This window comes from Puccinia triticina, chromosome 13A (assembly GCF_026914185.1).
Source record: "Puccinia triticina chromosome 13A, complete sequence".
NCBI lineage: Eukaryota > Fungi > Basidiomycota > Pucciniomycetes > Pucciniales > Pucciniaceae > Puccinia > Puccinia triticina.
In genome coordinates this window covers 4446076-4567957 of record NC_070570.1, presented here as the reverse complement: position 1 = coordinate 4567957, position 121882 = coordinate 4446076, and the positions used below count along the sequence as shown (strand labels likewise).

The 121882-nt window shown below is 46.9% G+C and overlaps 19 protein-coding genes across 19 annotated transcripts; 13 read left to right on the top strand and 6 right to left on the bottom strand.

The window, feature by feature from the left end:
- Nucleotides 1-4172: 4172 nt before the first annotated feature.
- PtA15_13A410 (uncharacterized protein) lies at nucleotides 4173-7187 on the top strand (the record flags this gene model as incomplete). Its single annotated transcript, XM_053162606.1, has 5 exons — nucleotides 4173-4183; nucleotides 6374-6625; nucleotides 6712-6780; nucleotides 6856-6963; nucleotides 7064-7187. The coding sequence occupies 5 exons, from the start codon at nucleotides 4173-4175 to the stop codon at nucleotides 7185-7187; spliced, it is 564 nt and encodes a 187-aa protein (XP_053026565.1).
- Nucleotides 7188-16570: 9383 nt separating this feature from the next.
- On the top strand, nucleotides 16571-17477 carry PtA15_13A409 (uncharacterized protein; the record flags this gene model as incomplete). Its single annotated transcript, XM_053162604.1, has 3 exons — nucleotides 16571-16621; nucleotides 16711-17022; nucleotides 17139-17477. The coding sequence occupies 3 exons, from the start codon at nucleotides 16571-16573 to the stop codon at nucleotides 17475-17477; spliced, it is 702 nt and encodes a 233-aa protein (XP_053026564.1).
- Nucleotides 17478-25071: 7594 nt separating this feature from the next.
- PtA15_13A408 (uncharacterized protein) lies at nucleotides 25072-25401 on the bottom strand (the record flags this gene model as incomplete). Its single annotated transcript, XM_053162603.1, has 1 exon — nucleotides 25072-25401. One exon carries the CDS (start codon nucleotides 25399-25401, stop codon nucleotides 25072-25074), a length of 330 nt encoding a protein of 109 aa, XP_053026563.1.
- A 3288-nt stretch (nucleotides 25402-28689) lies between these two features.
- Nucleotides 28690-29136, top strand: PtA15_13A407 (uncharacterized protein; the record flags this gene model as incomplete). Its single annotated transcript, XM_053162602.1, has 1 exon — nucleotides 28690-29136. The coding sequence occupies one exon, from the start codon at nucleotides 28690-28692 to the stop codon at nucleotides 29134-29136; it is 447 nt and encodes a 148-aa protein (XP_053026562.1).
- Nucleotides 29137-37177: 8041 nt separating this feature from the next.
- PtA15_13A406 (uncharacterized protein) lies at nucleotides 37178-38061 on the bottom strand (the record flags this gene model as incomplete). Its single annotated transcript, XM_053162601.1, has 4 exons — nucleotides 37178-37220; nucleotides 37372-37551; nucleotides 37629-37693; nucleotides 37786-38061. The coding sequence occupies 4 exons, from the start codon at nucleotides 38059-38061 to the stop codon at nucleotides 37178-37180; spliced, it is 564 nt and encodes a 187-aa protein (XP_053026561.1).
- A 155-nt stretch (nucleotides 38062-38216) lies between these two features.
- PtA15_13A405 (uncharacterized protein) lies at nucleotides 38217-40716 on the top strand (the record flags this gene model as incomplete). The annotated part of the gene is made up of 6 exons (XM_053162600.1): nucleotides 38217-38536; nucleotides 38695-38826; nucleotides 38917-39436; nucleotides 39574-39845; nucleotides 39888-40496; nucleotides 40596-40716. 6 exons carry the CDS (start codon nucleotides 38217-38219, stop codon nucleotides 40714-40716), a joined length of 1974 nt encoding a protein of 657 aa, XP_053026560.1.
- Nucleotides 40717-41426: 710 nt separating this feature from the next.
- Nucleotides 41427-53119, top strand: PtA15_13A404 (uncharacterized protein; the record flags this gene model as incomplete). Its single annotated transcript, XM_053162599.1, has 9 exons — nucleotides 41427-41475; nucleotides 41552-41738; nucleotides 51534-51697; nucleotides 52249-52301; nucleotides 52387-52437; nucleotides 52502-52552; nucleotides 52622-52803; nucleotides 52875-52956; nucleotides 53042-53119. The coding sequence occupies 9 exons, from the start codon at nucleotides 41427-41429 to the stop codon at nucleotides 53117-53119; spliced, it is 897 nt and encodes a 298-aa protein (XP_053026559.1).
- Nucleotides 53120-54841: 1722 nt separating this feature from the next.
- Nucleotides 54842-56901, bottom strand: PtA15_13A403 (uncharacterized protein; the record flags this gene model as incomplete). Its single annotated transcript, XM_053162598.1, has 6 exons — nucleotides 54842-55252; nucleotides 55379-55602; nucleotides 55668-56018; nucleotides 56128-56181; nucleotides 56264-56416; nucleotides 56508-56901. The coding sequence occupies 6 exons, from the start codon at nucleotides 56899-56901 to the stop codon at nucleotides 54842-54844; spliced, it is 1587 nt and encodes a 528-aa protein (XP_053026558.1).
- A 1532-nt stretch (nucleotides 56902-58433) lies between these two features.
- On the top strand, nucleotides 58434-59721 carry PtA15_13A402 (uncharacterized protein; the record flags this gene model as incomplete). The annotated part of the gene is made up of 4 exons (XM_053162597.1): nucleotides 58434-58478; nucleotides 58550-58700; nucleotides 58791-59068; nucleotides 59284-59721. 4 exons carry the CDS (start codon nucleotides 58434-58436, stop codon nucleotides 59719-59721), a joined length of 912 nt encoding a protein of 303 aa, XP_053026557.1.
- Nucleotides 59722-61445: 1724 nt separating this feature from the next.
- PtA15_13A401 (uncharacterized protein) lies at nucleotides 61446-61911 on the top strand (the record flags this gene model as incomplete). The annotated part of the gene is made up of 3 exons (XM_053162596.1): nucleotides 61446-61547; nucleotides 61649-61735; nucleotides 61831-61911. 3 exons carry the CDS (start codon nucleotides 61446-61448, stop codon nucleotides 61909-61911), a joined length of 270 nt encoding a protein of 89 aa, XP_053026556.1.
- Nucleotides 61912-63947: 2036 nt separating this feature from the next.
- PtA15_13A400 (uncharacterized protein) lies at nucleotides 63948-66054 on the bottom strand (the record flags this gene model as incomplete). Its single annotated transcript, XM_053162595.1, has 4 exons — nucleotides 63948-64065; nucleotides 64128-65467; nucleotides 65551-65664; nucleotides 65986-66054. The coding sequence occupies 4 exons, from the start codon at nucleotides 66052-66054 to the stop codon at nucleotides 63948-63950; spliced, it is 1641 nt and encodes a 546-aa protein (XP_053026555.1).
- A 64-nt stretch (nucleotides 66055-66118) lies between these two features.
- PtA15_13A399 (uncharacterized protein) lies at nucleotides 66119-66900 on the top strand (the record flags this gene model as incomplete). The annotated part of the gene is made up of 2 exons (XM_053162592.1): nucleotides 66119-66391; nucleotides 66676-66900. 2 exons carry the CDS (start codon nucleotides 66119-66121, stop codon nucleotides 66898-66900), a joined length of 498 nt encoding a protein of 165 aa, XP_053026554.1.
- Nucleotides 66901-71187: 4287 nt separating this feature from the next.
- PtA15_13A398 (uncharacterized protein) lies at nucleotides 71188-72489 on the bottom strand (the record flags this gene model as incomplete). Its single annotated transcript, XM_053162591.1, has 1 exon — nucleotides 71188-72489. One exon carries the CDS (start codon nucleotides 72487-72489, stop codon nucleotides 71188-71190), a length of 1302 nt encoding a protein of 433 aa, XP_053026553.1.
- An 11816-nt stretch (nucleotides 72490-84305) lies between these two features.
- PtA15_13A397 (uncharacterized protein) lies at nucleotides 84306-85313 on the top strand (the record flags this gene model as incomplete). The annotated part of the gene is made up of 3 exons (XM_053162590.1): nucleotides 84306-84344; nucleotides 84418-84600; nucleotides 84669-85313. 3 exons carry the CDS (start codon nucleotides 84306-84308, stop codon nucleotides 85311-85313), a joined length of 867 nt encoding a protein of 288 aa, XP_053026552.1.
- Nucleotides 85314-92518: 7205 nt separating this feature from the next.
- Nucleotides 92519-94352, top strand: PtA15_13A396 (uncharacterized protein; the record flags this gene model as incomplete). The annotated part of the gene is made up of 3 exons (XM_053162589.1): nucleotides 92519-92723; nucleotides 92807-93334; nucleotides 93406-94352. 3 exons carry the CDS (start codon nucleotides 92519-92521, stop codon nucleotides 94350-94352), a joined length of 1680 nt encoding a protein of 559 aa, XP_053026551.1.
- Nucleotides 94353-102399: 8047 nt separating this feature from the next.
- PtA15_13A395 (uncharacterized protein) lies at nucleotides 102400-103180 on the top strand (the record flags this gene model as incomplete). The annotated part of the gene is made up of 4 exons (XM_053162588.1): nucleotides 102400-102528; nucleotides 102590-102906; nucleotides 102993-103068; nucleotides 103157-103180. 4 exons carry the CDS (start codon nucleotides 102400-102402, stop codon nucleotides 103178-103180), a joined length of 546 nt encoding a protein of 181 aa, XP_053026550.1.
- Nucleotides 103181-103885: 705 nt separating this feature from the next.
- Nucleotides 103886-104230, bottom strand: PtA15_13A394 (uncharacterized protein; the record flags this gene model as incomplete). The annotated part of the gene is made up of 2 exons (XM_053162587.1): nucleotides 103886-103951; nucleotides 104030-104230. The coding sequence occupies 2 exons, from the start codon at nucleotides 104228-104230 to the stop codon at nucleotides 103886-103888; spliced, it is 267 nt and encodes an 88-aa protein (XP_053026549.1).
- Nucleotides 104231-104928: 698 nt separating this feature from the next.
- PtA15_13A393 (uncharacterized protein) lies at nucleotides 104929-107002 on the top strand (the record flags this gene model as incomplete). The annotated part of the gene is made up of 4 exons (XM_053162586.1): nucleotides 104929-105118; nucleotides 105187-105708; nucleotides 105786-105903; nucleotides 105970-107002. 4 exons carry the CDS (start codon nucleotides 104929-104931, stop codon nucleotides 107000-107002), a joined length of 1863 nt encoding a protein of 620 aa, XP_053026548.1.
- A 1687-nt stretch (nucleotides 107003-108689) lies between these two features.
- PtA15_13A392 (uncharacterized protein) lies at nucleotides 108690-112928 on the top strand (the record flags this gene model as incomplete). The annotated part of the gene is made up of 23 exons (XM_053162585.1): nucleotides 108690-108875; nucleotides 108956-109072; nucleotides 109232-109321; nucleotides 109393-109493; nucleotides 109561-109712; nucleotides 109800-109996; nucleotides 110062-110131; nucleotides 110190-110493; nucleotides 110577-110696; nucleotides 110890-110905; nucleotides 111118-111134; nucleotides 111196-111222; nucleotides 111324-111333; nucleotides 111400-111524; nucleotides 111631-111649; nucleotides 111741-111786; nucleotides 111853-111934; nucleotides 112006-112051; nucleotides 112151-112215; nucleotides 112290-112424; nucleotides 112535-112549; nucleotides 112667-112768; nucleotides 112868-112928. The coding sequence occupies 23 exons, from the start codon at nucleotides 108690-108692 to the stop codon at nucleotides 112926-112928; spliced, it is 2103 nt and encodes a 700-aa protein (XP_053026547.1).
- Nucleotides 112929-121882: the final 8954 nt, after the last annotated feature.

Sequence of the window (121882 nt, the reverse complement as noted above, 5' to 3'; positions counted from 1 at the left end):
GAGATGACCGGTCAGACTGGTCATCGAGAGGGTTTGAGTCCTCCCAATGACCGTGTGGTGGGAAGATGGCAAGAAAAAAAGTCCCGGGGGTTCAGTTCTGTTTGGTGCTAAGGTAAAATGGTATTGTTTCTTTGTTTCGGACTTGTTTTTCCTGATTTCCTGGACCTCCTGGAGGGTCTTGCCGGTCAGGAATCCAGGTCCGCAGGAGACGTTCCAGGAGGTGTTTTTTTCCTGGAAAGTGCAACCTGGACGACTTCCTGGAGGTGGTTTGAAACCCCATTGTCTTGACCAAAAAGCTTGCACCTCTTTTGCCTTGACTGGGTATTGACATAAGACATACAGTTGTTTTTTCTCCGGGGTTTTATCCTGACATCTGTCAGACAAGGCTGACGCCAGAAATTACCCTTGGAGCCACCATTCTGCAGTAGATGATGTTGGAGTAGAGCCAGTGAAAATCCAAGCTCATATTCAGAACCAGGGCAGTTTGTAGACCCTGGGACCCATCCCTCCGCTTTCCAACTCATTGCCCTCTTCTAGGCATGGGGCAGAATTCTAACACGGAGCAGCTCACTGCACCCTTGATGGCCGGCACAAGCCATTCATTGAGTGGAGTACATACACACTCCACTATTACCAATGGCCGGTCAGTAGGCTGTATATTCTTAATGGCGGGCCTGGTCATTCATAGGAGTACACTACTCCCTTAATGCCGGGTCCGTACTGGTCATTGATAGCCATTTGCTATAATTCTTGATGACCGGTTTGTTCCAGTCATATCTCCTCAAGATGACCGGAACAAACCGGACATTGAGATGTATGTACCTCTCAAGATGGGCGGAACAAACCGGTCATCGAGGAAAATGATAATTACTTCTCTTGGTGGCCATGACGGCCCGGTCATCAAGGGAGTATGTACTCCTCCCAACAATCAGAACAAACCGTTCATTGAGGGAAGTGATATGCGTAATCACTTCCCTGGATGACCGGCCCGTTCCGGTCATCTAGAAAAGTGCATACTCCTCTTGATGACCTGTTTGTTCCGGTCATTGGGAGGAGTACATGCTCCCTTGATGGCTGGAACAAACCGGTCATCAAGAGGAGTAGGTTCCTCTCACTTGCTGGAAAGAACCAATCATCTTGAGGAGTACATACTCCTCAAGATGACCAAAAGGACAGCCCATTGAGGGGAGCTCCCAATGAACAAACGGACCAGTGTACGCCTCCCAATGAACAAACGGACCAGTGTACGCCTCCCAATGAACAAACAGACCGGCCATCAATGGGAATATGTTGCTCCCAGTGGCCGGTGTGTACTGCTTTGGCTGACCAGCCAGTGCTGGTCAACAGAGGGGAGTGGTGCTTCCAGTAGGGTATGTGGTACATACACTCTTTTGAATGACGTGGATTCCAATTATGACTGCAGGGAAACCAAGCCCAATTTTTTTTTTTGGCAGAACTTTGGGACCCCGGTTGTGGGAGGGGACTCCTTGAAACCCCAGACTGCCAGACCTGATGCTCAGGAATGCAAGTACAGGTGGCTTTTGACCAACATGGGGCATTCAAAGTTGAAAGCCCAGAACCTCTTTTTTGGCAGGGGATTTTTTTCCTGGAATCTGGGACCTGGGCAAGCTCCTGGAGACCCGGGTTTTAATTTTGAACCCCCAATATCAGGGCAATATCGCCAGCCCCTGCAAGACTTTACTTCCTAGTCGGGTCGCCACAACATTATGTCAGGCAGGTGTCAGGCACCGACAACACCTCACTGTGTTGGAGGCATTGGGGTGATGCCGTGGGAAGATACCCACCCCCCAAAAAGCACTCAGGCACCCCCAAGGGAAGCCCTTCTTCATGTAGGAATCAAACGCTCAGAATGCAGCTGCAGTGGGCCAGCGGGCTACTAGGCAAAGCACCACATATCCCCACATTGACTACGGTGCATGTTGGTAATGGCATTGCAGCAAGACCTACATGTTGCTCTTTGCACGAGTGCACCAGCATACTCAATGCCCATGCAGTGTGAGCGTCACGGGGATTGCCGCTCAGATTCTACCAGGATGTCACAGCAAAGCAGCATCCTGGTGACATTTCTCTTGGGACAGCACAGCAACAATCAAGTTTGACCGACATCAAGCCGGGCATCAAGCCAATGCCAACCTTCTCCTAACATTGCCCTGATGTCACAGGGGTTGCACTGACATCTTGGGGACACCAATGTCAGGCCATTGAGAGTGTATTTTGTTCCTCTTGATGGCCGTTACTGACAGCCTGCTCTTGATGGCCGGCCAGTACGGGCCATCAAGAGTTTCATGTTTTCCTCTCAATGGCCGGTGTACTGACGGGCCATTGAGGGGTATGTATATCACCTCTCAACAGCCGGTCAGTGGCGGCCATTGAGAGTATAACTAATGCTTTACTCTCATTGGCTGGTACTGACCGGCCATCAAGAGAGTGTAGTGTGTTCCTCTTGTTGGCCGGTACAGATGGGCCATCAAGGGAGGTGTGTATGTCCCCTTGATGACCGGTTAGCACCGGCCATTGAGGGGGTCGTGCTTTCTTCTTTGACCTGCCATTGAGAATGGCAGGTGACAAAATCCACAGCAGGTGACAACTGACCCGGGGCTCAAGTTTGAATTGGTGTTTGGATTACGTCAGTGCGGCAAAATCCGGTTTACGTCACCTGTTTGCTGGCGGTATGGCTAAAGGCTACCTTAAGATTGATCTTGATCTTGTGTAAGATCCTGTGTTCAAGTCCTCCTGTTGTCTTATAATATTACTTTTGTTTCAATCATCACTTTACATGCACTAAACTATATGATTTCACACTTATTATGTATTTACCTTGATTGAGAATAATAATGTACTAATGCAGTATATCTCTCTATGGATTTACCATAAATAGAGAGATTACATAATTATTCATGTAATTCCTCCTCTGAATTCTGTGGACCTCTTCCCCCTCAGTTAAGGATCCCTCTGGGGCCTTGACTTGAAAGAGGATCAGGTCCCTGTAATATAAAAGGATCTTTCCCCCAGATCATTACACATACAAACCTGTTGACCTTACTTTGAACATAAAGTGAGTGGGGTTTTATATTTAATCTACTAACCTTTTTCCCTTACAGCTTCCTCCCTCTTTGTGTATTTTACTCTAGGAACAGGTGGGTTTTATAACACCTGTAACCTAGAAAATAGGAATCTCTCCCTATTAAGCTACGGCGCTTGGCTCGAGTATTTGCCGCGTCCCCTTACTTTTTAAGGGAGCTAGCCCCTCCGCTATTCAGCGTTGAGGTGTGGTTTCTTCCCACTGGCTTTTTAAGCTATAGTGTGGCCCCAGTTCCGCTGGCCGCTACCCAAGCCGCTACAGCGTGTACTCAAAAACCCATCAACTCCATGTCACATAAGAGACAGGAGCTGACACCACGGGTTTGTGGCACTAGAGATGGCCCCCGTGAACCCAGGTACCCATTTGTGTTTGGTTATCTGCTGCCTGTTTAGGCCTCAGCTGGAAACCCGCATCCCCTGGGGCAGGTGAGGCGGATAACTGCGGTTATCTGGGCGGATACCCGCACAAACCAAAAGGACAGGCGCCACAACATGGGTGTCCTGTCTGTCTAATGCGTGCAAATGTACAGGACAGCCCCAAACCTTTGTCCTGTCTGTTGGCACACAAACGGACATGACAAAACATCAGTGTCCTGTCCGTTTGACCACAACATCATTGTCCTGTCTGTTTGCATGAAAACGGACAGGAAAGCCCCAACCCCTCTGTCCTGTCTGATTGCGTGCAAACAGACAGGACAAAAATTGGTTTCCTGTTGGTTTGCATGCAAACGGACAGGACCAAAACATCATCCTCCTGTCTGTTTGCATGCAAACGGACAGGACAGTCGCAACCCCTCTGTTCTGTCCGTTTGCACGCAAACAGAGAGGACACATGCACACAAACAGACAGGAAACAACAGTGGTGTCATGTCTGTTTGCGTGCAGCGGATAACCGCACAGGGTACCTGGGTACCTGCACAAAATGGATACCCGCAGTGGGTTTGTTGGGGCCATCTCTCACTGTGTGCACTTAATTTTGGAAAAAAAAATATTAAGCAGTTGGTACTGGGTGGTAGCATTGCAACTAATCAAATGTGATATTTTTTTGTGCTTTTTCTAGATACAAAAAGATGGAAGGTAGGTCAATTTTGGATTGGAATAGCCTATAAAATGGAGTGAATAAAATTGAATTAAACCTACAAAGCTCTTCTTCATAGGCACCAGGGGAGATATGTTCCCACTCCCCAGGGAGTGCCAGAGCTGAATTTTATGTGAGTTTTGGTCGGATGTGAGCCTGATGTGGATTAGTAACTCATCCCCAAAATAGTAAATTGGATGGAGAAGTTAGTGAAAAGTCAGTCACAATTGATTTGGAAGTCAACACAATGTTGTGTGGAATTCTTTTGTTTTCTATGTACAACTGTAGGAAGAAATATGATGAAATGATATTTCACCAAAGTCCAACTCATCAATTGCTCCTGTTTACTGATTTTTAAGGATAGCAAAGCAAAATTCCCATTCTCAAAAGTAATTCCTCCAAAAAAATGGGTTTCTTGTAATTCACATTATATGCCCTGATGTACAAAATTAAACTAAAAGTCAACTTGGTATTATTGGGTTTAGATTTTTGGAATGTGGTAATGTTGCAGTCATTGAAATTGAAACCCATTTTCTTGGAAATGCGGGAATTAATTTGAATTTGGCTGATAAAAATGACAAAAAACTGTTTTAATAGGGTGAAAGTCTGAGTTAAGTCAAGGTTGGATTGCGGTGCCAATTCACTTTGGCCATATATCCTGTCCTCCTCACAAAAATGATCTAGTGAATTTTGTATTTTTTTGCTTTTCAAAATTCACATGTGCACATGCAAGTTAACCTTTTTGCACTTTGCTAATAGTCACCCTGATGTACGCGCGTACATTGAGGTGGAAATATCACAGGATGGGCCTTTCACAGCCACATGAAAAGTGACAAATTTGTTTTGAGACACCAATTGTCCCCCTGATGTACGCGAGTACATGAGGGGAAAAAAATCACAGGCTGTGCCTTTCACATCTCCATGGAAAGGACACACTGGTCATGGAGCCAAGAAAGGACTATATTCTGGATGAGTTCTGGATGAATTATAAATGAGTTCTGGATGATTTTTTGGCAAGTTATGGTTTATTTCAGGATGATTTCCAACTGATTTCCACGCTGACTTCCAGTCTTGTTCATACCTATTCAATATTGCTATACCAAAGGCCTCCAGCACAGTTATGAAAAAATGTTACGGTAAGGCACTCCCTGGGGAGTGGGAACATATCTCCCCTGGTGAGGACAGTTTTGATGTCTTTGAATTCTGAGTTCTTGGATTATCAAGGTCAGTTCCTAAGGTTTGGTCATTGGAATCATTGAGTTGAGATGAAGGTGGTCGGCGCCTCTTGCTTCTACCTGCCGTGGTGGTGGTGTGTTGGATGGTTAATTTGTGTGGTTGGGTATTAGCAAGGATAGAATGTATACCCTTGGTTCCTCTGCCCCCACTGCGGGCCACTGAAGTGTGTATATTGGGGTGGGTATCTGACTGGGTATCCGGGTACCCGCCTCAAATTTCCAAGATTACAGACACCCACACACGCACCTGGAACCCATGGGCAGGTACTTACCACTGAAGGGGGGTACCTACCCATGGGTGCCAGGTACCCAGTGCCATCTCTATTAAATTTATTCTTTTGGGACCTTTCTTGCCATTCTCCCACTAAATCAGAACTCAAGAGGCATGGTTTTCAAGTGTTATCATTCTAGAAGGCCAACCCATAAGCTTGAAGTCATGAGGATTCAAGAATCAGTGTGTAAAATGACTTCAGAAGAATGATTATAAAAAAAAAAGTATTTGGAACATCAAAAATTTTACAAAATTGCTTGCATTAAATGACAATTTTGGAAAATCTTCAATACTGTTCCAAAAAAATAATGGATAATCAGAATCAATGGATTGACATGTGAAATCCAAGTTTAATAAATTCACAGAAACACACCAAGCAAGATCTAAGTTTTGGCATAAATTCTGTGAATTTATTAAACTTGGATTTCATGCCAAGCCAATCAAAAATCCTCATGGGCCTGACACATCCACCTTTGACTCTCTCATACCCCCGAACACCATTGGTGCCATGGGTAGGCCCTCCAGCTTGTGCCACAGCAACAAGCAAAAAAGGACCGGCATTTTTTGTCTCAAGCAGGGGCCTAATCAAGCGAACTAGGGGGCCTGCAGGGAGGGGCCCGGACAAAACCAGAACCCCTGGGGAAAAGTCGCTTCATCAGACCTTCCCTCTATTTATGCCTCTCACAGGTTATTTCAACCCACTACGCCCACATTCGAGATCGCCACACCAACAACCAACCCGCTTAGGTACAGTCAACTATCTCCCGCGCGACCCCCACTGTTGCCCCCGCCCAGTCCAGCACACCAGATCAACCGCGCCCCCGCCACGTCGCTGTTTAATCGTGATAACAGTAATCTCGACTCGTCAGGTAGCCAGACCCCTCGCGCGGCTTCACCTCCCCTACAAATCCAACCAGGCAAACAGAAACCATTCGCGTAGTACATAAAAGTCAACCGGCGCCACCGTCTCATCACTGATCCCCTAATTCAACCATTGAAAACCCTTCCCCTTTTTTATTCCACAGCATTTGGCTTGACTCCAAATACTGCCTATTGGCTTATCCGGTCCAGCCCTTTTGCACCCTCGACTTCGTGTTAATACCATAATCTCGCCTCCGCGGCGTTGGTCAACCAATTGCTAATTACCTGAGCGCCCGATTGTTGGCTAGGTCAGTACCTTCGCGCAATCAACTGGCCGCACCCTTCCACAATACAAACTATATACCGTTAGTCGCCTCCCCCTGCCGCGAAGCCCCAGACAACTTGAAACCAACCAGGTGCACTGACCTAATCATGTCGCTACACTGGCCTGGATATACGTTTGTCGCCCTTGTTCTGCAAGTCTTGTCGGAATTTCTAACTTGCTGTTCTCTGCAGCTGGATAAACGTGTTGAAGGTCTGCCGAATCGAGATCGGCGCATTCCAGAACGTTGAAAGTTGGCGTCTTTGCTTGTGCAAGAGGCCGGCGGTGATCGCGGGGATTTCTGGCAAGTACGAGTGAGAAGCAGGAATAGTCTTCTGAGATTGTGCGGACGCTGATGTGGGTGGCAGCTTCTAGGATGAATTTGATCCGCGGGTAGGTAGTTGACATGGTGGGTCAAGAGAGGTTGGCGTTATTTGTTGGGTTCCGGGGTCTTGTCAAGATCCTTGATCTAGCACACCAATTTTCTGGGCGTGGTTTGTGATGCAGCGGCGAGCGCGCTATGATTGGCGAATTTAACTGATATCAGGCGTGTATAACTTTCTGAATTGCTCAGCAATCAACTTGGCCTGTTATCAATTGTACTTTTTGATGTGTTTTTGCTGCCCACAAAATTTCAGAATGGAATTTGGACTTCATTTTTTCATTTATTATCATTCATTTCACATGTCAATCTATTGATTCTGATTATCCATTACTTTTTTCAACAGTGGGTCAGCTACGCTAACATAGCTGTTAGCGTAGCGTAGCGCAGCGCAAATGCGCTATTTTTTAGTGTAGCGTTAGCGCAATTGCGCGCATCTGCGCTAACGCTACGCGCAAAGGATGCAAAGCTATTTTAGCTTTTAGCATAGCGTTAGCGCAGATGCGCGCAATTGGGCTAACACTAAGCACGCAAGGCGCAAAAGAGCGCGCGCTATGCTGCGCTAAAGCGTTTTTGCGGCAAAAAAGTGCATTTTTTCCGCTAAAAGCGCCTTAGCGCAACGTAGCGTAGCGTAGCGGCTGCAGCGCAGCGCTAACACTAAACAAAAATTGGTATGCTGTTAGCGCCGCTGAAAATTAGCGAAGCGTAGCGGCGCTAACAGCGAGCTAACGCTATTCAAAAAAGGTTGGCGCTTTTTGCCGCTACGCTAAACTTTAGGACTAAAATAGCGTAGTTTAGCGTAGCGGCCCACTGTTGCTTTTTTGGAATGGTATTGAAGATTTTCCAAAATTGTCATTTAATGCAAGCAATTTTGTAAGGCCCCGTTTGGAGCTGATATAATCTGGGCAGTATATGAGCTTTTTTGCCTGGCATCCTATGTGACATCTGATCAGGTCCGCCAAAACTTGATCAGATGTCACGAAATTCCAGATTATATTGCACAATTATATCGGCTCCAAATGGGGCCTAAATTTTTTGATGTTCCAAACACCTTTTATTTTGTTATAATCATTTTTCTGAAGTCATTTTACACACTCATTCTTGAATCATCATGACTTCAAGTTTGTGGGTTTGCCTTCTAGAAGGAGCTTTTGGGGTTATCAATGTTTCTGTCCAGTGACTGTACATACTCCTTTTGATGGCTGGTTCCTTCCAGACATCAAAAGAAGTGCAACATCACCTCAATGGCTGGTTCTTTTTGTTCATTGAGAGGAGTTTAAATCCCCTGGATGACTAGAACAGCGCGGTGATTGAGGGGAGTGTTTCTCTTGATCAACAGAGCATAACAGTCATCAAGAGTACATCAATGACCGGTTTGTTCTGGTCATCAGGAGAAGTAAACACTTCCCTTGATGGCCACTCAGTTCTGCCTATTGAGAGGAGTGTACACCCCTTGAATAGAATTAGATACTCCCCTCAATGATGATCAGAAAGACAAAGGGTCTAAGACTGAGGGGTGAGTGAGTGGTGAGCAGAATGGATCATAGATTGCATGAGTAAAATAGAAAGACATGAGTGAGAAGAAAAAATCAAAGAGAAACTGAGATGGGACTATACCTGAGGGGCAAGTGAGTGGTGAGCAGAATGGATGAGGAATCCATCCAGTCACCATAGGCTCCTCAGGTATAGTCCTCTATGTGTGACACCTGTGAAACAGGTATGTAGTGTTGGAATCCAAATAACCCTCTAAAGAGGAGTACCCCAGGTGAGTAGTACGCACGTACACTCACCACAAATCTCATATTGAATACTTATATTCATTATGTTAAAAACCAAAAACTGTGACAGGTCCACTGTACAGTGTAAATAGCAAAAAGCTCTGCGCTGTTGCATCAGGTAATGACTCAATCAAAGTCATTACTCAGAACTCAAACAATTCATCATTGTTAAACTCCTTGTGAGTTGCAGATCTTCACAACCCAGTTGGTCAAAGAGCATACTAACTCTTTCTCCTTCTACAGACAAAACAACTCCGAAGATTGAGCAGAACAACTCAAACAAAGCAGTCATATACTTGCGATATCATTGTAAGTACTTTGACGCTTCTTCACTCTAGACTAACGGAACGTTCAACTGATTGTTCTTGCTCTTATAACCAGTTCTACAAGTCTTGCCGACCGTATTACCTCGCTGCGTACCTGACTAAGTCAGAGTCAAACGAGAAAAAGATAACTTATCCGTAATGTTCCTTTCTTACAAAACAAACTTCTATCGATACATTCGATGAACTTTAACTGACAATCAAATGATTGATATTCCTGTTTACATTTACAAACAGATAAAAATCTTATTGAAAGGAATCCTCTCTTAGCTCAAAACAGTTTAAAAGTCTTAATTATTGTTTGCAGGTTTAGTTACTGCCTTCAGGTAAAGATCAATCACCCTTATTATTATTGTATTCTTATTATTGTATTTACAAATTAAATACTTATTAAGAAATATAATATCTTCAGTTTTATCAATTCTCACATGTAGCATACGTGGAAAGGGCTAGAGGTCTAGCCCAAAAAATGACTGTTATGGTATTTGGGAAGATTATGTTGTTACACTATCTAAATACCCCATATTTGTACTATTTAGACAACAAAGGGTAGTTACGTTACATTGCGTTATCCGCACAATTTTGGTAACGTAACTACCCCCGTTATCCGGGGCCCCCCTTTACTTTACTAGTAACGGGGTCATTTCAGGCCCTGCGCGTAACGTAACGGGCCTCATTTTTGAGGCCCGTTATTGTGTTATCCGGGGGAAAACGCAATAACAGACCATTTAAGGCTTTTTAGCCTCATTTTTTGCCCGTTCTCAAGGGCTCCGCGCGCCCGGATAACGCAACAAGCATAAAAAAAAAACCGGCTCAACGTGTTGCAATAACGTAATCACACTGCCGTTACGCGTAACGCGTAGATAACGACATAAATTTTGTTAAGTTACCGTTATCTACGCGTTACGCGTAGCGTAACTACCCTTCGCTGATTTAGATAGAGCTAGAAGCAAACTAGCTATATCGGTATATACAACACTATCTATTGTGTACCAGTATATCTATCCACCTGTTCCAGATCCCTTCTCTCTTCTCATCCATATTGGAGATGGATTTGCAGGTGGATAGGTCACCATGCAGGTTAGTTGTTCGCTTAGTATGCAATACATCATCAAGATTGGAGACGGATTTGTGTGTGGATAGCTCACCAAATTTGACTGTCATTGTGCAGATTCCCTGAGTTTCCTCTAATGAGTGGATTGTTTTGGTCATCAAAATTAAAGGAGGACATGTGTTCATTGACCCAATCTCTTCTTTGCTTGTACATCTGGAGTGGGTGTCAGCATTGTGGGGGATCTCAATGAGCAGAACAAGAGCCAGCCATGGGGTCTCAGTTTCATCCGCCATTTTGACCGTGTCACTCATTTGTGTAGAGACTTTAAAATGAAGATGTGTCTGGTGAGAGTCAAACTCACAACCTCAGCTATGTGTTGAGGGGTGTGCAAACTCCAAACCTGGAGTGCCAGGGGAGTCAAGAGGTGGAGTGCGGGAGCAATGACACGTCAAGGGTTTTTCTCTTCAGTCACAACAGATTAAGAGTCGACTCCTCGCACCGTCACTAGCCTATCAGATCCACTCTTTGGATACTGGATCGTTGAATGGTAAACACTCGTCGAGACAAAACTGAACTTCAAGGACCTCTACCCCCTCCAACTCGAGCAAAAAGGCCAAAGCAGACGAAAGCCTACAAAGCTCTACTTGCTCTTCCTCCACTACCACCGTCTCCCCCGCTGGAATTGGACACTCCAGCGGCTACCCAAGTACAGCGAAACAAGGACCCTATCTCTTCTGAAACACATTCATCCTCCACGTTCAAACTCAAAAGTCAAATCAACGGCAATTTTCCGTACATACCAAATCACCTTTTTAAACCTCTACTCGTCTGGACCCGGGTACCTACAGATCAAAGCTTGACCCTAGACAATTTATCCGTCTTATTTTCCCAACTCAAACTATCCAATTTCCAAGCCTCATTTTATACGATGTCTTCTTCGAATTTGGGAGCCATTGAGATCACACCCGCGCAAAATTCTTATCAGAACCGATCAAGTACAAAGATTCAATTGAAATGCTCCTGGCAGACGGTTCGAATTTTAATCAATGGAAAAGAGCCCTGAATCGGACCATTTGTTTAACACTTGGACATACAAATTTTTTTGATACTTCGGACGGTCGCCCGGTTCTAACAGCACAGGAATCTGCTTCTTTGTTATTTTTAATCCAAGTTACTGTACACGATGAGCTTTCTTCAATGGCGGATTCGGCAGCAAACGCTATCGAGGCCTTTGAAGCAATTCAGACAAACTTCCAAGGTTCCCTTCGATTTCGCCAGATCGATCTGCTCGACAAAGTTTTTGAACTCAAGGCTGCTGATCCCCCGGCCGACCTTGCGCAACTCCAGACGAGATTCAACAATCTCTTCCAACTCTTCTCTGATCTTAAGAAGGTTGGAGTCACGCTGAGCCCAGTCCTTGAGTCACTTTTTGTCCAGATTATCATCCCAGCACCAACGACGATGACGCGCTCTCAATTCTATCAAACGATCTCTCTTCAACTTGGCAACAAAACAGATGCTACCGCTCGCGAGGTACAAACAATAATAAACTCAACGTACGGGGAGGCAGCCCGTTTTGATACCCAGGGCTTGGCGCAGGGTACCATCTTCCGCACTTATCAAGCTCCGCAGCCACCAATTTCACGAGGGAACCAGATCAACCGACACCTACCATCAGGATCAAATAGACCTTCACGACATCCCCCGACTCGACCAAACAACAATCAAGCTCCGCCAAATCAACGGAAGATGCCGACAGGTGACAACGTTATTGCGGCAATCAGCAATATTCGCCGCGGTAATCCTGCTCCTCCTCCGCATCTATTGGCACGGAACAACTCGTGCGGTTATTGTGGCGGCGAGGGACACTGGCGCTCAAACTGCCCAGTGTTACGTGAGGATGCACACCTCCCGCCGCCAATTCCATCTGGTCGCCCCGCTTCCGGTTATGCCCAACCACCTGCACCCCAATCTTCGGCGAACATTTGATCAATCACCGGACCAACAAACGGAGGGGCGGGGGTTGATGGCGCTGTTGTGGACTCTGGGGCGACCACTCACGTGAGCGGATCTTTCCTTTATTTTTCTTCCACGATCCCGCTCAAACAAGAATTGAAGCTAAATCTGGCTTCAAATGATGCATCAATGATTGCCACTCATAGGGGGAACCTGCAAATATCGAGTGGAGATGGGACCTGGGAGATTCCGGCAGTCCTTTACAGCCAGCAAATGACGGGAACCATTCTTAGCTTGGGACAGCTTCTTGATTCCGGTTTCATCCCATCTTTCTCTCAAAACAACAATCTTTTTCTTCATTCGCCCTCATGTATTATATTTGCCCCTTACCAAAACAGAACCTGGACCATTGGCTCTATAATTGCGACATCTCCAACAGTGCAGGCGGTGACTCGATCGCAATCTACCATTAATCAAGACCGATCCCATTCGACTCCCCACACTCCTCAAGAACCACTCTCCGAGTCATATTACTGGCACTGTAAACTCGGACACGTCTCAGATGAGGTTGTAAAATCATTTCTCAAGCTATATGTCCCTTCCTTCAATCTCAAGTCTTGGTCACCATTTGTATGTGAATCCTGTCGGACATCCAAAAGCGAGAGGCGTCGAGCGAAAATTCCGGAAATAATCCCCCGGGATTCCAAGCTCGCTCTCCTGGTCTCCGACGTTCTGGGACCTTTAGATCCGGACATCCACGGAAACCGCTATATCCTCACCGCTCGAGATCATCACACCACCTATTCCTTTGCCATTCCAATGAAGACCAGGGCTGAAGTTGTCCCACATCTTATTTCTCTCATCCGAACATTGAAGAATTGATTTGGTTCGGCACCAAAATTTTTACGATGCGACAATGCTCAGGAATACCACTCAATAAACTTGTCTTCAGCTGCATCGGAACTCGGCACTCAAATCATCTTTTCATCTCCGTACACCCCCGAACAAAACGGTGAGGCGGAACGTCTGAACAGAACTCTGGGCGACATGGCCCGGACAATGCTCCTTCAGTCTAAACTCCCTCAAAACCTCTGGTCTTATGCATATACATGCGCATGCTGGATCGCAAATCGAATACCCAACTCAAGAATAAAAGATTTGACTCCACTGAAACTCTGGTCTGACAAGGACCCACATCCTTCATCAATTTTTCCATTTGGGACACGTGCTTCAGTTCATATTCCAAAAGAAAAACGATGGAAGCTCGACGTTCGAGGTTGGATCGGTCATCTCATTGGCTATCAATTGGATGGCCGAGGCTGGATATTTTGGAATCCATCAACATCAAAAACGTACGTCTCGGAATGTGCTACATTCCTTGACTTCCAGGGCAAACCGTTGGTTTCCAATCCTATCTCGCACCAACACATTTGGTCAGCCCTTATTCTTGGCCAAGTCCCGACAGAGAAGATTTGTGAAGATCAAGATACCATGATCAAGAAAATCCCAACCAGCCATGATATGGAGATCCCCAATAACCTCAAACAAGCATTATCATTGCCCAGAGCCAAATACTGGCGCAACGCATGCCTGGCGGAATGGAGACAACTCAAGGACATTGATACGTGGGAGGTGGAGGATCGTGCCAAGAAATATTCGATCGGCACTAGGTTTGTTTTTGATTTGAAACGTAATTCAGATGGAAAAATTGAGAAACCCAAGGCCCGTTTTGTAGTTCGTGGATTTAAACAACGTCTGGGTCGCGACGTCAAGTCCACATTTGCACCAACGGCATCGCTATCCTTGCTCTGCCTTCTGTTTGCATTGGCTATCAAGTTCAAATGGTCCATTAACGCTTTCGACATCACGGGAGCTTTTGTACACAGTCCAATTGATGAGCTCATCTACGTTGATCCCCCGGTAGAACTGTTCCCTCACTTGAAAGGGAAGGTCCTGAGACTCAAGAAAGCTTTATACGGCACCCGGCAAGCCAGCCGCTGCTGGTGGAAACATTTCAAATCACTTCTAGAACAATGGGAATTCACTTGCGACGAGGTAGAAGAATGTCTTTATAAATTCCAGAATGGCGGCCACATAGTCATTGTATGGATCCACGTCGATGATGGAATTGTCTTCAGTAACTCCGCTGCTCATGTCCAAATACTACGTGAGAACCTGGAAAAATCACTTCGAGTAAAATGATTCGACAAACCCGACAAGATAGTTGGATTAAAAATTGAAACGTCAGACGACAAATTGACATTGTCCCAACCGTTATTGACGGATCAAGTCTTGATGAAATATGATCAACAATTCAACTTTCGTCATTGCACCACCACGACACCAATGATTTCATCAGATCTTGTGTCATCAGAATCGGATTCCATCAATTCGACCGACTTCCAATCTTATATCGGGTACCTCAATTATCTTGCGCTGGGTACCCGTCCGGATATCTCGTACTCTGTTAACTACCTGGCACGTTTCAGCTCAAAACCAAACAACACACACTGGAACGCATTGCATCACCTGATGCGATACATCAAGACAACGAGGAACAAAAAACTGATCTTCAAACCCGACGATACAATACTCACGACATGGACAGATGCTAGTTGGGGAGGAGAATTTCAACAATCCACCTCAGGATTTATCATCAAACTGTTTGGCTGTCCCATTGCCTGGGGATCCAGGAGACAGAAGACTGTTGCAAAGTCGACTTGCGGCGCAGAGTTCATTGCGTTAGGCGGCGCGGTAGAGTTCAAGTTATTCATCCTTCACATACTTCAATCGATAGTTCCAAATGCCAAATGCAAACTACTTTGTGATAACAAGGCCGCTGTTCTTGTAGCGGACGATAATGGTTCAAGATCAAGTCTCAAAAGCATTGAAAGAAATTTCTTTTTCACCAACAACACAATCCGACAACACAAGATCGACATTGACTGGGTACCAACCAAACAAAACTTGGCAGACTTCCTCACAAAAGTCTTAGGCGCTCATCAACATCAAGATCTCATTTCTCAAGTCCCTGTTTCCTAACTTCTTTTCCATTCCCTTTCTTCCATCATCAACATATTCTTTCATATTCTTTTCCATGTTTTTCTGATTACTTATCCATTTCTCCATAGTTTCTCTTCAAAAAAAAAAAAAAAAGATCCATATCCTTGTTTCTCTATCTATGACCACCTCTTGTTATACTTTTCTTTCCTCTTTCTTACTCATCATGTATTTAGTCTTAGGTGTGGAGTTTGAGGGGGGGTGTTGAGGGGTGTGCAAACTCCAAACCTGGAGTGCCAGGGGAGTCAAGAGGTGGAGTGCGGGAGCAATGACACGTCAAGGGTTTTTCTCTTCAGTCACAACACTATGCTGAGACACATTCTAGAGTCCTGCCTTTATCAACTTATAGGCTACAGATGCTTCTGGCTGACAGCTGGGTGGTTGGTTCATAGTGCTCATGGGCCAATCCAACAGCCCAATACTGTGGTAGCAGACTAACAGACAGCTCAATAATTTGATGTCTTTGAGTCATGTAGGTTAGGTTGAAAGGGGGTTTCTGGGGTCATTTTGACCATCAATCTATTGTCACAGCCCCGACCGCTATTTGACGGGCTGGATCTGCAGGAAACTGTCCCGGTGTGTTGTGAGATGTGAAGAAATTGAACCCTAGACATGTTGGAGGCTGCAATGGCCATCCTCTTGGAAGATGGGCCGCCGCGACCGCCCCGCCAGCACTGCGCGGCTATCGGCAAACGCGCCTCTATGGACTGTCCCCTACCTCTTGCTTGCAAACTGTGTCCATCTGTTTAGTCCGACGCACAATGTTCGGATCGAAAGCTGGAAAAGCTTGGAAACTATGACTACATATTCCACCGGGGGAGGGAGAAGCTCCTGAGCTCCTCTGCAGCTGTGGACACGTGGCACAGAGCGAATCTCGGTTTCCAACAAGCATGAACATATGCTCCATGGCACATGGCAGCCGGGCCTTTGCTTTCATATACCCCTCGCAGCGGGGCCTCGCTATGTAGACAGTCGCCATAATCTAAAATCATTTGGTTGGGAAAAATGAAACCAAAGGCCCGTGTGTGTCGAGGTTGCACTGGACACGCCGCCCTGTTGCCGGCTGGATCCCGGCGCTCGCCTCTATACATACAGCTCCACCGTTGCCCTCCTGATCCCTACGCCCACCTCCGCTCCACAACAGAGCCATGTCCACAAAGCCTGGAAGCGCGTTGCCATCTCCATCCCCGTTCCTCCAGGTTACTGGCTTTCTGGAGAGTCAGCCGCAGCTCTCGCACGCAATCTTCCATCAGCCTACATCTGTTGGTGTATGTAAATACATCCACAGTCCACCACTGCCCGCCTTGTCATAGCACGCAAGCTTCCACAGTGGCTGTATGTGGTCCCACTAGATTCTTCAAAGCTTCTGAGGTATTCGCTGGCTTGGTTGCTTTGCTGGCCAAGGCTCCCTTTCTCTGACACACAGTTCGTAGGATATAACTCTCGCGGGCTCTCTCGAACTCCTCTCCCATCGTGGCCCGTGCCCGTGCATGCTAAACGACCCCCGTTCGCCAACAACTCCTTGATACAATCCGAAGCACTCCGTATTCTCGGTCTCCCAACTTCCAAACGGCTGGCGGATCCGCTCCCCTTTCCTCAGGTCGGTTGAGTACCACTATCTGCATATTCACGCCTCCACAGTGTCGGAGTGCCGGAGGCTCAAGCGATTGAGAAAGTGCGGATTCGAGCTGACTCGGCGACTTGTGTGCCCGGCAGAATCCCAGATCCAGGATGTGCATCCTCTCGCACTGGTGGGCCCAAGCGCGGGCCGGCCCGCGCCGCTCGTCATCCCCCTCGGCATTCCTCGGCGCGCCGGTCGTCCTGCCGAGCGCGAAGACCGACGATCCTGACGAGAAGCTGCGGATGCGGACGCCCACGAGCGCCGAGTCCCTCCGCCCCGCCTTGCTGGACGACGGCTGCCATCCCTACTTCCCCGGTACGCCCTGGAACCAGCTCGAGTTGGCTGCCACTGTCGATCCCTCCCACCATCCCAGCCCAAACCCTAGACGGCTCAGACTCCGATGCTTCTCCAACATCCTCGTCTTCAAGTCGTAGGATACCAGCAACCCTCCTTGTCTGCTTCGATGCCCTGTTCTTAGATTGGATCAACGCGCGATGATTGCTGATTTGTTTTTTTATCATTTCGCTGCAGAAAATAATTTCAATTATCGATTCGGTTCAACAAAAAAGTAACTTGCTTCAAAGTATCTTATCCACAGCATTCATCAGTGCTGCCAAGACTTGAAGCTATATACCAGTGCCATAGAAATATTTATTTCCCCCCTCACCTAATTACACGAAGGAGTATCAGTTCCTCTCATGTATTCAAAAGACGTAAACCTTCACAGGTTTTGATTGATGTAGTTATTTTATCATGATTAGAGCTCAGATCCCGCCGCCATGTTTTTTTCCTGCTCCGTTGACCTATACATAGATCGCGCAAATCGGACATTTGTTTCTCTTGCTTTCTTCCCCTTTTGTCTGAGATGTACCTTAATGAATGTTCTCCTTTCGGCCTGATAGTGCATGATACACCTCAACACTCTGAAAACATGATGTCCCCTTTGGTCTCTAGCTTAACAAATCCTTCTGCTTGGTGTCTTGCCTAGCTGAACTCATCCTCTGAAATAGAGGGGTGAAGGACCACTGCATCCCAATGGTACTCTCTGTAGCACAGGCTAATGAGGTCTTGATGATTTGTTAAGTGGCCTTTGGCACACTCTCAGAAAGAATTAATTGACTCTGGGGAGGACAAGCTTTGAGAAGGGGAAGGGGCCTGGCATTCCGGCTTTGGAATTACTTCTTGAGCTGATTAGCAGAATTAAGCAAGGGCTGTTGCGGCATGATAGGTCCAACATCATAGTCACAATGTTGTCTTCATCATTTTTTTTTTTGGGGGGGGGGGGTTGTTTATTTAAGCCCGGTCTCATCTGCGGTCCATCACAAATTTCTTGACTCTAGTTTTTGTCTTGCTCTCATTGAAACTCACCAGCTCAGCTGTGATTGTCTTGGTTTGACACTATAGGAAAAAAACTGTGTCTTGTTGGGGGAAGATTAGAACCAGTCTCATTTTCAGGTTGAATACTTGAGGATACATTCTACATCTGATGATTTATCATGTATGATGGTGGGGTGTCCAAACAGGGCCTGAATTTTTTTCCTCAAGCTGTTTTGAACCCCTTGATTTTGCAGGAAAATCTAGGCATTGGGACTCTGGGAGCCTCCCAGATTACTCCCAGATTGCAACAGGAAGTATACATCAACTGGAGTATCCCTGTTCAGAGCCAACTAAGGCTTTGACCCGACTTTCAGCGGCATACCAACAGCGGACCAATGTCTACCGGCGGTAGAGGCAAGGATGAAACTATTGGAGGCCACCCAAGAAGAGCTGCAAACTTGCCTGGAGGAAGCACAGGAGTCCATGAAGAGGAAATTTGACAGAGGAGTGAGGTCGACTCCGGACTGGAAACCAGGTGATAGCGTGTGGCTCAGTAGCAAAAACCTGTCAAAAACTAGACCAAGTTCTAAAATGGATTTTAAATGGCTGGGGCCTTTCTCTATTCAATGGAAAATCTCAAATTCACACCATGAGAGTTTGCTTGGCACTTGCGTGCAAGTGACATTGCACAATATTGTTTAAGAACCCTGTTAGATATATCCTGGAACTTGAGCCTCAATGTATGCTGAATTCATGATGAATTTATCTTTAAATTATGCCCAATTGAGCTGAAGGCACTCTGAAAAGGAGTTGAATTCAATTGGAAACCAGCCCCAACTTGACTCTAGTTATTACTGGGACTATTTTAGAACACATTTTCAACTACCTTGCAAAGCAATATCAAATACTTGGAAGAAACAAGGTATTTACCACGGGAATCATATATTTCTAGAGCTGCATCTTTTGGTTGGTACTTGGCACCCGCGGGCGTGTACTTGGCACCCGCGGGCGTGTACTTGGCACCCGCGGGCATGTAATTGGCACCCGCAGGCGGGTACCTGTGGAAGTGTGCAGGTATCCTCTGGGTGCGGGTGCGGGTGTCCAGTCTGGGTCCAAATTCAGGCAGTTACCTGTGCAAAAATTGCCATTCTGCACAGCTCTGCTTGCCCCTAGTGCCCATTGGCGGGTACTACGTACCTGTGGGTGGGTACCCGTGGAAGTACACAGGTAACAGCCAGCAGGTGCGGGTGTCCATTCTGGGTCAAAATTCAGGAAGGTACCTGCACCCGGTAGAGATGGCCCCAACAAACCCGTTGCGGGTACCTGCTATCCGCTGGCGGGTACCTGCCCATGGTCGGCGGGTACCCGCCAGCGTGTGCATGTTTGGGTGCGGATGCTGGATTTCTGGGAGAAATTGAGCGGGTACCCAGGTATTCTAGCAGGTACCTGCTCTTGTTTGGGCAGGTGGCGGCTGCCACAACGACCAGAAGGACTGGGAAGGCCTTCCTTCCGGTTGAAGAGGTTTTGTAACCTCTTCGACTGGAAGGAATCCTTCTGGTCGAAGGGGTTACAGAACCTCTTTGACTCAACTGGAAGGAAGGCCTTCCAGTTGAAGAGGTTACAAAACCTGTTTGACTGGAAGGATTCCTTCCAGTTGAAGAGGTTACAAAACCTCTTTGGCTGGAAGGGAATCCTTCCATTCAAAGGGGTTACAGAACCTCTTTGACTGGAAGGCCTTTCCAGTCAAAGAGGTTTTGTAACCTCTTCAAAGGCCTTCCAGTCAAAGAGGTTACAAAACCTCTTCAAGCAGAAGGATTCCTTCCAGTCAAAGAGGTTTTGTAACCTCGACTGGAAAGTCCTTCCAGTCAAAGAGGTTTTGTAACCTCTTCAACTGGAAGGAATCCTTCCGGTTAATTATGAGGGGCAGGTACCCGCTCTGACTGCCCCAGGCGGTGCGGGTGTGGGTGCGGGTGTCAAACTTTTGGCAAAAAAGCTGGCGGGTACCTGGGTTCACAGGGGCCATCTTTAGTACCTGGGTGCAAAGTGCCAGCTCTATAAATTTCATTCTATAATGTGTTTATCATAAATCCCAAAAGTTTTAGTGGTACACAAAAAGATACATGTGTAAGTTTGTGTGACACATTCTTTAGTTGCTGAATTTTTTCACAAAATATTTGAAGTTCTGGGAAAAGTCCATTGGAAAAAACCTCATATTAATCAGGAGTTGTGTATGACTTCAGAAAATATCCCCAAAATCATTTGTGTACATATGGCTGAATGTTATAAACAATTTTTGAAGGGTCGACCTAAGCCCCTGGCTCCACATGAGCACTCAGGTTGGCATCACTTGGCTCAGTGATGAAAAATGTGACACACCAGCACACATGTGTAAATTTGTGTGACACATTCTTCAGCTGCTAAATTTTGTCCCAAGGGAGTTAGAATCCTGGGACAAGTCCAGGGGAGCCTCAGATTACCCAGTGTTTGTGAATGAATTCAGAAAATCTCCTCAAAAGGATTTCTGTACTGATGGATGAAAGTCAGATACAATTATTGAAGGATTCAGATAATTTGCCCCTGGGATTGCAGGGCACTCATCCTTGGCATGATATGGCTGGGTGATGGTCTACGTGTCACACAAACGTGCGCGCGTACGTTTGTGTAACACAATGTGTCATAGAAACCCGCACAGGTTACATGGTTTTGCAAAAGTTGGCCCCACAGCGCCAAAGTCAAACCGTAGTACCAGAGCAAAATCAGACCTCCCACTAGAGCTGACACTTTGCACCCGGGTACCTGCCGCAGGTGTGGTTACCTGCCTGAATTTTGACCCAGAATGGACACCCGCACCTGCTGGCTATTACCTGCGTACTTCCACGGGTACCCACCCACAGGTACCTAGTACCTGCCAATGGGCACTAGGGGCAAGCAGAGCTGTGCAGAATGGCAATTTTTGCACAGGTACCTGCCTGAATTTGGACCCAAACTGGACACCCGCACCCTCACCCGGTGGATACCTGCGCACTTCCACAGGTACTCGCCTGTGTACCCGCCAAGGGGTACTAGGGACACGCTCTACCTCCCACAGTATCACTACACTCCATCCAAAGTTTTAAACATGTGTAATAGAACCAACTTAAAAATAACTGGAAGATTTTTGGTGTGTGCTCTGAAAATAAATACAAAAACTGTTTCAGAGAAACCTACTGGGTATGGGTTTCCAAAGAGGTCAAAAATCATGATGATTGAAATATGAGGAACTTTGGTCAAGCTTGAGGATCAAGTAAACCTTATCATTAAATTGGCCTGGTTTTCAGCATAGGTATGGCATAAATTTTACACAGACATTTCACAACACATTTGGTATGATTCAAGTTCTTATAAACTTACTTTGTGGCAGAAATGAAATTGCATTCCAACCAGCATCTAACTAGGGATGGAACTTTGCACCCAGGTACCCAGACGGGTGCGGGTACCCAGACAGAATTTCAGTAAAATCAGAAACCCGGCAAGTGGCGGGTACCCGGATGCAAGTGGCCAGTACTGGGGTGCAATTGGTAAAGATGGTTGATTTGAATTGGGATACCCACTCGTGTTCGGGTATCCGCAGTAGTTTTTTCCCAATTCCTGGCATCCTCATCCGCTGGGGGATGCCTCTGTGTGTGAGCAGATACCCGCGCGGGTATCAGCGGATACCTGCCACTCAAAAGGCACTCAAAACACCCGGGGTTGGGGGCCCAAGGGCCGGAAAGCGGGATTGGACTTGCGCAGCTGTGGCTCACATAGACCCTAGGGGTGGTGCCTGTCCTGTTTGTTTGTGTGCAAACGGTGTGGAACTACTCAAAGGGGAGAATAGAGCTTGGAAGGGATATGGATAGCAACACTAGTACTAATGTAAGCTATGCAAGGGTGCTGATGAGGCTGCCTTCCTGACTAATGCTGAGGGGATGAGAGTAACACTAAGAAAAAGAAAGAAAAGGTGTGGCTGATTTCTGCTTGATCTTAGGAGCTAGTACTATCAGCTGACTACTGACTACTGAGGGTGAGAGGGTTGGAGCAGTGATGTAAGAGAGGAAAGCAATGTGGATGGTTCAATAGCAATGGGTTCAGGAGCAAAAGCACTGATATCAATGGGTGATGAGTAATTTCTACTATAATTTCTGTATCTAAAATTCTGCATAAATCTTCCCTAAGGTACAAGTGAGGGAGAAAGGACAGTTCTCATATGAAGGAGGGATGAGCACAGACAATGAGGAATTCTGACTATGGGAATAAAAACTGTACAAATGGGGAAGGGTTCTGGCTATGAGAAGAAAAGACTGTACAAATGGGGAAGGTGATGTGAACATAGTAACAACTTGTGATGATGAGCACTACTGAAAGAGGTAAGCACAGAGCCAATGATGTAATGTGTACAATAGGCATAGTACATAATAAGTAATGTATGTAAAGGGTTTAGTGTGAGAGAAAATATCTGTGAAAAGAATGTGATGTAATGATTCAATTAAGTTACTAATGAAATGTGTATTGTAACTAATGAAGACTGTAGGTTTTCTGTAAGTCTTGTATCCTCTATAACTATTGAACCACCGGAGATAAAGGGGTACTATGTTTGAGTGACTATAGGTGAAATGAGGCGTAGAATCTGAATATGAAATAATAATGAGGTATTTGTGAAGGGGTGTGGGGTAATAGGCAGTGTAATTATGAATATATTTAAAAGAAGATAGTAAAATACTACTTATGGTTTGGAATGGAGCACCACAACGGACAGGACTCCGATGTTTTTTCCAAACGGACAGGGCGCGGATGTCTTTCCTGTCTGTTTGCATGCAAACGCGGACAGGACAGCCTCAAAAAGTACTCTGTCATGTCTGTTTGCACGCAAACGGACAGGACAGCCCCAACACCTCTGTCCTGTCCGTTTGCTGCAAATGGACAGGACAAAATATTGGTGTCCTGTCTGTTTGCGTGCAGGACAAAACATTGGTAGCCTGTCTGTTTGCGCGCAAATGGACAGGACAGCCCCAACACCTCTGTCCTGTCTGTTTGCACTCAAACAGACAGGACAGGTCAGATAGGCGGGTACCCGGGTATTGAATTTTTGGCTAGCCCTGACACCCGCACACGCACCGGGTATGCCCTGGCTGGTTCCCACGCCAGCCACGGGTACCCACCAACGGATACCGAGTACCCGCGGCCATCCCTACATCTAACTGTGATCCAACCAAATCTATGCTTGAGTTCAGAGATTGCACTTGCACACAAGTGCCAAGGAAACTGCCATGGTGCCAGCTTATGAACTGACCCTACCTTTTTCAATGAATAAGGTACATCCAGTTTTTCATGTGTCACTTCTGCGCAAACACGCCGCGGACGCTGGCAACCACCAATGAAACCAATTGAGGTCAAGGGATCAGAGGAATGGCAAGTGGCGGCCATTTTGGATTTTCAAAAAAGGGGGTCGAAGCTGGAATGCTTGGTTAGCTGGCGTGGGTTTGGAACGGAAGATAACTCATGGGAACCACAGGATCACCTCAAACACTGCTCAGAACTTTTAGACAATTTCAACACAACTTTTCCAGGGGCCGCAGCCAGACACAAGAGGACAAGGAGAAAATAGGAGAGGGCTACCTGTTATGAGCCACAAGGGCTCAGTACATGTACTAGACTGTCATGTACATGTCACGGCTCTCCTCTATAGAGCTGTGCAGGAGAGGGGACAGGACCAGCTGAGGGGGCGCAAAGCGTGCAGAGGTGATCCTGTATAGAGAGGTGGATAATGAGTGGGGATGTTGATTTTTGCATCCTGTACTTTAAATTGGAAGTGCAATGTAAAACCATTTTATGTAAATTTAAACATGTCCAGCCCAACAAATAATTTTACATTGATGCGTGTAATTGAGGTACCATGTTAAAGAACCTATGTAATGTGTGTCATGTAAAAATGCACGCTTGGTCATGAAAAGAAATAAATTACGTGCGATCTCTTACAAAGTCCATCCAAAGCAAAGCTTATCAATGTAAAAGTCAAAATCAAAGGCAATTCAAATAAAATTACGTTGTAGGATTTAAAATGCACCCCCAATGTGAAATTAACATACAACACCTCAGGATGCAATTTTACATGCTAGTTTCCTAACATTGTAAAAAGGACATCACACAAACAATCCAGAAATCAATGGAAAAATACAACAAACAATGAGTAGAAGTAGAAATTGGAAGCTCAGATTACTTGGTTTCTTGCGCAACCTTGCAACAAAAAAAGGGTGACATTGAAAAATGAAAAAAAAAAATAAGGAATGAAAAACATCCTGCAAAATCTCAAGCACCCCGTGCCTTCCTGCCAGTTGCTCTCTTCACCTTTGGTTTGATTGCCATTGTTGCATCCTTTTGGCTATTCCAAAAAGCAACAACCTTGCTTGCTGTTGATGCTGGCTCCTTGTTGGCTGTGGAGGGCAGCTCCCCCGGGTCCTGGCTTTTAATAGACTCCTTAGTTGTTTGGAGCCGCTTGTTCCTGGTGGCAGGAGTTGTTGCGGGGAGTGGCACCGCAAATATAGTGTCCGGTTGAGAAGCCACAGTTGCACCAATGTTGTCTAAAAAGGCCAGGCATCAAAAAACACCAAAAGCAGTAATTTTCAGTTGGCTTGGTTTTCAACGGTGAGAAGGGGGTTTGAATTCACCTGTCTTGCCTTCTTGGGATGGTTCCCATCAATGTTCTTTCCAGTAGGCCTCGGATTGGCCCCGGATCCGCTCCTCATTTGCACTGGACAGAGGTTCTGGCTTGAAAGTGAGTGAAGTTGCAACATTTGGCACCTTCTTGGGGCGACCACGTTTTGCTGGAACCACCAGAGGCTGAGGAGGAGCAGATGCCAGCAAAAATTTAATGGGGAAGAAATGCTTTGCAGGCGCGATGTCTGGGATTGAAGCTGGGCCAGGAGTCAAGGACGTTTCCGTCTTACCGGGACGGCCACGCTTTGCTGGTGAAATCTTAACCTCCGGCGGAGCCGGGGAGGGAGCGGAGGTTACTCCATCAGCCATGCTTGCTGGACGTCAAATCTGAATCTTCAGGGATTACACAGGATTCTGAACATCGTCAGCAGAATTGGCCATCACCAATTCAGCTGAAATTCCAGGAGGATGAGGGTTAGTCGGTGTGAAAAGAAATGATATTAGATCTGAGGGCTTACCTTGAATTGTCCCTGCTCTGTTGGCTGGTGTGATTGATTTGCATGGAACTGGCACAAGAGGAATATTGCCCAACACCGCAATTTCTGAAAGTGCGGCTGGCGTATCACCATTGTAAGAAACATGGAAAATGGTTTTCATTTGCGTAAAAGTTATTCAAGCTGGAAATCAGGGGTTGTCCTTCAAGATTTGTGAAATAATCTTGTCAACAAAGGCAGACTCCTTGGGTGTCCAACATCAAGAGTAAAGGAGCCAGCTTGTGTTATAGCTGGGTTTTGGGAGAGGAGGATCTGGGTCTTTTGGGTTTGAGATCTTGTAGGTAGATTGAAAGATGAAGAAGAATTGGGTTCTCACCAGTTGGCCCAAGTTACATACTCAGTTCCAACAACCCAAAACAGCCTCACACAACAACATGACACTGCACATTTCTGACTTGCGCTCACTCAACCAGTCCGGTCTAATCTAATCAGCATCACACCACCCAGTTGCTCGGGGCAGAAGAGGGACTGCTTAAGTTTGGATATGAGTGCCCTTTGTCCTGTCCTGCCCCCCGCGGGTGCGCCTGCCTTATAGCAACCAGGTCGTGTTTGAGTTGCTCCCCCTCCTCTCACCGTTGTTGCCCATGGGGCCATGGGAGTGCACCCAATTGCCAGCGAGGCCCCCTACATTTTAGCAACCTGGGGATGGTGATTGACATCTGGCAGACATTTTTTTTCCACTGAGCGGATGCATTCTGCAGAAACACCCAGAAACAAGCAATTAATATTGTATCTGGCGGACGCTTCCTGCAGCACAAGAGCAGGACATCAGAACAGACATCCTCAGGCACATCCATTTGAACTTAATGCAGTCCCTTCAAGGACGTGCGCGACCTCCGCAGGAGGGACTTGCCTGCAAGCAGTGAATGTTGGCACAGGAGGAACTTGATTTTTTGCCAAATTCCCAAAATTTTCAGTAATCTGCCAGTCCCTCCCTCAACTTAGCAAATTCTTTCCTTTTTTTGAGACCAAATGAAAGATTTCCATGTTGCGGAGAGGACCACATTTTCAAAAAATTTATTATCCAATATTGTCAACCTGTAATCAGAGCAGTAAATCATCCAACTCCCTTCTTAGGGGGAGGTTTGAGTAAATCTATAAAGTGCCCTTGGATAGCCTTGAATCCTTTTTTTACCTTCAAGGTTATACAGATTGGTGACACATCATGTTCAGTTTTCTTAGCTAATCTTGCTTTGTATGTTAACCTAATTCAACTGTCAGTGAGTGTGTGAGTTTATGGTCTCTTGGGTTTCCAGTGCATTCCTCAATCATTTTTGCCTTTGGAGCACCCGGACAAGTAAGAATGTAGGGCTGAAGGAATGGGGAAAGGATAGGAATGAAGCCATGCTTCTTAGGTATCATATGATCCAACACACCATGCAGGAAAACTTTGAGGTGGGGGTTTAAAACTGATGCAAAAATAAAGACCTGGCACTCCTGCGGAGGGCCCTTTGGGCCCTCAGAGCAACAGTGAAATGGTGTGGTACATGTATTGGTATTTATGTGCGTTTACTGGGAGCGCAGTGGGAGGTGGGCTGAGTACAAGGTAGGGTGGCGGTGGAGCACCTGCTTGGCGCGTGCACAAAGGCACCCGCACCGCGCAGCCGAGGCGCGCCAGGATAGACCAAACCTAGTTGGTCAAGGAGCAACCGGTACCGGCTAGGACCTAGCACCCGGAACCGGCAACAGAGCACGACACGCCGAGCACAACAGCGCCGAAACTTTCCAGAAATATTTGCCCCACCCACCCACCCAGTTGGGGATCCCACCCGCCCGGGCTCAGACTCCCACATCTTAGTGCTCACAGAGGAGGAGAGGCCACACTCCACAGGGAGCAGTGACCACTCCCCCAGCTCATCTGTCCGTTGTGCCATGCCCTCCGTCACGGTCAGGAGAGGCGCGACAAGCCCCAGGAGAGATGAGAGGAGGACCTTTCCCACACTCAGGGGGCTTGGGCAACAAAGGGCTGCAAAGAGAAACTCACACAGGCTGAGTACCATTCCGGTACTCAGCCCAACCCTACGCGGAACGGTAGCAGTAGGATTGGATAGTCGGTGGCAACCTCCTTTGTTGCGCCCACAACAAACATTTTTTTCAAAACAATCTCAAAACTTGTGTTTAAAATTGGGCCCTGACACTCTTCAAACAACAAACGTATTTATTACTCTTATGCAACACTCAAGGGAAGCGCGTGCAATGTTGATTGTATATGTATGGATAAACGGGATCTTATAAGGAAACAGATAGCAGACCCCCTGGACTAGACCATTAGCATCGAAATGTACAGCCATTCTTGAAAAGCTTGCGGTTGGGTAGGTCCAAATTTTGGACTGCTATTTTCAGCCTCAAAGCCTGTATAGCCCCTGTATGACAGGCTGCATACAGTAATGTGATTGTAAGAAAATCACTACTTTCTTTGTTTTTAACTTTGGGGCCTCAAAGGTTGGACCATCGGAATCCTGAATTTTACACTGATCGGACCCTTCGCCGCATCCCCCTCCCCTGCCCTGTGGTCAGCGCGGCACCCTCATCGAGCCAAACAGCCGCCCGAAGGGATTTTGACTGCCTGTACAGTGAAGCTGTACAGGCCTGTGGCTGAAATAAAAAAAAATCTTTTTTCGGCCTCGAGCCCGCAAGCTTTTTGAGAATGGCTGTACTAAAGTCTAGAGCAGAAACACTTCGCTGGTGACGTTAAGGGAATAGTATAATACTGATACACAGCATATTTATCCAGGTTACAAGCTATTGCGACTTATCAGGACGGATTACCCAGTCCCATGTTCCTCTCAACCCTCATTCTGAAGGAGACAATAAATAGAAATTTTTCCTTGGCCAAGTTCCTATGTAGGAAACATTTCGATTCTCGAGAATGACTGGCTGTCCGTCCCAGCATAAAACACCAATACCTCCTGGCCTTGGAGAGGAACAACATCCCCACCTAGCCATCATCACTCGTCTGTCACCACCCGGTCCGCGTCCATTCTTTCAAAAAAAAAAAAAGAAGCCACAGTTCTACCCAGAAAAATTAAAAAGTGTGTGATGACATTTCTTTATCCGCATTCCAATTCAACCCTCTGATAAGTTTTACGGCTTCAATTATCAGATGAGAGCCAGTACTGGACTTACCTACCTCCTCGTCCTCTTCGCGGCTACTGGCATCTGCTTATCTGCTCTTCTTCCCACTGATGGGCCGGTACTCCGCCACTTGCACTATCCCCCCAGTTTAGATAATTCCTACCGAAGCCACAGACTGAGCACCGGAACCGTTTCAACCCATGTTTCAATCGTACCCACGGGGCCACCAGGTCCACACGCACAATTGTACAGCATTCAGGCTGATAACCCGACACCTTCCCGAGCAAGAATCAAGTTGTTACTAGGGGACAGAAAAGAAGCCGATGATGACCCCCTTTACTTGGATGCGGAGACCGACCTAACTGTACTCGCCACAGTGCATGGCTGGCCTCCATATGTTGAGGTGTTGTACACCCTTGTCGACTTGCCACATGACGAGAACGAGGCCGACATAGCTGAAGCCCCGACTGCCTAGTGAGAAACTTCAAGTAAGTTCCAGGTCTGTTTGATATCACATATGCCTCTGGACAACCAAATGTGTAAATAGTCTGGGCTCATGATTTTGTTTTGAATCCCTACCAGAGATAGGATTCAATCGATTTTTTATTATACACATACATTTTCAGATCAGAAAGAACCTCTCTTATCCTGCCCACCGTGCACCTGGTGCATCGTCGCTCACGCAAGACATTACATAGATGATATTTCACTTGTTTAGCTAGCTTCCAATTCGTATAGACAGCTCCAATCAACGCTTGACTTTTTTCGATTGTGATCTGAGACCCCTGCTGCTGAATATTGCAACAGCGGAATCGAGTGTTACTATGGGAATCCAATACAATGGGCACGATGTGGAAAATGGTCCCATCCGTGGCCCAGAGAGAAACAAGAGAGAATGTTGGTTGGAAGTATCAAAAGAAAATGAAGGTTGAGACTGGTGACGTGATTTGCGCATGAAAAATGGAGGCAAGATCATTCAATTTTGGGTGTGACACTGCAATTGCCCGGGATTTTTGGTTTAGATCCTGCGGTCCTACCCACCTCGACTATTTAGTGCTGCGGATGGCAAGGATGACCAAGACTCAGTTCTGTCCGCAACCACGTCGAATTTTTTAAAATCTACCCCCCTCACACCCCCAAATCCCAAATACACTCCTCACCCCTGACAGAACTTCCTCTCCCCATGCCCACTGGCGACCCCCCTCGACCCCCCTCCCGGTATCCGCTCTGAATCGGTTCAGGTCCTCTCGGACTCGATTCACAACTCCCGAGACGCGTATGTCGCCAACGACGCGTCGCCGGACATTGTCATGACCTCTGCCTTCCAACCGCGACGACTCCTCGATGCCCGTCTGCCAGCGCCCCCTGCGACTCCAGCGACCGAGGCCACGCCGGCTTCATTCCTCCGATCCCTCCTGGCCCGCCCGGAAAACCAAACCCATGATGGGAAAGTGGTTATAGACACGACGCTAATGTCCTTACTACTTTAACTTCTAGAAAGCGAAGCCGAGCAGAAGCGCATTATCCTACGCACAATGGACGAAATGCGCCAAACCATGCAGGAGATGAAACTCGCGATGGCGGACCTTCGCGAGCTACCGGGACGCGTCACAACCATCGAGGCAGGGCAATTGCCGCGAAAACAACCCGCACCGGTCAAATGCTACGCGTCGACTGCAGCCAAGCCGAAAGCCCCGCCCCCCCCTCCAACCAAGACTGAGATGACAGCGGCTCGACCGGGCCTGACAATCATTCACGCCCGAGCGGGTACCACACCACTGAAGGAAGCCGATGCCAAAATTGTTGTCCGGAAAGCGAACGAGGTCCTTGACAAGATGAATGCCACCGTCCAGGGCAAGAAGGTTACGGTTAAGGCAGTCCGGTTCCTGCCATCTGGTGACGTATCCTTTTACTTGAAGAACCGCCAGCACAAAGAATGGCTGATGCGCAATAAACATGAGTGGAGCAAGCAGGTTCACCCCGACCTGGAGGCGTTGCCAAGCACATATTCTGTCCTGGCCCACGGAATTCCTCGGACATTTAACGTCGACGCGGCAGCGAGCAAGATTGCCATTGCTGCGGACAACAACAACTTTGGATCAGAGAAAATCTTCAGGATCCGATGGCTGGGAGGCTCCAGGGACCCGACGGACCCTTGGCAGGCCGGTACTATCGTTATATCTTTCACTGATTCTGCAACCGCTGACCTATTAGTCAAGCAGAGAGGTTTATTTTTGAGTGGGTGCTTTCATAGGGCCGAACAATTCAAGAAATTGCCGCCGCAATGCTTCAAATGCCTGCAAATGGGTCACTTTGGCAAATGGTGCCGGGCGGACCCAAAGTGCGGTAAATGCGGTGCAAAACACAAGACTCGGGACTGCCAGGAGGCCGCAAACTCGGGCGGAAAGCTGTGTGTGATCTGCAAGGACGCTGGCAAGGGGAAGGGAGTTTGGGAAACCCACACGCCTTTTGATAAGGCGTGTGAGGTGAAACGGGCATGGCTACTTTCTAAGAATCACCTTTGCAATGAATAATATAGGCCCTGTACTAACCCCTGTTGTTCCTAGTTCCTCAGTTGTAGATACTCCTCTTTTTGTTCCTAGCAATAAAGACTTTGTGCCCTCTTCTATTGTGCAGTTGAACTGCCATAATAGCCGAGCAACAACTCTTAGTATTCTCAACACTGAGCCGAGCTCAGTGATTTCTCTTATCATCCAAGAACCCTGGGTTAATCCGCTGACTTGTTTTCCTCCCGACCACGAGGCTTGGTGGACCTTTTGTAGCCCGGAACATCAACCAACAGACCTCAAGAATAAGCACCGGACGGTGACTTACGTTTGGAAGTCAATTGCCTCTCAGGACATTAAGGTCCTGGGAGGCAGCGGTAAGTTTTTCATTGCCTTAGAGTTGACCTTGATGACAGGGACCCGGATACGGGTCCTGAACGCTTATAACCCACCAGGCACTACCGAGGGAGTCAACCGGATCAGGAGCTGGCTGGAGGCCGCCAACGACCGGCACGTGGCATTGGTCATTGGAATGGACTCGAACCTCCACCACCGGGCTACACGCACGTCCATAAAGAGGCTAAGTCTCTAGTTCAGATGTGCGGCAGACATGGGTTCAGACTGACTTCTGAAAAGGATGCCCCCACATTTATTTCCAGTCGGGGATCAAGGACCACCATTGACCTCACGTGGGCAAATTTCCGCGCCTCCCAGTTGATCCTCCGGACGTTGGCCTCCTCGGACAACCACGGATCAGATCACCAGAAGCTCATCACGGAGCTACGGGACTCCCCACCGGCACCGGTTTATCGGGTGACGGCCCCTAGGCCGGCGGAGCTGGACCACGAGAGATTACGGGAGACAGCACGGAACACGCTCAACCGGCTAAGTGCTCTTTCTCCACAACTAAGCATTGACGAGACAGAGGAAAGGCTGACATCAGGGCTACTCGACGCCTGGCAGGCTCAGGGAAAACGAACGCGAGTCGACCACGCCAAAATCAAGAAGTGGTGGGATAAGGAAATCCTCGGCCCCTTAGTTAAAATACGAAATAAGTGCCGGCGCCTCCTAGTCATGGCCCCCACGCAGGTCAATACTGACCGTTTCAACTATTGGAACGACAGGTTCTGCAGAGAGGTTAACTGGCTCAAACAACAGCACTGGCAAGATTTTTTAGCCTCGACCAATGCGACAACGGTTTTTCAGGCCCTGCATTTCACCAAGCCGAGGAGCAGGGGAGGCGTTCTCCCGCTGCGCGACCCTAGTGGCAACATCACCTCGAACAAGGAGGAGCAGGCGGCGCTCCTCTTTGCCGGCACTTCGGTGGTCGAGAGCATGTGTGATCTGTCAGACGTTCCCCCGGCGGAGCCCTCCTCTTTTGTGGTGTACCCCCCCGTCACGGGCAAGGAGGTGGCAGGGGTACTTAGTAGACTGGCAAAAAAAAGGCCGCAGGCCCGGATCGCATCCTGAATGAAGTCCTCACAATTTTGGCACCCGAGATAGCTGACCCCCTTGCTTCCCTCTTTAACAGGTGCATCAGGGAGGATTGCTTCCCCACTGGGTGGCGCACCGCCACTACTGTCATCATCCGGAAATTTGGAAAACCTGACTACACTGTCCCAGGGGCGTATCGGCCAATCGCCCTGCTCAGTACTGTCAGTAAGGTGTTTGAGACCGTCCTTGCTGACCGTCTCACTTTTTGGGCAGAATCCAATACCATTATTCCCGATGGGCACTCCGGAGGCCGTCGAGGAAAGGGGTTTGACGATGCGCTGATGGAGCTTACAATGTGGGTGAAGAGGAAGTGGAGGGAAGGGAAAACGGTCTTGGCCCTCTTCCTCGACGTGAAGTTGGCCTACCCGTTGGTCGACCCCCTACGCCTCGTGCACTCTCTTCGGCGGAAAGGATGTCCGAGGTACCTTTGGAAGATCATCGCACACTTCTTGGAGGGTCGCCGCACAAAGCTGCGATTGGCGGACTTTGAATCAGCTGAGTTTAAGATTGATAAGGGACTCCCGCAGGGTTCTCCCTTATCGGTCATCCTATACATACTTTACAACTCCGATTTGCTGATCAAAGATTTTGGTTTTGACAGGGACAAAGTCTCTCTAGGCTTCATTGATGATGTGGTCCATCTCGCGGCGGGGAAAACTGCCGAGGTGGCCAAGACGGGTCTCACAAAGCTAGCGGAGGCGTCACTTCGGTGGGGCAGAAGTCATGGGGCTATCTTTGACAGCCGGAAAGCGCAATACGTGGCTTTTACCCACGCTAGATCAGCTAAGTTGCCTTTTGTTTTTGATGGTCAAGTCTTGGAGCCCCAACAGGACGTCAAATGGCTAGGCCTCTGGCTAGATGAGAAGCTGACTTTTGGTAGACAGCTCGCACAGGTGAAAAAGAAAGCTGACAACACAATGGGGCAACTTCTGAAAATAGGCAGTTCGTCCTGGGGGGTGAGAGAACAGGAGCGAGGGCTTCTGATCTCGGCTGTGCTTGTCCCCAGGGCTCTCTACGGGGTACAAGTCTGGTTCACCTCCAGCAACAAGAAGAAGGTGACGGCACTGCTCGGACTGATTGAGCGCTGTAAGACTCAAAAGCGGTTGTGAAACCCTTTTGCTGAATGGAGAAGGGGATGATGGAGGTGCAAACTCTGCCCTTCTATACTATCAGATAACAAGACCCACCAAGCTAAGCTTGGCAAGTTTTAATCAAGTGATAGGTCTGGTCTAGTTCCAGATGAAGTTGTTCGATGACAGGTATGTGAGAGTTGAGAGGATTTATGACGATGGAAAGGGTGAAAGTTGACTTGATGTTTCCGGTGGGGGTTGAACACAGGTCCTTGAGAGGGTGATATAAGAAGTTGAGAAGAGTGTCTGGACTGAGAAGGGTATATGTCTTAGTCGGGAGTTGAACCAGGAACCGGGTAACTCGTGACAGGTGCGTGATATGCAACCAGTGATATGAGAGTATGAGAATATGAGAGTGAGCTCAGTGGTTATTGCAGATAAGAGGGATGATATGGTATGTTATAAAAGTGTAAGGGTGATGATAATGGCTAATGGGTGATATCTGTATAACTGGTGGGTACTGAACTGAGGGAAAAACAACTGGGGGAGAGAGCTCCTTATATAGACAAATGTGAGGGATTTTAGCTACAAGGGGGACCCTGGATGAGGGATTTTAGCTGGTGGGCTGCATACAAGTGGTGTCAGAAGATACTAAATACAGGAAAAAAGTGGGGTGAGAAATGAAAGATGAGGTCATACTATGCAAGGACCGCATAAACAAAGCGGGGAAATGTCAAATACAGGGGTACTTCATGCAAGGGGTGCATGAGTGGTGTCAGACTAATGCATGGAGTGCAGAAATGGGGTCAGAAGACTGCATGCAGCTGCAAGGGGTGCATAAATGAGGCGGGGACATGTCAAATACAGAAGAAATGGGGTTGGTCCCCTGCATATGCAGTGGAGATAAGTAGGATAGAAAAGAGTATGTGTTTGGCTGGGGCTGAGTATGTGTATACCTGGGAAAGGTGACTTGAGGGGTGTGACAGGTTGATGACTGGGGCTGGCCGTGTCCATGAGGGTCCAAAAGGGTGTAACTTCCAATCCAGCGGGGTTCCAGTGATGCTTCCAGTGGTGACTAGGGGTAAAATTGGCCGTGGAATCTATTTATGAGGTTTTTTTTGGTGGTATCTTGAGGACTAGGGTGAGTAAATATATGTATGAGAAAAAACTTTTGATTTTTCACTTTTCCATCTACCACAGCGCTTGGCGGCCCGATTTGCTTTGGGGGCTTTGAAATCCACGCCAATCAAATATCTCGATAAGTACCGGCCTTTTAGGAGCATTGTGCAAACGGCCACGAATAGGATAAACAACTTCTTCCTCTCAAAGCTAACCAGATGTGCGCACAGGCCTTCGGCTATTGAGCAACAGATCAGAACGGAACTGGCGTGGCAGGCTAGGGCTTTCCCCAGTCCGGTGCATGCGGCCATCACGCGTGATGCTTTGGCGCCCTTGGCGACGAAGAGTCTTGAGGAAATCAATTTCTTCCTTGAAACCCATCCCCCTTGGAGACTGGGAAGGAATTTGGAACTAGTGATTGACAGGGTCAACAAGCAAGAGGCTAAAAGAATGGTTTCCTCTCTGCTCAACTCACTGGACCCGGAATCTGATTTGGTTATTTTTGCAGATGGATCAGCCCACCCGGAGGAAGGGTTGGGGGCGGCGGCGGTGACAGGAGATGGACTGTTGTACAAGCTCGCTTTCTTGGGTCCACAGGGCACGGCTTCCAACTTCGAGTGCGAGTTGGTCTAACTTAGCTAATTCCCTCCTCGGGGGAGCGAAGCGACCTCCGAAGGAGGGACTTACACCCTATGTGGACCCTGCGGCCTGAGAGAATTATGACTTTTAGTGGGGACTTTTTTAGAATCACTCTCCCTCATGAGCCTCTGCACCATTTTTGAAATTGTTTACATTTCTGGGATGGCCCAAGCTGTCCCTATCTTTCTACTATTTTTTCCCATCCTCAACGCCTCTTGTTGAGCTGTAATCAGAGTTGTAACATCATGGATTCCAGATTCTGTACAGTGCAACATGTGTGATACGGGATGTAGCCAACTAGATGAAGTTGCAAAAAAAGACATTTGGATGTCATTACATATCCCTAAAAATAGGACAATAGGTGGAAAGATTTTCCTTGATGTTCTGCATCTTTTGTTCCCCTACAACTCAATCACATAATGTGATGTGAAGAAGCTACACAGGATTGAAAAAGGCCAAGTTCCTGATTCTCTCAGGCTGCGGTGTCCACTTAGTGTAGAAGTCCCTCCTTCGGAGGGTCCCTGCGGGACGGCGTCCCCCCCCCACAAAGAGAGGGACTTAGTTAAGTTAGGAGTTGGTGGGCATCAGGCTTGGACTGGAGTTGGGCCGCTCGACACGACTCCCGATCTCAGGCGCTAGGATTATCATATTAACGGACAGTCAAGCCGCGATAGAAAGGCTAAAGTATCCTAGGGCCCCCAAACCGGGCCAATACATTGCCTCCCAGATTCAGGAGATAGCTGACACCATCCCTTCTTCGACGCAGGTGGTGATCCGGTGGTGCCCGGGTCACGTAGGGATTGAAGGAAACGAGGTGGCAGACAGAAAGGCGGCGGTGGCCCGAAACCCCGTCTTTCTCGACAAATCCATCAAGGGCAGCGTGACAGCGGAGAGATCTTCGCTGATCCGAAAAGAGAAGATATGGCGGGGGTCGCCACGCATGGCCTTCGCCGTTGAGGCTGCTTTGCACCAGTTACAATCAGGTCACGTCCCACCAAACGCTTTCCAGTCCAAATGCAAGAAGGCTCCATACCCGATATGCTCGACGTGTGGGGTTGTAGAATCAGTTGATCATTATCTTGTTTCTTGTTCTAGGTTCTGCGAGGCAAGGGCCACAGCAAGAAGGATTCTCTACACGGAGCGGATCAAGGAACTTTCGGCCAGAACCCTCCTTCACGACGCAAGAGCAGTTGAGGCTACAGAAGCTTTCCTCCGAACCTCGGCCAGACTACCCCAGTTCCGCAGGGTGGAGGACGCCGAGGGAACCCATCAATGATCTCCGCAAGACTACAACCTCACCGAACCTCTGGATCTCTTCCTCCCCCTTTTTCTCCCATTTTCCTTTTCTAATCTCTCAATAACAAACATTAAAATAATAATAATAGCAAAACACCCCACAGAAACTTAGATGTTTTTCCCCTTTCTATTTACATATATACTGTTGTAACTCCCCGACAGTTTCTTGTCAACCAGATGAATATGCATAGTGCGCAATGTTAAACCAAATCTGCACTTAGAAAAAAAAAAAGAAAAAAAAAAAGACCAAGACTCTTTTTGTGCACAACCATGATCAGCTCTGTGGTGTTTTCTTACACCCGATCGACCTCCCAAACCACCCACCGCTAGTATATATCAAAGTAATTTACATGCCTTATATAACCCGCAAATACGATGTTCCAATCGGTATTCACAAGGCTTTCTGAGGGCGGTCTGAGTTCTCGATCAACTCACTGTTTGATTGGGATCAGGGGAAAAAAGGGGGCGGCAGTGTTAATGACAGTGTGAGCATGTTGTCGAGAAATTCAGTCTGTTGGCGATACCGGGATAATTTCGATCCAATGTCCCTTTTACAAGAATGATCAAGACCAGCCAGTGACTTACCCACAAGCGATGTACTTCGACTTAAAAAGATCTTCCCATCCTTTCAAGTTTTCCCGTTCTTCGTCAGTGAGATCATCCAGCTTATCGAGCGTTGAGTCGATCGGAGTAAGAATGCTGTCATCGAAAGATTGTTTAGCGAGTCCACGGGAAGCATCCCTCCCAGCGAAATTGCCGTAAGGCCTTGAGAAATGTTTCCAGGAAAATCTCAGCCATCTGGATGATTGTCGGATGATGCTTGAGCAAATGTGGTCACGAACCCATCTGGGCCGTAAAAGTTTCGTCCAGATGATACATCGTAAACCACTCGATTTACCGCGAACAACTATATTTCGTTCCGAAGACCACAATTGCTTTTCTCAGCGAAATTTTGAACGGATCACCAACTGGGAAGATGTCTACCACTAAAAAACTTACAATCTTGCTTCCATTATTTCCGTCGAAATGTTTTAGTTCCAAGGGGGTATATGTCCTCCATACTCGAGTTTCGGGAAACTTCGTAGGTCTTTTATGGTATTCGGCTGTATGCTCGGGCAGAGTTGCTTTAAGGTTGGTTTGGTCATTTTCGTCGACGTTCAACTCGTTGAATCGGAATGAAGGTAGCAATGTGTACAGCCGATAGGCTAGCACTATCGATAAGAGAATATTGACCGGGTTGGAGAACTGCTGAAGGTTGATGATCGACTCCAACATGGTGGCTTCGTTCAAGTTGGGTCAGGATTCACGGAGATCTTGCCACATAATATGCCGAGCTGCTTAGGTAAGCATCACCAGAATACTGATGGCTCAACTTTTTTTAAAAAATATCCATCAGACTCAACCACTACCACTACAACCCCAGAAGACTCATGGCCAGCTTCCCAGAACCACCGCCAGGCTACAAAGCACACCAGGAAGCCTCCACACAGATCCTCATCAAGCTGGAAAACGAGCAGCAACCCTCAGAAGCATTCATCAACCCCGTCCAGGAATACAACCGAGACCTCTCAATCGCAGCCATCAAGGCCTGGAGCTCGAACGGAAATGGACAGCCTCACGAACCAATCATCAGCGGAAAAAGAACCACAAACGCCCCGCCGGCCTGCCTGACCCCCATCCTCACAACGCCAAAAAACTCAAACAAGAAGCAGACTAGCAGCATGATCCGACCACTATGGCAGAAGAGCCTGTCACCAAGGAGTCGGCTGAGCAGGCTGCACTGCCTCGCGATGATCTCAAGTCTACCAAGGAACCGCCAGCCTTCCAGCCCCAAAAATTCACCGCACTCGAAGCCTTATCAGCCACTGGCCTGCGCGCGATCAGATACGCCCAGAAGATCTGAATTAGATCGATCATTGCGAACGATTTGTCCCCCTCGGCCGTCGCCTTGATCAAAGCTAACATCACCCACAACGGGCTTGATCCCGGGGACCCAGCGACCCAGGAGGCCAAGGTGCGGGTGACCCAGGGCGACGCGTGGTCAATCGCAGTAGCAGCAGCCCTCTCCCTATCTCTTCCGCCGCTTCTTGACTAACTTGAATCCCCGTGGGAGAGGTTCGTGTTTTTTAGTGACTTGATGTATTCCCATCGGCCCCCCGATCGCCAATTCGACGTCGTAGATCTCGTCCCCTATGGCACTGCAGCCCCGTTCATCGATGCTGCAGTACAATGTGTCCGAAACGGCGGTGAGAATGAGATCTTTCAAGAGAATCTCGCGCTGACTATTGATGATGTTGTATTTTGCCCAGGCCTCTTGCGTGTCACTCGTACAGATCTGGCGGTCCTAGCCGGAAGCGCCTATCCCGAAAAATGGTCAGTTCATCAACAACCGCTATTTCAAAGCGGAAGCTCATGGTCTGGCATTTTATTTTGGGTGCCACGTGTGAAGCTTCTCGAACTGTGGAGGAAGTTCGATGCGCGCGGAATATTCACACGAGTATGCGCTCCGGCAAGTGATTCACAGCTTGGCCAGTTCGGCGGCGAGGTACGGCAAACAGATCACGCCCTGACTATCATTGTCGATCGATTTCTATGTGCGCATCTTTGTCCGGGTCTCCAATCCTCCCGCAGAGGTCAAGAAATGTATCACGTGAGTACTCACATGGTGCCAAGAAAAAGAAAATCTGGTGCCGTGATTTGTTTTGAGTTGGGTGAGGGGCGGGTGGTGGGTGCAGGAATACGGCGGTAGTGTACGTCTGTTCGGGTTGTGCGGGCTTCCATTTTCAGGCCCTAGGCAGGACGAATACCAAGCCAACAAAGGCGGGTCGTGGGACCAATGCCTCGTGCCAGAACGCGTGTGGGCCGCCAATGCCGGGCGCAACGTGCGAGGAGTGTGGCGGCAAGCTTCACGTTGCGGGGCTGCTGTGGAGCGGACCCTTGCACGACCCGGGGTTCTGTGACAAGATCCTGGAGGTGGTCGAGGCTGACCGGGAGCCGTTGAAGACGGCGGAGCGGATCCGCGGGATGGTCGGGCTGGCCAATTGCCCTTTTGGGAAAGTGTGTGTGTACCGTGTGGAGACTTATCTGTTGGTGTGATGCAGGAGCTCCAGAGGCCCCGTTTTTTTTTTCACCCCGGCCAAGCTCTGGGGGCTCTTCAAGTGCACATCGCCCTCCCTCTTGACCGTCGGCTGGGCTATCCTGAACGCCGGCTTCACCCTCTCTAGGTCGTATTGTCAGCCCGGATCGATCAAGACTGACGCCCCCAGGGCCTTCATCCACGACCTCATGAAGACCTGGATCGATGCTCAGACGGCGCCCAACCCCAAGCCTGTAGAGCCAGCCCCCGTCTTGCAGGCCGGTCTGGACCCGGATCCGGCCGGGGTGGTTGGTGGTCCGAAGTCTGCGGATGGCGGTGATGCTCGAAACAAGTATGAGGAAGTAAAAGATGGAGGAGCAAAAGATGCTCACGTAAACGATGACGAGGTGAAAGATGGAGACGTAAGAAATGGTGAGGTGAAGGGTGGTGCATTCAAAGATGGAGAAGTGAATAATAATGGCCAAGTGAAAGATGGCGAAGTAGAAGAAGAAGAGAAAAGCGCAGTTCGAGGAACGGGGGAGCCGATAAGACAGATATCAGAGGCATGTCGCGCTCATGGCGCCAAGAACTCGACGAACCCGCGTCTGGCCGGCTTACTTTCCAGACCATGCAGGTCAGTGTTCCTTTTCCCACTCTGTAGTAAAGCTGCTAAACCTTTCAGATATCTTACTCTGGAATGTCGGGCATTGCATGATGATGATGTAACGGACAGGTATCAAGTCGACCTTTCGTACATCAAACAGGTCGAGAAACAGCTCTTGACTGGCCTCGAAATCGTCCGCTACCAGGCTAACCCTGCGCCCAATTGGAAAGCGCGCGCGCTTAAGAAGTAGTCAACCTGCACTCTTTTGTCCGGAGCTCTCTCCTATTACTCTCCTTGTTTTTTTTCCCGGTGCAATATTAATGGTTTAACATTAAGCGGACCGATGCCCCCACCAAAATTTTTTTTTGGCAGCATTCCTCCCCTCCCCTGAGCTGTCAACAAAATACAGGTACCAATTGACCTGGATTGCTTGGCTCTTTAAGCAATTGGCGCCGAGCAAGAGCCAAGCAATGACCTGCAATCATCCAACTGTGTCTGCTTTTATACTCTCCCCCATACCTCAATTGTGCCGGACCCAAGTAATTAATTTCCTTTTCCCCTCCCACCTTTGCATACATCCACCTTCCCCTTTTTCTCTTTTCCCCGTTCCACATGCAAGTGACCCCCCCCCCCAAAAAAAAATGGGAAACTGAGCCCCTTTTCAAAACTCATAATTATATTGTGCGCTGGGATTGGATTCTTCTCCGATGTACTCTGAGGTCGTGTCCAGGATAGGGTCATCCCCAAACCTGATTAAGTAATTCATCCCTTTGTCCAAAGACCTTGAGCCATTTCCTCCTCTATTTGTACCTAGCCATTCTCAGCCTGACAACCTTTCCGGCGCCCCTCCAAGTCTGCCCGGTTGCTTATCCTGTCTCTCCCATGCAGACAACACAAGTTGGTTGTTCCCAGATTGATACCAATGACCGGCCCAGAGACTTTGCCGTTAGATGACCAAAGATGAAGGAGACCACTGAAGGTTACCTGACAAAAGACATTAAACACACTGGTTAGTAGCTGCTTCTCTTCTGATCTGAAATGCCTTTACCTGGTCACCAAGCCCTTTCCGTTTTTTTTGCTTGCAGTTAACACCGTCCCTGCCTACTTCAACAACGCCCAGTGGCAAGCGACCAAGGATGCCGGTGCAATTGCCAAGCTGGATGTTCTCCGTGTTATCAACAAACCCACTGCTGCTGCTTTGGCATATGGTCTAGATCAAGAAGAATCACGGTTGATCGCGGTCTACGACCTTGGAGGCGGTACCTTTGATTTGTTGATTCATGTATCAAAATTATGAGATCAGTCACAGGGCAGCGTAGCCGCCCTTAAACCCTAGTAAATATATATACCCTGTTGGCTGTTGGATTTGAAAGGTTGGTGTAGGAAGGGTACACCACGGAGTGCGACCCACCGCGGTCTGACGTGGGAGCCGACGCAGGGCCAGCCTTCCCGCCCCTGCCTTGATATTTTGGCGTGCTCCCAGGGGGAGGACTTGGCACCCGCGGTCGGCGTGACCTGCCACGTGGTTCCCACGTGCGTGGCCCACGGTCGGACAATTGGCGGGGGCCTGCCGTGCGTGCCCGCGGTCGGTCTTGTATCCTACGTGGGGCTTTCCAATATTTCACTCGAACCACAATTGCTAAAACCCAACAAGGGCTTTGTAACAACAACAACATCAAAAATAGAATGTGTGATGGTTCCAGGTATTATCATAGCAAAAAGGCAATACTCCTGCTCTTTATTGAAAAAACTGAAAGATCAATCACCTTCCCAGCGATTTGACATGGCTGGGAAACAAGACGTATGTAAACCAAAAGTAGGAGCCTAGAAACAATAGGTTGGGTCAGTGAGTTATAGCCAAACAAGGCGGAGGAAGGATAGTGAAACTACTTACACTCATGGTTTTTCAATTCTGTTTCGAGCCTGTCGGATAATGCGCAATATTCAACCATAAAGTGTTACGGACTCTTCTTCTCTGACACGGGTATCGCGCATTAGGCTGGCAAGCTCGTGGGCACAGATGATGAGAGGCTCCGATTTCTTGTATTGTTGTGTGAATTTGGCCGTAAGATCGCGAGGGTGATAGAGAAAATCACGCTTTACTGGTTTCAGCATATCCAGGGGCAGCTGATTCCATTCTGATAAACCAGGTCCTGTTCTTTGATCTTTTGGATAATGGATGCAAATCCATATCAAAACCCAAGAAAAGGATTCCAGATCGTCCACGAAATGATGGTCATGTTCTTGTCCAAGCACATTGATCGACATGAAAACTTTTGTGCCGGTTCTTGCGGGACGGGGTTGACTATTTGAGGTAGGGAAGGGAATCACCGCATCTAGATCGATCAGGAAGGATTTTCGATTTGGATCGTTCTGGGTGTTAATCATGAGATTAGCAATAGATATGTCTCCGTGAAGGTAGCCAGCGCCCAATAACTCCTGGTGTCCCACAATACAGCCAGCGGTGGGCAGATACGTTACTTTACGTTACGGCACTGAAATTGGATAATGTAACATCTTTTTAGTTATCCAAATTGGCCATTTTGGTAACGTACAAAATATGGGCAGTAAAGTATAGTAAAGTAACTTTTTTTTTCAACCTGATTTTTTATGTTTTTGGTAACGTAACTTTTTTGATATGGGGCTTTTTGTAAAGGGGGTTGACATTATTGAAAAAAAGAGAGGGTTGGTATCATGTCTTTAGCTTACACTACGGGCAAATGGGTGTTGTTGCGGCCCGCAGCGTCACCTGACGTTGCATTGGGGGTCGCGGCCGCAGTGACTGCGCCTACTTGCGCAGTTGCGCGGGCTTGCAACGACACGGTGACGCTGCATCCCGCAGCGACAGCTACATGCCTGTAGTGTTATTGGTAATTAAGGCTTGCCTCTCTGAGGTTAGTGATGTTCAAAGTTGTGGGTTCAACCCTCACTCTGAACAACTTTTAATCTGGCTTCCTGGCAGCATACTGAGTTTATGTGGTTGTTTAGTGTCAACTTGAGCAAACATCTTGCTCATATTGATAAAAACAACCACAAATCAGGGCCTTTACCAGAAAGTTACACCAAAGTTACCCAAATCTGGGAAAAAATGTAACATAACTGGTTTTGTTCAAAATAACTAGGGAACATAACTAGATAAAATGGAGCCCATTTTCTGCAGAAGATATCATAACTCCAAATTAGATATCTGTAACTAGCAGATAACGTAACTGTAAAGGTTATGTTACCCTCATAGTTATCCATTTGGAGAACGTATCTGCCCACCACTGATACAGCCCTCAAGGGCCTCCAACACTTTTCTGCCGCAAACCACAAAAAACACCACTTTACGCGTCGACATTTCACAACACTCCACCCCCTCCCCCTACTCATCAGAAAAGTTCTTTTCCCACTCCCCTTCCCCCCAGGCAGCTTATGCTTCCTGCACATCGCCCCCCCGACCCAATCCGACCGCCCAACGCGCCCATTGCAGGCGATTCGGAGATGATGGACAACATCGAGGCCCGCCTTCCACCTCGCCCGCCTACCATGCCCCCCGCGTCCAGCCTCCACATCCTCCTGACCAAGATTCTTGGCAAAGACGCGAACCGTGAAGCAAACGGCGGGGTTTTTCTTGACGCCAAGTTCGTGCAACTTATCCTTGATCTCTCGGCCACCAACGAGAGGATGATTCAGCGTCTGGAGGCCACAGTCGACCAACTCAACACCAAGGTTGATGCCAAGGTTGATCCCATAATCAAGCGGATGGCTGAATTCGAGAAAATGTTGAAGGCTGGCCCCAAACCTGTAGCGAGCACGGGCAAATCTTTTGCGTCCGTCGCGTCGACGGCCCTCGATGGCTCCATCCACGCGCTGACGACGCGCCCTCCACCCAAACAGGTCATCGCATCTCTGAAGCCGAAGCGGGTTATCATCCACTCGAACCCGGCTAGCACGGAGGTGAAGAAAATGCCCAGCGGGGCTTTGGTTCAGAAGGCGAACGAGGCCTTGCTTGGCTTAGATGCTTGTGTCGACGGGGAGCAGGTTGCAATCAGAGGAGCCAGCGTGCTCCCCTCCGGAGACGTTTCCTTCTATACAAAGAACAGGACTCATCAGAAATGGTTAATGGACAACAAGCATGCCTGGTCCAAAACCGTACACCCTGATCTTGAGGCGACCCCGAGCACATACTCGGTCATGGCGCATGGAGTCCCCAGGAGCTTCGACATTGGCAAGCCGACGAGTCTAGCGCAATTGGCTTCCAAGAATGGCTTCCAGGCGAGTGATTTGGCTCGTGTCAGGTGGATGGGCTCGAGCGAGCCGACAGCAAAGAAAGCCGGTTCCATTGTCCTGGCCTTTACCAGCAAAGATCTCGCGTCCAGGATCAAGAAAGCAGGTGTTTTTCTGAATTACGACTTCCATAGGACGGAGCGTTTCAAGCCGCACCCCCCGCAATGCTTCAAATGCCTAAGAATGGGTCATTTCGGCAAATGGTGTCGTGAGTCTGCCCGATGCGCCAAATGTGCAAACAGCCACCCAACAAACGAGTGCCCAGAAGGCATTGGCGGCGTCAAAACCTGCGTTCTCTGCAAGGCTGGTCTCAAGAACAAGACAGAAGGCATCAACAGCGTCGATCACACACCTTTCAGCATGGCCTGCCCGTACAAGAAGGCCTGGTTTGATAAGAAACCCCTGCCCTCTCAATGATAGGTACACCTCCGGTAACCCTTGACCAGCCCCACCACACACACCAACCACCGTCTCAAACACCTCCGCGTGCTATCCGCCCCGAACTCATCCAAACCGCTGATTTCCGTCAAGACCTTGAACCGTTGTCCGCTTCCCCCCTCTCCAATCCTGAATCCTCATCTTTTCTACATCTGAACTGCCACGTCTCCAAGGCTGTAACGCTAAGTGTTCTCAATTCCTGTCTCTCGTTCAATTTTCTCCTTCTTCAAGAACCGTGGATCAACTCGGTCACCCTCCAACCACCTCAACACTTGGCATGGCGGGCGTTTGTAGCCTATGAACATGTTCCTAGCTGCTGGAATCAGAGACATAAGACTGTCATCTATGTACAGCGCTCAATCCCCTCTGAGTCAATTAGACTTCTGGAGGGGGGCTCCCAGAACCTGGTCGGGGTGGAAATCACTCACCCGACTGGGAAGGTTTTTTGACTTTTGAATATTTATAATCCCCCATCTTCACTCCCTTCAGTTGCAGAGCTCAAAGACTGGCTGTCTTCCTTTTATTCTAGGCAACACCCGATGATTATTGCTATGGATGCAAACTTGCACCATCAGCACTGGAACCCCCCGGGTTGTAGGAAAACGGAGCCCGAGGCTAGAGACCTGCTAAGTTCCCTTTCATCTTCTGGTTTTCGGATAGCGTCTCCCAGACACGTCCCCACTTTTTTCTCATCCAAAGGAAGAGGTTCAACTATTGACCTGATATGGGCAAATTTTTTAGGCTCCAAACTGCTGGAGACGGTCTCGGTGTCAAGCAAGAACTTTGGATTGTACCACCAAGCCCTGCGTGCCACCTTGCGGATGAGCCGTCCAGCCCCGACCTATCATTGGCGACTCCCCAGATGGACAGAGCTGGATAGCGGGAAACTGGAATCCCTATCTGCTGAGTTGTCCTCAATTTCAACCACATTGCCCTCAGACCCCAACGCACAAGCTGAAGCCCTGACCTCTTTTCTTCAACGGGCCCAGGAGCAGCTCGGCCGCCGGACACGGTCCAACAAGGCCAAGGCCGAGCCCTGGTGGTGTAGCAGGACCCTTGACCCGGTTCTACAAACCCACAACCAAGCCCGGCGCTGGATGTTATTCGCTAAGTCACCAGAGGCATGTTAATGCTACCAACAGTGGAATGACTATTTCCTCTCCCTGGTTAACTCTTTGAAACAGCGTAACTGGCGGAAACTTCTGGAAGATCCGTCTGAAGGGGATCTGTTTTGTGTTCTACGCTTCACATCCAAGTCGGCAGGGGGAGAAGTTCTCCCACTGAAAGGTCATGACGGGGCCATTGTACACGACAAGAACGAGCAAACTGAGTTGCTGTTTAGAGGCACGTCTGCCCCTGATGTACCGATTGAATTGGCAGATATTCGCTTTGATTTGTCTTGCAGGTTCGGCAGTTACCCTCCAGTAACAAGGGAGGAAGTCCGCTTGGCCATCCGGAGGATCCGTCCTAAAAAGGCACCAGGGATTGACGGGATAGCGAATGAGCTTCTTAAGTCTCTTTCAGACCCTCTCTCGGAAACTCTGTCAGTGTTGTACAATAACATACTAATAACTAGTAAATTCCCTGCTTCTTGGAAGGTAGCGGTGACCACTATCATCCGGAAACAGGGTAAACCGGACTACACCAGCCCGTCGGCCTACCGACCGATTGCTCTCCTTGGCACATCGAGCAAGCTCTTTGAGCTAATCCTGGCTAGACGACTAACGGCGTGGGCCAAGAGGTCGGGAGTGCTGGCAGAAGGCCACTTCGGAGGAAGGAAGGGTTTGGGGACGGAGGATGTCTGAGGGGTAGGCCGACTTGACATCCAAGAACAGGCCTGCCACTACTTTACCCTCCCTCCACTTTGTCTTGACCCAGTTCTCCCTGGAGCACTGGGTCAAGACAAAGTGGAGGGAGGGTAAAGTAGTGGCAGGCCTGTTCTTGGATGTCAAGTCGGCCTACCCCTCAGTCCACCCGGCCAGGCTGATCAATTACCTCTTTGAAATGAACTTCCCAACGTACCTTGTGCTAACTATTGCAGATTTCTTGAAAGATAGATCGACAACCATCAGACTGGATGATTTTGTCTCCAAAGCCTTCCCGATCCGGATTGGACTACCGCAAGGATCCCCGCTTTTGGTTATTCTGTATATCCTGTATAATAACTCGCTGCTGAAGAAATCTTTTTTGACTTCCCTAGACTCTGTCTCTATAGGTTATGTGGACAATGTTGTCCATCTGGTTGCGGGATACTTGGCTGAGACAGCAAGGGCGGGTTTGATTGAAGAGGGCATTTGCTCACTCCGATGGGGTGAGACTCATGGGGCTATCTTTGACCAGGCGAAAGCTCAGTTTCTTTGGCTAACTAAGGGTAAGGCTCTGGATGGAGCTTTACCATTTGGGGCCTTTCAACTGGAGCTGATGTCAGAGGTTAAGTGGCTTGGAGTTTGGTTGGACAGGAAACTTCTGTTCAACCGTAACTTCAAAGCCCTGGAAGAGAAGGCTCACAAAACAATTAACCAGCTAAAGATTTTTGGCAACTCACGCTGGGCGACTAAGGAGGTGGATCGTGTTAAACTGATTAAATGTGTGCTTTTCCCCAGGATCACGTACGGGGCGGCTGTATGGGCCACAAAGTCTAATAAGGGCAAGGTTGCAAATCTGGCCAGCAAGGTGGATCGACTGGCGGGAATCTTCACTCTGGGGGTTTTCAAGTCAACATCAAATGTGTTCATCCAGAGGAGATTGGCGCTGCCGTTTTTCTTGGATGAAATCTTACGGACAAGTTTTTCTTTCTTCTTTAGGAAGATTGTGATGATCAAAGCTAACAATGTGGTTCGATCATCCATTCTCTCTAGTAGGGCTGACTCCTCAGTGCGATATGCGGACTCGGCGCAGAGTGGCCTGGCAACGGGTAATGTGGACAGGGCCATGGAATTGGACCCAGAACTCATACACATTGATTTTAACTTTGGATCCAGCTTAACGCGGAAGCTGGAATATGTCAATATGGGGCTGACCAAGGAGGCAGCAACTCTCTCTGTTAAGTCTCTTGTCTCTCATTTGTCTTTGGACCTGGGGGTGCTGTTAATCTTCAGTGATGGGTCATATCACCCGGAGAAAGGAGGGGCTGGGGCAGCTGTCTGTCCGAGCTTGAACAGTTTCAGTTCATATTCCTTGGGGGGGCCGTCTGTTATTTCAAACCATGAAAGCGAGGCGGTTGGAGTTCTAGCTGCCCTAGGACTGGCAAAGGAGTTGGTTGTGAAATCGCGATATCGGAAGCTTCTGATTTTTGTAGACAATCAAGGAGTTATTTCCAGGACCAAGGACCCTAACATTCCCAAGCCTGGGCAGCGGCTTTTCAAATTGATTAAATCTGCGCTAGCAGAGCTCCCGGCAGCGCTGGAGGTGTCTCTTGTGTGGTGCCCAGGTCACAAGGACATTCTTGGCAATGAAATGGCGGATCAGTTAGCAAAGGAGGCACTGGAGTCCCCCTCCTCGCAATCCTTAATGGTCAAAGGCAACTACAGAAAGTTTCACCAGAAGGCCACAGCCCCGCTCCTGCCCAAGCGACCAGCTCCCTCGGGTCTTCCCATAGGCTTTAGCTCCCTGATCAATCAACTGGCATCAGGTCATTGCGCACTGAAAAGACACCTTTTTCGAATTTGTAGGAGTTTTGACCCTCTTTGTCCCAACTGTGGGGCGAAAGAAACGGTCTTTCATCTGATGAATTTCTGTCCAAAAGTCAAGAGCCAGCGGGCACTCTTCCGAAAACATCTCCGCCACCTCAAGATTTGATTCAAGGCTGACAGGCTCGACAGGACTCTTAACAATCGGAAGGCTGAACCAGCCTTAGCGGCCTTTTTATGGAACACCAAGCAATTCTCGGAATACCTCCCTCCTCAATAGTCTCATCCTCTCTTTCCTCCTCCATCCTATCTACACTCTTTATTTTCCTTAAATGTTTTCTTTTCTAGACTCGTTGTATTTTCACTTTACGGTTCCCGTGTTTGTGTGTTGGATCAGGAGTTTGTTTTCTTTCACAAAGATGTCACTTAGATTCATAGTGTGCAATGCCATAGGCCAAAATTCACTTTAAAAAAAAAAAAAAAAAAAAAAAAAAGGAAAAGGGCCTCCAACAGACGAACCAGACAATCAACTTTCCAAATAGGTTCCCCGACGTCTTTAACAATTAACCGCCGGTGAAATCAATTGGTGAATTCTTCTGAGGGTTTTGAATTATCCGACTCTTTAGTGGTTTTGTTTGTTGCATTATTGGTCTCAGTAGTGGTTGTGAATGTTGAATCACCAAACTGATTAGTGATTTTCATTGTCTTTCTGCCTCTGAATATGATGCCCACCCAAACGTGAGATTCAATGTCAACAATCCGGTTGGCCACTTGGACGTCTCCATGATAATAACATCTCGCCATATGAGCAATGTTTTTTTCGGTCACCTCGCAAAGCATAACACCTTCTTCTTTCCGGTGAGCAGGTTGCCATGAATCTTTGACCACAAATTTTGTATGCTCATCTCCGGAGAGATGCGCTTGCCAACAGCTTGTCCCCCGTCCGCAGATCAAGTGCGCTTGGAAGATAAGGTGATCTATTATGAGTTCTTGACAATTGGGTTTGGTCCCAATTTGTATCATTTGCAATTCTCAAGTATTAATAGAAGCCTGCCCAGCAATATCAATGAAGGATGAATCAAAACCAAGGACTTGCTTATTTGACATTAAGAGAAATAAAATGATAGCAAGGAACTTGGAAAATTTGTCTTCGTCCTTTTTGATGTCAAATAATTCAGAACCAATGGCACTGGACCTATCAAATTGCCAGAGCCGCATCAAGGTCCCACACACCGTAGACCCAATGACGTAGCTTTGCCTGGGCTGAGCTATGAAGATCTCGTAGGCGTATTTGGCCAAGCAAATGTTGGCATTGCGGTCATTAAAAACTTTCTTCTTTAGCACAACAGGGACCAGAACATCTTTGATGTGATTGCTGCGCTTGAAAGACTGTGACACAATTGCACAATCCAACCTTTGTCTTCCTTCAACGCTTTTGAGATACTTCTTATTTGACAAGAGGTGTGATCCATTCCAACATAGAAGGCACCGATGTGTTGTCTACTTCTTCTTTGCACTTCTGCTTGATAAAACTTTTGTGGGGTTGCAGGATCTTGGCGAAATCAATGTGATGATGCTGGAACAAATGCTCCACCAATCCCGGGACATCCTTGTACATCAAATTGTTCAATCCCAGTTTGAGTGTAGGAAGCAAGCCAGTAATGGATTGTGAAACATCCACGAGTCTGGCGGAGGTGATTGTCACCAGGGTCAATGTGGATGGTGCAGAAGGGCTTGAGAGGTTGATGAATTTGTTTTTGATCAGATCAAACATTTCTTGATTGGGTTTGACTTTGTTGCCAAGGATGATGGTGACAATCACTGTGAAAAAAACTCAAGAAACTGCTGCCAGTTGACATGCAATATTAAAAAGCGGCCTTTGTAATAGGGGGTTTCACAATAAGCATTTTTTCTTCCTGCGGCACTAAATTTCTTTACTCACGGGTGACATACTTGCTTAGAAATTTGGCGTGAAGTCCTGCAAAAAATCACCCCAAGCATCCTCATAACAATACTCGCAAGTGCTTGAACACCTTCCCGGGTTTTCTTATTGTGAAACCCCCTAATATTGCATGTCAACTGGCAGCAGTTTCTTGATTTTTTTCACAGTGAATATTAATAGGCTTGAAAAGTTTGAAGGAACCGCTGTTTATAATGGACAACATTCTATTGGCTACCATGGGATCCCGTTCACCATAGTTTGCGGTGAGCATGGTTATCTTGAAGAGGTAAATGCGGGTTTCTGTAAAAGAATAAATGTGAGATGATAAGACATTACATGGTTCACTGTGTCAGTGCTTCTCATGCTTGGCTTACTGTCACGACCAAGCCAATTGAAATCTTCCAGCGTGTTGATCCCATTTGAAGTGAAAATATGGCGCATACGGTGGTAAAGAGATTGTGGTTCTTGTTCAATGAGCTGGGTGTTAGTGTCCTTGTTGTGAGGTTTGTGTGAGGTTGAATGTCATTGTCGGGGACAAACAAGCAGCGGCGGAGCCGCCTTGAAAGTCTAGTGCATTGAATATGCTAATTCCACTCAAAAAAAAATGTGTGGTTCTCTCATTGATCATATGTCCATCAATTGGCAACTGCTTGCTTGAAGCATTTCAAAGCCATTTAAGAGCCATGGAAAGGCGGAAGGTTCAAATAAGAGTAAATTTTTGGCCTACTTCATGGCTGACCTTTAAAGCAACCAACGTCTGATCTCCACGGCAATTGTCTATCTAACAAGGTCTTTTATCGACGCAACCGATGGCGAATTTGATTCTAAGGAACGCTTGGTAGTCTATGTATCAAGGCTCTTTGTCAACGAGATCGACGCCTTACCTGGTCTTACTCAATCAACGGTGAACGCCGAGGAAAGCATCTGGATACGTTTTCTGTTGCTCAACCTTGGTGCCTCATCGCATTCTGCTCCAAGCTCAGTTACAATACCCCCTTTCATTCTGTTTCCTCGAGCGTTTCCAGACGACAGAGAACGACTGCTGCAAAAGTGAAAAAAAATGCTCATGCTCGAATGGACCTGCGCTTCAAGAGCCGGTGGATCGCGCCAATCCTCTTCCATTGTCACATAAAAATAGCGACGCCATCCCGTAACGTAGATTCCTGCAGGACTAGGAGGTTTTCTCTAAATCTTCTTCTAAAACCGCTGTAGTTCGGAGTTAATACTGTAAATAAAACAGACAAATTCATTTTAATCCGCACGATCCTCGATTTGACAGATTTCGCATTGAGAGCTCTATCGAGCCACTGAAGAAAAAGGCTGCCAGCTATTGGTGTTGTTTATATTGGTTTGAAACCAGAGGATAATTACTGCTTATCCTGCTTACTTATTCCACCTTAATCATCAAAAAGTATTGGCTACGAACAGTGCACAAGATATAACTAGACCATGTCACGTCAAGAATTATTTTCTTTACTTTTTTTGCTGACCTTACAATCTTTAGGTAAGGTGTCTTCCAAGCCTAGTTTCAATGATCAACATCTTGATATTCCCTTGGTAATTTTGTTTCCCCATCTGAATAAAATCAAATCAAGCTTGCATCGTCCATTGTCAGTCCCCATGTTATATCATCGGGAATAAGGTTCTCCCTAAAGACGTCCGACCTCCCCCAGAGGTTGGATGTGACGGGAACGTGAGCTTTTTGAATATCTTGATTCTACGCCTCCCGTTCATTGATCAACATCTGTTATCCACAGAACTTCGTGTTTACGGTGATTCCTGATGTCACGTTTAACGGGCTAAGATTCGTAGGTCTTGAGACTTGAGAAATCCACCATTTTCCTACCTGCCTTGTTTTGCTAATTCACTTTCACCAGTCCCAAATCAACTTTGAAAACCGGGGTATAGGTGTAACCCCATTGGGGTTTGCTATGGCCACATTCTCAGCAGGCAACGGTCAGGTCCCAGAGTTCTTGGAAACAGCGGGAAAGTTGTACACCGCTGTTAATGCAGCTTTGAGAAGCACCGGGGAAAGAAATATCCTGAAGCAATTAAAAGTGTAAGTTATGTCTTTCATCCAAGCTTCATTGAAGACTCTTTTTGTATAGCTGATCTATTATTGAACTCCAGGGTTGACTTTTTCATTGCAAGCCAAATTGATGCAAATAAAGGTGTGAATGGCCAGCAAGGCCAGAAAAGAAATCTCAAAAAGGTCAGTTTTGTCAATACAAAACATGATCAAATCAACTTTTCTTGATGAACTGTTTGGTTCTGACTGGCCTTCTTTTCTATGACAGGTCTTCACCAATTGTTCTAAAAAAAATTGCACACCAGGAGAACGTGGTCAAATCGAAGTCATGATTAATAAGCTGTGAAAAATCCAATACAAAACCACCACCCAGAAGGCTGGAAAAGACATTCACTTGAAGGCAGCAGCAGTAAATAAATACAGCTTCATATGATAGAAACTGGAAAAAAGGAGCTACTACTTCATTTCTTGTGAACAAGAATTCCAAAAATAACCAGGAAGAGGGTTTTATAAAACCTGATTGACCCTTTCAATGTAGAAAAATTGTGAATAAAGCTCAGGCAAGCAGAATTTCTAAAAAAATTATCTCTTTATTCTAGTTTCTTGATGTTTTTGAAAAAATTGGTTTCATTGAAAGCATTTGAAAATAAAATGTGATGTAAATGCACTGATAAGGATAATAAAAAACATCATTCCTATTGCACTCACTTTCCCTATTCAAAGAGGTCCAGGGGTTCAAACAATTTTCCTTAGGCCATATTATTTCTGGGACATGTTCAGCAATATCTGGCTTTCCACAAATCACAGAATATGCCTAGATTTCTTGGGGAGCTTTTGCCATGAAATTTGAGGACAGGTTAAGGGAGGGAGGATTTCTCACCCCCTTTATACATATTTCCCTCTTTTAGTCCCCACCACTGCAAGAAAATGTTGCAGAACCGCTGTCAGTTGACATGCAAAAGCTCACAGGCAGCAGGTTTCTCTGAACCTTTGTCATAAGTTACCTCAACCAAGATTCAATGCGCACTCACTGTGCATGATGCAAAATGACTGTGACAAGAAATATCATTATGTATTTTGGTGGTGTTTAAATGGCTATTATCCTGTAGAATCTTGCGTGTGAACTGAAAGCATTTGCACAACTGTTTCTTGTAGTGTACCCATTTAATTATTCTTAGGGTTTGGGTGGCTTAGTGCTATGACAAAGCCATCCTATTGTACTGTGGGAGGGGGTGAGTATCCAGATTTGATCATCACCTTGAAATTTAACATCAAGTTCTAGAACCCCAGAAACCAAGAAATCTGTGTCTTTTTCTCCCAGAGCTGATCCTAGCAAGCAGACATCCATAAATCTTGATGTGTCAAGAACTAAGGATAGATAAGATGTGATTTATGTAATGGAGAACACAAAAAAATACGGCAACAGATGAGAAAGTCACAGGGTCCAATTAGAATTGGGTTTGTCCCCAAGAAAGATTGTAAAAACATGAAAGACACAAATCCCTCATGAAACCAACATGCAATCCCTCCAGAGAGTTTCTTTGGGCCAGCCAGAAAACTTTAGGCCCAAAAATCAAGCGGACTGTGTTAAGCTAGGTTTTCCATAAGGAGAGCCAGTGCTCCATGGGAAACCTGCCACCATGAGAGTCTTCTGTTAAGATAGTGTATTCAGGTTTCATCAATTTGTTTCCTGGTGATACTTATAGCACTTGTAAAGCTTGAATTTATAAGGTACCTAAATAGCTTTGAATAAATGAAGATACTAATATAGCTAGTGGATTCAATAAAATATCTCTTTTTGCAAGTAGATCAGAAAATAATAACAATAGAAAGGAGGCTTAGGAAGACAAATGGAATGTTTTTTTACTTCTAAGATGGTAAACCAATATTGAGTGTTGATGCTGATGGTATATAATAGATAGGGTTGATCCAAGCCACAGGGACATAGCCTGGAATTGGATTAAGAGGAAGCTCTTAGAAAGTGCATGCAAATGAGAGTATTGCACAGTTGAAAGCTGATCTAAAACTTATTTTTAAGACAAATCTTGATTTTGTTCTCCCTTTTATTTTATTTTGGATGCCCTTGGGAAGCTGGTGCAGAACCTGTATTCCCTTGAGAATCTGGTGCAGAACCTGTATGCTCGTGGGCAGCTGGTTCAGATTCCGGATGCCCTTGGGCAGCTGGCTCAGATCCCGGATGCCCTTGGGCAGCTGGTTCAGATCCCGAATGCCCTTGGGCAGCTGGTTCAGATCCCGGATGCCCTTGGGCAGCTGGTTCAGATCCCGAATGCTCTTGGGCAGCTGGTTCAGATCCCGGATGCCCTTGGGCAGCAGCTGATGCAGATTCTGGATGCCCTTGGGCAGCTGGTGGAGCTTCCGTATTTCCTTGTCCAGCCTTTTTCTTGATTTTCTCGAGTTCTTCATTCGACAACCCTTCTCGAGTGATATCCGTCATAAAGTTACGATCGTCGATTTGATCCTGTTTTTTTCAAACAAAGAAAATGAAGGGAAGGATTAGGAAGATGGGGATGATTGGTTTGATGAATGATGTATCGCGATGAGCCGTTGTAAGTCTGCAGATCAAGGTCAGTCCACAAGCACGCACCAGGTGATTGAAGTAATATAAGACTTCATCCTCGTAGTTTTCATGAGCGATGCTAAGCTTCTCCGATTCGGCGTAATAGTCTTTCAGAGCAGCTACAGTTTCCTTTAAGCTTTCAAAAAGATCAACCCCTTTACGGTACCACTTTGCATATTTTGACAATCGGGGGGACAGCTCCGGTCTGTCAACCAAAAGCAGCAGTGGGGAAAGAGGTCTCCGGTAGAAATCTAAATCAATCGCAGGTAATTAGTATTGGATAAACATGGATTATTAAAAAAAACGAAATCCTTACCAGGATCCCACTTGGTCCCAGTGACGCCATGAGCATATCCTGGTTGGAACCTGTCTACTATCGACTTGAGTTCTTCCTTGAGATAGCCTTCACCTTTGAAGATTCTATTACCAGCTTTCCCAATTTCGATATTCATATTTACAAATTTAGCCCCCTTCTCCTCTTGCTTGCTCAACCTTTCACAAAGTTGAAAGAACAAATCGGTAGAAAGTATTTTTCGACGCAACGGAGTACCTCCCGCCTTCATCAGCGCCTCATTCCACATATGTTTGGCTTCACTGGGATCCTCCCTCAATTTGTCTCCAAGAACTCGCATGGTAACTACAAAGTGTTCTCGTGTGTCTGTCGGAGCTGCAAGGTTGTTATTATTTTGCGATTATTATTCAAGAAATGGGCGACTATCTGTAAGCCAAAATGGTTCTCAAGTTGGAGGATCCAAGTAAAGAGCCTATGAGCTTACTTCTTGGGTGGTATTTCATGCTACCCCATCTCTCCCAAGGAGGAATGAACGGCTCTACATCAAGTGACCAGTGTGGCAAATTCAAACAGCAAGAGCGTCAGAAACACCTCAACCCTGGATTGAATGTTCAGCTCACCTGTCAGTTCATCAATTTTGGGGAAGGCAGAGGGCCTCAATCTGCGATCGGGCACGGACTCGGTCAGCCATTTCCAGAATCTGGACCACCAAGGTTGGTTGGGATGATATTCTTCAAGTCTTGGATCCGGAGCTCCGGGTATCCCAAGTGGCGCTTTGGGAATAAAAAATGTCAGAAATTTGTTCTGTCTAACCTATGAGGTCAATTTATCCTTTTTTTTGTCTTTGATGGATAGAAAACTAACGTCTTTCGGTCTTGTGACTCCCGATTAACCATCTCCAGAATCTAATGAATATATTCTTTTTAGGCTCGGATTTTTCTTTCGGCAAAAAGGTCGGAAGGCTAGAGGGGTCCGCATCGGCATGCGATTCCAACGGAGGATCCTTTTGATGTTCCAACAGAGGATCCTTTTCGTGTTGCAACAAAGGATTCTTTGCATCTGGGATTTTGTTGATTTCGTTTTTATCGAGTTGAGCACCTCGAAATCCATTAGCCGGAGCGCGGAGCACCTCTTCAAGCTCAGTAGCCTTGTCTGCAGACGCAGGCTTGAAGTTTAAGAGGAAAAGCAGTGCCAGATGACCGACAAGAACCCAGCGTGCAGGCCGGGCATGGCACGAATGGCCAAAGATCGACTTCATCAAAGGGGAAATGTTATGAAACCCGAATGGATCAAGGGAAAAAGCAAGTTTGGTGGGCGCTTGGGATCGAGAGGGACTTCGGGCGGGAAAGGGATGGGTAGACACGATAGAAAGCAGGAGGGGGGTTATTATCCTCGCCTCCCATTGGGCAATTTCGCACGCAGACGGAGCTTCCTCATTCCTACAAACCGACAGCCTGTGCAAGCTGTATTTCTTGATGCCCTCCATGAATCATGTCCTCAAAGCCCAAAACTAGAAAAAAAGCAAAGCGATGCTGTCGCTGAGTCTTCACAAGACGGAAAGTTTCGTCGCGCACAGCGCTCATTTGCGTGAATGCGAATGTGAGGCATGACTCGGGTTCTGAATTGGAGCCTTCGCCGGACTCCAACCTGCCTCGCCGAGGACCCGCTTTGACGGCTATCCTGTGCCACCGACGCCGATGGCGCGGACCCAGGATGTTTCAATCCCGCCGGCCATTGGACGAGGACTGGCTCCTGTATGTAGCCGACTTTACAAAGTATCTTCTTCTCGGGGCCGAGTGGCCGAGCACCTGTGGGTCTTGAGCCATTGCCCCAGGTTCAGCGAAGGAGAGACGTCCCCGCTTTCATGCCAAGAATCCCGCCCCGAAGAGAAAGTTATTTCAACGAGGACCAGGCCCATTTGCGACCCAGTTTCTCTCTGGACCCTCTGGACGGCTACCAGTGAGTTTTGAAGGACTCGTGCAGAGTGCAACTGATGGGCTGATCGCACATGCGCCACCAGGAGTCTCCAGGAGTTCACTTGCAGGCCCGGGCAAGATCCACTAGATGGAGTTGATATCCCTGTGACTCCACAACAAGGGCTCAAACAGAGCACAGGAAAACAAGAGAGCTGGTCCACTTATTTGAAAGACGTCTGGCCAACCCGGCACAAGTCCCTCGCCTGCCGGGGGGCGCGGCGCGAATGCGACCTCCCCTTTGTTAAGCTCGGTCCACCCGGGGCTTCGGGTATGGTCCCGACCAGCTGAGCGCGGGGGGCTCCACTCGGGGCCAGCACGGCTGGTGCGCTTCGGGTGACAGCAAGGAAGGAGGCTGTGATATGTGCAGTGGTGCACCAACCACCACCGATCGAGAATCACGGAACCAGCAGATATAGCAGAAACATTGGAAACCGGACAATGTCGCGGCCCCAAGATGGAGACAGGAATCAGGCAGCAACTGATTAATGGTTAGTCTACCACCGTCAATTCTAGACGAGCTTGCTGCTGATTGATCGATTATTGTGTGCTCAGGGAAATTTAGACGAAAGATGTACAGCCGCGTTGGTTTGGGAACTGATGCTCCAGGCGGGTCCAGTGGGTGTGTGTCTTCGATCATCGACTGATGCCCGATCGCTTTCATCAAGCGCTTACCAAACATCTCTCCCTCTCCTCTCCTCCCGATCAAACGCATAGTTGATGTCCATCTACCGAAGGACCGGGTCTCAATGTCCCACCAGGGCTACGGTTTCTGCGAGTTTCTGACCGAGGATGATGCGAATATGCCTGCAAGATCATGAACCAAATCAAGCTCTATGGCAAGCCGATCCGGGTCAACAAGGTCCTTCATCTTCCTCTTCTCTTCAACCCTCTTTGTCTCGTTTTCTGACTGTAATTCGTTTGTTCTCACAGGCCTCTTCGGATCGGAAACAGGTCGATATTGACGCGAATCTTTTTATTGGTAATCTCGACCCCAACGTCGATGAACGAATGTTATATGATACCTTTAGTACATTTGGAACCCTAGTCCAGACGGCCAAAGTGAATCCGTTTTTCTATTTGAGTGTACTTAGAACAATAGACCAAGTCGCGAAATGAATAACTGAGATAGAAGAAGGGATCAGGGATAAAAAAAAAATCAAATAAATTCTAGATCGCACGGAATCCGACGACCGGCCAGTCGAACGGTACGGCTTTGTAGCCTACGAGTCATTTGAGGCAGCGGGCACGGCGATCGAGTCGATGAACGGCCAGTTTCTGATGAACAGGGCTATCGCCGTCCAGTATGCTTTCAAGAAGGACGGCAAGGGTGAGCGACACGGGACGCCTGCAGAACGACTACTTGCAGCACAGGCACGGAAGAACAATGCTTTGCCGAGTGCCACCGGGGCTAACCTGCCGGCACCCCCACCTAGCGCACCCAATCCGATGGTCAGCATTTTTTTCGCTTCCCTTTAGGAAAACCTATCTTTTTTTTTCTTGGGGTGGTATGCTTATCCGGCCGAAGTATCCTTCTTGAACAGCGTTATAATGCCGCTAACGCCTAATCGACCCCATCGAGTCATCCGGGCAACAACCCATCATCCAACGGCGCACCCGGCCAGTATGCACCGCCCGGTGCCGGCGCACACCATCCGCACCAGCAGTACCACGGAGGTGGGGGGCAAGGTGGAGGACACCATAACCCAGCAATGAGCTACCATAAGCCACCGGGGCCAACCCACCATGGCGCATGCCCAGGTCCACCCCATCGACAGTCCCAATGGGCTACCGACCTGCACCACCAACCTCTTTCCAATAACCCACTTCGAGGAACTTCCCCCCTCCTCCCGCCGGTTTCGCGCCCAATAACAACGGCCACTGACCCTTCCCGCCCGCTCAAATTCCCCCTCCTCCCGCGAACTTCGCACCTGGAGCCCCTGCACCGCATTCTTTCCCTCATCCTCCTTCTCAAACTCAACCATCTGTGGGAATTCCTCAAGCCAATCAGTCTATCCCTCCCCCTCCTCCCGGTCTCGCCCCTCGATAACCCTATTTTTTGTTTTCAATTCATCCCGATGATTAGCAACAAAACGACAAAATAACCGTCAAATAACAGCATAGACTAAAGAGTGAACCTATTCAAAAGAGGATTCTGGGAAGTCTCATTCTTCCTGACTTGAGCCCTAACCACACTTCCGCTTGAGCTGCAACACAAGCTTTTGAGAGCAGCCACATGGCCATTCCATGGATTGGGTAAATATATTCATTCCCATCACGTAAGCACAAAACAAATTGATTGGCAAGTTGGCAAACGCCTCGGCACTGGGGAAGCAAAATGGGAACCTGGTTGTTGAGGGATCCGCCCCACTCGGAACTTTGGACAAGGTGGTCATAAATTATTCTTATTTTCACTTCGCACAAATTGAAATGTTCGTATCCTGCAGTCTCCTGCAGCTTTTTGGCACCATCGCAGTTTACACAAGCATCTGATTCGACGACACCCACTTCGATGCTTTTGCTAAGATGCGGATGATGAGATGGATTCAAAAAGAGCATGGTACCAACGTGTAGAAGTCCGAGTGCCTAATTGGCGGCATACTCGACCAGCGTCCATCCACTCCCTTACCGCCATTGTTTGTCTTGCGTGTCTACCCCCTCCCCCCTCCCCCCCTCCCCCCTCGAGTTCTAATCCTCGTTTTCACCATCATGCGTCTCACGCAGAACGTCGGCGGGCAAGACGAGCTAGTCGCACCGCTTGCAGTCAAAGATGTGTATGGATCGGTCTGCTCAAGCAGGCTGAACCTTACGGCAGCCTGGCAGGAGTTGGATGTTCGCTGAAAAGGCCGGATTGCTACCAACCGCTTCACCTGCAGCATGAAATAAAATTTCCTCTCGGCGACATGGCCAAATACCTACTGCACGCCGAACAGAATGGCTTCTCGTAGAAAGGTGGAGCGCAGGCCAATGCGGTTGGCGGTCCAAGTCTGCCCTTGAGCGGTCAATGAACCGTATGACTAGCGATTTTGTGGGTTTATCGTACATCAGTTTCTCCCATTTGATACGTGGCAGCAGTTTCAATTCATTCCCTTGTTCTTACAAACCCTCAAATCCAGTGAGGTGAAGCCACTGGAGACTCCTGCTCGGCCGCCCCAAAGATTCGAGGTCAGAAAAACGGGACGCCCGAAATTCGAATCCTCAACCGGAAACCCACCGTGATGCCTCTAGAGTAGACTCATGCCGTGGACACATCGACTCCGGAAGTTCAAAATGAGGGTCCCGGGACGAACGTGCTGCTGGGGGTGCACTCTGGTGCACTTTCCAATCGACTGATCATTTTGGGACGAACGTTAACTGGGAAGTATTGACACATTCCCTACAACAAACGTATAAATAAATAGGAGAGAACCTTAAAACAGTTCATTCTTCGGCATCCGCATGTACATAAATAGATGTGAAGCGGTACATGGAATGTGAAGGAGGCGGTTGAAAAATAATCTTCATTGATGATCAACTAGTGAGTGTCATCCTTCAATGGATCTGTTAGAGGTGTGTTCACGTCGTCGAGTTCACTGTGGGTAGCATCCAACTTGCTGCCCCCGGCCAAGCACAGTAGATCAACCGACCAGCGGATCACCACGCTAGCTGCTAGCTGAACACCTGAGAACCGGCGAGGAGGACGCCCTGAGTGGAACAGAGCAGTCGGAAGGGTATAAAAGCAAGGCCTTCCCGGGTCATTTGGGGATTCATCAGCTCACTCAGCACTCCGCCAACCTCTCCAGCTTTGCGACGCTCCCACCTGTTATCACCAAACACAAACGAAATCGACATGCCGGCCCGGAAGACCTTGTTCGCTTTCATCTTAGTTATCTCGGCGCTTGCTGGACTTGCGTCGGCCGCCCCAACCCCCGACACTGGCACTCCCCCTGATGTAAGACCCCTTTTAAATGGCACCCTGGTCGTCGCCGCCCATGTCTCCATCTCCCTCATGCACATCCAAGAGTGAGACTGACCAGATCTCCTCACTTTTAGGCTAAGCCCCATGGCGTGAATCAGCTCGCCTGCAACAACGAAGAAAAGCCGCCTCCAAAAAAGCGAGGTGAAGAAGGGACTCCCGATGTAAGCCCCCTCTTCAATCGCATGCTAGATGTCGCCGGCTCCATCTCCCTCATGCACATCCAAGAGTGAGACTGACCAGATCTCCTCACTTTTAGGCTAAGCCCCATGCCGTGAATCAGCTCGCCTGTGGCGGTGATGCCAAAACTGACAACGCCGCTCCCACCACCACCCCTTAGACCACTATGATCCACATGAGCCTCCAAGAGAGTGTTCCTCAAGAGCCCACAATCCAGTCTCAGAAACAGTCACGTTCTTATGTACAGTTGTCCACGATGTACCGAAATCTTTCATATTTATCTATTTATCTATTCCTCCCTCTCTTGATGTTTCTCATGGTTTGTCTGGGATGAAGAGGATGAAGAAGTTGTAAAATGGTTTCAGCACAAATGAGTTATCTAGTCATCGTTTAGATGATGTCTCTTGTTTTACTTGCGTTGCCCAAGGCCGCCCGAGAGAAACAGTTGGTGGTGCTTGAGGAAACCAGCCACGGGCACCGCACCGAAGTTTACACGCCTTCGAATCTCCAATCAACCGTCTCATGCATTCCCTGCCTAATCAAGCGGCGAATGGCCTCTTCTTTTGCTCTTTCAAAGATTCCGAGCTTCTTTCCTGTAAGATATCCAGAACCCAAATCAAAACGCACACACAGAAAAACCCAGTCCATGTAAAGCCTTTTCACTGCAGCGTTTCTATCAACTCCGGGAGCTGCCATCATACAGGCACTCATCACGCCTGCACCTTCCTCGACGCGACCAATCGAAGTCTGTATGCACCTTTTTGTAGAAAGAGCGACGTAGGTTGAAAAAGATAAAAAAACAACCAACAGTCAGGGACAGCCAATACACATATCCACGCAGTCATCATGTTGGCCTCTGAGTCTGACTCTGACCCAGAAGGTGTAAGTTTCGACGTCGTATGCCTCTTGGTTTTTGCGGGGCTTCGCTCTGGTTTGGCCGAAAAATCGCGGCCTCCATGGTCCATGGCCGTGAACAAATAGCCGCAGGTATCTCTTGGCCTCAGGCCATTCGGATATGTCTCGCTCGCATCTCTTTCCATCCCTATTCGGTCGTTTTTCTCGCAGCCTTATATATAACCACCCGTATGACTAGAGCCTACATTCGTGTTTGCGCCGATTGCAACTCTCGATAACGGAGATGAAAAGTGCGACTGTTTTTCCTGCACCCAGGTCCTTCTGGCCAGCCTCCGATTTGATCGAGAGGTTGGAGACATGAAAGGCCCCACCAAGCCAAAAATGGGAGGGCTTAAGCTCGACAACAGACTGCCCCGGAACGAGACAGGCCAGCATCACTGCAAAAAAAAAACGGGGTTGACTCTGAGCAGTTGGGCAGGGACTGGGGGAAGCTTGTGCTATTCCTCCCCAGCGCACCCATGCCTATCCTCACCGGTGGCGAGCATGGCTTGAAGGGAACTAGTCTAGCTACCAAATTCACCCTCACCGGGCTGCGCTAAGCCCAAGCCAAATTGACTGGAAGCTCTGAATCCGGCTTGCTCCCAGAACGGTGGATGCAGCCAGCCTTCAATCCACACTCACTGTGCACATTGCACAGCCGCCTTGCAAACGGAGCGCACTGGATGAATTCCCTATCTGAGACCCTTCACAATGGTGCAAATAGACCCAAGAAGGCTGGATTGATGCCGGGAATCTAGCTTTGGGGGCGCCAGCTCACCTCGGGGGGGCGGCTCTCAGGTCTCGACAGGAAGTGGAGCCCTTCCGGTGCAACTTGGAGCCCCCGCAGATGCCGGTCTTGGCACTCACCACCACATCTTGGGTCTACGCTTTTTAGGGTATCATTGGGACCCTGAAACACCTGCTTTGTTGCGGGCAGAATATGTACAAAAAAAAGAACATAAAAGAACAAAACAATGATACGTATTATGTGATCGTACAAGGGGCCGTCGCGGCGGAGCCCAAAAAACGAGAGTACGAGGTTATGTGCTGCCGGGTATTATGCGCTGCTGGTAACACTGCAGCACGCGAAAGAGAGGGAGAAAGAAGGGAGGCCGGGAGGCAGACACGGGCTCCTGCGGGCCCATCAGCATGCGAAGCCGGGGCGCCGAAGGGGCGAGAGAAAGGAGAGCAAACAGCGGACACACACAAGTCTACAGACATACACACAGAGAGACATACAAGCAAAAAGAGGAGACGAGCAGACACACAGTGTCGCGAGGAAAGAGGGGCAGGGGCGGGGAGTCAGGAGAGGCCGAACAAGGCGTCGAGCGAGCCGCCGGCCTCGAGGAGCCTGCGTGCGCGCGCGAACTCGGTGCGGATGAGGTCCAGGACGGCGGGCTTGATGTTCCCGGCGGTGTTCCTGGGCATGGGGTGTGGGTCAGCAGGAGCAAGCAGGAGAGGGGGGGGGAGAAAGGGACGGACCGTTCGTGCAGGAAGGGGTCGACGACGACGAGCGGGTGGGGCCAGTGGAGATGCGTCGGGGCCCGATCCCGGCCCGGGGAGGGCTCAGAAAGCGGGCCCGGGGCGCGGCGGGGCCAGCAGCCGCCGTCGACCCTGGTCGACCCGGACAGGCTGTCGTCCTCTGCCGTGTCCGGACGGCGCGCAGGGGGGACGGAGGGGCGGGGGGGCTGGCGGAGGGCCTGGGCGTCGTGGAGGCGCTGGACATGCTCGGCGACGCCCTCGCGGCGGACGAAGGGCACATACGTGATCTCGTCCTCGTCCTCGTCCTCGGAGGGTTGCGAAGGGTAGCGGGCCTTGGCGCACAGGTCGGCCTTCAGCCCGGCCAGCAGCCCGGCCATCCCCGGCTCGTCTGCCGAGGGCGGGCCCGAGGGGCGGCGGAGGGGCCGGCCGTCGCGGATGGATACGATGTAGGAGCGGAAGTCGAAGGCGTCGTAGAAGGCGAAGAAGCCGAGCAGCAGCTGGGCCACCAGACGGTTCAGCCCGGCCGGGTCGCCGATCCGGTCTGCCGAGTGGGCTTGGGTCCAGTGGAAGGGGGCCGGCGGGGCGGGGACAAAGCTGGTGTTGATGGCCTGGAGGCTGGGGGACGGACGGGGGGCGGGGGGTTTGAGGGGCTTGGCGGGCTGGACGGGGGTCTTGATGATGCGGATGAGGTCCGGACAGGGGTGGCCGCAGAGGTGCTGGATGTATTCCGGGTCCTGGAGGTTGGGCAGATGGTTGATGGCTTGGAGGTAGGCGATGAGGAGGAGGATGAGGGTGTAGGAGGAGGCGGAGATGGGCCCGTTGCGCCCGGAGGGGTCGCAGAAGCCGCGCGCTTTGGCCCACTGCTTGACGGCCATGCCGAGCGCCCTGAAGACGAGCGGCGAGAGGTCGTGGTAGGCGCGGAGGAGCGCAGAGTTGCGGCAGCCGAGCCGGTTGTTGCAGTTCAGGTCGATCGAGAAGCGGCCGGTGGGGCTGCGCAGCTTCACGATCGGCGTCTTGGCCAGCGGGATCGGCTTGATGTCCCGGAACTGGGCCTGGTAGAACACCTGGGCCAGCTTCTTGACCGCGTACACCTTCGGCAGACTCTTCAGACTGCCCTCTTCGCCCTCCAGCAGCCCCTGCGGCCGCTCGGGGTCCAGGATGCAGATGTCGAGGTCCGAGTCGGGGGAGTCCAGGCCGAAGCTGATCGAGCCGAAGACTTCGAGCGTGTAAGGCTGCTGGCGGTACTCCCGCCGGCCGATCTTGGAGCCCTGGATGATATCTGAGATGTGCTTGACTAGGTTGAGCCTCTGCTTGACGAGCCGGAGGTCGGGTGTTGACAGCTGTATGTATGAGCAGTCAAAAAAAAAAAAGGATCAGCCTGTGAGTGTGTGTATGTAATACGCAGCAGGGAGGGGAGGCTGACGGTAGCATATTGTATTATTTGAAGTCCGATGGAGTCGAGTGGATGCTGGGTGGGCAGGAGGGTGCAGGGGGCGGGGGTGTTTTTCTGGCTGGGCTGCTCATCGGCGTCTGGGCGCTGGATGGTGGGAGTGTTCGTGTTCGTGTGGGCTGTTGCGAGTGGCAGGCGGGTGCGTTTGTGGGTGAGGGTGTGGCTGTGGGCTGGCATTGGGCGGGATGGATGGATGGGGGGATGGTCAACAGGCACACTGCCCAGGCAGGGCTTTAAATGTCTGGCTGTATGCGCCCACCCCCGGGGGAGACAGCCCCAGCACAAAGGGCTCCCCCCAGAATGGCAACCGCAACCCGCCTTTATCTGAGCTTGTTCTCCAATACTGCAGTCCCGACAAACCCTGATCAGCCTCTTTCTTATACTCAGGCAGGGACAGCTCCCGTTCACGGCCGAGCCTTTCATCCATCTCTCGCCCCCAAACAGATCGTCGGCGCCAAGTGCAGTGAATGGGCCCATTCATTCGCAAGACGAGAGAGAGGGTCGTGGTGCTTGGGAAGGTGTACTGGGGACAGGAGCCTCGATGGCACACCGGCTCTCCGGAGCCCTGGGCCCCTATAAACCCAACCTTCGTCACAGGAGCCTGCACAATAGTTCACCCTGCACAGGGTTCGCGGGCTGGACCCAGCACGCCGCGCTCCAGCGTCAGACGCAGCCGGCACATCGCCGCTTGATCAATCATAGACTGCTCCTCAAACGGGCTTCCACATCGATCAATCCGTTCATATTGGCCCGCGATCCGCTCGCCACGGGCTTATCCTTTCGACAGCCTGCTAGGAACCCTCCCGAGAAACGTGTCCGCGCCGTCATCAGCTGCTCACAAGAAAGAAAAAAAAGCTAGGAAGAGGGCTGCGTGGCGGAGCTGCGATCGCCACTAGGCCTCATGCCTTTCCTGTGACTGCGCACCCGGAACTGATCAGAGGAAAACAGCTGCACAGTATCTAAATACGTATGTAGTTGGCAGCGAGGATGTGGGATGGCATCCTCCAGATCTGCGCTGATCCGGTCACTCGGAAAAGGAAAGATTGATGCTTAGGGATGTTACCTCGATGCAACAGCGGCTGTAGTCAAGCTACACAGGCTGGGCCCGCCCAAGGACATGATCAGGAGCCGCGAGGGCGAACCTTGGAATGCAAGGCTCGAAAGCTACTCAATGGCTGGCGGTGGCTGCACCCGTCGTCTGGCTCGCTTGGCAGCCCCGGACGCAGCCACCGGACGTTGGTCCGCGAGACTGGATCCCACACGGGTCTGCACGCCATGGCCCCGGGAAGCGGCTGTCTGTCTGCCTCCCACTCGCAGCTTTGACTTCCCGGGTCGATCCCAAGCATCGAAACTACATCCGCGCAGCACCCAGGAAATTGCCCCCTGTGGACTAGAGGGCGGCTGCGCCGCTGCAAATCCAAGGTTCCATTGTGTGATCTCCTGTGTTGGGGCAGCACGGTGTGCCGCAATCCATCCAGACTTGATACACCCCCTGGATGACATGTTCTCTGCTTCAAGGTAGAAATATCAACCCAGATTTTCACACAGCCAGGAATTTATTGATGAATTATGTGTTGCAACACTCAGACAAGTGGGTTGGGATTACATCCGCAGTGACTGTACAGCATCCGCAGTGACTGCGCTTGCATTTGTCTGGGTATTGTACTGCAGCGTGCAACAGTAAGCACTCAACACCGTGTTACTCTTCCACAGATCATCCCAGTCTATTTCATGCAATCTCAACCATCAATATACCTTTGTTCCTTGTTCAGAAATGCTTTCCCATGTCACAATCCAAATCAACACTCCCACAAAGCTGTTCCCCAATCCAATTTAACTGACAGGAATTTGGTACAGTCAACCCCCTCTGACTGCATACCCCTCGGTGGGAAGGATTTATTGTGTGGTGCTAGAAATTGTCTGTATAAGTGCATATGCATGCTCTTATAAAACCTGTTGCAGTGATGAACCTGGAACAGCAGAAGAGAATGAAGATGGTTGTGGAAGGATAACCATTGTATCAGAGAGAAAAAACAAGGAGAAGAAGACTGAAAGAGAGAGAGAGAAAGACAAACAGGAAAACACTCACCTGGAACAGCAGAAGAGAATGAAGATGGCTGTGGAAGGATGAGGAAAGAGAGCCTTCCAGGTCTGCTGCTCCAGGTGACTACAAAGGTGAGATGTCAGACTGTGATATGCAGAAAAGTGGTTTGAAGCAGAAACAGAAGAGAGAAGAAAACAAGCACTACACAACCTCAACAAAACCTGTCAAGCCACATAGAATTATGTGGTAAGAAAAGTCATGTTGTTTTTCATGGTTTTGATAAGCAGACAAGAAAATGTTATCATTCATGTATTTTAATAGAAGTTTGAATGTAGTGAAGCTGAGTTAAAGATGGGTAGAAGAGTTTGTTCATTACAAGGGATTGAAAAAATTGGTGATACTGGTTTAAACACCATTAAAATGAATATCATCCAATATTTTTTTGATGATATTTTTCTGAGCAATTACTGAGCTTGTTTTCTTCTGGATTATCTTGGCCATCCAAGCAGGAAGGAAAGAGCCTTTGAGATCACACTTCCAATTTCTTCTTTTGATGGCCACAAGTTGGTATTTCTTGTTAATTGTTGGAATTGGTGTTTTTATTGTTGTCTTCTTGCGCTTTGACCAAGTCATGTATCTCTTCAGTTGTCCAGATTTTGTGACAACATCATCCTTGCCCACCTGGTTAAGTAGAGTCTTGATTGACATGCAATTGGCTGACAGAACTAAGAAAGTTGACTTAATTGATTTGGCTTGATCAATCTCTTTGTTGCTAGGAGATTCAGTCTCCAATTGAGATACTGAGATATTTAACTTGATTCTACACTTATATTTTTTCTGTGCAACCAATAGATACCTGCTTGGTCATTTCAGTTTTTCCCCAGAGGTTTTTAGCTGTCTGACTCAAGACACTTTGCCAGGCCTTCTTGGCCATCTTCATTGCGGTGAGCTGGTTTACAGTGAAGATGTCTTCCACTGGAGTCTTGGAGGAACGGTCTTGTCAGAAATGTGGTTGCGCATGTGAAGGGAATTCATCCACTATCTTGTGATACAATTGTAAGGTTTGAATCCCTTTGCTGGAGCAGATGCCTGAGGAGCAGTGGAACGGGCGCGGAGGAGGAGTTCTAGGACCAAAATTGGGGCTTTGATTGCTAGGACTGGCTCAGAGAGACTGCATGTCAGTTCTCTCTGAGAGGGAGAAGAAGAAATGAGAGAGACACAACAAGGAAGAGAGCTTACCTGGCTCAGAGAGACTGCATGTCAGTTCTCTGCTGAGCCAAGGAAGGAAAGAGAATGGGCTATCTACAAGTCTGTGACAGGGCAGGTGTCCATTGATGACACCTTGTGAACCCCATAGGAGGAGGGGGGTTTACAACAGTTCTTCTTGGTGAGAATATGCACTTGGACAGATAATTTTCCTTATTTTTCCCCCAAAAAAGTATGTGGTATGCCTTTATGCAGTATTCCCCAAAATTTTTCAAATTTTGCTTGCACCAAATATGGTGGACCAAAATCAGTATGTGGTACAGGATGTTTTGGCCTTAGGAGGGTATGTGGTTTACTACTCAACTATCTCAACAGTACCGGTATGGAGAAGACTTTGGTCATTATGGAAATCCAAATAGAAGTGAAATTGTTCAAAAAATGGATGGGTGAGAGCAGTTTTAGAAAAGTCACCACCAAAGAACAAAATGCTGTCAGCCTGCAAGTCTGTTTAGTGAATAAGTCCCTCCCTCCTTTGGGTGCAATGCAACCAGTGTTTTACCACTCCATGGGTAGGAGTGTGAGACTTTTTTGAGTACATAGTGAGTGACTTCCCGTCAAGATCTGTGGTTCTCCCAGAAGTGATCTAGAGCCCAAAAAGCAAGATTTCCCTCCGAAAATCTAGACTTTTCAGGTCTAAACCAACATCTGTGGGGGTACCAGATTGCATGGGAAGTCCTCCAGTATTTACCATTGAACTTAACTAAGTTCCTCCTGGGTGCAAAGCGCCTGCCTCCAAAGGAGGGACTTAGGAAAGAACAGAGTTTTTTTGGTGTGCCAGGTACACACAAACACACCTTTTTTGTTTGGCTGTATTGTTGCCAAAATTCATCCAAAAATCTTCATAAAATATGTCATGTAGCCAAGAGGCTCAGTTCCACTCTCATATTTTTTTTTGAATTTTTTGAGCAACTAATTTCCAAAGAGAAAAAAAAACAAGGAAATGGGGGTTTCAGCCTTTTCCCACGCGGAGGCATGCTTTTTGCAGCCCCGCATTGTTGAGGTTGTATGGTGTTTTCTGTCTCTTTCCTCATGTTTCTCTGCTTCAAACCTATCATGTACATATCACAGTCCGTGACATCTCCATGTTGTAGTCACCTGGAGCAGCAGATGTGGAAGGCTCTTTCCTCATCCTTCCACAAACATCATCTCTGCTTTCTGCTGTTCCAGGTGAGTTTCTGCATTGTTTCTTTCTTCTCTGTTTCTTTTCTTCTTTCCTCTGATGCAATGATAAATCATCCTTCCACAAACATCATCTCTGCTTTCTGCTGTTCCAGATTTATCACTGCAACACGCATGGCCACGCAAACTGGCAAAAGTTGGTCTTTGGATGCCATTTTTTTGGGTAAAGTGGAGGACTTCCTGTCGATCTGGAAATCCAGATCTGAGCCAACAGATTTTAGATTTCGAAGTGAAATCTTGGTCCCCAAAGCTCCCCGGAGGGATCCAGAGTTCCAGATTCCAGATTCCCCTGCGAAATCTGGAATTCCAGATTTATTCAAAGTTGACGGGAAGTCCTCCAGTGGTGAAGGTTGATCCCCAATGGCAAAATGGATGAGGAGAAAGGCAAGACCAAGGCCTTTCCCATGATCTTTTCCATGCCAGCATAACTGCTATAGATGAAAAGTTATTGCAGAATTAAGATTTTCGCTTCCAAAACTGAAAAACTCATCAAGCCAGAAAAACAGTGATCCCGACGGGGATCGAACCCGCGACATACTGCGATCATTATTCACAATGTAAAGCAGGCATTCTACCACTGAATTACGGAACCCGGGATAGATGGCAGCCCAGGAATTACAGTATATAAACAGCTAAAATAGGATCATAGATATCATACGCAGATTGGGCTGGGCACTACACTTATTAGCATGAGGTTTTTCTTGGCATCAAAGAAGATATCGGGAAACACATCAGCAGACTTTTTGATCCCTGAGCACACAGTTTGGTTTCGACCTGCTTAGCTCTGGAAAGAGACATGACCCAAGAAGGGCTCCAACGCTTGCCTATGTGACGCAGAGAATAGATGATTTCAATTAAGGGTTGGTAGTTGGGGAATCGGACGTGCAGGATGGAAAAATACGGATACACAGACGTAAAGACAAGGATGACACAGGACATATTTTGTTGGTGAGGCAGAAAGTGAGCGGGAGTAAATAATGCAACAAGACTAATTTCCGAAATCCACAAGCAGGATATTAATGTGTATCGGACATCGAACGACAAAACAAAGTGTACATAAATACAAAATATGCATGTATAGAGACAAAGATAAATAGCGCGAGGTGTTCAAAATGAGTAGATTAGTTTAAAGAGTTAGGTAGCGACACATTAGATTTTTTGGAGCTCTTTTTTCGGAAGACAAAGATCTGTCGGATTTTGCTTTTGAAGGAGAGTTTGGAAGCCGATTTTTGGTTGACGTTCTGGAGACGAGGCGACAGATGAGGGCTGAGAGAGAGCGAGTCGTTGTTCTGGTTGAATTTCTTGACTTCAGAATGGTGGAGGAGAGGGTAGAACACTTTTCCTGGCGGCGGCAGATGGCGTGCTGGTAAGATGGAGTGAGATGTGGTCGATGGCCGGGATCGTTTGTAGGTGTTCAAAGTGAAATTCATTCTGGGATGTTGAGTCCCCGGGTTGCTTTGATTCTTGTGGGTAGGGTGTGTTTGGAGGGATTTCAGATCTCCGATTGGTTCAAGCTTCTTGGGGGAGTTATTGGATGATAAGTATTCATTAACGACCCAGTCTGGGAGAGAAGCCTTCCTCGGGGATTGGTAATTGGAATCAATCGAGCCTCTCCCTAGAAACCGTTTGCCGGGTGTTGGACTTGGGAAAGCGTCCACCTTATCGTACGTGGTGTCTATGCTGAAATTGTGGAGCCATTGGGACTGGTCGGTCTGTATCCCTAGGGGGGTGGGGTCACTGAACCGAACAGATCGATTGAGTACTGTGTTGGGTGGACTTTCTTTCAAGCGTGATGGACAACGAGGGGGAGTACTGTTCTTTTCCAAGTTCAAAAGACTGATATTGGGAAGCGTATGAAGGTCCGAGAGCTCTGCGTTCTCTTCTCTATTGCTGCAAGATTCAGTGGTGTCTATGTGTGGGTCGATGCTCTGGGTCGCAAGGTGATCAGATGCTAGCGGTGATTTTGTTTTGTGCTGGAGGTCTTCTTCTTTTGCCTCGACAGTGGGGAGATTTACAAATGCCATTGGAAGCCAAATAAGAGGTGACAGTGAGGAAGTGAGCCAGGAAGTATGTAAGTTTTTCCTCTCCGAGGATTCTCCAGTTGTGCGCTGATTGCTGTCAAGAGCCGCAAGAGTTGAGGATTGGTTAAATAAGAGGCTTGAGCAATCGATGGTGGGGGACATTCGAACAGGGATTTTGGAAATCTGGTTGGGAAGATTGGCCGCGATATCTGCAAGGGGGTCATTCCGCCGATGGCGAGGAGACTCTGACCGTTTAATAGCCAGATCAGTCGATACATGGGCCAGGATTTTCGATGATGACCAAGCGGAGTGTGAGCGTAGGCAAAAGGTGCTGTCCAGAACGATGGGCAAGTTGGTGGCGGCGGCGAAATCGGATGTGGTGAGGGTGTTTGATGGCTTCATTTTTTAGAATTAATGTGATGCGCTATATGGACGGATGAAACGAGAGCAAGTAATTAGCAGGGAATCCAAGCAGGAACAGTGCTCTTATAGGCAAATCTGTCGGAGATAATCCGTGGTTGAATCAAGAGCTTTATCACCCATAAGGTCTTTGTGAGGGCTGGATGGGTGTGATGAGTCTGGACTGGGAATGGCTAGCAAAATGCTTAATATAAGCTCATTTCAGACCAACTGGCACGATGGCTGCTAGTCTACACTGACCGGCTTGAGAGTTAATATTGGGAAAGATGGCGGGCACTGTGATACGATGTTGTCTGCTGTCATTCTGATACCCTCCTTCATTCTGATCAGCAAATTGGGTCAATCATGTAGGACAAACTTCAACTTCCGACAAAGTCGTGAATGAGTGATGAAGGAGAAATTCTTCCCAGGCACACAAGTCATGAACGATATTGAATTCATTTCCGCTTTTCCTGTTGAAGGGTTCGACAGTAATCATGCGACAACCCGCCGGGGTGGCGTAGGTTCTGTCAGTTAAGAACTGCCAAAAGCCGACATTAAATTAAAAGAGCTCCAGAGTTCCCTAGAGTTACCTTTGTCAGGCTAAGGAGAGCTGAGAACATTGGCATCAATATTGCTGTTAACTGGGGAATAATTGATGATCTCATACGCCCTTCGAGCATAATGTCGCCGACGATCAATATAAAGACAATAGTGCCTTTGACATTTCAACCAGCTGTTTGGGTGAAAATGTTGGCTTGACGTGTCTTAAGAAAAATTTGTGGCGGTGTAACTCTCCGTTCTGATTTGCCTGACCCATCGGACTCCGATGCAGTTAGGGGCGTATATGGCCGAGGCCCGTGACTAGTGGGCAATCACCAAGTTGGCCCGAGATGCGTTATGCCAATGACAATGCGACACCGATATTTTTGTAGCGCTGGCAGTGTTTTCCAGAAAAAGATAAAGACATACGAAAGCCAGAGACAAATTGATTGCTGATCGTCAAGCGGGACTCACCTAATAATTCCGCAGTTGAGGCTTCGACCCGATATCTTTGAGCGTGCTTGAAGAGTTTGGCCGCAGAAGTCGATGTGGATGAGAGATGAAGACTGGATTGGCGGGGGAAAATGATAGACAGGATGGCCTGTTTGTGGGTGATGCAGCTCCTTCAGTCGTGAAGAATTCGGTCGTGCTCGGTCGTGGCAACTGTAGCCAGAATGGCCGTATCTGAGAATAGTAGTTAACACTCGGGATCTTCCAGCGGAAGAGAAGCGATCAGTCGGAAGGCCGGGTATGCCTCCATTTCTGTTGGTAACGATGAGGACCCAGATCTCAAAGAGTGTACAGTTCGAGGTCGAGAGCTACGGCGGCCAACGAGCCTCAACGAAACTTGCACGATATTTCGTTGTCGATGGGTTTCGATCGGACTGAAAATTTATGTAAATGTCATAATCCACTTCCAATAATCGTCCTCAACAGTCCACTCTGATGGGGGAGCAACCCCTTCCATGAAACGATCGTCTCACAACACAATACATACTGAAGAAGGAATCACCCAGATGAGGGCGGCGTGTACATGCACAGTGCCAAGACCAGCAGTGAGCACACCTCATCTTGAAGTTCTGAGACACAAACTTGTTCACACTTGTGCAGACCCAGCACTGAATACCACACAAGTCGGGAGGAGGTACAGAAAGTGACACTGCAGCTGTGCAAGAATGAATTTCACCTTGGGAACCAGCACTCGACTTGCCGGCCGGCTAAAAGGGCGAACTCAACACGAGTCGCTCCCGTGCTTGCGGGGTGCAAGCACCCAGACGCTTTGCGCCTGCTCATAGAAACTTCCGCTTAGTTGAGCTCGCTAGAAGGGTACCTCCCAAGATCCGGTGTTTCAGCGCCGAAAAGGAGAGGTCTCACGCTTTGCAAGATCCCTTGGAAGGAGCGCCATTTACATTGGGCGCAATCTTGACTTCGTTGAACGAGAGATGGGAGAAGATGCGAGCAAGGGTTCCAAGGCATGACATGTACTTTGCATGCTAAGGAGGATAATGGTGCTAATCAAGAGTATCTCCAACCAGGGATATAAACCATGGACCTTTTCCAATACTTGTCCTTCAAGCCTTCAAGCTGATTGCCACCCAGTAGGGCTGCGAACGAATATCATTTTTGAAGGACAGCCCACCCTCTCGCAGGAAACATCTTTCAAGGGGTGTTTGTTAACTCAGGCGGTGTACCATCGGTAACCGCTCTCATTGGGAGAGCCGGTGGTGGGGGAACGGGTAAGAAGGGGAAGGAGCTGCTCCAGGAGGGCAAGGAGCTTGAGCAGGTCGCCGCAAACGCCAAGATCGCCGGTACTGGCCATTGTCATGAGGACTGTGTGCTCTCTTATGGTCCAGAACCAGCCTTCCGGAGATCTGTGTGCTCTCTTGACCGGCGGTCTGGCCGCCGGAGGCTCCGATCCCCAAGCATAGTCGGGGGTTTGGGGCGGGTATGGCCGGCGAGTACCACTACCCGTGTACCCGGTCATTTTTTCACCAAAACCTGACACCTGGCACTGCACCCGGCACCCGGCACCGCTTGGTGGGTGCGAGGGGTACCCACCGGCAGGTACCCAATTGCCATCTCTAAAATGCACTGAACTTTCACTAGATGTACTCCAAAATTATTGGAGTATCCAATAATTTTGGATTGGACTGATGTTCACTCCAAAATCATTGGAGTAGACCAATGCCCCCTCGAAAAATGTGGTCAATGTTGGAGTGGACCACCCATGCACTCCAAAAATCTGGAGTGCATCATGTGTCCAAAGAAGTTGGAGTGCACAAAGCACACGCTCCAATGTTGATACTGTGCACTCCAATATTTTTGGCGTGCACAACTTTGCATCTCAAGAACTTGAAGTTCTTCAAATGATCAGAGCCAGAAAAACTTGAAAATATTTTTTTTGGCCAACTAAACCAACAAGTAAAACAATAAAATAATCAGAAAACAAAACTATTTTGTATGCATATTGAAAACAACTAGAAAAAAATGGAAAGAAGAAAAAAATGTCAATAAATCAGTAAATTTAGGACTCGAAATACTTGTAGAGAGCCAGGCTCTTTTGGAAAAAGGTCAACTAACCCTTGATGGTCTTGAGGATTGAATATGGGCTCAGTATAGGGGATTGCATTGTGTTGCACTCCATTTTGCAGAGCAAAAAATAGCAAAGAATGTTGAAAAAGGAGTACACAATGAAATCCAGTGCTGCTCCCATTCTAAAAGAATGATTGAACATTGCAAATTTTGCATCATGGAAGCGTATATCTGAGGGTGGAGGAAAAATTGCTGGTATGTATCTGGCATGTACTAAGTAATCCATATGCACTGAAATTCCACCATCAGGCTGCTTTTGCACCTGTTTTTCGGGCTATCTAGAATTGGCTTCCAATCGGGCACTTTACTAGGCTTTGCCCTACTTACTGTAAGATCAGGAGTTATTCATGGCTATGGAGGACCCGAGCGGTTGACGACAGGCAAGGCCCTCTTGAGGCAGCAAAAGGCTGCTGCAACTGATCCTCATGCGGCTGGTCGAACGATCAATGGACAAGGCATCGGCAAGCAAACTTTTGCGGAGGCCGCCAAGTGCCTGGCCGCCCCGATATCATGTCTACAATGCTCTGAACATTTTAAAATTGCGCCCTTGTGCAAATCAGATCTGTATTCAAGGGATTTAAAAATTGCCCTTCTTCATAAGTAGAGCCTCAGAGCCTCAAGTCCCCCGTGCGGCCGTATCGCCGGGAAACAATTGAACCCCCCTTCAGCTTCAAATTATCCAAGCGTCATGTTACAAGATCAAATTGTGGGTTCAACACGAAGAAAAAGAGAGCTATTTGGCGATGAGTACCATGCTTGGACTTCTTGCTAGATATAAGCTTGGGAGAGAGAGAGATGGTCAGAACCAAAGACTGTCATCTCTGGTTTCGGCTGAGCGACCCCTGTATACATACACTACACAGTGGGCATTAGATGATAAATTCTGTCAAGCTTGTCTAAGGGCTTCTAATATTGTACTTGCATGGGAGTACGCTGATTTGCTGATTCTCTTAAGGCTACGTACTATTCCAAACGAATAGGATAGGCTGAAGGCTACAACTTGGATTTTTTTTGCCCCGAGAGCTTGAAGTGGTTGGCATTCATGTCTTTGGTGCAGGAGGACGAACCTTCCTCTCTGTGCTTGATTTGGCTCAGCTAACTGCTTCATCCTGCCCTGAAATATCATGCTACGTACCCAAAAAGCAGGCTGTAATCGAGTTACAGCTTCACATGTCTGGCGTGAAAGTGTAGCCCCAGGGGAGAATACTTACAAACAACTTTCACTAGCTTCAACAACCCTTCGATGTTTGTATTGTCTAGCGGCGAGTAACGCAAAAAGAGAGTTTACAAACCGACATTTGGCTCAGTGGTAGGTTTTCACGTAGACAAATAATGAAATGGACAAACAAACAGCATCGCGTTTGTTCCTTCAGTCTTCCATATCCAACGGCGCGCCAGGATTGGTCGGATTCCGTTGGGCCACCGCTTTCGCAGCGTAGCCTAGTCTGCCCCAAAGAATTGAGTCTCCTTTTTTTCAACCTTCAGTAGACATAAAAAGGACCTCCATCTCGGTCAAACTTCTTCCCCATCAGCTCCCCTCTCCTTTCCTCCCATCAGATTCCTCCTCCTCCAGACTTCTTCCTTCACAATCTCCTCTTCCAGGAGACCACTATTCTTCGCATTCCTCCTCTTCATCGCCCAGACTCCCCTCAATCAGCATTAATACGATTCCGTCCATCTTGAACCTTCGGGTGACCAGTCAACTCAAGCTTGATTAATTCGCACAGCTCAACCCCAAAGAGTTTTATGTACTCTCTTTCGTTGTCAGCATCATCTCCAGAATGCTCTCACTCGGTCGCACCGACCCTCACTCGGACATTGCGTTTGAGCGTCCACATTTGATTCCGACATACATATTCCTCTTGATCATGGCTTTATCATGACAGTCACGGGACCGACGTTCGAAGCATCCTTATTGGCCAACAATAATGAGTGAACTGTAGCCTTCCATTCTCACGTCTCTGATTGAGATGACTCTTGAAGCTCCGGATTCCTTTGATCATGTCTTCATGCCATGTGATCTCTCCGATTATCTCAATCTTCGATCATTAATATTTTTGATCACTCACCGAGCAAGTTGCTTCGTTGCAAGTCTTGCAACCTATGTTTTGTAGGGTAGCTATCCCGTAGAGCTAGGTTTTCCCTTTTCACGTTGGTCGTATCCAACCGAGTTTACATACAACCCGCTCAGCTTGATATTTTTCTTGATCTTCGAATTGGATCAACTAGCCACCTGCAAAGGTGAGGCACTTGCAGGCAGACACGGTCTGGTGCTATATCCACATATTTGATCGATAGGAGGGCATAGGTGAGCTAGTATTTTCCTCTTCTTCTGAAACGGAATTGACTATATTTTTCGAATCTTCTTATCATTGAGCTTGACGAGCCAGTGGCTTCACACCCGGCGCGGTCCTATCCGCTGAGCCTTCCCAAAGGGCTCCACTTGCCTCCATTCGATTATCCCAATCTTTGATAATCCAACTGATCACAATGAGAAATGTCTGAGCAATAGGGCATATCCTATGATGCCATGACAAAAATCACTTGTTGCATACACTCGGCGATGAATCCACTTTAGGTTAGCCACATTTTTTTATATTCGTGATCACTCAAGCTTTCCCCAGCTTACCTACTCCTTTCTCATATCCAGTGGAGCCAGTCGCGAGAGGTTATCAGGTCGATTGGAATGATACCTCCAAGACCTCAACCTCTGAGGGCACATCCTCGTTCTGCGGGCATTGCATTGAACATCGGTTGCATTCGAAGAGGCCTCAGACCATGAGCCTCGTGCAACCTTGAACATCAGCATCAGGTCGATTGGAATGATACCTCCAAGACCTCAACCTCTGAGGGCACATCCTCGTTCTGCGGGCATTGCATTGAACATCGGTTGCATTCGAAGAGGCCTCAGACCATGAGCCTCGTGCAACCTTGAACATCAGCCTACCCCTTCGGTTTGAATATCCGGCTATGAAAGCGACCTGAAGCGGTCATCGCGTTATGGCCTGTACATGCTTTTTAATAGGAAGCATGGCGATGAGTGACTTGATTATTATAATAAGAGAAGTAAAACTGATTCGCAGGAAACAGGCAGGGTCTTGAACCGCTGCCTTGTGTGGTATCCGAGGTTTGGCCTCTCGCAGTTCAATATCCAATCTTCTGATCTCGGAACCATGTCATCATAGGTGATGCTGCCGAGTGATACTTTTACTCTTAATGGACCTAGAGGACCAGCCGATTGATGATAACGATTATCTGATGAACGAGGATATCACCTCCCAGACCGTCGGAAGTTTTTGTACTCGGTTGAAATTTCGATGTTGTCCGGCTCCCAACGGATTCCGCAGGGCCAGATGTTGCTGCGGTTACTGCGTCGGCTTGGAGATATGCCGGCCCGATGATGATGTCAGACCATCCCGTGCTCGGTGACGGCCTCTGAGGGTTTTCGCCAAGATCAACTTCTTCGGGATCTCTGTCCATGCAGCGGTCAACTCGAATAACCAATGAAAACCGACTGATACTCCCATCCTCATTCGGGGCGAACACTGTCGTTCTACCCCTCTTTTTGTGTCCCCCCCCCCCCCCCTGCCTCAAGAATAACATTCTCGTACTATTCCAGTGAGACCGAATGTCTGATCCCAGCTGTTTGATCGGACCTGCAGAATTAACCAAGAACGAGGTCGATCATTTCTCCTTATCGAAATCTCGACCACCGAGGTCACTTCCTCTTCGCGATCGTTACTCTTGTCATGACGGTTGCTGACTAAACATAAGCCCTGTTGATGTCGGATTATGGACACTGGGATGGTCCCAGTACCGGCAACAAAACCCAGGTCGATGTCCGATTTGGTACTCTCTAAACTCTGGACAGCGTCTGGGCTCGCCTAACATGGCATCAAAACTCACTTGGACCTCAACAATTACTGCTCAATCGTCGCGTCTGTGGTCTGGAAAGACATACTCGGGTAGGTCAGCTTGGATAACGCTCTGTCTTATCCATAGATTTATCAATCTTAGCAGCTCCTCTTCATTTTAATCATCAGAACGGAGATTTGAGTGGCGATCGACAAGCGGCCGACTCGACTCGCTCTCGGAAAACCTTTGCTCCTACTGGCTGATTAGCGTCTTCCACTGCTCTCTCCAATACCCTCATTCTTCCTGAATTTAACCCAATCATCCTCAAATTATCTTCCTTTAGTCGTTCTTTGGCCTATTGTCGAGACTTGATCCGACTGATTTAACATTTGTGCAATTATATTGAACCCTTTGATTCCGAACCCTGTGTGCCTTGTATTTCTTTTGTTCTTGGGCTGGTATGAAGTTTGCATTAATGATGCCTGTGTCCTCAAGACATTAGCCTTTGAATGATTTAAAATCCAAGCTGAAATACAAGATATGCTATAAAGAGGGAAAAGGTAAGTGCTCAGCAGCCAAAATTCTCCCCATGCCGTTTTTTTGTGGTCTTCCCGGTATTAGTAAAGTGAAGAATTGAGGGCATGCATCCAATTCACTGCGTAAAATGTATAACAGGAAAGTGTGCTATGTAGATGTAAATATACAGCACCATGGGGATTTAAAATTCCTTTGTGGAATCTAAGGGAGGGCATAAAAGGAGAGCAAGGGGGAGGGGAGGAGACAAGATAATTTTCAAAACTCATCTTCAACTAGTTACTAGGCCACTTTTGTCTCATACCATGCCTTAGCCTCCAAACATGCTATCCTTCCAACTCTGTTTCTCATTGAACTGTAATTCAATCCCACTAGGTCTGTTGGCTCCCTTCTCAAAGTGACTATCCCTTCTTCCGTTGCTATTTTGAGTCTCTTAGAGAGTTAGCTTGAGATTCCATTATCCCTGGGTATTCAAAGTACACCCGCTGATCAGTGCTAGTTGGACCCCAAAGGATACAGGCAAAATAAACTACCCCTGCTTATGAGCAGGCCCTATTGTTACCCATCTCAAGGGAAAAATAATATTCCTCAAGCTGTTCAAGGCCCCTATCATTATCCTTTCCTCAATAAAGTTGAGGCCAAAAAGTCTAAATCACCTCCACTACCTTGTGTTGTTGATATTTCCCTTGATGAAGGAGAGGTTGAGAGGAGGGGTTGAACAAGGAGCTGGGTCTGAGGACTAGGGCACTGTGAGTCTTGGGTGTTGTTGCTCTGATTCAATGACTTGATTACACGTCTGAGGAGCGTACTTAGAACACACAACTAGAGAGTCCCCCAGCAAGATCCAAAGGGGGGCTTAGAAACAATGACATGAAAACAAGACAGAAAAGGAGGACCACTTGGTCAGACAGAACAGGAAAAGGCCACATGGCCAGACAGGACAAGAAAAAGGCCACATGGCCAGACAGGAAATGAAGAAGAAAGTGAGCAGACAGGCTCTTAATCTGACATGTGTGGCTAGGAGAGAGCCTTCTTGTGGTATTGCTGAGACTGATACACCAAAACAAAATGATTTTCCTGGAGGGTATGACTGCTTATGCACATGAATTCCTGCATAAACTTAAAAAATTGGGCAAAAGAAAGATTTTCAGCAACACCTGAGCTGCACAAGCTTTTCTGAAGCTGAAATCTTTATGTGTTCTCATCTGCGCATCATACATATTGATGCCTGGTCAGTTCCGGTCAATTTGAACACTCCTGAAAAATTTTGTTGCTAATGCAAGCCACTGCAACGGTGGGCCGCTACGCTAAACTATCCGTAGCGTGCGCTATCCGCTAGTTTAGCGTGGTGTAGTTCCTGACACAGTGCCGTTAGCTGTAGCGCCCGCTACGGGCCGCTACGCTACACTAACGGGCGCTAACAGCGCTATCAGCTTTTTTAGCGGTTGAATAGCACTGCTAGCGCTGATAGCGGCGATAGAGGCCCTGTAGTTTCAAGGGGGGCCTGTTAGCGGTAGCGGGCAATCACTGCCTGCTAACAGAAAACCCCGTCATTGGTAGTTTAGATCCGCTACGCTGCACTGAACTACTGACTAAATGTAGCGTAGCGGCCCACCGTTGAAGCCAGTTTCCAAGCTTCTACAACCTATCCGTGAAACTCACAGAGTGCAGGAGAGGCTTTTGTCCAATTTGAACTTGCTTGCATGTCACAGTTGGACTTTTTGGGTGTGGTTTTTCTCTTCAATTGGTATAGAATAAAATTCCACACTTCTTGAAGAAAATACTGTATGGTATGACCAAGCTGTGGATTGACACCCCATTGAAAAAAAATTCCCAATTTCCAGGAAATGTAAAAAAAAAAACTCAAAAGTCATTTCAGAGGCTTATTTTTGAAAAAATTAACCATTTGTCAATTTGGTTGAGACTACTGTCCCAGAAATTAAATAGGAAAAATTAGAAGGAATTTGATGAGAGGCACTGATTAAGCAGATAATAATTGACTGGTGAGTGTCACTATTGTAACATTTTGGCATGAACTTCCTCATGTAGGGGATATCTTGCCTTTGTGGCAATGTTTTCTTTTTGGCTGCTTTGAAGAAATAATATCCCTTCCCTGGTGTGTTAGTGAGAGTCTCTCTTGGAGCTTGTATTTTGCAGTTACTCCATAATCAGTGGCACTCAAATATAATCAATATACCAAACATGCCAGCATACCTTTTGACTGAGGTCCACAGATGAAAATTCCTCCTGGTTGAGGTTAACCAATTCCAAATGGGACAAGTCCATCCCAGTCTAACTGAGATAAACTCAGCCAATCATGATGGCAGTGAGCTAGCCATTTTGATTTGATCCACTTCCTTCACTGATAATTGAATAAGGCGGGTGAAGTAATTGTTATGAGCCATAGCGCGGGCTCCACAGAATAGGTTCTTGTTCTCATGTACATAGCTGACACGTACATGTCACAAAACACACATTTATATTGGTTTGAGAGGCTGGAGATCCAGGCCCCTCCCCCATCCTGCAATCTACCATACTAGGATCCTGAACCCCTGCACCCCAGACCCTTGAACATCTCTTCCTCCCCCTTGATCAGACCATGACAGTAATGTCAAAGGGTCCATACTGGGGCTGGCAATCCAGAGGGGCATGTTATGCATGAAGTGTGGCAGGTACTTGAGATAGATTTGGATGAATAATGCATACATCAAAAGTCAGGTAATGTGCAAGGGAAAATGGCTGGACTGTTTGTGCAATGTGGTTTCAAATCATTTACACAAATAAAGAAAAACAAATAATTACATCCAAAAAGTCCCTGTGGACCTGTAAACAGCATAATAGAATGCAGTAATCACCTCACAATCAGATTCCTTCAAGCTTCCCCAGCTTTTGCTTAAAAAGGGAAAGCAATGAGAAAGAATAAAATGGTGATAAAAAGCCAGATAAACCAAATACCCAGATGAAACCACCGGATACAACAGCAGAAAATTTGTAGCAATTTCCATGAGTGAAGGAATAAAGCAAGTCTGTAAATGTTGTTAATTCTCAAGTTTGTTACAGAAGCATGTTGACAACTTTAACACCAATCTTACAACATCTGTCACAAGGATTTCTGGAAAATTTCTGGCAGGTTGGGATTTCTGAAACAGCTGGAAAGTAAGGAGCAAAGTTTTTGTGAAATTCTATGCATGGACCAGAGGCTAGAAATAGCTGTATAAATAATTCCTGGTGAGGATCTGGTGGCAACTCAGTGCTTGTTTTTTGCGGCAAAAGGAATTTATTCTTGTGTAGATAACCAGCAGCACAGTGTGAGTGATGTTGGCCTGTTCCATCAAAGTCACTAGACCTAGGGAGCGGCCGCGTGATCCGTCCCACTCTGGTCCAACATGAGTGTTCCCATCATTTGTGATTGTCTACCCTTCCTGGCTTCTCTGTGTGTGTACGCAGCCCGCGTTGTGTCCCACCAATTAATGACATGAAAGCATCATCAGCCATCCAGCTCGACTCGTGACTCGGATTCGTAGATCCTCATGAGAGCTTGGAATCGGATGCGTGTACTGCTAATGTTGTATACATACATGCGGTACATAATCCTGGACGAGACCGTTGGCACTGACTCCGTTGCCAGAGGTCTTGGCCCGTCTCAAGTGTTCACAGCCCTCGAGTGGGTCTGCAGGGGGCTCAAGTGGCAAAAGCAGACACCGGCCGTCAGGACAGGTCAGGGCGAGGGCAGGTGAGCGAGAATGTTCTGGCGGGGGCACGGATATGTCATCTTGCCCAGATGCTGACCTGAAACAAGTTGAGTCCAGATTCCAGGGGGCGGGGCAGGGCCGACTGGTCTTGTCCTTTCGTGCTGCTTCTTCAATTCTCTGTGCGCAAGTCGAGCCTTCTCCTCACTCTGCGTGTGTGTGGCGGGCTTCAATGCCCATTGGTCCGACTTATGTATGTATCGGCCGGGCCCAGCCGCGACAGGGATGGCGGGCAAGGGCTGCAGGGGAGGGCCAAACCTTAATCTGACACAAATTATGTGAAACGTTAATGATCATCGGTCGAGGTATGTATTTACAGCAGGGGATGTGTATGTACTTAGCCAGGGCTATTTATACCCCGCCCCTCCCACCCCACTTCCCCCGGAGACCACACTCACACACCCTGGCCTTCATCACACACACCCCACTCCACTGACGAACTACCTCCCTCACGCCATCCCCCGACTAGGACCAACACCCAGATACCACCGTTTATATATTATTGCAGCATACAACCTGAGCTTCTCCACCGACTTGATATACAGCATGGATTCCTCATCTCTTCTCCAACTCCAATCCCAACGCGTAAGTCTTCCGTTAGTGGCTCAATATCACAGACGTCAAGCAGAGTCCTGAGTCCTGTCATCTAATTTTCCAGGTCAACCAATCCAACGAGGACCACCAATTATCGGTCAGCAAAGGGCTCGACTTGATGCCCGAATACGACCGGTTCAATTCGACCGTCGAATGTCACGACGACAAGCATCTTGCAGAACTGCTCGGCGACTCAGAGCAGCCGAAGATGGACGAGCTTAAGCTGTCGATTCCCATGCCAAACTTTGTAAGCCCCGGCGGCCACCCCATGCACGATAGAAAAGCCTGCTGATCGATTTGTATTTCCCTCTCCAGCTGATTGATCCCCAGGACGGCCAATTTACGCCGTACTTCGAGCGCTCTCCAGTCTCGACGCCGGACCAGGAATACGACGAGCCGCACTACTTTGACCACCCCTACACCTCGCGCGACTCGTCGCCGGACTCGGTCCTGAGCCCGTTGCGCTCCCGGGCCACCTCGATAGCCCTGAAGAAGCTCATGGAGACCCAGGCGCAGATGCTGCTTGACATCAGCGCGGCTTGGAAGAAGAAGTACCCTGTGGACGCATCGGACGAGGCGCCCCGGAGCACGGCCCACGACGAGCACGAAACAGCAGCGCCCTGCATAAGTAGCAGCAGCAGCAGCAGCAAAGCTTGCGAGGTCCCGCCGGTGCCGACCAGTGCCACCCAGCCCGCGTCCCTCCTCCCCGCCAACCCTATCTTCCCCTCCGCACAGCTCCCCCGCAAGATCCGCTCCATGTCCCAGAAATCCTCCGTCTCCCTCGCCTCCCTCGTCGACCGGCTCTCGCTCAGAGATATCGACAAGTCCAGCCTCTCCGCCGACGTCGAGAGCTGGAAACGCGACGCACTTCAGTCCAAACTCAAGGAACAGTCTACCCGCAACTGGATCGACTGTCTTCCCTCCGACAACCAATTCGACGACCCCTCCCAATCCCTCTGATCACAACTCTCCTTCCTGTTCTACTCAAAAATACTAAAAACGCTCTTTCTGCTTTCGTCCTTGCTTCGCAATTCCATCCCTGTTTCGTCTTTCATTTTCTTTGGCATCCTTGTTGTTCTTCCATATCACTCTCTTTCTTATCCACTTCGGTCCGCCGCACATCCTCTAAAATCTACAAAAACCATCTTATATATACATTGACATTACTCTTCCTGTTTGTGTGTAGCCTGACTTTTCATTCTCCCTCATAGTAGTACCACATTAGCCTCTCTTTCTTTCTTTCTTTCTTTTTATCAAAGTATTTCTTTCAAACAAAACCAACCCAGCATGTCCTCCCAACATGTTCTTGTTTTACCGTTCCTTTTTTTTCTCATGTTTCGACAACATCCCTTTTGTTTTGTCCCTTCGCTCTTTTTTCCTTTTTAACTTATCTTCAATGCAGTACCATCTTCGCGATCCTCCTCTCCTTTGTCTCATCCGCTGTTGTTTTCTTCCTCTGACCTTATTTTGTGTTTTTCTTCTTTTGATTGGTGCAATCAACATCATCTGCATCAGAAAACGGAACGACTGATGGAGTTTGCGGATTTGTAGTGAGAGAACTATCTGTTGGGAAAAGAGGTAGGTGGTGGGCAAGCCGGAGCTCATTAGGCTCAACATCATGAACAACTGGAGCTCAGATTTCAAGCTGGAACTGGCTTGACATCTTGGCCTCCCTGAGACTGAACACTTCCTTTTCCTTTTTATTCACTGTGTGTGTCATGTTCTCCCATCAAAGAACTATCCCTCAGTCCTGCCATTCTGGCTTAACTCCTCACACCTTGTTTGGAGGGAGGGAGATGTGACCTGAAGTTAACATGAGGGGGCAGGCTAAATAGTAACCAACTTGTACTACATGTACTCCAAAATATTGGAGTGGAAGGTCTACTCCAATAATTTGGGAGTGAACATCATCCACTCCAAAATTATTGGGGTAGACCAATGTTCACTCAAAAAAAAAAAAAGTGGGACAGTCAAAAATGTGAAAAGGCATACCTGTGAAACCACACAACCCCCCCTGCCACATAGGGGTTTCATTCCATCTTAGTTGGTGTGGGCAAAAATGGTTTTTTGGGGGGCTATATCACATAACACCACATACCTGCTTGGACCCAAAACCAGGGCAAAACTTTGCTATAACCACATAGTTCACCAACCCTAGTCACCTGAATCTTGTGCATCAATCTCTATCTAAACATCTCAAAAAAAAAACAACAGAATGTCTGTTGAACTGATCACCAGCATTATCAAGCTCATTGAGAGAAACTTGACCTCAATTTATCTATCCTGTGTTGGCAAAACACTCTATGCACATGATCTAGCTGAATGAGAATATTTAAACAATGCAACAAAGGCTTTCAAAGAATTTAAGCTCAGTACACTTGAGAAAAATTATGCCAGAAGCTGGAGCAGCAAATGCAAGTGTGATGAGTGTTGGAAGGATGAGGGAGGAGTCCAACCAACACTGATGCTCCAGGCTATATAGAGAGATTTGAGAAATGAAAAAAGAGTTTCACCTAGTGTGACATGTACGTGAAACATAGATTGAAGCAGACAACAGATGAGTCACCTCAACAAAAAATTACATTGAAATGAAGATCAAGAACATTTCAAGTTGTTTCCCCCTTTCACTTCCACACACAGGCTTTGTTTTTCAGTATAAACAAAATTCCCATCAGTATACATAGGCACTTGGGAAATATCCCTGACACTGCACAATATTTTTGAGGTTTGGTGGGTTCTTCAAGGAAAAATGAGAGAAATCAAGTTGAAAATACCCTTGAAACCACATAATTTTCAATGTGTTTCTAGAGGCTTTCTAACCACATAGTTATGCAGTTGAAGAGGCACCCTCTCCTACCGCATAACCCCCCCTCCAATGGTGATCCTGTGTACTCCAAAATTGAACTAGAGAATAACTGTTTGGACTTGGGTACCACCTCTGATTTTGTACAAAACAGGGACCAACTAATCCACCTGGCACCGCCTAACAGGTGGGTACTACTAGCAGTGGTAATTTTTCTGTTTTTTCTCTCAGATTTGTGAGATGATTGAATTCTTGGTCAGTTGTGGCCACAATCACATAGGTTTTTTCAAAGGCTTCAAAACACCCAACCAGAACTACAAGGTCACCCTGATACCTGGCAACGGCATTGATCTCAGAGTACATCAAGGCAATTTACTCCTCCACCAAGGTTCCAATCACCTGAGAGGAGCGCCACATCACCCATTTTCAACAGCCTCTTGGCAATACCTCAGGATGTGATTGAATCAATCCGCCAGACTACCAAACTATGTTTGTAGTGAGAGAAGTTCTGGTTAGGTAGAATTCCTTCATTGCACTGATGGTCTTCAAAGTTGAAAAAATAAAATTTTCAATGCATAAAATCATAAATTCATGAAACTTGTGATCATGATTTTTCATGTGGTGGTACATATTTATTTCAGCTTGGAAGTTTGAGATTTGATGGTTTTGTGATTTTATGCAAGTCAAATTGGAATACCATAACTAGAAGCCTCACAACTCATCTCATGGATGATTGAATCAATCATGTAACTGTTGCACATATCTCTAATGAAGATAGCTATAATTACATCAATTTATCAGCACCAAAAAAACCTCTCCATTGGGCTCAACATTTATCCTTCTTTCTAATATCTCCTAGCAATTGGAAAACCAGATGAGTCATCTTTTTGTATTTTTCAGTGATTTTGTGGAAGCTTGCTTCCCATGCTTGTGGTTTATCACTCATATCCCTTCGCCTTGCTCTTTTGCTTTCATGTTGATCAAGGTACCTTTACATGGTGCCAGTTTCACATGGATGTTCATTTTCTTTGAAATGAGTTGATCAACCATTGAGTGCCCAGATTTATCTACATGTTTTTGGATTGTTATTTTCATTCAAAAAAGAAAACAAATGATGGTTGGCACAGTTTTTGTAAATGTGCCAGTATTTCAATTGACATATTATGATTATGATGATTGACTTACACGAAGGACAGTGTGCAATGAGAATTGAAGCCGGAAAATGGGCAGCAGGAGTCTTAGGTCTTCTGGGTGCGGAAGATATGAGTTCCTCAGAGTGAGTATGGTTATGTTGGGCCTGTTCACCCATATGATGCAGCTTGGAATGATCAAAAGATTCTTTCATCAAATGTGAATTGAACCCAAATTTTGCTTGTCCATTCCCCAGTGCACTTGCTCCTGTACTGCGGTTGTATACGTCTTTGACCATCAGACATAAAATCACAACTCCTATTGATGTTATTGAGACTAGCGTTGGTCGGACCTTCCTACCTTGACAGGTTCCTTGCATTTCAGTGAAATAATTCACCAGAGATATTTGTCTTCTTGTTGTGATCACTTTTCAAAACACCCTTGAAGGGGATGGATGAGGGTATTTCCTAGAAAAAAAAACAGCAGGAAAGATGTTGTTTGGTGACTAAATATCACACAGGGCAGTGGCTATAAAAGCATCACTGGGAATATATGGAGGATGAAATAGGAAAACTCCCCCAAGGGGAAAATAGTATTTCAAGAGCAGTAAGGTATTTATACAATCTACAAGTATGTAATGTGAATATGAAATATGGAGATGAAAAATATGTAATAAACCCTAAAGCCATAATCCTGTAACAACAGTGGTGTCCAAGTTGAAAAATGCAAAAATAGTAGTACATATAGTATGATTTTACAATCATGGAGAAGAGTAAAAGTTAAAGTAAGGTTGGCCTCAGGGTGGGGAAAATGCCCTCCATGAGACTGTGTTGGATAGAGTTTGACTCACAAACTGGAAGAACCTTCCAGGACAGATCCTGAAGAAATGCATCACCAAGGAAAATTTGATTCTCAGCAGCTCATGGCATCTCTGCATCTTCCAGAGCCCAACATGGCTTCTTGGTCCAATCTTTTGCCCAACCAATGGTTTCAGTCATTAATCAGGTTGAAAGAGGAAGAATTCATATGGTAGTATGGCTTAGAACATTTTAGGTCTCTCAGATCAAAAACATACATGTGGATAAAACTGGCTGGGACCCCTTGTATGTGACAAGTTTTAGCAAGGATGGATGACTCAACAACTTGTAGCCAAAAATCTATGACTTTGCACTGAAGGGCGCATTGGTCATTGTTATGTACTCATGTCAGTTCAACCTCAGAATCTTCAAATTCTCTGAACAGAAATGCATCCTTTCTTTAAGGTTTTGGCATTAATTTGAAGCTTATGGGGTTCAAAATTGCATAATATTTTTTGCCATAACAGCATAAACTGTGATTTGGTCTGGGAGATCTCAACTGATTTCATCATAAGTGTATGCACGTTAACATGTTCCCAGCCAAAATTTGCTTTATACTCTTATGCAAACAATTGTATATGCAATTTTTCAACACCATAGCTGCTTCAAGGATCCACAAATTTCATCTAACACATTAGGATCATCCATTTAGACAACTTCATGGCCAATTCTTACCAAATTTTAACATTGGAGGACTTCCCTTTGGTTTACAATACCATCCAACTTCTACTTTTGGATAAGGAATAGAAAATAGGAAATAACCTACTTCCTAAATTGGCAGGAAGTCCCCCAATAATTTTTCAATAGCCATTCAAAGTTCAGAGTTAGTGTCTCCAGAAGAATCTGACCAGACAAAAATTGCAAAATTTTAATAAAAAAGCTAGAGGCCAAGGCGGCTGCGCCACTGCAGATCAAAGGTTCCATTGCTTGACCTCCTTTATTTAACACTCCCTTGGGCAGCACTGCACACTGAATTCCGGAAACAAATTGATACCCCCTGGATGTTTATGGTGTTCAAAATTGCATAAGATTTTTTTACATAAAATCATAAACTGCAATTTTGGCTGGGAGATGTCACTTTAAGTTTTATGCACGCTGACATCTCCCAGCCAAAATTGGCTTTATGATTTTATGTAAACCGTGACATATGCAATTTTGAACACCATAGTTATTTTCTCTGATTCATCTAGATAGAGATATCAACTCAGCTGTTCAATCTTCCAACAGATTCCCTCAGTTGAGTGCTTGCAATCCCAATAATTAGTACGTCAGCCCTGACTCAAGAAGATCTCAAGAACGTCTTTGATGAGGCTATCCAAGCAGTTGCACCTGCTCCGCGTGAGAAGAGGACAAAGAAACAGTCGAAAGGCTGTACCATCTGCTCATGAAGCCCCCGCCCAAACCAGAGATCCATCCATCTCTCATTCACCCCCTCTCTCTCTACCTTTCTCTTGTCGCGTTCTTCAACTTGTTTGTCCTTTCTTTCTCTCTCTCTCCTCTCTTCGGGTGTTATTTCATCTCCCTTTGTCATCGCTCAAGTAGTCCAAACCTGTCTGTTAGTTGAGGTCCCCAACCATATGTTGGGGTCCATTGTATAGAGACAAGGGCAATAGATTTGTTATGTATGGTTTGTTGAAATCAACCCTTACCAAAATACCTGCATGCAGCAATGTGGACTACTGAGCAATATAGCTTGTTCCGGCGGTCCATCGGACATGAGCTTACTGTCCGATCTGTGAGATTAAGGAAAACTAAGAGATTTTATTCCATAAGAGTTTGGTCGTGCAGAACAAGAAAGACAGGAAAAGGACAATGGTTGCTCTTACCTAAGAGCAAGGGTAGCTAAGCTGAGATTTTTATAGAAGCCTTGAAGGAGAAAGAATTAAGCGCGGAGTGAATGCGATAAGGTGAAGGATACGAGTATTAGTCTTATGTGAAATTGATTAGGGGAACGTATGAGAAAGATGAGACGCTGAGGACGATAGCAGAGACAAAGTTAATTTGTAGTTTATGGACTTTGAATATTGGAAAGACAGGAATATTAAGTTTTAATGGTGGATTTATACGAGCAAGTTTATTTGATAGAAGGGCTGAGAACGTGCCAAAACAGTAAGGTTTTTGGAATGAGGATGGGAATAATGGTCAGTTTTTGGCGGAGCAATGGCTTTCTTTTATAAGCACAAGTCGCTGTACTGACTGTTTCATGGCCCGACTAATCGGGTGTCCCTTCTCGCTGAGGCGTTCAGGGTTCAGGACACTTTTGCGCCTCACCTGACCGAATGTCAGGGTTAAAGGCTGAAACATCGCTCGCCAAAGCTGCGGTAAAGTTTTGTTCCATTTTACATGGTTAGTTTGGGACTGGGCTGGTTTCATAGCTTTGCAACAGCACGGGTCCGCTTTAAAGAGAAGACTTACATGCTAAGAAGCATTCTGTGTTGCGTTTCATAATCTGACACGATCATCCTTGGACAGCGGATCGGGGGTCCCCCATCCGCTACAGCTGGCAGGCGGGTTGACGGCAACCGATGGCCGGTCCGACCGCAGGCTCCCTCCTCCGATCCTGAGCACAACCCCGGAACGGCGGCCTGACGACTGCGGCGGCCTGCCCATTCCATCGGGCGGGGTGACGCCAAGGACAAGGCAGCCCGACCGCAGGACACCATCTCACGATATCTCAGGCATCGCGCTCGACAGCACGACGGCGGCCACCAACAAAGTTTAGCGGGGGTCGGGGAGGGTCAGATTGCCGGCGAAAAGGACCGACAAGCTGACATCGGCGTTCTCCCGTGGTGTAAGGTCGAGTACATAACCGCATGGAGTTTGACTGATCCGATTTGAAGATGTCAAGCAGAGTACATTGGGGTGTTGCTTAGGCTCAACTAAAGAAGCGGATCTTTCCGATCATTCAAATTTCAAATCGTGCAATGTTCATTATCCAATCTGCGCCAGTGGTGCTGGAACTGCAAAGATAAAGAACCTGATCAGGAGGATCAACTCGGGAAGGATTTCCCCGTCAAGTAACTCAGTATCAGACAAAATTCAGGAAGTTGATCTTTCTTCTAATAATCATTCTTACCTAGTGGGACTAGAACCTTCTAAATTGTAGGATATAAACTTGCTATTGTTCACCCGGTGTGCTTACTGCGTGGAATCAAGAAGTAACTCAAAACTTCTTGGACTTTTCGCCATCTCACTTGTGTTTGTTGTTCGAGGACTGGCTCTCTCGACCTCAATACTTGAGCATCTCTTTCTTACCGGTTGATTCCCAGCCACAGCTGTCGTCAGCCGTTATCTGTCAACGAGCGAGGACTAGTCTACCTCTGAATCATTAATATACATTATCCTCTCTGCTAGCGTCTGCTACACAGTCAGTCATGCCATCTGCTTCACGAAGATTCGCGATTCAACCCCAGAGCTGGTCCTCTGAGGACGAACTTTCGGCACCGCCGACTGTCGCTATTTCAAGTCGAAATCGAACGATCAAAGAACGAGAGAAACCCCTCAAGGCAATTGATACCATCGAGCAACTGGCCCACAATGGATCTCATGTTATTGAATGTTTGAATGAGTGCGACGCTCGTAAGTTTTACAATTATAATGACTTATAAACCGCGCCCTCTTACTTTAAAGTCAGCTGAATAGTCTTGTTATCTTTGTGCCAGTCATAGTCACGGATTCGAAAGCTACTCGGGCCCGGGAAATTGTTGAACAGTTTCGTCGTGAAACCCTTTACCAACACCAGCCGAACCCAGCGGCCAACAAGCATCCCGCTCCCGCCTTCCATCCTCAGCCGTTCGACCGACTGATCTACTTGCTAGATCGCTACACCGACTATTGTGCTACTATCGGCCTGTCAGCATGGCCTTTACACCATCTCAAAGTTGCTATCTGGATCAAGGGCGACGTGATTTCACTTAAAACTCGGGTTATCCCTCTCCGGAAAACTGTTCGTTGTTATATCACAACAATGGAGACCGTCAGAGTCAAGACTCGACATTTATTTTCTCAGTCTTACGAGATGGATGACAAGCCATTGATGTCCTGCCCTATCCTCAAAGAGTTGCTCGACGTACTACCTATTAGTCGTGCCGCTAGCCATGATAACGCGACTTCCGAAGGCGAAAACAAATTGATATCCGGCGGCGTAGATCGGGGCACGTTGTTAAATCAGATTAGAGGCAAGTCTGGAGGTATGTCGAAGTTATCATATTATTATATTAAGTGTCAAAGAGAAAATTCTGAACTGCTTCATTCGTGACAGACTCGATGGCCGAACAAGCCCTGTCTATTGTCCAGGCCGCGCGAAAAAAGGCAAGCGCCGGGGATGGCTTTAGATGCGGTAAAAAGAAACCAGACCCACATATGCACACTCTGTTCCGTTACATCAATTTTTGTCGCTCCTTAACCATCCCAATCTGGCCAATAGAGCCGGTTAGAGTTGCCCTGTGGCTGAGAGAATCGGTTCTCTCACCCGCCTCGCTAGACTACAGCGGCTTCAAAGTCAGCTTGAGAACAGTCCAAGTCTATCTTTCACGCTTGGAATACGCCAGAGCTAGAACCGAGGCACTCTTCAAGGAGGAATTCGGAGAATCGGCAACTGGTCCCTTGTACCGGAACCAAGCGATCGGCGATATTTTGGAGTCGTTCAATCCCAACCAAGCCAAAAAGCTCGGGATGATGACCGATGCATTCCAGAAGGAAGGTTCCTTACATCTCTCTCCAGTCCTCGGGAAAAGGAAGCTCTCTGCGGAATTATTGATGGACGAGGCTGCAGCCTACGATGGCTACCGCAACTGTCGCCCCAAGATCTCCTGCTCACGATCGTCTCTTGCCACTTCGTCTTGTGAGGATAGCGGCTCGGAACGAGAATATGCGCCCTCTTCGAGAAGTCCCTCTCCCTCCCCCAGCTCGACGTCATACGGATCCCCAGCGCGCGCATCGAGCGAGCAAGAATTTTCCAGCATCTCATCAACTTCCTCTTCTCGTAAAGGATGCATTTCATACATTCTATGCTCCGACTCAGGCCCAGATCTCTGTTCCGACTTTTCTCATCACCGTGAGCCATCAGTCACGGATTCTGATTGCTCGAGCGCTTCTGCTCCCCGCAACTGGTCTATTCCTTCCATCAACATACCCCGCATCGAAAACTGCCAACCACGTTTTGCAATCCCCTCTTTCGATAGCTTCAGCTTTGCTCTTTCGAAATAACTCTCGTCACGGAATGTCATTTGTCATTTTTTCCTCTGTCTGACGCATATTGTATTGTTAGTTTTTCTGCATTCCTCTTTCGACTGTAAAACTCCCCAAACAAACAGCTATTGGCGACGCTCGCGCATGAATTATTCTACCTACTTGTACGCAACTAAAAATGACATGGAACCCATATGCCTTTATTCTCTTTGATACCGATTTACTCAAAGTTTCAGAAATCACATAAATGATTGTAAAATGTTAGTAGTGGTCATGTCTATTCCAAGTTATCTGACCTTGTAATATCTAAGCTTAAGCTTCTCATCCCCACTCCCCGGCTGCCCTCTCTTCTTACTCTCACATTCAACTTGTAAGGTTTTATATAGTTAGCTTTCTTGGAAATCTTTGTTTTTGTTAAATCATTGTGAACTTTTAACCTTCTCATTTCTGCGATTCCGTGTTAGAACCCAGTGTGTTATATATTGTTCTCTTCTCATGATAAACAAACAAGTCGAGAATACATGTGTAACCCATTTGCATCAATAAAATTGACTGTCAGACTGTAGTGTGAGGTGATTGTGGTTTACATTCACCAAACCATGGTTAATTTTCAAGGCTCCAGGTGCACATAAATGTTGATAAATACGAGGTAGCACAATAAGCGTGAAGCTGAGACACTGGATTTCAAGGTAGATTGCTTGAAAGTTGGAACAATGAGAAAAACAAGAACCGGATGTACATAGAATTCCAGCTCACGACACTGGAGAATTCCAGCTCACAACACTGGAGAATTCCAGCTCACAACACTGGAGAATTCCAGCTCAAGGGTGAAGCGCTGCGCCTCGCTACAGGACGCACGATTTAGCGAAGCAAAGCGGGCCCGCGCTACAGCCTCAGCCCAATTAGCGCAAGCGCAAGCGGCCGCGCGCTGCGCTTGCGCTAAGCTTAGCGATTTTGCGCTGCTCTTACGCTATTTTGCAGCGCCAAAAGCGCCGAACCCACCTTTTCGCCCGCTTTTGCGCGCTACCTAGCAATGTGTTGCGCTGCGCAGCAGCACAAGCGCAGTGCAGCGCGGGAGAGGGCCCATTGGCAGGTGACTTGCCCGCAGGCTGCACCTTTTCGCGAACTTAACACAAGTCCCTCCCTGTGCTCGCGGGGCGCGAGCACCCTCCCGCTTGCGGGAGGGACTTGTGCCTAATGTCCGATATTTGGCCTGAGGCTGCCCAGCCAAACATCTAAAAATTCCTTATATCCCCCATATCACCGTATACCCATTGGATTTCTTCACAGCCTCTGGCATCATTAGAATCAGATTTTCTTTCTACATATTCTGGTGTGTTTAACACAACACCTACCCCCATCCCTTGAAAAAAAAATTGCTGTAAAAGCATGGCTTGCGAGGCCTTGCAAGGCTGAAACCGTGAGAAAGTGTCTGTACTTGACCTGCAAATGGCCCAGCGGGTCTGTCACATTGCTCAGAAAATGCCCTTACAAGAATGGCTGCTGAGCGGCCAGTTCTTGATGAATTTACTTGAAAAAACATGTACAAGACAGCTGAGATCAAGGGCTAGACATGGCCAACTGGGATTTGGATTATGAGGTGATACCAAGTTGTAGGAGAGTTGAGAGTTGTAAACACAAAATCACACATTTTCATTGAAAAAACCTGTCAGCCTCAGGCCAAATATGGGACATTAGTCCTAAGCCTCTCCTTCGGAGACGCTTCGCGCCTCCTCGGAGAGGCTTAGTTAAGCTCGACCTTTTCGCAGGTGACCCGGCATCCGGTTTTGCCCCTTAAGGGCATTAAAAGAAATGTGACCGGGCGGCAATTGTTCCTCAGCAGCAACTCAAAGCCTCTCTGCATTGACTATCTATATACACACATACATATATACATATTTATTTAGATGAAAAAACTCCCCTCAACTCATTTCCCACTTCCTTTTTCCATTGCTTACATAGTTACAATATGCTTGCTTGGCCAGCTCAGCCACTGTCAAATGGAATTATTTGGCTGAAGCTGAGTCACTGATGTCAATTTCACCCATAAAAAATGAACAATTTTTCTTGAATGTCTTTATTTCCACCTGTCACCCCCCCTAAGAATACCCGCTATTAAGCGGTGTAAAAGCGTAAATCAGAAATAAAAAAAGCGGAATTCAACGCTATATTCCGCTCTTTGCTATTGCTATAATTAGCGTTTATGCGCTTTTTGTACGCTAGAATTAGCGCGCTGAAAATTTAAAAAAAACAAGGCCCCAAACCATTAAGCGCAAGCGCAAGCGGCCCTGCACTATGAATTGGCGCAGAGAAGCAGGAGCAAATCGCGCTGCGCTTTTTGTAGCGCAGCGGGTTCACCCTTGAACCAGCTCAAAACACTGGCCTAGTTGCACAAGGTACACCTGTTGAAACTCCATGTCTTGTTGCCTTTCCATCACCTGTCACTCATTCTTTCCCCTCCAGTTGAATATCCATGTTTCACCTTCTGTCCCACAACCAACGGTGAAACAGATACTATACTATACAGTATCTTCAGATACTTGTGTATTGTATCTGTTGAAAAATACAAAATTGTAAATACAAATGTATTGTATCTGCCTGAAGATACAATACCATAGTATTGTATCAATAAATTATTAAAACTTGATTTTCTTGTTTTTTGCCACTGTGGACTGTATATAGAAAAACTATCAAAAAACATAAAAATACAGTATCTTGTATTGGGCTGTATTTGCAACAAGATACCAAAGTTTGAATACATTTGTATAGTATTGGTCTTTGAATACAATACAAATAAATAGTATTGGGTGCAAAACAGATACAAATACAGGCAGATACAGATAAAAGTATTGTATTTGTTTCACCGTTGCCACAACTCAGCCCCAAAAGTTGTAATAGCATTTAAGTCAGCTACATAGATAGAAACTAAAGCATCAGTTCCTGTGCCTGTTCCCTGAGACCTGAGAGTCTCTTGTAGTGAGGGGCCTTTTTCCCCTTCACAGCTAAGCAGCTTAGCCCCTTCGTGGGCTTCCTTGTTTTTGTTCCCGGCCTTGAGCTTTCCTCCTCAGGCCTGTTTTTCCCTCGTGTTTCCCCAGCCTCTGCTGAAAATTCATCAACACCTGGGAAGTACTTTGAAAAGGGAATCACTTGGAATCCACAAGCATAACACAGCAAGCTCATGCAGGAGGCGGACCAGTGGGTCACGGTCCACACACCCTTGTGGTTACCACCAATTTCATCAGGGGTGTATTGACAGAATCAACCTAAGCAAAAGTCCCTTGCCTGCCAGGGGGCAGGAACACAAATCACCTCACACAAAGCGTGACCTCCTGTCAGGGAGAGACTTCCATGCAATCTTTAATTCCTGGTGTGATAGCCCCACATACAATTTGTGTTTTTTGGAGGTCTCCAACTTTGTATCCCCAAATTCCCCACTTCCAAAAATACATTTTGCTCACCCCTTGAGCCAATGAAAGCAATGAAAGAACTGAATCTCTTCTTTAAATCAGTGGTAGGTGTGTGCTCATTCTGCAACTCCGTGAGCTGGACCTAGGTTCAAAGAATCCCGCTTTCTGAATCAGTGTTCAAGTGCCATTCTAATATATTTGTAAAGTATTGTGGAGCAAATCTTACTCCATATATGGCCACTTTTCCTCAATGCTTGGAAACTGCAATCAGGAGGATCAGGCATCTTATTGGCAGCTACAAGGTCCAAATTGAATCAGAAGAAGAGTACTTCCCAGTTTTTTTAAGTCCAGAGGGGCAAATTCAACGTACTGTGGGTTGATCTTGGAAAAATTCAAGAGAAAAAAAAGCCTGATAAAGGCTGATATTCCTGGGGCCTTCAGGCCAGATACAGGTTTTTTCAGGGATGCCTCTCTGAGAGACAGAGACCCAGTGGGGCCTATCACTAGGATTCTTTGCTAATATTTCCACATAATTGCCTTGATGATTACATTGAACCACCAGAGGTGATATCAATGTGATACCACAGCCCTGTGCATGAAAATAGTGGGTGCAAGCAGGGCCTCAAAATAGAAAAACTCAAGGATCAAACTTGTGAAAAACAGTCACCAGGGAGGAATCTGTGGCACTCTCCAGAGAGTGCCTAGCTGTAATTTCATCTGATGTACGTAATGGTGTGCATTTTGTATCAATAATCACCCATAACCTCTGTTTTAGTGTCAAACCCATGCGGAGTTTGACTTTAACCTAACCTATGTTGAACTGATCAACAGCTCAGTCATTTCACATTTTGAACTAGTGTTTATCTGTAAACCATTTTACACGACTTCATGTGACATGTATGACTGCTCTGACCGTCTGATCAGAATTACCAAATGTTTACTTTAGTTTTTCACACTTGTGACTGAAACAGATGAGCATTACAAGATTTCTTGAATGCCTGAACACTCAGATGACCATGCCTTCCTACACCAATCATTCCACATGGGTACATAAAAACTGACCAGCCTTTCAGCTTGCTTTGCACAAGGTTTCCAATTCAGTCTGGATGCTGTTGTTATATCAAGAGAATGTGATTACTGATGTTCCTGAATCAGGGATTTTGAGGGGTTTTTGAGCCTTCTGACCTACTGTGTACATGGCATAGTTTTACTGTAAAACCAGAGCAGGCTCATTGAGTTAGCAGAACAAAAGGGCGCGGGGTCATGGGTGTGCCTTGATGTTTGCCTCCTGATTGCTACAGTATTGGAACACCATAAGTGTATTTGAACATCAAATCATCTCTAAATTCTCAGCATGCAGTCTTGCAATAATCTTGGAGAATCTTCAAGAAATCTACAATTTTAATCAAGTTGCAAACAACCCTGCCACCCATCATCCCTCAGGAGATTCATTGGCTGGCAGTGGCAGACCAAGAGGCTCCTCAAAGGGTGCTACTACCTCAGCCTCTGGAGCTTGGATGCATGTAGATTAGGGTTTCTTCTCTGATTGTGCTGTGTGTTTCACCACTCCAAGCTCTTTGTCTATGGTGGCAAACAGTTTTCCAATATCTCCTATCTGCTGGATTTCTTTAGTGCAATAGATCTCCAATCTGGATAACAACTTTCAGTGGCAGGAAACTAGGCCTTTGTGTGATTGGAATGTCACAATGACTTGACATGTTACCAGTGTGTCCAATTTTGTGGGAAGGCATGGGGTGTGCTTGATTGTTGTGGCAATATTTCTTGACATTTTGCAAGCATTTCTGATCACGTCAGAGGTTTGCAAGGTCATTGGATAAGCACAAAAACACTTGTCAGTGTGGGGGTTTGGTGAGTGATGTCTGATGTCCACCCTGATGTTTGCACAACCATCAGGGTAGACATTGTCACACATCCTTTTGCAAGTCCACAGCAGAGGGCCTGTGGTAAATTCATGGCATCTTCAAACCCACAAATCCGGCTAATCCATAGATTTTGGCAGATGACCACTTCAACATGATTGGTGTTCAATCTTCCTTCTGTAATTTCCACATCTGTCTGGAATTGTCCATTCTGCTGACACTATTGCAACTCACCTGTGGCCCCAGAGTAATACTCTAACTGTGACAAAGTGTTGTCCACCACTTGCCTGCGCAGCAATATGCTGTGTGTCTCTATTCTAGGGTAGCACGGGAGTTACTCCTGCAACCCCCCAAGCTACTCTGGTATGGGATAAGGGAAGGATGCTCCTTCCTCTCTCCCCTTCCCCGCGCCTTCTTGACCTTTGAGGAAGGATCTCACGGCGCGTGACGGAAAGTCATACAAGTGTGATCTGCTCCCAGGCTACCCTCATAGGTGGCTTGGTATCACGTCTCCCTAGGATTTCCTAGCAGAAAGGTCTGAGCCCAAGGGCGGGCGGGAGACCTACATAACTGGGCGGGTGGGTGGGGCAAAAAATTCCTTCACTCGGCGCACTGGCTAGGTGAGATTGGTGGAATTTGGCGAAGTCGTGGTTCCGGGTCGGCTACTGCTAGCCGCACCGGTTGCTCCACAGCTGCTAGGTTTCAGCGCTCGGCCGCCCCGACCTCATTTGCGAAGCGCAGCGCCTCAGCGCGGGGTGGTGCCTCCCCCGTTAGCGCAACCTGGACTCGACCCACCTCCCGCTGCGCTCCCGGTAAGCACACAAGAAAACCCCTTGGTCTTGATCTCTGTTTGTTCAGATCTTGCGATTATTGACATCAAACACTCCCTGAATGCCCCATTAAGAACAGAGACACTAGACTTGGCTTTTCAAATCAAATCGAAAAGAAAAGACAAGTGATGTGACTGGCTATGTTCAGGTGAGATGTGGTCCAGGTAAATTTATTGATGGATTACAAAACCAAAATTAAAAATTGTCTCAAGCAAGAAAATAATTCATTCCTTTCTTCTAATGTTGACTGAATGTCACCTACAACTGTGGACATGCTTTTTGTATACCTTACTTTTAAATAACACAAGCTTAATCCAATTCACCATTTAGAGTTGAAATGAGAATGATTTGAAGATAGCATTAACAGAAATTGAGCTTGCATGATACATTTCTACAAGAGTTCCATAAATACATCACGGTATGAAAATCTCTATAGAGTGCCACAGATTCCCTGTCAGTCTTAGAGACATGAATACATTTCAAAAAAGAATGCCTTATTCTTTAAATAGTATTGTTTTAGTTTCAATGTAATATTATTCTTTATCCAGTGCTTCCATCTGCTACAATCCACAAAGGCCTTACTCCCAGTTACTCTGCTTTTAGTGCATTTCACCTGCAAGTAAGTGACCTTCTGGGCAACTGTAACCCCTCCCCTTGGAGTTGTCACAAGCGGGATCACAGGATTCCAAATGATCCCGTACTTAGTCCAATCACTCCCCCGCCCCTCCTGGCTTGGCAGAAATTGTCTTGACATCTCTCCCAAGGCAGGTAAGCTCTTGTTTTCCCTTTTTTCCCTTTTACCTTGCCCCATCATTATCCTGTAGATAGTCTGACCCAGAGATTGTCTTGACATCTCTCCCAAGCCAGTGCCCTGAAGTAATCCACTCCACCGCTGGTTCTAGAACTGCCACAAGGTTTCGCCTCCATGTCCCTGCGCCCCCATCCCAGTGAAGAGCCCCCCTTGTTGGGCTCTTACAGCAACCCAGAATATAACTTCTCTCTCGTTTCTTATTCATAGTCATGAATTCTTGACTACCCTTCTTTTTCCTTTCCCTCTTCATTAATCACCTCATTGCATATGCCCACAAAAATGATAACTTGTCAAAAATGAATAAAAACTTAAATAATCCAATTATTCTAACATGTTTGGTTGTATATCAAAAAAACACATAGTTTTCCCTTCAAAACAACTTAGCCCGTTTACTTTCAATCAAAAAATTGGGCTGATTGAGGCAACGCTGAAACAAGTATGATACATGGAACGTATCTGGTAAACGCTTTTCATTGAAGATGCAGACCTACATGTCCTATTTTTTGTTTTCAGCCATCCTATACACAATCAGGGCTAAAAACAAAAAATATGACTTGGTTTTGTGGAATCAACAAGGGGAAAGTGCTGGTTTGTTGCACCAATGGACCCTGGTCTTGCTGGTTTGTTGCACCAATGGACCCTGGTCTTAGAGAATTTGCATTTTTTCACTAGATTTTCAGGTCAAGTAAGTCTGGGTTTGTGGGAAGGTTAGCTGACCAAGGCTATAATCTCAAGTGGGCAAACACATTTGTTGGATCAGTTTCAGGCCAACTGATGTCAGAAATGCTCTAACCTGAGGCTAAATTTCAGGTTTAGGCTAGCTAGATTTAGCAAGCCTAAACCTGAAGTCAAGCCTGAGGTTTGTTGACCCGGGGTTAGCCCGCTGCCCGGACCAATGCGATTTCGGCCGGGTTAAGTTCTCCGAAATCGTCAACTTAACCAAGGAATGCGAATGGTCTTGAGGCTGACCGGGAAGTTTGAGCCTGTCCCCGTTCCCGTGACAGCTGACTGAAACCCTTCCTGCTTTGGCCGACTCATCCGCTTGGCGATCAGCACTCATAACCTTATCATCACAGCCCTCTCACTTCAATCAACAGTATCACATCAACAAGTTTCCGATTGATCGAGCAGTGTAAGATGGGAAACAGCGATTCGGAGAAGGGCCCAACGAAAGGCAAGGGGGTCGAAGTGAAATTCGAAGGAGATGAACAGGTTTACCACAACCCCAAATCGCAAGTGCTACTTCAACAACCATTGATAGATCGAGTAAGCAGATCAAAAGTGATCCTTGAAAATCAGAAAGGCTAATGGCACCTTACCATTTCAGCTTTTTGAGGTTTCCGATGACCACCCAAGTGCTTCTCGTCAAGCTATGCTGGATTCATCCATCCAACAGAAGTTGAAAGCCGATCGTGAACGTTTGAAACAGTTGGGAAGCGAAGTCGATTCGAAAGTTCGCGAAGCGTTCCGAAAACAAAGCTCCTCTCAACAAGCTAAGGACGACGACAAATCAAATTCCAGCGCCCAATTGATGGAGGAGATTTCGAGTATCAAGGAGAGAGTTCAACAACGTCGCAATGATAATACATCAGAATTGCTTCCCCAAATAAACCATGCCAGGAGTGCTATCGTAGCTTGTTTAAAGTGAGTCACTTTTATCTAGGTTCGGTTAAGACTTTTTTTCATCTCGCGTAAGAACTTTTCCGCTAACATTTGTTTACGCTCCAAAGACAATACCAAGATCAGCCCTTGAAGTGTACTGAACAAGTTGATAACTTCAAGAAAGTTGTCAGGAATCTTGAATCGGTGCGTTTTCTTTTGCTTCGATTGATCGTCCTTCTGACGCACCCTCTAATCACCCGTATCGTTCTCTTCCTCCGCTACGTGACTCCAGAAATTTGTAACTTCTATGCAATAAAATTAAGCAGTCCTGTAGGGAGGAAGGGAAGATACTCTTCAGTGGACGCTGTTATGGATACGACATTCCCGCCGAAACTGGGGAGTTTTAACAAAAGCTGCAGCATGTCTCTCGAAGTTAAAGATGCCCTAGTCTGTTTACCTAGTAACACTACGCTCTCTTCTGTGTACCTGGACTTATGCACCATCCATCTCGCATTCAGTCAGAAGCCTCTGCCTACGACTCTCATAATAATGGCACATAATGTGGTGTATAACGAGACACAGGCGATGGAGATATGTGATCTATATCTCACACTGTCCCCTTTAGCAGGCTGTTCCAATGCCCTTAGTCAAAAAGATGTAAGCGACTGGTTGGACAGAGTGCTAGGGTCTGAGAACAAAGTATACGGGCCCAAAGCCTTCAAGTGATGGGATCATTAAAGTTTATTCGGTGCCAACGTTGCCATTGGTGGCAGGTGTACATATTCACAAGCTGTCGAAACGTTTTGGAGGCTCTACGTGTCTTGGGGAAAATCGGCACTTTTCGCATCGCGATATCCTTGGCTGGAAGGCAATGAATTGTCCCATTCTGGTTTCCACCTGTTTCCACTTCCAGGAATATCAAGAGATTCTCTTCGTATGCATTCACGTTCACTTTGACATATTCACAATGTCTCAGCGTTGCACGAACTGCATCTCCTTCACACGGTTACTGCACTTGGGCCTATTTGCGGATGGATGCTGAGTGAGGCTGTTGTCGATGGAAAACTGTTAAGCCCAACGACGAGTACTAGTAATTACGTCCGGGGCACCGGCCAAACCCTAGCTGATCAGGTAGACCGTAGATATATAAAATTTGAGTACATACCAGATTTGAGGCAGCATGTTTGACTTGCACTGGTGCGGAGTGATGTCGTTCCAACCAGAGCCTCGAAATTTCACGTTGGCTCTCCAGAGTCCGAAGAATGATCTCGAAATCGGTCGAGCTCAACTGCTTCATGTTGTGAATCAAGATCAGCTCTGCAACGGAATGCGATCTGTTCAGATCCGCTCGTGCCTCTGGAGTCATTTCTCCTGAGGATGTGTATTTCAATGGATTCAGTACAGTAGGATCAAACGGAATGGATTTGCTGTTGATTTTTGATGAGAGCGCTCTGAGCGCTGCCGACGGCGCTGCGTCGGGTGATCAAGATCTACGTATGTATGTACAACAATTCACCATAAATCTGATGGGTTGCTTGGCCTACCGAAATTTCTCCAAGTCGCGGCGGTGGGAGTCGACTGGGATCCGGGCGCCGGTGGGTGACTTTCGATCAAAACCTGCTTCTGAGTTAACATCGCGATTGAAAAATTCCCGCCCGATACAATCCTTCTACGTCGGATACCGTGTGTGTTTGTTGTTTGCATTGCAAAACTTTACAATGTGTCAGTGTTTGGGAGTTTCTACAACACTGGTTACCGGGCTGAAAGCCTTACTGGCTGGGATCCAAGTCGAAGGATCATCCCATGTCGGTCCTTACATTTAATCCGGGCCATCCACTCCCCTTCGCCCAAGATTCACCCCCTCACATTATTCCCAATCTTTGGTAGTTTCATTAACGCTCAAGGAAACTATTGATGCCCTGTGACGATTAATGATTATTCCCTAGAACCTTTGACGAATTCATTTGAAAGTCTTCAAACATTCTCCATTTCTCCATTCTCCATTCTATTCCCCTATTCCCCTATATTAACTCGCACGTTATACTTGCTACCTAGTAATCAGTCATGGACTCCCGCCGTGAGCTCAGCCCTGCGCTCGCTTGTTCACTCACGCAGAAGCAGGATGATGGGCTTTCGGGCCTTGACATTCTGAGTTCTGTCGCCAAAGTGGATTCCCTCAAGGATATCAGCTCATTGGAAGAATTATCTCAAAACGAGCCCTCGGTGATTGAATTGCTTAATCACTATTCCAAACGTAAGTTTCGTGGTTCGTCTCACAGTTACGACAGAGTCCAACTACTCATCTTGCTGTTCTTTCTGTAGTGTCCGGGGACACCCCCGCGACTGCACAAGCCGCCCGGGACGTAGTGGTAGCATGTCGCCAGTCACAAATCCACACGAGGGCCGGCAAATCTGAAACCCAAGGCCCCGGTTTCGATAGGTTGATCTATCTCCTTGATCGATATCTAGATTATTGTGGTTCTATCAAACTCGCAGCCTTCCCGATCGATCACTTGAAAATCAGTCTCTGGCTCAAGAATGACGTGACCTTGACCACTAATTCAACGCGTCTAAAGCCTTTGAAAAAAACGGTCCGCTGTTACGTGACTTCGTTGGAGTCGATCCGCGTCAAAACGCTCCACCTTTTCAAAGGCATCCACCTTCCAGTCCACCTGATGAAAAGTAAAATTATCCTCGAAATCCTGAATGGTCTTTCAGTCGAAAGGGACAATTTGGAAGAGCGTCTCGGTGGAAATCACTGCCCCGCGCAACAATCACTTGGTGCTGGGGAGTCTCAATCAGGACGCGATTTGTTGCTCAACGAAATCCGCTCGAGGTCTGGAGGTGAGTTTGATCGCTCAAGTTAGAGCTATGATAAATTAATGGCACTAGTGACTAAACTTGCATGTACGACTTTACAGATGAGTGGGGCCAGCAGGCAATGGAAATCGTGAAGGCATCCCGTGGCGGAGAGCAGAGCGAAAGCGGGGGCAAAGCACGAGGAAAGGCTGCTGATCCACACATACATACGTTGTTAAGGTATGTTCACATTATCTTTGACGTCTTGGGCCTTACAGCATCAAACTGAGCTTATCATCCAATCAGATATCGAAACTATTGTTTTCTCAATAAGATCCCAATGTGGCCAATCGACTCACCCAGGGTGGCCTTGTGGCTCAAAGAATCCGTTCTAGTTGGTGACCCACGCAACAAAAGCAAGAAATCCACCGTTAGTTTCAGGACAGTCCAAGTATACCTCTCCCGACTCGAATACGCTAGACATAAAACCGAGCATTTGTTTAGTGCATTCGCCAATCACGGGGGTTCACTGTACAAAGCCACAGAAATTGTCGAGATTTTGAACGATTTAAACAACCCTAAGAAGGCGCAGGTTGCCGTGAAAGAGAACGAAGAAGATGATTCGACACAGTCGGCTATTCCATCGTCAGAGGGCTATGCACCGGTCTCACGCAGCTCCTCACAAGGCACGGAGGAATCGCCGGCGACCGAAGATCCAGCAGTCACCGAAGATCCGCCGATTTTCTCAGTCTTACCAAAACGCACGGGTCTGCCTTCACGCTTACCGTCACTACCTTCGTCACATCCGTCCCAAAGCAAGAAGAGGAAGTTGTCTACGGCTCGCAATTTCTCTTCACGAAAGGCTTTCAAGATGGACATCGAGAACTCGTCTGCATTAAAGATGTCTAACAATGAGAGGGAAATCCGCGCAGAGCCACGCGTTGCTCTTCGGGACACCAACGGGCGACGAACTGCATCATTCCGAGTGGAAGCCGGCCGCCAAATACTGTCTCGCCTTGCGAATGCTAACCCAGTGGCACCCGCATCACCAACCGGCGGCAGCTTGAGCTTCCCCTCAATATCCGAATGGTTTTCACCTCCACCTTCGCCGGCCAAGGGAAACAAAGGATGTATATCGTTCATATTGTGCTCCGACGAAGAATCCGAACGAAGTTACACCACTGCCACCACTTCCTACGAGATCTCGACTCCACATAGGACCCCAACTCGCCACGCTGCGAGCAAAGGGCTTCCCATGACGCCGAGCAGATTACTCGATTCACCATCTTGCCATCGCTTCTGGACTAACCCCCTAAGCGGACTCAATCCCTACAAATGAGCGGTGCTAAATGTGTTTGATCCGAAAATGCTTCATGCCATACCCAATCTAGTTTCTTGAGCTTAAATATTTCTGCGAGAGTTTCAACTTTTCCCTCTTGTCGTTTAATCTGCTCCATGTATCATCCACTCCCTCTTCAATCTCATGTATCCATATTGTGTGTTTACAAGATAGCTTTTAATTTATCAATTGTTGAACTCTTTGTTGTTTGTCGCTGAATATGAAGAATATTTGTGGAACAAGCAAACATCATTATTTATTCATGTATATCCTCAATTTAGTCCACATTTCTAGTCCACATTTCCTCATTCCTATTTGCAATAACGTGAACAGCTGACCGACCGAAAAAAAAATACAATTGAAACAGGTAAATAGAAATTGCAATCTGAGAGCGGTCCGGTTTTTCTTGATTTGATGGTTCCTTCGAAGCGTTTTAGCCAATCATTAGTTAACTTCTAGGCGCTTGGAAAAATGTCTGTGCCTTTTGAAAAACAAATCGCAAAATTACGCTTTCTTTGGATGTCGTCCGCCCACATCCGAGTCTCCATCGCCGGTTGGCCCAGCCTGGGCCCTGTACTCACCGGCCAATGGGAGCTGGCTCCTAACTCAAACTGCTGCAGCGACCGCTAGCTCCCACCATGGGTCACCGGGGGGGATTGCATATGTTACATAAATGAGAGCTTCAGCCTTCAGCCAGCGGTGGGCAAGTTCAACCAACGTTAACTGCCGAGTGATGGAGTCGGGCCCCATCCCGCGTAGGCAAGTATGCACTCTTCATCACTCGTATTCAAAAAGCATCCAGCATGACTGATATCTGGCCGACTAAGTTTCGATGTGACAGATACACACAGAAACAGATAATTCCCTGAAAATTTTTCAATCCGTCTGCATCCTAGGACTAAATTAGACCTACATTTTTGACCAGTCGCACGTTTTTTCAGCCAAGAAGTGACGACTTGAGGATTGTTCAACGACAAGAGCTGGACTCTGGAAGAGCCAACGTCACATTATCACAGTTTGGGACCCGGACGTGTATAGGTATGCTCTGCCAAGCTCAGCTCATGTGGTACCATGAGGTCTCGTGCCTATTACAAGAAGGGGATCCGAAAAGGGCAAGCGCACGTGTGACGCCAGATTGTTCTTCTATTCTGCTCTTTATAGCTGGGGGAGTGTCTCGCTGAAGGAAGGCCGCAGGTTTTGGTCAGTCGGCCTGACATGATAAACCAAACCGAGCTTGTATCAAGTGCCTCGAATCGGCAATTAAAAAAGCAGCCCTGTGTTTTTTTGGAATAAGACTCGAAAGTTTGATCCAAGTCCACTGTACGCTGACAAGCCTTCAGTCGCTGACAAGCCTTCAGTCCGACTCGCAAAAAAGCATAGATGAACGTGTTCAACTTCTCAAGAGCCTTCGGTAAAACTCACTCAAGCTCAAACTGGCTGCTTCGATCAAACCTACCCGCCAAGCACACCTACCTGGCAAACGTGCCAGAGTATTGAAAAACTGTGCCATCATGCTCAGGAAGTAAGGAAACGATAAGCAAAGCCCTCCTCGTTTTTTTTTCAGGAACGTGACCTCAGTATTTCGTAACTCTTGACGGGTTTCTTCTTTGAACCCATATTTAAAATCTTCTCAGGAAAAAAACAACTCCCTAAGGCTACAACAGACTCGCCAGATCACACAAGCACAATGGGCACATCAGAAAAGCTCTTGAAAGATACAGAAAATACCTCTGCTCTGGACCTGGTGAAAAATGAAGATCAAGTTCAGTTGCAAGAAAAAACCCAGATCGCTGAAGATAGCCTTCCAATTATCACGTTTAGATCCGTCTTGGTTGGAATAATCGTCAGCGCTTTTGGGGCCACTTGCGCTCAAGTCAGTGCACTTACGAGTTCGAGAGGGAAGAACATACTGATAATGACTGCTTCCGAGTTTCCAAAAATAAAACACCACAGATATTTATTTTTAAACCGATTGTCCTCCATGTACACTCTTTATTCATTCAGGTACGCAGGTATTACAGTTACGTTCCGTTATACTTGGAATTCAAACAAGGATCCCTGATGAATTTTGCCCCAATACTTCTAGCTAGCCTGTCTAACGACCGGAAAACTATTGGCTCGCATCCCAGCACCTAAGAAATGGAACCATGAGCCTTTCAACATTGTAAGCCCTCCTTCCATCAGATACACGAATTTATTGACATTTCATCAGAGACCCAAATTTATCAGAAAACTTACTATGATCAATCACAGAAAGAGACTACGTTCAGTTCGATCATGGCTTGTTCTGCGAGCGCCGGTGCAATTACTTCTGTTGAGGTCCGTTGAAAACTTTTCAGCATGAGCTAACGCTGCAACTGATTTTTTTTTTCAATAATTTGCCTCCGTAGATGATCGGAGCTCGCTCGTTGTTGTTCAATCAAAATCCGGAATTCTTTGTTTCTCTCCTGGTAATGCTGAGCAGCCAGTTGATCGGATACGGCATCTCGGGGTAGGCGATCCTATCACACCTAAAACTAAGCTGGTCGCGCTGATTTGACCTGTCACCTCACACACAGATTGCTGCGACCAATTTTGGTCTACCCATCAAAGATGGTGTTCCCTTCGGTCCTGCCATCAGTGGTTCTTTTCAAATCAATGTACTCCAGAAGCCCTGAAAGCCGAGATCAGATTTCTTTTTTTAAGAAGGCTCTTCTTGGCATTGGCCTGTGTGAGTACCGAATTTTCGCGTTAATATCTAACCATTGTTTCATCGCAACATTTCAAGAGATTTTAATAATTCCTATTTCGCGTTCAGATGAATTTTTTCCTATCTATATGGCGCCAGCACTACAAGCAGTCAGTCCATGGTGCTTGACTTTACCAAAAAAAGCGGAAATCACACAGCTCTTTGGAGGATCAATGGTGGGGGAAGGCTTGGGTTTTCTTTCTTTGAGTTTGGATTGGACGATCATAGGAGCACACGGACCTTTGTATACTCCGCTTGATGCACAGGTCAGCAAGTCTACCACTCGCGACTCTTCTTATCCCCCGCATTCTAAATATTATTTTCAACGCAGTGGAACCTACTCATTGCGCATATAGGTGCCATATTCCTGTTTTCAGCTGCTTATAAGTATAACTGGTTAGGTAAGAGAGCTGTTGAGATTTTTATGGTGAATATAGCTGAAGTGTTTGATGAATTAAGGTGGAGGTTCTATGCCGTTCATATCATTTGAGCTATTGGATCACAACGGAAATTCATATAACACCGCCGCAATAATTAACATCGACGGAACGGAGAATGCTGAAGCAGTGGAAAAGTTGGGGCTTCCATTTTTCTCCTCCGCTTATATCATCGGAAAGGCCTGCATGTGTCTGGCCACTGCTGCCGCTTTTACGGCAGCGATACTGCAAAATTGGAGGACTATCAAAGATTTGATCACAAGAAAGCAAATCGAAACAGACCCTCACCGCTTGACTTGCAAAAAATTCAAAGATTTTCCTATGTGGTCAGTCTTTTTGAATGAATCTTTTGGGACCTAAGCATTTTTCCATTACGTCCAATACTCATCATGTCGATTTTTTGGAGCAGGGCTTTTGTTGTCCTCTTGGTATTCTCAATCGCCTTGGCGTTCATAGCTTCTTATTTGAATAAATCTGGACTCTCCGCCTGGGGACTTACCTCGGCAATTGTGATATCCGCTTTACTAAGGTGCGTCTAAAACGGAAAATGTGTGTTTTCTTTGGAAAAACTCATTCTTGCATGATTCCAGTCTTGCCTCAGGGTTTTTTTATGGTTCAACGGGTATCAGACTGCACACTTCTCCGGGTAAGAAGAAATTTTAGATTCACTTCATTTTCACTTTATCCAGGGGAATTAAGAAAACCCTTTTTACACAAACCAGTGGTTCAGATGCTAGGGTAAGTAACACTCCACATTCAATTGAATGCTTAGATGCTGTGTATGCATAATGACAATGATCAATTGAAACCAAAAAAAAAAACAGTGGTCTCTTGTTTCCAGGAAATGCTGTTGGAACAATGTGGTTTACAACGTAAAAGTCTTCCAAATCCAGTTTAAAACCTATAGCTAGAGACTTATTGAATATCACATCTGCATGCGTTTTGTTCAGATTTGGATCCTCAACAGGTAAAATATGACTGTCAATCTATGCCATGACATATCTGTGAGCTGATGCTTCAATTTATAGCGTCACAATCCACATTGATGCTAAAAGGTAATTCTTAAGAACTAAGCATCTTCTCTCAAAGCTTTTTGAAAATTTTCACACTCCTATACTAAAGTTTTTGCTTCATATTCTCATTGTTTTTACATAAGAGCTCAAACTGTAAGTTCCTATTTTGCTTCATCTGGTGACACTTAACTGACTCTTTTATAAAAAAACATTTTGAAGTGGTCAAGTGAGTTACTTCACTATCAAATACTTTCTACTTCAAGCCTTAACATCCCAAAATTGAAATATTTACTTTGTGGATATACTTTTGACCAAATGGAAAAAAGTACATGCACCTCTCCTCGGTATGCCACAGTTGAGAGATTCTCTTTTGATTTTCAAGTGCATTGAAATATAATGGCTCTAATCAAAATTTGTGTCTGCATATAACTACACAGTTTTCCATTGTAGTTGGCCAGCTCATTGGAACGTAAGCCACTCCAAGATATAAGCGGATATCAAAATCATAGTATAATCCATTTTTTGAAGGTTCCCAAATTGTTCTGATTTTGCTTACTCAGGGTAATTGGAGTCCTTATAAACTTTGCTGTATTTTTAAGTATTTTGGTAAGCACTTTCTTTATCCCCAAACAATATTTAAAATTCACATGTGAAATACCAAACAGTCTTCAGAAAGAGAAGCCCTCCTCAAACCTGAAGGAAACTCAGCTTTTTCAGGCATGCATCTCACTTCATTTGAGGCACAGTCAGTAACGTAAGTTGAAATTACATTACACTCAATAGTGGTCATGAAGAATTGAACTTTTTTTGATTGAAACAAAAAAGCTGGGGAATATTTGGAAAAAGACTATATGGAGCAGGAAAAAGATATGTGAGGGTTGAAGAACAAAAACATTTGATTTCTTAAAAATTAAAATGGGTTCTCCAGATTGCTTACTTCCAATTGAATTATTTGCCTACTTCATCCAAGTCATTTGTCCCATGGAGCCTGGTAGCAGGATTTTTATTACCCATCCCCTTCCATTTTTTACAGAAGTACTATCCCAAGATGATATTTTCAAAGATCAATGTTGCATTGATTGCTGGAACATTCTATGTATCAATTCAAGGTATGCATTCAAATATGTTTTTCAATACCCTATCCAAGCTGATTCAATTCATCCAGGACTCACAAGTGGTGCAACTATGAAGCTAATCATTGGATTCATGTCTCAATTCTACATGAAAAAGTACCATAAATCCTGGTGAGTTCAGAGATGTATTTCAGCCAGATTTATATATTTTTTGCAAATCAAACATGAATGCTAAAGCTCAAATTCTGATTCATTCTGTTGATTTCTCCACAAAAAACAAGGTATGATAAATACAAGTCAGTTAATTTGTTGAAATGTTTTGATATTTGATGAGAATAAGACAGAGATTCAAAAGAGCATAGATTGCATCATTGTTTCTAACATCAGAATATACTTCAATACTATGCATATAGTTACATATTGAGTGCAGCACTTGATGGAGGAACCCAAATGGCCATTCTTATCTGCACCTTCCTATTTCAAGGAGGGGCAGGATTGACAGTCCCATTCCCAAAGTGAGTCTCCTTCCCAAAGATATCTATTTTAGATACAAATGAGCAACTGACATTGGGGAAACCTTTCACACTTGATTCCAATGTTTACGTGCTGAGCAGTTATTTCCTCAACCCGGGACAAGGTCCACGTGACTACTGTTACAATAATGTTGGCAAGTGAAACCATCATCCATAATCAACAAAGGCAAGTCTTAAGTTCTAGAGATGATAGTGAGATTCATTTTGATTGAACCAATTTTCTTGGATAGCAAGTTAGCAGTTACTGATATTCTCTTTTCTGTAAATTTAGATTATTTTTGATGAAAAAAATCCACTTATGCAATAAATATATGTACCAATCCTTTTTAGATCCCTCAGAGTTGAAGCACTCAAAGGATGCAGCCCTCCAGTAAAAACCTTAGTGTTTTGATGAAGCCAAAGGTTATATCAAACTTGGAACATAATTGAACATGATTGCATGGCATGATCTGGGAATTGCTTCACTTGTTGGGTGCCCAAACCCAGGAAAACCCACAACCTTAGCACCCAAGCTGGGCCAATTTCACCCGGAACCCAAACTGCTTCCCAAACCAAGCCCACTTACCAAATATTCAATCTTCCAGATTTTCCTACCACAGTTGTCTTGGGAATTAGGAACCTTGAAATAAGTGGTACTCAAGTCAACTATTTTAACTTGAATAATTGGCCTGCATTTTTGATAAACACAAGCTTTTCTGCTCTGTTACATTTCTCATAAAAATTACCCTTGAATTATTCCAAAACTCCCACATTTGTTGTGTGAATCAACGCATGTTAGGAAGTAGTTTATTGCTACACTTGTATGTTGCTGCCCCACTAAAATAAATAACCGAAATGCGGTTCTCCTTCTCCTACAACTTATTTCTACAAGCCGTCTCAGTTGGTTTTACTCAAAGCCAATGCAAACCAAAAAACCTATGTACCTGAGTTCTCAACAGTAAGAAGGATTGAGTGATCCATGCCTCTCGCGGTTCTTTTCGATGATCCTGTCGCCGATCCTGAAGTTAAGGCAGGTGGATTTTTCACCTTTGCACGTAGCTTAGCTGGATCCCTGAATAGAATATGGGCAGATATGTTCTAATTATAAATATTTCTTACGTCGACCGGGTTTAGAGCGGACTTAAGAGGGTATGTAGTCCATCCCTTCGTCGTGTAGAAATATTCTGCCCTGTGTATCTGATTCAAATCTATTTCTGCCGCAATAGTAAGGTTCAGCATGCGGTTTCAAACCATCTTTACATTTGAATCCGGAAGGGATAGCTAGGCGCTAGAGAAAGAGTAACATGTGAAAGTTAATTCAACTGGAGAATCACTTCCTGTGTTCAATAGAGTGATAGCCGTAATTGATATTTGTTGTTGGTAAAAATTGGTAACATAGACTACGTGAAACAGTAGTACGGGTGAAGGAGAAGTTGCTTCTATCAGGCTGGGAAATAAGTAATATCTATGCATAGAAATTGCGCACTCAGACTGCTATTGCACCCGTCGTTCGCGCGGTCTAGAATGGCCGTCCAATTGGGAGATGTATAGTTACTCGAAGCTATGACATGAGCGGTCAACCACCAAGGAAGGGTCCGTTGGGAGCAAAAGGCTGGTGCAATTTATCCTCATTGACATGCGGCTGGTCGAAGAGGGATGCATGAATTCAAGGCACCGGCGAGCAAACTTTTCTAGAGGCCGCCAAGGATTCACCAGCCCGATATCAAGTCTACGATTCCCTGGACATTTTAGAATTGCACCCTTGTGCAAATCGCATCTGTATTAAAGGAATGCAAAACTGACCCTTCCTCATCAGTAGAGCCTCAGAACCTCAAGTCCCCCGTGAGGGTATTGCCTGGCAATGGAAGGACTATTTAGTATTATACATCCCCCTCCATCTTCAAATTATCCAAGCTTCATGTTATATACAATATCACATTGTGGGTTCAGCATGGAGAGAAAAAAAGCTATCTGGCGGTGAATATCATGCTTGAACTTTTGCTACATAGCTTGGGAGAGAGCAAGATGGTTAGAACCAGAGACGACTCATGTGTACATACACTACATGGTGGGCTGTAGAAGATAGATTCTGTCAACATTGCTCAAGGGCTTCTAACATTGTACTTCATTAGAGTATATACCGATTTGCTGATGCCTTCCAGGATACGTACTACTCCAAACGGATAAGATACCGACTGAAGGCTACAGAAACAGTTGGATCTCCTGTGCCTCGAGAGCTTGAAGTGGTCGGCATTCATGTCTTTGGGGGAGGAGGACAAACCATCTCCTCGGTGCTTGATTCGACTGTTGATCCCTGAAATATCATGCTACGTACCCGAAAAGCAGGCTGCAGTCGAGTTACAGCTTCACATGACTGGCGTGACAGTGTAGCCCCAGAGAAGAATACTTACAAACAAATTTAACTAGGTTCAACAACCCTTTGATGTTTGTATTGCCTAGCGGCAAGTAACGCAAAAGGAGAGTTTACAAACCGTCATTTGGCTCGGTGGTAGATTTTCACATAGACTGTAAACTCATACTATTACAAAGGACAAGAAAAAAAAGCATCGTGTTTGTTCCCCGAGTTTTCCATATCCAACGGCGCGCCAGGATTGGTCGGATTCCGTTGGGCCAGCACTGTCGTAGTGTGACTTCGTGTGCCCCAAAGAATATCCAACGGCGCGTCAGGATTGGTCGGATTCCGTTGGGCCAAAACTGACGCATTGTGACCTAGTGTGCCCCAAAGACTTGTGCTTTCTTTTTTCGAACTTCAGTAGACTTAAAAAGGGCCTCCATCTCGCTCCATCTTCTTCCCCATCAGCTCCCCTCTGCTTCCCTCCCCCCCATTCAGAGCTCTCCCCCTCCAGACTTTTTCCTTCATGATTTCCACTTCTAACAGACTACCAGTCTTCGTATTCCTCATCTGCATTGCCCAGATTCTCCATCGTCAGGATTATTCCTATTCCGTCCATTTTGAACCTTCGGGTGCCCAGTCAACTCAGGCCTGATTAATTCGCACAGCTCAACCCCAAAGCGTCTTATATATTCTCTTTCGTTGTTGACTGAGGTCTTCCTCCAGTCGTTTTCTCCAGAGTACTCTCGCTGCCGTGCACCTGACTTTCACTCGGGCATTGCGTTCAGGCGTCCACGACCATATCCGTCATATCCCTCTTTATCCAGGCATCATCATGACAGCCATGTGACCAACGATCGAAGTATCATCATCGGCCTACCCTACACAGTGAACTGTAGCCTTCTTTTTTCATGCATCTGATTCAGATGACTCTTGAAGCTTAGGATCCTTTGACCATGTCTTCACACACCGTGATCCTTCCGATCATCCATTTTGATCCCTCCGATAATCTCAATCATCGATCATTGTGGCTGTTTTATCATCTATGAAGCAAGTCGCTTCGTTGCAAGTATCTTCGTTACAAGTCGCTTCGTTGCAAGTCTTGCAACCCATGTGTTGTGGGGTAGTTATCCCGTAGAGCTGGATTTCTGTTCTCAAGTTGGTCTTATCCAACCGAGTGTACATTTATCAACGCTCATTTTGATACTTTTTATCGACCTTTGAATTGGATTGACTGACCACCTCGTAAGGTGAGGCACTCAAAGACAGACGCAGTCTTGTGCTATATCCACACATTCGATCGATAGGATGGCATGGGTGAGCTAGGATTTTTCTTCTTCTTCTGAAACGAAATATGGTAACTAACTATTTTTAAATCTTCTCAGGATCAGCGTTGAGCTTGACCAGGTAGTCTTCTCACACCAGGTGCGCGGTCCTATCCGCTGAGCCACACCACAGAGCTGCATTCGCTTCCATTCGATGGGAACGGTCTCATGTACCACCCCAACCTTTGATATTTATTTTATGAGCTGATCAGGCGAGCGAACATGAGGTACGTAGTGGCAAAGTGATCGGACAAACAAAACGCTTGCCATATTTTCCTCGCTGATTCTGATGTTTCTACCCTACAATGATTCAGCCCTCGCTTGATTGTCAACGGTTTTCATTTGTGATCATCCAACTGACCACGATGATAAATGTCTGAGCAATAGGGTTTATCCTATGATGCCATGACCAAATTCACTTGTTGCATACACTCGGCAATGGATCCACTTTAGGTTAGCCACACTTTCTTCATTCATGTTCACGCAAGCTTTGTCCCACTAACCTCCTCCTTTTTCATATGCAGTGGAGCCAGTCGCGAGAGGTTGGAAGGTGTATTACAATGATACCTCCAAGACCTCAATCACTGAGGGAATGTCCTCGTTTCGCGGCCATTGGACCCCACATCTATTGCATTCGAAGAGGCTTCGAGATAGTCATCTATTTCAGCAACTGATATATCTGCTTGCCATTCATTCTCTTTCGGTTTCAATATCCGACTATCAAAGAAACTTGCAGTGGTCATCACATTATGGCCAGTACATGCTGAATGTTATGAAGTGTGGCTCTGATTCCTTTGATTGATATACCAAGAGGAGAACAGTTGATTCGTAGCAAAGAAGGGTTGTCTTCGACTGCTGCTAACTGATCTTAGATTGTATTCGAGGTTAGACCTATCGGTTCAATATCCGATCTTCTGGTCTCGGAACCTGATGAATATGCGATCAAGGGTGATGCTGCCGAGTAATATGTTTACTCTGAATCAACCTCTTGGACCAGCCGAATGATGAAGACAATGATCAGATCAACGAGGATATCACCTTCAAGACCATCAGAAGAAATGCGGTTGAAATTTTAATGAAGCTCAACTTCCTCGGGATTCGAGCGGGCCAGATGTTGCTGCGGTTACTGCGTCGGCTTGGAGATATGCCGGCCCGATGATGATGTCAGGCCATCCCGTGCTCGGTGATGGCCTCTGAGGGTTTTCGCCAAGATCAACTTCTTGAGAGTCTCTCCCCATCCAGCAATCGACTCGAAGAACCGAAGCAAGGTGGCCTGGGCTCGCATTCACTGTACGTTATGCCACTCCACGTTTCCTCCCTCCCTGACTTAAGAGCAAAACATTCTTATACTGATTGCAGTGATACTGATTGTCTGATCCAAACGTTTTGATCGGGAATCCAGGCTTCACGAAGAACGAGATTGATCATTGCTCCTCATAGACATCTCGACCATCGAGGTCAGTCTCTCTTTGCCTGTGTTACTCTTTAATGACAGTTGTCGAATAACAGAAGCCCTGTTGAATATTGACACTAGGACGGATCCCGGTGCCGGCAACAAAACGTAGGTTGATGTCCGATTTGCTCTTCTCTTAACCCTTGATGGCGCCCGAAGCGGCCGCTCTTATCGATCTTTCGCCCGCCTAGTCTCGCCTCTAAGCTATCGGGCGTCACCAACACCCCACGACCTGCTCCTGTCCTAATAACTTTGCGACTCGGACCCACCCAGCTCGCATCGTAAACCGCTCGTCCCACATGAGAACCTCTCTGGTAGACCTCGAAAAGTGCTCCTCGATCATCCCGGATAAGATCTTGAAAGATATTCTGAGAGAGGTCAGCTTTGGTAACGTTCTGTCTTATCCGTATATTCCTAAATCTTATCAGCCCCTCTCCATTTTAATCAGCGATCGACAAGCGGCCGACTCGCTCTCGCAAATTCTTTTCTCTGACTGGCTGATCAGCTTCCCCGACTGCTCTCTCCGGCTTCTTATTTCTTCCTGAATTCAACCTCAATAATCCTCAGTGGTCACTCAACCGATTCGACCCCGTCTCGAGACCTGATCCGACTGGTTTACCATTAGTCCGATAGTGTTTGATGATTCTATCCTTTGCCTCCGTAGCATGCCTGTTTTGTATTTAACTTTTCTTTTGCTCTTGCTGTTATTGCACAAATGAAAAACTTCAAGCTTGTATCACTGCAAACTCAACTGGGTCAACTGCTCAAAGTTGACATGCAGGATGCCCCAACCAACGCTGAAACCGCTGCGCTAAATGTATTTGCAGCGGCCAGTAGCGTATTTTAAAAAAAGCGCCTTAACATTGCAGCGGTAGCGCATTGGCAATACTGTGTATTTGTAGCCAAACTTAGTCAGTCCTTCCTTCTGAGTTGGCAGGCTGGCGCCCCTCGCCTCCGAAGGAGGGACTTGGGAGTAAAAATTTGGCGTGAGCGCTGAGGACCGCCTCAACCCATTTGGCTGGTGTCAAACTTCAACACCACACCAACATAGCATCCTGTGAGCCAAATGGGCCACCCAGGTGCCAAATTGAAGCCCTAAAGCTTTTAAAATCATGCTTCCAAGATTCTGGCAATGATTATACACTTCTGCATCTTTAGTAAGTGCATGGAAGCAGTATTTTCTGCTTGTAATTAAATGAAAATGAATATTTTTGAACAATTTCACTTCTCAATTCATGATCAATGCATAATCTTTATATTGGTATGCTTGATGTACAAGAGTTGGAAAAAAACCTTGATTTGTTGGAGCAAGCTCAGGAGTGAATTTGCAAGGGTGTCCAGCGGCCAGCTGGGGGGATAAAAAGCTGATTAGTGGATGGCTGCCTGCGCAAGAAGCTAGCCTACAAGGCCGCACCACTCATGTCCCTATTGAGCAAAAAATGGGTGTGAGATATATGGATCAAAGGAAAAATGGGGGTTGGTTGGGCCCCAGGCTTGTCAGCTCTCACACCAAAATCGGTGGCTTGGGGGCAAGCCTCTCTGTGAGACAGAGACCCTGCGGGGCTCTCCTCCAGAAAGGCTTGGTTAAGCTTGATTTGTAGCGGCTGGCCAAGATTGCTCCATGCGCTGAGAAATGAAGATTGGCAAACCTGATAATATACACTGCAGCGGTAGCGCATTGGGACAAATTTTGAAAGATACATGTATTTTTTGCCAATGATGATGCACTGCAACCACCATTACAATACATGTATTGTAATGGTTTCACTGTTGCTCCAACCAAGCTGCAATTGTAACCCCACTTGTTTGCATAATTGCATCTGAGGCAGTGGCTGTGCATTGTGTACAGTCACTGTGCATTGAAGACTGGTTCATTGAACCCTTTGAAAACCGTTAGAGTAGCACCACAAGCTTCCCTCAAGGTCCCACATGTCAACTGCTTACAGTTGACCCAGCTCTTTTGCAGTGTATGCTTTGTGCTCAACAGGGAAAAGGAAATGTGAAATTTGATTTTTTCTACAACCCAGTGCAGCTTGGTCTTCTATGGGAAAAATCCACATGACTTGATTGAACCTTCAAAGAGAGACTCTTTGTCCCAATTCTTGCCTGAGACCAAATCAGATTCCATTTTGTGCTGATTTAGTTATAGCCTTTGGGCCTTCTGGGCATCCAGTTCACTCAACACTTGATATTGAACAGATCTGCTAACATATGCCTCTTGTCCTACTCTCAAATTTGTAACAGCACCACAGAGGAAATTATAAATGGCATTCAGAAAATTTCAAATGTACCACAGTTAAGTCTTCACTTGGAATGCCCCAGGAATATGTTTTGTTATCTAATTCTAATTCAAACAAGTCCATAAAAATTAAACTGTCCCACAGGAACCATCCAAAGTAGGGGGGGGGATCACAAGTCAAATTGGGTTTTGAAGATTTTGGATGGAATTTCAAATGGACTCTGTTGTTTTCTTGTAAACTAGAGGCCAAAGCGGCTACACTGCTGCAGGGTGTAAGACCCCCCCACATTCCCATCTCCTGTTGTTGAGTCCCCTTCACACCCTTTTCAACCCATGATTCTGCAGCCTACATCATGAAAACCTCCAGCCAAACCCAGACCTTCTCATCAAACTCATGATTTGGCAAGCCCAAGGTTTCCCATTGGTACTCATGTAGCACCAACTCCCCCCCCCCCAATGCCTGTTGGCCACCAACCCTACCCCAAAAGCACTTTGCATTCCCCGCAAGTGAAAGATCAGCTCCCCCCCCCCTCCCTATTTTCATGCTTAGCCCTTTTCAGACTCACTTCACATCCCCCACTACACCTTGTAAACCAAAAATCTTGTTCACAGTTGGCTCTGCAAAATGTTTGCTAAAGCATTCACCAGGCAACACTGCACACCAGGCTGAGTTTTACAGAGCATTCATCAATTATACCTGTTTCTGCAACACTGGTTGTGACAGCCTTGGTGATGATTTGGTCATGGTAAAAACTAAGAACAATCACTGCTTTTTAAAACATATGGAATGAAAATCAATGGTCAACTATCTTTAAGGTGGTTTAAATGCAGGTTCAACATGTTTTCTATATCATTCAGAACATACATCACCAGGAAAAAGTCACAGCATCTGTGTTTCAGATATTTGAAGTATACCATAAATTGTTCCAATTGGTTTCTGAAATATTTTCCATAAATACAAGAAATATTTTCAAGGATATCCACCCAAATATTTCAAAAATATCTCAGAAACCACTTGAAGTGGTTTGTAGCATTTTTTCTAAGATATTCTTGATAAAAAAAAAGAAAAAAAATTGTGAAAATACCTCCAATCCCACCATATGCCTGGCCAAATATTCTGATAGCCAAAGTGTACTGTGCAAAATATTTTGATATTATGATAGCCTAATTTTATTGCGCAAGATATTTTGTCCCCAAAAAAACAAAGACACAGAGAGTGAGATGCCCTGAGGAGATAAAGGAGTTAACAAAGAAGGGGATGGGGAGAACGGGGGAGAGGGAGTGTGGGGAGGTTAGTGGAGTATTAGCGGGTCCATTTCAAAGACCCAATAGAAGAGGTAGCTATCATTCATCATGGTATGGACTCTGCATTCACCATTGTCATTGTCTGACTGTTGGCCTCTTACTTGTTGCCATGGTTGATCCGGAGCTCCTGCAATTGATAGTGATATTTCTTTGTGCATGGGAGCTGTTGTTGCCAAGCGCGCCGCCATTGTATGTGCAGATGATTGCCTGCCCCCGGATGATCTGCACCCTTTGAAAGTTCAGCTTGTTCCATGACTCCAACAGCCTTGGTGAGAAACACATCACATAAGGAGAGCTGTAGGCTATTGTTGTTGGCCGCCGTCTCATGCCATCATTGCCTTGTATCAGTCAACCAGAGGGTCCCCATGCTTGTCCGCAAAAAGAAGTAAACTCTATACACTCCCTCACATCTGTCAGTATTGCAAAACCTTTGAGGGGGGAG